The following is a 144,179-nucleotide window of genomic DNA, read 5'->3' as shown; positions in this document are numbered from 1 at the left end:
CTACTTTTTATTGATGCACAGAGTAATTTGGACCCCATTGAAAAGAGAAATCTAGCCGACAATGGTCAGTTTTTAGACATAGAAAATGTATATAAAAAAATGGCGACTTTGAAAACTGTAAAAGAATTGAAAAAAGGTCAAGAATGCATAGTTTTTTGGAATAAAGTTTTTGAAATGAAAAATGCTGTAGTAGAACAAATGTTTCCTAATTTAACAACATTAGTTAAAGCTGTACTGTGCCTCCCTCATTCATCAGCAGCAACTGAAAGAATATTTTCAGCAGGGAAAATAAATAAGAAAATCAACTACAAACTCCGTTGATGAATGGACTCCTTTTGAAAAAAAAAATTGAAACATTTATCAGCTGCATATTTTACTATTTCTGAAGAGTTAATTAATTTAGCAAAATCTGTTAAAATAATGAATAAATATTTCCAGCGTTTTTTTTTTTAGATATAAAAATATATTTTTATATCTAAATATTTTTTTAGATATTGACAATATTTTAATATTGTCAATCTAGACACAATGAGGGTAAGTAAAAAGCTTAAAATAGATTCGGAACATCGAGCATTTAACCCTGAGTGGAAAAACAAATATTTTTACGTTGTTTAAGTACAAAATAGTGTGCATTGTTTGCCGGGAATCTATTGCTATGTGACAAAATAGTACAATCTGAGACGTCATTTTGAATCGAAACATCCTACTTTTGGCAAGTTGGATGCAAGTGAAAAGCAAATAAATGCAGCAAAATTATTGCAAGTCCTCAGCGGTGAGCAACAAGCCTTTAAAAAAGTGACATCTGCAAATGAAGTTGCCACAAAGGTAAGCTTAAAAATATCAAACGAAATACGCGTGGATAAGCTCAAAAGAAATAGTTTGTGCTGGCAAATCATTTACTGAGGGAAAGTTGATAAAAAAAGTGTCTGATGATTGCCGTTTCTGAATTGTGTCCTGATAAGAAAAATAATTTTGAAAATATCAGTTTGTCGCTTATGACTGTTCAGCTCAGGGTGGCTGATATTGCCGAGGATCTTAAAAATAGCCTGCAAAAATAGCTAGTGAATTTTTCAATTATTCGATTGCTATGGATGAAAGTACTGACGTGAAAGATACTGCACAGCTTTTAATATATGTAAGAGACGTTAATGAGAATTTTGAGGTGACAGGGGAGTTTGCTGGTTTGTGTTCAATGAAAGGAAGAACAACAGGAAAGGAGATTGCAGAAAATTTAAAGATGTGTGTAACCGAAAAACTATCCTTAACTTTTCAGAATTTAGTAGCAGTTTGCACTGATGGTTACCCATCTATGTGTGGGGAAAAAATGTTGGTGCTGTAACATTTATTGAACAGTATGCAGGTAAACCATTGACAAAATTTCAGTGCCTAATTCATCAGCAGGTGTTGTGTTCAAAGGTTTTGCAGTTTGATCATGTGATTAAAGTAGTATTTGCTCTGGTCAACTATATTCGTGCTCGGGGTTTGAAACACAGAATGTTTCAGGCGTTTCTAGAAGAAAATGATGCCGAGTACAGGAATCTACCATACAACACTGATGTACGTTGGTTGAGCCGCGGTAAAGTTTTGTCACGCATTGTCGCTCTAAAAATGAACTAGTTGAATTTTTGGAATTTCAAGCAGATATGGAAAAATTCCCAGAAATCGATGGATGAAGAATGGAATCAAGAGTTGTTTTTCTTGTGTGACATTTTGGGTAACTTGAATGATCTTAACTTACAGCTTTAAGGAAAAAATAAGTTTGTTTTTAGTTAATGTCGCTTATAGAGGCATTCTTTTGTTTGAAACTTTCAAAAGTTTGTTTGAAAATCAACTTGCAAAGGGAGATATGTCACATTTCTTAACTTGTCGACAGAATATCATTCAATGGTGGGTGGAAAATATAAGAAGCACATATCACTTCTAAGTGAGGAATTTCAGAAAAGAATGCCATCGAGTAATGAAGACGAAGTCCGCATAAAAATGATTGAGGATCCATTTTCTGTCGAATCAGGAAATACGTCGAAATCTGTCGAACTCCAGATAGAAGTTATTGATCTCCAGTGTTCTGAAAACTATCGTGACAAGCATAGGGAGAGTACTTTACAAGAGTTTTATTCTATGCTGGATCAGGATAAATTTAAGTTTGTTGAATACTACCTTCCAGGTATTTTGTATGTTCGGGAGCACATATACTTGTGAACAAACATTTTCGGTCATGAACTTCAACAAAACCAAACAGCGTTCATCTTTAAGTGATATCAATTTAGAGGCCATATTAAGAACGGCCACTTCGAACATAACACCAAACTTTGATAAAATAGTAGCAACAAAGAAATGCAATGTGTCTCATTGTGATATTCTGAATGTCACAATGTGACATTCAGTCATCACTGATATTTCACTGAGAATAAGTGTGATATTCTCAGTGAAATTATTAGTCAACTTTGTGTTTATGTTTAAATGGTTTTTATTGAGATATTTTGCAGCTATATCTGTTTGTAAATAATTTTGATTATAATTTTAATTGTAACTCTCTAAAAAATTTAAATATGCATATTAATTAGTATTTACTGTAGGCCTACTAACAAATTTACTTAAGTTTAGCTGCTGTGGACTAGTCTGAGATTCAAGGTCTGAAGTGATCTGCCCTTGGTCGGTGGTCCAAGTTGAGTTTGGTCCTCAAAGACAATCACGTTGTGCAGGCCTGTTATATAGTGATATTATATGAATGATATCATATAATAATCAGTATCTTCAGTATCTTCTTTATATATACTTTACTGACTGTTTAGTTACATTTCTGTATTTTATTATAAGAATTACGTGTAGATGGGTGAGGCAAGTTAATCCTACCTATTTCGAAGCTAGTTAGCTTTTATGAAGAGAGTGGGATTTTATAATAATAATAATATTTTTAATAATAATACTAATACTACTAATAATAATAATATAATAATTTTTTTTAATATTTTATTATTTCTCAGATAAATTACATAACATTATAAGAACACAATTATGGATAACAAATACTTTCACGTACATAAAGTTTTTTTTAAATAATAATAATAACAATAGCTGTTTACAACGTATATTATTATAATATTCATAATGATGATTATGACACTTTTTTAATTATTAATTAACATTTTTTTAACATTTTATTATTTTTTTATTTTTATTTATTTTTAATTTTTTTAATTTAATTTTGTTGTAGGGCGTGTTATACGATATGCGTCTCTGTTGTTTCGATAGATGAGGTTGAAGTAATTCCTTGTTAATTTAATTTTTTTTTTTTTTTTTTTTTTTAAGTTTGAGAAAGAATGATTATACATACAAATTTCTGCTTTTGCTTATAAGGATTACTTGTAGATGAGTGAGGCAGGTTAATCCCACCAACTTCGAAGCTTGGGTTAGCTGTTATGAAGAGAGTGGGATTTAGCCTTCACTATTTATGTTGTTGCTACTGTTTATGTGTGGGGTGTAGGCATTGGATGCTAGTGATTTGTGATGTGTATATTAGTGTTAATGGTATCTTAACTTTGTTGGTATATTTTCCAGAGTTCGTTTTTTAATGTTCTGTAGTTATCTACGTGTTTTAACTTTCTTGGTAGGTTGTTGAGTTGCGTAGGTATCTGATGTGATCTCACAAAAGAACCGTATGAGTTATTGAAGTGTGGGGGATGTAGAGAGTTGTTGTAGGGCGTGTTATACGATATGTGTCTCTGTTGTTTCGATAGATGAGGTTGAAGTAATTCCTTGTTAATGTCATGTACCGTTTCAGAATTTTAATGCTCAGAATTCTGTGTATCGCCATGTGCTTGTCGGATATTGATTGTTGCGTGTAAGGTGTCCAGATCACTGTTGACACAATTTTCCTGTGTAGTGTTTCTAATTTTGTTAGGTGGCTGTTTGATGTATTTGTATAGACTGTTATTCCATATCTGAATAGGGATTCGCAGATACCGTAATATAGAAGTTTTTTTATGTTGGGTGGAATAATGTCTTTAACTTGGAAGAGTTTTGCTGCGATGATCCTGAGTTCAGTGTGTAGGTATTCTATATGTTTTGTCCATTTCAGGTGGGAATCTATATACAGACCGAGGTATTTTGCGTGTATTACAAGTTTGATTTCGGAACATTAGCAGGTATTTTTGTTGTTAATGCAGCGGTATGAGTGTGACAATGTATCGTTAGTGGTGCGGGGCGTATGCTTCTTGGGTTGTGTATTATCAGCATCTGTGTGTTTTGGTGCCGTTGATTAGAATTGCGTTTTGGTGGAAGTATGTTGTGATTTTGTTCAGGTCTTGTCGTGCTTTGCAGAGAGCTGTATTAATGTCTGTGTGGATTGCTAGCAGTGCAGTGTCATCTTCGTACTGAGATATTTGACTTCTAATGGATATGTTATGAACATCGTTAATGTATATGTTGAATAGAGTGGGTGGTAATATGGCACCTTGAGGTACACCGTGTTGTACTTGTATACTCCGACTGTGACATGTACCTATTTTTGTAACTTGTGTTCTGTTTGAGAGGTAGTTCTTGAACCATGTATGCAGTGTTCCTCTTATACCTATTGAGTATAGTTTGGTGAGTAGTATGTCGTGTTCAAGTGTGTCAAATGCTTTGGATAGGTCCAGCAGTATAAGGACGGCGTACTTGTTTTTGTCGAGAGCTTTGTTTATTGTGTCGGCGATGTCTTCTAATAAAGTAATGGTGTTTTTGTTTTCTGAAAGCCGTATTGGTTTTATGAGATGGTGTTGTACTTCTGTAAATAGTTCTGTAGTCTGGTGTGTGTAATTTTTTCTATGATTTTTGGGATGACTGGTAGTGTAGCTATTGGTCTGTAGTTCTGAGTATCGTTTCTTTTGCCGTGTTTGTATATTGGCGTAATTACTGCAGTTTTTAGTTGTTGTGGAATAATGCCTGTGTCGAATATTATGTTCACGAGTTTCAAGAGTATTGGATTTATTTGTTCAAAGTGTGTTATAAGGTCTGTGAATTCTATTTTGTTTATTCCTGGAGTGGTCCTTGATTTTAGTTTAAGGAGTGCTTCTTTCAGTTTCTGTTTTGTTATGGGTGGGAAAAAAATCGTTTGTTGTTGACTTTTTGTTGGTAGTTTTTTTGTTGATCGTTGGTAGTTTGTCTTTTTTAAGTTGTGTGATGTTGTTTGTGAAAGCATGGTTGAATGAGTCTGCTAGTTCCTCTTGGTTTGTGTCCTGACCGAAGCTTTTTGCAATAAAATCTTGTGCTGAAGTTTTCTTTTTTCGGGTTACTAATTCATTGAGTGTATCCCATGTTTGCTTAATGTTGTCGTTATATTCCATGAATTTTTGGAAGTAGTAGCGTCTTTTTGACCTACGAATTTTTGTTGTTAGTTTATTTCTTGTGTTTTTGTATAAGATTTGTAAATGTGCGTTACTGGGTGACGTTTAAGTTTTTTCCATAGATTTTCTTTTTCAGTAATAGTATTTAGTAAGTCGTCATTTATCCATGGATTGTTGTCTGTTTGTCGCTTCGTTTGTGTAGGTTTTGTTGCTTTTTTGTATATTTCTGTGAAGTTTAGTTGAAAATTCTCGTATAATGTTACAGGATCATTTATTTTAAGTACGGAATTCCAGTCTGTATTTTTTACTTGGTTATCGACAATGCTGTTTAGTATGATCGAGTTTTGTCAACTTTTGTGGTGGTGGGAAGGGGGGGGGTAGGAAACGTAATTAAACGAAGTTCAGACAAAGTAGTGATCGGTAATTTTTACGTTAATTACTGATGATGTATATGTATGGATGGGAGCCGTATATTGATATGATCAATGCATGATTGTGTTTGTGAGTTATTGAGTATGTCTTCTCTTGTTGGGGAGTTAATGGTAGGGTTTATGTTGTACTGACTTAGTATATCAAGATATGTGTTAGTGGTGAAGAAGCGTGATCAAGAGCATTTATGTTAATGTCTCCTATTAGGATGAGCCTGTGTGTTGTACGCGGTTCGATGCGGCTTAGCCATGTTTCTAACTCGTGAAGAAAACTGAGTGGATTATTATATGGGGATCTGTATATTGTGTTTATTGTGTATTTGATACTATTGTAGCTATTTGTGAGTTACAAAATTAGTGTTTCCCCATTTTCGAAGTGAATTCGTTTTTCTGTCAGTTTGTATTTTTCTTTGATAAATGCCACAATGCCACTTCCTCTTTTGTTTGGTCTGCATAAGTTGTAGGTTTGATAATTATTTATGTTGTATGCGTACATTTCTGTGTCGTATATTGCAACTTCGGTCGGTATTAGCGCATCTATGTTTATCATGGTATGATTGAGCTGTGTTATCAATGTAACCCAGTGTTTTTTTTATAATGATTGTGAAGTTAGTGTTGGTGGAAATGTTGTCTGACCATTTCTTCAAAGAGTCAAAGACCTTGAAGTTTATGTTGTCAGACCGATATGTTCGCCTATGTTTGGGATCTCCATTATATAGATTTTAAATGAGTTCTAATCTTATTCTTAAGGATGTAGAGAGTTAGTTTTTTTATATTCGTAGGCTGTGTAAGTCGGATTCATTTGTAATTATGCATACTTGATTGTGTTCATTCTTTCTGAAAAATATCTGGGAATTCTTTGTCCACAGGAACTTGTGGTTTTTCTCTGTTTTTGTCTTCCTTGCCTGGTATAGAAAATTTTTGAAGTATGGAGTCCAGTGTTCCGTTATATAGATTGGTGTTGGGAGTTTCTTATCAGTGAGGATCGTTGTTGTCGGCCTTGTTTTCTTGCTTGCTGTAAGAATGGAGTCTCTCAGATTTCTGTTGGTAAAACGAGCGATGATTGGTGGCAGTCTCTCTTTATTTTTTTGTGGGCCTCGGTTAATATAGGTGATATCTGTGGTTGTGATTTGAATTCCAATTTTGCTGCCTATCAGTTGCATTATGTTGCTTAAGTCTTCTGTATTTTCTTTCGTTATTCCCTCAATTAGAAGTTCTTTTTTTTCTTTCTTTTTAGCATGTGTTCCATTTGACACTTGAGTGTGTTTACTTCTTTCCGCAATTCTTGATTTTCGCGTTGGAGTGTTTCTTGCGTTTCTATCGCTACCGTTAATTTCGTCTTTATTTCTCGCACGGTTCCTAACATTTCTTCAGAGGTCTCGTTATTGAACTGTATGTAGTGTTCATACTCCTCGAATGTTTTGTTAATTTGTTCCATGTGTGTATTTAACAAGTCTTTCACCATGAGTTTGAATGAATCAAAGTAATCTATAATTTTAGGATCCGGAAACGGCTTACCTTGATGTGCCTCGTTACTTTTCTTTGGTGTCTGGTCTTTGTTCTTCGTTTTCTCACGCCACTGTTGACATCGCCATTCGGTCCGTTTCATGGCTCCTTTTGCTTTCCATGTGTTTTCTGAGATCCCTGAACAGTAGAAGTGTTGTTTTTTGTTACATCCGGAACACTGCGGCGCTTTCCCTTCTTCGCTTAATGGCTTATTGCATTTGTTGCAGCTCATTTTTCTTGAACTTCGCTGTCTCAGTGACCTTTAGCCTTTCTTCCCGTTAGCGACTATAGTGCGACTTTTAAAATGGCGACGTCCTTTGTTCTTCGTTGGCTGGTGACTGCAGTACACTCTATGAACTTCCAACACTGAAAATTTGAATCTTACTTATCCGATTTTGGTAATTTGAACGTTCCTGTCTTCAGCTGACTAGTAGAATGAAATAGTAGCACTTTCAATTTAGAAACATCAGTTAATTAACACTTTAAACCTTTAAAACCAGGAGCAGCGATACAGCATAAGTGCATCTGTCTGCCTACACAGCGCCCTCTATTAATTAATTAATTATTTAATTAATAATAATAATATATTTTACAGATAACTACTTTTTTGTTCTTTTTTTAACATGCCAACATCATTCTTATTTTGTCAATTTTCGTGAGTAGTACTACCCGTTTTTGTGCTGCATTAAGCATTCTACATGATATTTCTGAACGTCAAATCCCTAGCAATCAGATATTATTCCTAAATGTTTTACTCCTATCGTTTTGCACTCTCGGCCATATAATATTCTTCATCCCTTTTTATCGCACCATTATTATATTTCTGCAGAATTCTGCTCCTGGACCAAAATTTCAAAAGTCTGGTACAGAATCTGTGTTACTCCACTTATCATTCACCTTCACCAAGAGAGTGATTTCTGTTATATTGCTCATCGATGTTTAGGGCTGGGCCATTTTTTATCCTTAGTGTAATAGTTGTTGACAATAGAACTGCAAAGGCGCACCGTATATTAATTAAACGAAATCCACCATTGATTAAACGATATTTCTATTCATGGTTGTTGTGGTTGGTGTTGTTCATACTGAGTTATTATTTCTATACTTTAATAAGAAACTGCAAGTCATATTAAGAATATCTCCACAAGAAACATACACATGTGTCATTAGCATCAAGATAATAAAATCATATGGATAACTTTAGTGAATGTATATTTTATCTAGAAAAAAAGTTGTTCGAATGTGGTCATTGGATGCAGAAATGCATTGAAAAAAGTTCTAAGAAAAAAAGTTGTTCGAATGTGATAACAGGCTGCTGGAAAAATAACATCTCTCTGTCCGATTCAAAATCACTAATGGTATATTAGATCGCATAGCACGTTCCACTAGGCATGCATCACTGTCAACGAGATAACTGTTCGTTCTTTATTCAAGTTGTGTAAGTTAAAGGGGAAAAAAGAAAACTTGCCTAACATAAAAGAGAGAGAAACTCAAAAAGGATATGCAATTTGGGTGTTAATATAGCATATCAGAACACATTAACCAGGTCGCCATAACTAGTATGTTTAACGTAATTTCTGTCCCATACAGCAGAAAGATAAACATGTTCAATGAGTTTTTCAAGTGATCTGTTAATGATTACCTTGTTGTTATTCAAAATTTCTGGTAAAACCTTCGGAGAAATTTAGAAGACTAATGCGAAAAACTCACAGCTGAAAACTTTCCAATCTCAAAGGGACACACACACAAACAAACACGCAGAGACGCATACACAATCAGCTAACAGAATCAGCAGAGTGTATGTATGTGTATATGTTGATTTTTTTTTATCTTTGATATGTAATAAAGATGGCAAACCAATTCTACATTATTTCTTTGAGGGATCTAAGTAAGATATAATCCATTAAAAGAGCCAGAGCAAAACCTTCTCAGACTAGTAGATTGTGTGCCGGTATTATATAATTTTCAATGAAGCAAGAAGGCTACATTGAAAATAATGCTAAAACTTTGCAAATATTCCCTTTCCATCCGTAATGAAAATAAGTTGCCTTTACTTTTTTATGCACTTTCCTAAGCAGGTAATGTTTTATTAATATGCTATCCGACACTGTAAGAGTAGCAGAGCAAAGTATGTTTCAAAGATTAGCATCTCACTTCTCTTTATGACGAAGCAAAGCTTTCAATCAAGCAAGGTCATCTTTTAACCTTTTAACGTGTTCCGAAAGCCTAAGAGACTGATAACACTTCCCTTTAGTAATATTTTTCCCCATACGAGTAATGTTTGGTTTAATACATGCTGAAAAGTTAACTATAGTTTGTCAACTTTAATATCAATGACATCATAAATTAGCTTTGGGCATTCTTCAGAGCTGTGGAATATTTGCATTCAAGTTTTAGTTATTTCATGTAAAGTAAATTTATAACATAATGCAGTGGTTTCCAAACATTCTTTCATAACTCCTGCAATCATCTTAGTAATGTTTTTGATGGGCCGTCTGATCTCATTCACAAACATTTTTATTGCGCTCTTTTTTGCTTTCATGGAATACTTTTTTTCATGAAAAAAATTATTCCAGGAAAAATATTAGTGATTCTCCGTAGCTCAATCGGTATAGACGAAGCCCTTTGGTAGGAAAGACATGGGTTCCCGTCCATGACGTGAGGAACCTTTATCTGGCCTCTTTCGACTAAAGGTGAGTTAGCTGGTCTCATACGGATATAGAAGTTTCACCCGGAAACTTGGGATTTTCGTTCCTAAAATCAGACAAACCGACCAGTAGAACACACGCAATTTATAGACAAAAATACTTAGAGGCATAGGGGGTAACAGCCTTATCCACGTATATATATATATATATATATATATATATATATATATATACATATATATATATATATATATATATATATATATATATACAGGGTGTTCGGGATAAATTTGACAGTTTCGTAAGGAAAAAGAAAATCTTCTTTGTATCTATTAAATTTAATGAATTGACAAAAAAACATTACAGGCAGAGTTAATTACAATACTATCAACAAGATTTACTCAAAATAACCACCATTAGCATCGATCACAGCTTCAATTCTGCTTCGGAACCTCGAACAAGCTGATGCTACAGTCTCCCTGGGAAGGGCCGCAAAAACTGTTTTAATTTTATCCATTAACTGGGCTTTTGTATTACTGGAAGTGCGATTGGTGTCTTTTTCAACTGCGCCCCATACAAAATAATCCATGGGGTTAAGGTCTGGGGAGTTTGGAGGCCAAACATTTGGACTGGTGAAGTCGTAGAAATTTTCAGACAACCATTTTTGACTTTTCCCAGAGGTGTGGCAAGGGGCCGAATCCTGCTGCCATACATACGGCCTACCATTGGCTACCCTTGTTATCCAGGGCTTGACTACAGTTAGCAACTCCACGAACAAAGCCCGAATTCCAATGCCAGGGTTCTTCAACACCTGTTCCTGCAGATTTGCGAGGAATTCTGCTGTACGAACGCAATCAGATCGTCTGCTAGGGATCTTTCTTCTTGCTACATCCTCGTAGTCACCATTGCAAGTCTCTAGTTCATGCCTGATTGCTTTTACTGTATTCAGGGAGCATTGGGCAGCAGTCGTAATATCCTTATTTTGATGGCGGGCACGAATCATCATGATACAAGTTATTCTCTTCCATGATTCAGGTGGGTTCCAGCTATCCATCCTTTCTGACATCTTGTATATGAATGAAGAAGGGTCCAAACTTTTAAATGAAGAGAAGTGGGTGTTAATACATGTAACTTACGGAAAAATATAATTAATTATAAATATGTCAAATTTATCCCGAACACCCTGTATATATAGGTTAAGTGTTTTGTCGAATTTATCTTATTTGAAATAAATTTAATCATCTGGATCCAATATATCAGCTTCGTTTTATTTTTCTCCATATCTACAGTGCCAATGATGATGAACTAAAATTGTATGTTGTCCATTTTCTTCTATGTTTTCATAGATTCAGATGTTTTACTTTCTATAAAATTTGCCACAGCATTTGGTTATACCTGATATCAAATTATTCATTTGTGATATCTTGTTTAAATATCATTTTTCATCATAATGGGATTATTAAATGATGAATGGCAGTGATGAGATGTGTGCCCTTGTCTTTCACCTAATTTTCTATTAAACCATTTAGTGATCCTGCTATGATCCCATTACAGTGGGATCATAAAGCACATACACAGTTCAAACAATCCGTGTTTCGCCTAAAAATTCTCGTCTAATATTCGTGAAATGGGCACTTATGGTGGATTTAATGTTATTGACTTGGTAACGAAACTCGTGCCGTGAATGTACCGACCTGCATGTTCGTCCAACGGAACCATGAATGCCACAACTCATAGAGATGAGGTCCTGGACCCTATTTTCGTCATTATTGAGATGCGATAGGCGAGCCATTTATCCTCCAAGACGATAATTCGATAATGGACCAATATCATCAACAAGAGACTGTCGTACGTATGAGCTAGCTAGTTAAATCTCCTGAGCTTAATCCAACTGAGCATATCTTGAGGAACGAAAGAGTGCTTTGCAAGAGTAAAGATTAAATCCAATTAAAAACATTAAATCCACCATAAGTGCCCATTTCGCGAATATTAGACGAGATTGTTATTACCAGCTGGACTCTTGGACACGTTACATAATGTATAAAATATCGTTGCGAAAGCCGTATTAGTGTGAGGGACCACATTCCATTTTGAAGCACTTTGACAAGAATCTCTTGTTGATGAGCGTTCTTTTATTACCCATTTTTTACTTATTTAAACTATTTATTTACAATTGTGAAGGCATTTCTTTCACATGTGATATCACATTGCTTTTTACCGTGCCTAAAATATACACCCACAATATATTGATTTAGGAACGCCCGCACTATATAGAGTTAGAATACCTATAGAAGTATAAACTGCCGTATTCAATCGGATATCATTTTCAACAGACTGTAATGTATGGTATGGTAGAAGTATACGCGAAGCAACAATCATAAAACAGAAGACAAAATAGAAAAGTACATGCTTATTTTATTAGTGTCGAAAAGACTTGGTTATGTGAAAGAATAATTTTCATTGCAATAAATTTGTTATTCAGAACTACAAACTGAGTAACCGCTTACAAGATTGAATTTATGCCATTCATTTAGGGGCACGTATAGTATCAAAAGACATGAACTTTTTTCAACTGATGAGGAAGTGGCTATCACATGGGATATTAGTTTGTTTTCTTTTCCTGGAAATTCTTTTTGTTTTATGTCTCATACAGTCCAATCGATCAGACAATACAGGAAATTGACTTACAAAAATACTATTATCTGGCATTAGATGGCCTCGTACGAAGATGGTGGATTAAGTATTATAATTGAGATGAGTAGTGGAATGTCCTACGCGATGAGTTTTAGACACATTTGATATTTTTTTATGTTGCTACCATCCACGAAAGGTAATTTGTAAACCTAGAAAAGGTTTCTTCTAGGTTTACAAATAACACTAATAACAATTTATACATATATAATCTAAGAAACTACCGTTTCGAATTCCTTCTCCGTACATTCTTCTATAATGAAATACGGATACTATCTGGAATCCTGAGTAATGCCACAATTTCATTTCAGTTCGTCCTTGGAAACGGGTCCCGCCTACCACAAAAACCAGCCGATGAACGCCTGAAAATAGATAAATACAACTGTATTTATTCGTCTCATCGCAGATGGTAAGAGAATCTTGAGCTGGATAAATGCCTTTTCTTTATTTGAGGGGGAAAAGGGTGGAGTTTGAAATTTTAGACATCATCACCAGATGGCGACATGGACTGAAACATCGCATTCTTCATAGTTCTGTAATGTGCTCTGTAATAGTTGAGATAAATTTAGCAAGTATAAATTTTACTAATGGAAATTCGATCCAAGCCATTTCCTTCTTTTTTCCATGTAGGATCATAACCTGTTAGATACATGAGCGTTTAATATAATAAGCTGGAAAGTAGATACTAAACTTAAAAATTTAAACCAGTGCAAGGGAGGGAAAAACTAATTACAGATTTAATAGCTTTTCATTAATAATGCAAATATCTGATGGGTGTTCCCAAGAACAGATTATTAACATAAGTAATTTAAACTTTTTTTTTGGTTTGTCATCAGTTTTCATTAGGAGTTAAAACTGCTAACAACAGTACATCTTACCTCTTCATCTTTAACCTTCTTTATATAAAAAAAGACGCCGCAAACTTGCTTGTAACAACTTCTCAATATTGATGAACTTAGTATAAATGTTCTATTCTAAATTCTAAACCCAGATTAAATCTTAGTCTATTTATGTACTTTGGTGTAGACAATGGAAACATCCGTTTACATCGTGTAATCGGATGTTTCTGGGGCCTAATATATATGCAGCCTATACAACATAAAATTGGTCTAATAAGACTAAAATGTTTATTTGTTGTGTCCCATATTGTAAAAATCAATTTTCAGCTGACATGAACTTTACTGGATTAGAACGAAACCAAGTATGCATAACTATTGTTGTATATGGAAAGGCATGATTAATTGCACATATTCTGTGACCAGTTAGCCAGATTTGCAAGACGAAAAAACCAAGTTATAGAAGAAAAAACCCTTCGACCACCATACATATGAGACCGGCTTTATCTTCACTTGAAAGCCAATTATAAATACAAACACACGTTCAGGTCGAAGGACAAATATCACGACATTCTCTTGATTGTGTTATGTATCTCTTGTCTTCTGCTACTCTTTAAATAAACCATTGATACAATTATTATGCAAACAACTTTGCAAAAAGTTTACAAAGTATTTTTTTCTGCGATGAAGTATTTCATTTTTTTCCAGTTAACATGAGAGAACAGTTGAGATAGAACTTCCCTAGACAGTATTAATGAGCTCTCTGCAAAGAGCGCGCGTTAATACTGTCTATGGAAGCTTACATTATTCAGACAATTCTGGATCCTAATTCACCTTTATGGAGTTGGCTGATACTTTCGGGCTCTAAGCTTCACTATCTGTCGTGTATTATCACCTATAGAATATACTTCGCCTAACTACTGGTTTCCACTCCAAACAGGGAGTTGGATATGAATATCAATTAAGATTTCAATACTATGCTACTATTATAAACGCAAGTCTAATTCGAAACCGTTCCTTCCTCTAAAACTCCTGCTGTAGTTGCTGCTATATTTAGACTTATACCGAATGAACAGATCCTTGAAATGAAGCTCGGTGGTGACATGGTTTCATTCACTAAACAGGAGAATCGGCAGGAAAAACTCACATACAGTTGATAAACATAATATATTCTTGTTTCTATCCTTAGTTGCTTCCATGACTAACCAAACACCAAAATACACAAAGCCAATGAAGTCTAAACTGATGAAATTTGCAATTTTTATCTAAGTTGTGCTGTATTATCTCCTGAATGAGTTAACCAACCTAGAAGCTTTATTCATGACGTTTCGTATTGTTCGTTAGATCTTGCATTATTATACATGCGACGTTTACAGGGCTAAGGATTAGTTATTATGGCAATTGTTGAGGCCAATCCTACCGCATGTTAACACTCACAAACATTTATCGCATATTAGCACGTGACGCCATAGGTTTTGGTTGAGAGCGTTGATGACCTCTACTCAGCCAAGCAAACTAGATGATGAATAATTCAGTTTGCTAAAATTGTAAATTATATACACGCTTCACATAAATACTATTGAAATTCGGTTCGTGCAATGATGGTGACGAATTCCGATGTAGGTCAGCTGGAAGTATTCGCCCTTATTAATACAGCATTGTTCTTTCCCGTTAAAGAAATAGGGTGTAAAGATCGTTTCTTTGGCGGCTGTTAACGTCGCTAACCAACAGATTTCAAGTTCGAATCCCACTACAGGCGTAGATGTCTGTGAATGTCTTTATGTGTGACTGACTTAAACTTTGCATTTATGAATGTCAGAATCTTCTTTCTTGTTGGTTATGGGTTCTTCTGGCAAATCCACCTCTTTTGAGGGATGAGAAACTGGAGTTTCCTATAGGAAAAAAAAATTCATCACTGTACAAGACCGGTTAACTCACCTTCATTTCAAAAAACCCTGATAAAAGTTTTTCGCTTCGCAGACAAGATTCGAACCAGGGTATTTCTGACCAAAGATTATAGCTAAAACTGAGTCAGCTATGGATACCATATCTCAGTAGGATACCATATCTCTTTATGAAAAAGGCTGTTTCGCTTCATTAGTTTAATTTTTGCTTACTTGACGTTCTTAATCATTTCTTGACATCGAGTTCTTTACCATTGTGTCTCTAAAATCACTGAAGTTAGCTACTCATTAGAAGAAAATATGTTCATAACCGTTCATAACCATCTAATAACTGTCCAGACATTGTGTAGTACCATTAGGTTTTGCTATTACATCATTCTATCAATAACATTATCGATATACTACCACGAATCTCGCTGAATTGCTGAACAGGAGTGTGTCTGAAAAACAGTACGAATACGAACGCTGTACTAAGCAATTTAAAGGATGAAATTATTTAAATTTTGCATTGTGTGCAATACAGATTTATGCACAAAGGAGACCATCCATGATTCACTGGCTGGAGACCAAGACAATAAACACAAAATACGGTTAATATAAATGTATTGTAATAAAACTTCTTCTTCTACAGCTTCTCCCACTTAAGTGGGGTCACTGTTTGTTATGAGTCTCCTCCACACCTTCCTGTCTTGGGCTGTCACCACATCCAAGTTCTTCATCTTCAAGTTCTCTTCTACCAGCTCCCTCCATCTCTTCTTTGGCCGCCCACGCTTCCGCCTTCCTTGCACATCCATCTGCATGACCCTTCTTCCCACATATTAGTCCTCCCTCCTCATCACATGACCAAACCATCTCAACCTTGCCTCCTGCATTTTCGCTCCTAAATTCGTAACTTTCACTGTTCCCCTGAGATAGTAATTTCTCAGATGACCCTTTCTGGTCACACTGCACATCCACCTAAGCATTCTCATCTCTGCTACTTCCATCCTGCTGATGTTATTTTTCCTCAGGGCCATAGTTTCTATAGCATATATCATAGCTGGCCTCACTACTGTCCTATAAATTTTGCCTTACAGATTGATTGGCACCCTCTTATCGCATAACACTCCAGCCATCTCCCTCCAGTTCCTCCAACCCGCTTGTATCCTGCATCCCACTTCCTTCTCAGCTCCTCCATCTTCTTCCACTGTTGAACCTAAGTATCTAAAGTCTCTCACCTTCCTGATGACATTTCCTTCCAGCTCCAGATCTGTCTCCTGGCCACCGCCCACTGCGCAACACATATACTCTGTCTTACTTCTGCTCAGTCTCATACCTCTCTCTTCCAGTACTTTTCTCCATCTTTCCAGTTTAGTTTCCGATTCTTCTCTTGAATCTACACACAGCAAGATGTCATCTGCATACAACATTGTCCAAGGTGCATCTTCTCTCACCTCCTCTGTTACCACCTCCATCACAATATTAAACAGAAACGGACTTAATGCTGACCCATGATGCAAGCCAACTGTTACTTGAAAACTTTCTGTCTGTCCCAAACAGGTCCGAACACTTGTCTTCACATTTCTGTACATTTCCCGCACCAACCTGACATATTTCTCCGGCACCTTCCTCTCCCTCAGACACCTCCAGACTTCTTGCCTTGGCACTCTATCATATGCTTTCTCCAGATCAATAAATACCAGATGTAGCTCCCTTTGTTTCTATCGATATTTTTCCATCATCTGTTGTAACCCAAAGATAGCATCTGTTGTTGCTCTACCAGGATGAAGCCAAATTGTTCCTTTGCAATTTCCACCTCCTCCCTCAATCTATCATCAAGAACCCTTTCTAGGATCTTCATTGTGTGGGACATCAACTTTATTCCTCTGTAATTTTTACAGTCTTGTGCATCCCCTTTACCCTTGTAGATGGGAACAAGAGTACTCTCCCTCCATTCCTCGGGTATATTTTCCTGTTGGCAAACTTTCATGAACTGGTCCCACAGCAGGTCAAGTATTGTAGTAAAACTGATTAATGAAAATTACAAATTAAACTTTTCATTTACCTTAGAATTTTATAAAATCAATAAAGAAGATTAATAAAAGACATCTGGATTTTATTCTTGTTGGTGAATATCCTTGAAGACTTTTAACCTTCACCAGGATTAATTTAATTTTAGTTTATCCTTCTCTCTTTCTCTTCTTAAGTAGATTAAATTGACACCCCCCCCCCCCAGTCCTATTTGCTGAATAAAATGTGTTAGAAAATTATATAATATATCTCTTCAATACAAATCCTAAACTGCACACAGCAATCGTTCCGCTCGCGTGTGCGTGTGTGTGTGTGTGTGTGTGTGTGTGTGTGTGTGTGTGTGTGTGTGTGACAGAATTAGCTGCAATATTGCAAATTGCAAAGATGTTGCAAATTCAGTACATTGTCAGAATATATTTAAATTCTTAAGTTTTATATATTCAAGATACAAGAGTCTTCTATACCATTAAGAGTGCCCAAGTCTCTTTCTTGCTAAAAATATCTGAAACTAGAAACAAAAAATATGTCTATTATTACGAGTATTATAGGCCATTCGCTATTCACTGCTCGTATTTTCTTGATCTTTTAGATGGATGAAAGCGGAACATCCAAGTAAATGCTGATAATAGTTTATCCCAGAAAGAAGCAAACGTAATGGAAAAGGCAGTAACGTGATTTTGATAAACTACCTGATTTTTTATTTTATTTTTTTTTATTTTTTACTATTAAGACTGCTAGTTATGAAGAGTAGAAAAGAAATTCTAGAGTGATCGATGTTTTTGAACATGCGCTGATGAGAAGCAAACTATTAAAATAGCAGAAACCTGAATCATTATTACGGTTGCTTTGGTACAGCATTTCGATACAAAACCAAAGTATTATTCTAAAGTTGGTAATTAATATAATATTATCGTAGATTATCCATAACTCTTAAACCCTCTAAAATTTTTAAATACAAATAATGTTTTGCATAATTGACTATGAAGACGCAATTTATTATTCCTTCTTATATAATTTGGATTTCAATGAAGGGAAATATCTAATTTTTCAGGATAACATCTGTGTTTTTCATAGGGCAAACTAAGAAATTGCTTGTCCGAAACTTGTAAATTGTCAAAATTAACCTTGATTACCTCTACGTACTTACTTGATTACTATTAAATAATAATATCTATTTATAATTTATCGTCTTTTAATAATTTGCAAAGCGTATTTCAAACGTTTTTGGCTCTTTTGGGTAATGTTTTGAAGAAGTATATATGTTCCCTCAACATTTCTATATGTCAGTAAAATTTGCATAGGAAGGAGAACGATTAAAATTTATAAACACACTTGTAGCTCACACATTATCAATTCGACATTACAGCTATTCGCTTCTTCGTTCAAACACACACACACACACACACACACACACACACACACACACACACACACACACACACACACACACACACACACACACACACACACACACACACACACACACACACACACACACACACACACACACACACACACACACGCACACAAAAGTTCCAGTTGAAATTGAGAACATACTCACTATATTTTTCATATGAAATCTATTCGTCGTATACCTCGAGATCTATAAGAATAATTGAAAGCAACATATGATCCGTTTCAATACCATCCATATAAAAACTAATTTCCACAGTTCCGTTTCGAATATCAGCTTCTTCCAAATAATCTTTCCATTCGGTAGTGCTGTGCAATATTCAATCTGCGGAAAGCGTTAAACTTGAGGCTGCAGTCCACCTTATATCTTAATAAGACTTTTAGGGAGGCTCTCTCTCTTGCAGATTGCAATAAAAGTGACTTTTATTGCAATCATCCGTATCTTTTATCTCTTATGTTTTACCTTGCATCAGTAAACATGCGTTTCAGACAGTGACTGCCACCCTAGAGCATAATACTACCGATGCACTCTAACATCTGTATCGAAGTTAGAGTGCATCGCATCGATGATAAGGAGGTGGAAGGAAAGACTAGAGAAATTAAAACGACCGTAGGAGTGAGAAAAGTTAGGTTAGTAAAGTTTCTTTGCACGTTAGCAAACTCCGATGTTATGATTGATATTATTCGTCATAGCGAGGCTAAAATTAAAGTCTTAATGAGGTTGTGCATTTTTGAAGTTTGTAATATATGAAGAAAAACCTTGGGGAGTCTGTTTTGAATGTGATTATCTTGCTTGCTTGATGGTACTACAAAATTTATGGAATAGCCACTTTTCTCTAAATTACTAACTATAAATGTAATTCCGGAAACTATTATTTCTGCAAGGGAGACTTGAATAATCAATTTATTCAACCTCGTTAGAATGCGAATAAATCTGGTTTATTCATCTGGATATTTATTTCATTCAAGAAAGATATACGGTATATTGCGATTACACTGAATAGTTATCTCCTTCTTCATATTGCATTAGATCAAAAAATGAGAATAACTATAGATTTTCAATAACTCATATCATATTATTTGAAGTATAATGATGTCGATATCCATTTTTTATCGTGATATCTGTAAATATTCCAGAATCTTTGAATGGAAGAAGTTGCATCTGTGAGTCTCACAGCACCAGAGTATCCCTCATGTATTCAACTGGGTTGAGATTCAGTGAATTTTCCGGAAACTTCAAGTCGAATAATGTTTTCGGAGTGTTCCTTACATTTCTCATAGCATGGCCGAAGTGTAATGACGCATTATCATCCTGGTCTAGGTGCAATTGGAACACAGAAAAGGACAAGTAGATTGCAACTACCTGTTTCAGGCAATGTGTCTGATAATAGGCAAACGGTGTTCCATACTACGGTGCAAACAAAAATTAACCTATACAGCTTGCTGCATCGATTCTTGCATGGTTTGCAAGATCCTGAGTATCCTTTCATCTGCGTGTAACACACCCGTTTTTTTTCCTATTCCTTCGGCACACAACCGCCTGGTTCTTCTGGCACTAGTAGACATTACCGACAATGATCCAATGAAAACAGAGGGTCTTGTATATCACCGCATTTTGGAACCCCTATACATAAGGGAGTTTGGCGTATTCGTTGAGATATTGCGTTATTGCAGTTTCTTGTCAGGTGGCCTGTACAAGAGGATCCCCTTCCTTGTTAGAGTTTCTACTGTGGGAAAGCATATGACATAACTACTATAGGACATTATAAACAACAAACAAGTTGGGTCTTATACCAGAAAAAGTGATGAAGATTTTGAACCTCGTGATATGGCATTTTTCATTACTAAACTTTGTGAGTAATATACACGACCACTACTGAATTAATATAGTGTACGTGGTGCATGCATATTATGTATTAGGATAAATAGACTGTAACTATTCCATTCTGAATGAAAATGTCTATAAGTCAATGTTGTACCGTTTTATATGGCAGCATTATTTTGCACTTAACACAACCAAATTTTTTTTTTTTTGTTTTCATTTGTTTGCCTTGGAATTCTAGTTTCACTGGAATTCAGAGTTAAAGTGAACACAGTTTTAAATATAAGCATAATGATTTTGAGTAGCGGTAACGCTTTTGTCTATTGCAGAATGATTTCACTAGGCTGAAATTGTGGGCATGGGAAAATGGGTGTTAGTTGAATGTCAATAATGTAAAGTCATTCACTTCGGCATGATCAGATATCCAATGTCGTATTATATTGGTGAGATTAGGTTAGAAGAAACTGATGAGAAAGGACGTTGAAGTTTAGCGGCCATGTGGCAAGATTGCAAATACAACTCAAGAGATAATTGCAATGCTGAAACGAATTCACATGTAAAGATAAGGATGTTATTTTTCCTCTTTACAAGGCCTTGATAAGACTTCACTTGGACTATTCTGCGCAGGTCTGGTCTCCTGGTTTCCATTGTGATTCTGGTATATTGGAGAGTACAAAGGAGAGTATTAAACGGATATCAGGATTGTGGAATACTGATTATGAAGACAGCTTGAGAATTTGTAGAGTGCAGACACTAGCAAACAGGAGGAAGAGGGGTGATATGATTGAGACTTACAAACTTCTGAAAGTGTCATACAGAATTTCAATTTTTCAATTTATGGAGGGTGGGGAAAGGACAAAAGGGCATCCTTGGAAGCTGAGCATGAAGGCTGTCAAGAAGGGTGTGAGGGCCAGATTTTTCTCTCAGAGGGTGGTGCGTGATTGGAATGGATTGCCATTATTATTATTATATTATTTTATTATATTTTATTTTATTTTATTATATTTTATTTTATTTTATTATATTATATTATATTATATTATTATATATTATATAATAATAATAATAATAATAATTATTATTATTTATTTTTATTTTTTTTATTTATTTTTAATGGAAATTCCCAACAGTAAACTTATTCTATTCTGTTCTAAAAAATATTATTTTCAGCAACAACCTTTCAGCTTACCTTTCACGAAAATAAAAATAGGTAAAGTAGTTTGGTAATTTAAAAGAAAACCTTCAGTTTCAAAGCTACAAACTTCTATTTGAATTTCACTTGATTAGACGAAAAATAACTCTTGTTTATTTATCTGTAAAAATAATAACTATTGTTATAGCTATTATTATTATTATTATTATTAAAATTAAATTAAATGAATTAAAAAATTAAAGAATCATGGGAAACATTAAACGAAGCACTCAATAATATATACCTCCTTCTGCATCAACGATTGTTATCCATAATTTCAAGGAACAAAGTACAAACTTAAGACGTACTGTAAGAGATCTTAGAAAGTCCAACACCAACACTTTCCAGACACAGAATAATACTCCTTGGTTCCTCCAGATAAAACAACAAAAAAAAAAGATGTGGTTACGGTTATCTCAAAAATCAACTTTAAAATATCCCTTGCATTTGATCGCCTACGACCAAGGAATATCAGAATCCAATACTCTGTTATATCGCTAGGTATACTCAAATTGTTAATCAACTTGATTTTTCAGAAATCTAAAATACCATCAGATCTGAAAATTGAAGTGAAAAATCCAATCTATAACAAAAATAATTCCAATTAAATTAACAATTACAGGCCTATATTATCGTCATTGTGAGTAATATAAAAATCATATAAAATAGATAATGATAAAATATCCACATACCTAGAGAAATTCGACATAATATCCAACACTCAATATGGATTTCGTAAAAGCAAAGGATCCTGTATCTTATAAGATTATCTCCTCCACATAATCATCTCATCTTCGGACAAAAAACTACTTTGGTTTTAAAGTAGTTCGTGACTTCTCTAAAGCGTTTGACACCAATAGGCACGCATTTCTTTAAAAAAACTCAAATCGGTAGGCATGAGAAGAAAAAGAAACCTTTACAACTAGTTCGAAGACTTTTTGAAAAACAGAATCAACATTACAAAAGAAATCGTGCCTACTTCAACAGAACTAAGATTAATTGTGGCATTCGGCAACGGGCAATTCCATCGCAATGCCTTTCAATATTTTTATAAACAACCCATAGCTGTACAATTCACAGCTACCAGTACACAAATGACACACCCACATATCCATACACAAGGACCCTTGAATATTCTTACAACATTTACAAACATACTTCAGCATAATCACTGACTGGCATATGCGCAATTCTATCTTAATAAATATCATTATATCTCAACTTATAATATTTAGAAACCTAGGAATGGCTATAGATCTCTCATATATATCATGAAATGCGATACCCCACATTGTCCAAACAAAGCAAAAATTGCTCCTTGCAACAATTCAGGAAGTTATAAATCTCAAATAAATATGTCTACACTTTGACTAAAATAGCGGTGGAACACACACACATATTATCTGTATACAAAAAAAAAAAAAAATCCGCAGATAGTACTCTTTAACGTGCACTACTTACAAGACATATTACCTTCGTATACCAGGAAAATCATCTACAAATCCTATACTGAGTTATGCTATATCTTGCTGTGACTCAGCACCGCAATACTTGATAAAAAAACTAAACTTATTACCAAGCACGCTGATGACAACAACAACTCGAGTACCAAAATAGTATTCTGCCTTTTAATCAATCTATATATACTAATATTCGAATTCTGAATACAAATCTTGGACTACACTATCATGCTAAGACATTACTTCTCCAGAAAATACCGAAATGGAACAATTCCAAGTCATATCAGCCATCAGCATATAACATACAAGTAATTATAATAATGCATATGGAAATGTGCGACCACTTCGTTCTATGTAAAAGACCTATTTACATGCTTCCATACAGTATAAAGAACCTTACTTCTTATGATGTCCTAAAGAGAGAGAGAGATTTGTCGACCACCTTACAAAGATAAAGGACAGCCTTTCGCTTCGATATAATGAGTTTGTGGACTGTTGTGGGGAGAGCGTCCCTTGATCTAACCGCTGCTCTAGTTCATCCACATATATTCAATAGGGTTGAGATAAGGATGAAAAACGTATGAAATCGTATTTCATCCGTTTTTGAAACCAACAAAAAATAATCTTCAGCCATCTTCAGATCAACATTAAGTACCTTTTTTAAGATTCAAAACTCCCAGTTGCCATAAGTTGGAATTGGTGTAAACAAAAACTGCAACGCAATATTAAAATTTTACTAACCTTTATCGAAATTAATTGAAGCAATTGCCTATAGAAAATAGCTCGATTAGTTTCAGAAGGCAGAAATATGGTAAATATAATACAGTACAAGACAGAAAATTTATTGAGAGAACAGTAAATCCCTTAAAATGTTTACTCGTAATTTCATCCCTATTTCCTGGCAGTGCAGTGAATATGTCCAAGATAAGCATCAAATCTGTTTTGCTATTTCTTTCCTTGGCCTTAGCCTAGGAAAGGCTAAGACCTAGGAAAGAAATTCAACAGAGTGCATTCAGAAAAAACAAAGGAGTAAAAACCAGTTACCTGCGCTGGAAAATCCGTCCTCTTTTTGCCTTAATTAAGAACAGAATAAAAAGTAAATTATGAACATGATTTCCATCAATAATCTTCTTTCGTAATCCAAAATAAGAGCTGAATATTAACATTCGGGTGTCTTCTTGTTTGCTAAGAGACGTTACGTAAGAATCCAAAAGAGAAAATAACCAAAAAATAAAATAAAACGGTGAGCTGTTTGTTCGTCACGTTTGATATTTCTCCATGATATATTTTCTGGCTTTGCATCCTCATTTTTCGAATCAGAAAGGCAAATATTAGAAAGAAAACCCGTTAGATAAGCCTGTTATACTGTAATTTGTAGCGAGAATCGATTGATCGATCAGGAGAGACATTAACTTCAAATCACGTGTAAAAATGCAGGGACTTAGAACAAAGTTCCAAACGGAATTCCCTATTAAGGGTCATAAATCATTCTCTCTCTCTCTCTCTCTCTCTCTCTATATATATATATATATATATATATATATATATATATATATATATATATATTTTATCTAACGTTTTCTAGCAGTGTTAAACTGGAAGGAAAATTTATAATTGCTCATAATGTCTCGTAAAATATTGCATGAAATTAATGTTAAATGAAACTTAGGTTCTGTTAATTTTAAAATAAGTATCACTATGCTATTTAGTTTAATTCTAAGTGCTTTTGAAATGTAATAAAATAACTAAAACGGACTTCATATCGTTTACTCTCCATACTAAGTACCATTATTCCTTATTTATTCAGGCTAACTCAAATGAAAGATAATTAAGAATGTTATTGTTCTTCCGATAACATTCTTAATTATTTCGATATTCAATAAATGCCTTACCACTGCAAAGAACTTCATGAACGTCATTTCGGGAAAGCCATATTTATATAAAAAAAAGTATGATTAACAAGGTGCAATGAGTTCAGAATCAGCGATTTGTTTTTCTCGTTTGCATTGCAGCACATGAAAAATATCAACCTTAACAAAAAAAGCTAGGTGACAACCATTGATTACCTCAAGCAACAATAAAGGTGATTTGGTAACTTTGTAAACATCACCATTTTATTATATTTCTTATGTTTGTCAAAGGCATTCTATGTAATTTTGCATTTACGTCGTGTCTTTTGATATTCTAATAGTTTTCTTTACTTTTAATTAAGACTGAAATTATAAAATGGCGCGTCTTTATTAATCTTATCTAGTTCAAGAAATTCAGGGTTAACTATTTTGAGACCAATGCTTGTAACAGCCACTTAACTAAGAAGTAAATGGGTTTCTTATAAACCCAATAACTTTCGTAATGTTACAATGATTTAGCCAATCGCTAGACTTCGTAATATCTGTAAATCCTGATCCTATCGGGAAGGCCTGGTTTCCTTCACGAAATTTGTAGTTTTCTTACACAAAACATGGATTCATACTTCCATAATACTTAACTCACCTTCAGTTGAAAGCTCTTATAATGATTAGTACATTAAATTACAATCTTATTGTTCGATAACAGTTGGAAATTTAAATTGAAATGCTGTTGCTGGTCTCTATCGTTTTCACTCATTTTTGTAGATTTTCAAGAATGTTTTATTAACTTGTTTGGATGATCATTTTAGGACTGTTTCTAAATGTCAAACGTATTGTATGTGAAATTGCATTGCATATTATAATGTATGTGAAATTGCATTGCATATTATATTGTATGTGAAATTGCATTGCATATTATATATGAATATAATAATATATAGGAAATAGCTTTAAATGTGATTACGGATACAAAATTGAAACCATGGCATTGCGCCAGCTTCATGCTCTGTATTATGGGAGTGCCATTGAAACTAGTGCAATAAGTAATGACATCGCTTTCAGTGAGCAAATCACTCGATGTTGTGATTAAACCATATGTTAAAACTCAAGAAGAAAGAGATAGGATTATTCCTCTAGAAGCAGACAGTACCGACAGGCAATGATTCATTTCAGCAAACGTTTCTGTTGTTCATAATTATGTCAACAAACATTCCAGGTCACTCTGTTTTCACAGACTCTGTTACATGAATTAGTTTAGATAATATCTGTAATTGTTGCTGACTAATCCAGAACCATTGGTTAACATATGGTAGACCACTTAATTGTGAGGTAAAGTTAACTGGAAAGGAGACATATACGTTATGCCTCATTTATCATTATGACAGTCGCATGTTATGTGCTGAATGGTTTGAGTGCCATTGTTGTTAAAATAGCTTCTCTTGTTTATTTTTATTTCTGAGAGATAATTCATAGAAATTTCATTTTTCTTTTAAAACTGTTATGACTGAATTTCGGTGAAGTATTGCGATAGCAAAACTCATATTAATATCTGTCTCTTTGTGAATACATTTTTGAATATTAATTCGTAAATTTTCTTTGTGAGAAGACGAGTTTATATGATTTATATCACTAAACTAACTTCATGCCTGCTATCGATCATGCTATAAATTTAATGTTTTCATGTAAATTTATTTATATTTTACTTTTAATTATACTTATCTGTCGATTTTATAAAGTTTTGAGATAAAGTTATAATTTTTCCAAAATTCTGCTGCACTTAGGGTATCATTTTCTTTTTTTTATTATTGTTGTTGTAATGGATTAATATTTATAAAACATGGAAGTGGTGAATATATAAGTTCGAAAGTTAACTTTATCTAAAAAATAATTAAATTATTTTAAGAACAGTGGTCTAGATATTCTATTTATTGTTCTGCCAAGAAATATTATGGGGGGGTTTCAATAATTTTTCATTTGTGAAGTGTTTTCGCATTTATTTTTAGAAATTAAGATAAATATTAAAATTAGGAGAATATAGTTTTAATTGTGTGTCGTATTTCCCCTCAACCCAACTGTTGGTTCGGTAGCAGTGCTACTACTGAATTATTATAGAACAAGATGGTTTCTCGTTGCCCTCCTTTTCCAAAAGCATTTTATGTCTGTAGATGTGTGTGTGTTCAGGGCCAGTTTGTCTGTTTTAAGCGACAAAAAATCGAGTTCTTAGATGAAAATGTTTTTTTAAGTATACCCTAAAGAACCTCCGTAGCTCAATCGGTAGAGACGTAGCCCTTTAATCGGAAAGACTTGGGTTCGATTTCTATTTCAGTTCGATATTTCAGTGACGTGAGGAACCTTTATCTGGTCTCTTTCAACTAAAGGTGATTTAGCAGGTCTCATAAGGAGGTAATGGGCTTTTCACTCGGAAACGAGGATTTTTCGTCCCTCAGAACAGGCAAGCAGGCCCCATGAACACAAGCATCTAAAGACATAGGACACACTTGGAATAAGTATTGACTGACCTATTCCGTGCAATTTTCGGTTTAGAATGCCTGCACGGTGAAGTGTGGGTCTACGCCTGAGCGTGACTGAGGATACCACTAAAACGAATTAAGATATTAATTCGTTTTAGTGGTATCCTCATCCTAAGTTGGCATAAATATACATCAGTATATTTATGCCAACTTAGTATTATAATGTTGAGACTGGATTGGTGAAAACGCTGTGTTTAAGTTTTGATAATCAAATTGATGATCGATATTAATTGATGATCAAACTAACTTTTCGAGTGTAAATATTTCAAGCTAAATCTATTTAGTTTTCGACATGGAAAAAGTAGGACGTATCCACAAACTACAGGTTCGTTTATGCTCACTGCTTTGTTTAATTTAATAGTTAATTCATCAAGGTATTAATTTATTTGAAGCTATGTATTTCGCGGTTTTAAATATTCTTATCCCTTTCTGAAATTTAATATTTTCCCAAGCGAAAAAGCTGAACTATTAATATTAACTAGGGAATATAGTAAATACAGAAGAGGCCAATATATTGCGACTGTTAACTGCTTGTGTTACTCGGTGCTTCCGGGAGGTAAACAAATTGTGCTGCTTCCGTATAAATATCATCCATGATGATATGCCATAGTTATTCATAACAAAGGTATAATTTTTCTATTGGTTTAAATAGTCCAGTGTTTAAATAGACGAAGATGAAAAAGTTTAAGATATCTCAAATATATGTGATAAATAACATTATTATTTCCTATTTTGTCGTGTAATAATGAATGTAGAGAGCACAAAAATGCACCTGGTTTCAAATGAGTGACATTTTGAAGAAATTATCGGAAAACTTCCAATGATTTCAAATGTTTAAATGAGCACAAAAGCTAGCTGTAAATGAGGATTTGAATTTCCATCTTTAAAAAAAAAAACTCTCGTTCTAGATGAAATGATGAAATGACGGAGACATAACACATAACAATTCTTGTACACTTAGATAATAAGGCATCCTTTCATGAAGCTGTTAATTTTCGACATCAACATTGTTTTCTCTGTAACTGAAATTGGCATATTCGATTTCACAATCATGCTGAAACACGATACTGCCTTAAATAATTACTTAGTATTTTAAAGCAAAATTCAAATTTTTAAAACTATTATCAAAATTATCAAATCTTCAATTTTTTAAAACCAAACTTCGTTTTCTACTTATTTTTTCATGCATATATATATATATATATATATATATGTGTGTGTGTGTGTGGCAAATAACAGGAATTGTGATACGAGGTGCCATTCAGTAGCGACTGAATGGCACCTTTACAACATAGCACTCTAGACTCGTGGTGACCTTGAGAACTTAGACTCTCCGTCTCTGTTGGTCTCTTTTTTCAAAAGTTGTAATTTCATATTGGTTAGTTCCGTTAGACTGCCTTCAATCTTTGTAGCATAACTGCTTCTTCTGTTGTCTGATCCGCTCACATAATAGGTCCACTGTACATTAATACAGATAAAGTCAGTCTTCATCTCTAAAGCCTTCTTGTTGGTAATAATTCCTGTCCATAGAATTCTTAATAGTCTTCTGAATCCAACCCATTCAGACTAATAAATTCTCTTTCTGTCCTTCTTCTTAATGGTCATCTATCATATCTAAACATCATTCGAAATGACACAATTGCTTTCATTACTAGATGTGTTCACCACTTTAACAATTTTAATTTTTATGACCTTATTAATGTCTCTATATTTAATAATTTTTTATTACGTTTAACACATTTTATCAAGTGTGATTTCATATTCACACTGTCACTGATATCTTATTTTGGACCTACAGAAAATCTTAACATAATATTCATCCAAAATTTCAGAAGCCATCGCTGTTTATCTACTGATAATTAAATGAAGCCGGGCGTTTTTCTGTCATTCTTAATTGAGGGAATCAACTATTCCATATTTTATTTTATTTCTGACAAGTGGGTTTTCTTATTTGCATATCTAAAATCATTTATTTTTCTAACAGTTAGTTTACTTTCTGCTGAGTCTTTATCAAAATCAGCCATTCCCATAACATATTGGCTGTAAATATTAAAAAGGTAGAACGACAAATACACTCATGTCTCAATTCTTCCTCCACTATCGTTCCTGCAAATATTTTTTTAAACTTCTTTGAAAACACAGTTTTGTAAAAGAAAAACCTTTACTTCTTTTTTTTTAAAACTTTTTCTAAAACTTCTTTGCTGTCATACTGTTTTTTAAGAGACGTAGAGACTCAGATTTTCTCTTTATTATCATCATGTTATATTGTGATAAACAGTGAAATATTTCTTATAATCAATGAAGCAGATGAATACTTCCTTTAGAAATTCTCGTTCTTTCAAAATCCACCTCCTCTTCGCTTCCTGGTTTCTACTTCATTTACCGGTTCTAGCCTTTTTTTTCCTTCTTCTTCTTTGTTCAAACTTTCTTCCAAAATTACGGTTCATTAATCCCAATCTAATGGTAATTTTGTCTATGACTTAATTCTCATTTGTAAAAAAAACGATCTCTTCTACTTACTGTGATGTTATCTTTATGAATTTCCTTGCATCTTTTGTTTAAATGTTTTTTTTTAATCTTTCCTAGGGTGTATCTTGAAATCTGCATTAAGATTCCAAAACCTTTCTTTATTTCTATGAAGTTTAATTTCTCTTCTTTCTCATGCGCTTAGCATAGTATTTATCGATAGTCGTTTATACTTTCTTTCTCGTCGATTTACTTAGCGATAGAGAACTATCAGTAATATTCGGAACAGTTAGAATCATGCTTTTAATAACCAGTTGCAGTGCTACGCAGATATAATTAAGCAGTAATTTGGATAATGTATTAATTCCGTTTATCTCCGATTTTTCATTCCCGTTTTCTTGTTTTTCAACGGAGAAAGGGAAAAAGAAGAGAAAAATGATAATAAAAAATTTAAATTTAAAATTAAAATTTAAAAATATCAGGTAATGGTTGTCAAATAAGGGAGTGCTCTGGAAGCAATACGATAGCAACTTCCTTATATTTAGTTGATATTTCTAAGTGAATCAATTGTGATGAGAAATCATAAATATGTTTTCAACATCCACAGAATACATGTTAAATTTTTATTTGCATATTCTTCATCCCAAACTTCCTGGATGATTTTTAAGCTGATTTATGACGTCACTGCTGACATGATAATAGTTAAAAACAAGAGTTACAGTGCATCCAAAGGAAATGAATCACTCTGTTTTTCTTGTTTAAAATACATGCGAATACTATGACAAATTAGAGTTCTGCATTTAACTTGTAATTTATTATTCTTTAAAAACTTAGAAAGAAACTTTATTGCTTCTGATTGGAATAACACACATCTTTCTTTCCAATCGTTCATAATTTCATTACGATAATCATCAAGTGTGCGATTTTAATATATCCAAATTTCTAACTTCAATAAATGGTATACAGTCTTCCTTCATGATGTTTCCAAAATGAGCAGTTTCGATGGGATTTTCGTTAAAACATACATGAGGTTTCGATGATCAACTGCAAAAGAAATTTACAGCATAAAATCATGGCAGAGAATGGCATTAGTATGACGTAAGAACGAGGATGAGTAGGAATACAGCACAGACTCAAACTTCTACTGTTAAGAGGCAACTGAAAAAAAAGGTGACCATATCATTCTAATGGCAGTTTTTCTAACACTTTTCTCTGAACGTAAAAATGATATAAAAGTGGAAAATTCTTAAATCTAAATCTGATTTTGTTAGAAATTCATAATTATTCACTTCTTAAATTTCATTTATATACTTTTGTTTATCTACCATTTGCTAAAATCACAGGAGTATGCAAAATAAATATTTCTAACCGACAGAAAATATACTGTCTGAGCAACAGATACAATGTATTTTTTTAAAGTAGTGACCATATACTAGTGAGATCAATCCTAACACTACTTAGTAAAATAACATAAATGTAAGGAGATCTGGTAAGGATATGAAGATTAGAATTTTCTGAGCTATATAAAACAATAAGGAAATCAACAACCCAAGAATTTAGAAATTTTAGAACAAGAAAAATCAAACTTAGAGAAAAGCAGAAGTCGAAAAGCAATGAGGGAGGAGTTGAGTATAGCCGAAAATAAATTAATAGGATTAAATATGAAAATGGGCTATTGAATTAAAAACAAACTCATGTGAGAGAAAACGTCCTATACCAAATTATGTAATGAAATCCAATTACCTAGAACAATACGAAAAGAAACGGGTAAAGCTTTGAATGAAGAAGAAAGAGAGAAATAGGCTCTAATGTTTTAAAAGAATTTAATGTGCAATGAGAAGCAAGAAGACTGTAAAGCCAACAGGTGAGGCTGAGACACCAGTGTAAGTTTCGAAAGCAAATGGTGAAAGAGTAATGAAAATACCAAGTAATACCGCTACATCCCTGCCTAACCCAATAAATTTCTGCTGAGTCTTTATCAAAATCAGCCATTCTCATAAAATAGTGGTTGTAAATATTAAAAAGGTTGAGCGACAGATACAATCCTGCCTAACCCAATAAATTATATCACACGGTTAGAATTATGATATAATTATTAGTTATTAAAAACGAAAGATGGAAAAGATATAATCTTAGGCCCAATAAGTTCACTTTCGACCATATATCACCAGTTTTATCATCAGTACCAAGAGAATGCAAAACATATATTTCAAACCTCCAGAACAATAAGGATTCAAGGGGAAAAACCTGCAATTCCATTGATCTTACCGCGTAATAACACAAATTATTGAAAAGACAAATGCAAATTAAACCTCTTTAGTCTGGAGTTTATTGATTTTGAAAGGGATTTGATTTAATATCAACGTAGCTGCTTTATAAGCAGTAAAATCATTTCAATAAAAAAAAAGGTACAAGTTGGATAGACTTGTTTGGGGACATCGCATCGACGTCCATCTACACTGCTTGAAAAGAAGTCAAATCACCCATAGGCAAGCAGAATCGTGCAATGTAAAGAGAAATGTGTTTGTAGCTAGTAAAAATGTATAAATGGGAGGAAATGATGCTCCTAAATCTTTGCAACTGTGATCGGGTGAAATGGGTGCCAGGAACTGACGGAGTTTGAAAGTGGCAATTGTAAGTGTTATTTGCAGTGGACGACTCGCCACACTCACCGACCGTGACGGAAAGTGCTACGAAGTATACTATGTGAAAACCGCCATTCGTCGGCCGTCACCTAAACCTCGAATCGGCACAAAATTACTCAGAACCGAGAGTCACAATATGGGTTTCCTTGGTTGGATAGCAAAATGCAAGTCTCATATTATACGAACCAACATGCAACGTCATCTTCAGTGGTCCAAAGAGCGCGTACAGTGGGGACATGAATGCTAGGAAAGCTGTGTTATAGAGCGAGATGAATAACACTACACCGTATACCGAGCAGATGAAGGTGTGTGTGTGTGTGTGTGTGTGTGTGTGTGTGTGTGTGTGTGTGTGTGTGTGTGTGTGTGTGTGTGTGTGTGTGTGTGTGTGTGTGTGTGTGTGTGTGTGTGTGTGTGTGTGTGTGTGTGTGTGTGTGTGTGTGTGTGTGTGTGTGTGGTCGATGCTCGGTGAACGTCTCTAAACAAGTGTGTAACCTCAGCTATGAATTTTGGAGGTGGGGATGTGATGGTATGGTCCTGGTTTTTCGTGTTTTAGCCTCGAACGTCTCTTTGTGGTGCCACAGACATTAAACTACGAGAGGTATCTGAACATTCTGAACAATGCATGTTTCTTTCAGCGAGACAATGCACCGTATCATAAGGCTGTTATTGTAATTACACGGTTCGTGGACCGTCAGCACTTAACTGGCCTCCCCAGAGCTCTGATTTCAACCGTAATAAATATTTATGGATGAACTGCCTCATCGGGTGATGTCAAGGAAGTTCCGCCTCACTCTAATCCAGAACCCCATACAAGAAGAATGGTCCAAATTCCTATTAATCGTACGCTTGTTGAAACGATGCTCCATAGAATTGCTGTAGTAATCGGGGAGAAAAGACTTCCTACACGTTCTTATGGTGGGGCCAAGACTGTTCTTCGCACATTGCTGTCGGTTAACTTATTTCCAAGCAGTGTACATTTTAATGGCGTTTCAAGTCAGCATTTTAACGGACATTCAAGTCTTGTTATGGAAAGAGGAATAACTTCCTATTTCCATAATGGAAATGGTTTTTCATATGTTGCAATCCATCCCTTGATTTCTAGTGATGGTGCCATTGATTTCGCCTGTCGAAATAAAGCAGCTATCATGAATGCGATTAAATCTTCCAGATATATCATTATTTTTATCATTTGGGAAAGTCGAATGCAGTATTACTGTCCTTATAAATTCGATCCTGCCGCCTGTCTTGCAAAAATTAACTTTACAGATGTCCATTTCTCATTTATTATGTGGAGATTTGGCAATCTGAAATAATTCATTTTACCGTCATTGCGCTCAAGTTGTGACTGTATTTTCATCTCCGACGAATGCAATCAGTCACCCGATATTCTGCGTAGAATAATGTAGTATTACAAAATGTAAGATTTCACCTTTTTGTAGAAATAATGGATACAAAAGTATTTCTTTGATGATATATATTTGAATTGTGAAATTAATTAATATATTAATATAGTTCATAATTTATTCGAATAAAATCTTTAATATTAAAGATTATTATCAAAGAAAATCGTTCCAGGTTATAAAAAAGAAAATCTTACATTAGTTTCAGCGGCTTTGAATTATAGCATAGTTTGCAATTTCTCTCTTCCCCAACACAGTGACAAGAAGTAAGATAATTAGTAAACGACATCAGAGTTAATTAATTGAGTTAATTAATTAAACCTAACATTCATTTCATCGCACTTCTACCCACTAATCAGACAATCCAAAGGTGACCCAACTCTAAAGAAAATATATAACACTTTCTAATCTACTTTTGGTCTACCATTAGGGTTACAGAGTAGAAAGGTCTGCACTTAGAACAGCTTTTACAGTGAAAAATTATAAAAACAAAAGGATCGGTTTATTTTAAATTAAAAGTAGATATATTTTCAATTGATTCTATTTTAATGAGATGATTAATTCGGATTATCGTTTGTTCTTAGTATAGGAAGTGAAGCGGTTTAATGCGTATGTAGCTGTGCATACAATTAGAAGCTGCTGAAAAAGTAGGATAGTAGTTTTAGCTAGTCGCATCAGTTCAGTAGAGAGAAAGCAGAGGAACAGAAAACAAAATGTTTCTTGGGTTTCTTTTGGTTTTCTTGGCTTTGTTTAACGTGATGTTTATTTTCGTCTGTAAAAAATAGCAATTGACAAGTGATGAAAACAAAATACTTCCATTCCTTCGTTCCTTTCAAAATAGAAAGAACAATAATTGTTCTGGCCAACACAAGAGCCCACCGAATGTAAGTAATGGGATTCAAATTTTTAACCAGTCGAAAGAAGGTCTGTCTATTTTATGTTTATTTATGTTTTATAGATTCTGTTCACCATGAGTTCCTCATTTTCATTGAGTTTTTTGTCCTTTCAGGAAAAGTAAATTAACTTTTCGCATAAATTTCCAAGCATTTGTTTAAAATGGACATTTTTAAGAATTTAAGAGCACCGTTCAGTGAATTAAAATGGCCACACATTATATTCCCATTCACCATGAATTATTTAATTAACTATAATAATAATAATAATAATAATAATAATAATAATAATAATAATAATAATAATAATAATAATAATAATAATAATAATTTATCTATGATTTTGAAGAAAACAAAACTTGGATATGAAATTCCTAAATAGATTATTAAAATTTCCGATCTGTTATATATGGACAATCAGCCCGGCAAATAGACTCTTTACTGAACACAATCCGTGGTTTCAGTCAGTACATCAAAATAAAATTTAGTTTTAATAAATGTATAAGTTTATCTATTAAACGAGTAAAAATTAATGATACTAGTAATTTTAATTTTGATCAAGAGAAATATATAAAAGCAATTTCAGCTGGAGAAAACTATAAATACCTAGTAATATTAGAAACCAGTGATATTCTCCACTCAAAAGTAAAACAACAGGCACCAGCAAAGTACACCAAAATGGTTAGAAATAATCTGAAAACAAAGCTTAATGGATTAAACACAATTAGAACAATGAATTTGTGGGCTATACCAGTGTTCCGATTCACAGCTGGCATAATAGATTGGGCAAAAAGAAGACCTGGACAAACTGGATAGCAAAACTAGAAAATGAATGACTATGCATCATGTATTACATCCACAAAGTGATGTTGACCGGGTGTGCCTACCAAGGAGAATAAGTGGGCGGGGTCTGCTGCAAGTGAGACAGATTCTGGAAGAAAAAGTAATTAGCTTAAAAAGTTACATCGACAATAGCTCTAAGCAAATGCTTCAAGCAGTTACAAAAGATAATCTTCTGAAAGCAACAGGAAAAAAATGCGATTACAAAAAGGAACAGCAAAATGATCGATGTATGTGCTGGAAAAATAAACCTTTGTATGGCCAATTTCTTAGAGATACTGCGGACAAAATTCATGTGAACAAGACGCGGCAATGGCTACAATATGGATATATTAAAAAAGAAACAGAAGGATTTATTCTATCAGTTCAAGGAGAGGCATTACAAACTAATGCAATGAAAACAAAAATTTTGAACATTAATAATACAACAAATGCAGATTATGCGATCAGAAAGATGAGACTGTAGAAGATCTAATCAGTGCCTGCAGCACGATAGCTTAAACTGACTATAATACCGCCATGATCAAGTTGCCAAAATAATTTATTAGCATGTATGCAAAAAATATGGCTTTCCTACTTCTGATAACTGGTGGCAGTATTAAATAGAGACAGTGTTGGAAAATGAAACAGCAAAAATTCTCTGGGACTTTAGAATACAAACTGAACGGCGTTTGGAACACAATAGACCTGACATTACAATTATCGAACATCGACAGGTTTGGATTATCGATATCGCATACCGAGTGATAACAACAATAACAACAAAGAATTGGAAAAAATACTAAATATGGAGATCTGGCAATCGAAGTTGGCAGTACGTTTTTCACGTACGGTAAAAAGGAAAGCTTACGATTTGATAATTATATTATGTGTGTGCTTTCTCGTACTGTCTAAAATTGCTCTCCCTCTCTCTCCTTCGATCTTCTAATTCAGTCAGTCTTGCTTACACGATCACGCTTGCTTCATTATAGAGAAAATGCTTCTATATTTAGCAGTTGTTCACTGAGAGCAACGTTCTCTGAGGTACAATAATTTGTCTTACAAGGGTGATACACAACGCATAAATTGTTAATTTAAAATATTTATTTTCGTAATATTCCTCACTAATTTGTGTACTTTGATGATTTTTATCAATATCCTGAAGGTGTAATGGTGAAGATTCTTTTTCGACAGTACGCTTGTCTTTATACGAGTACCTTCACGTTTATAAATGTATGCTTTCTTGCACGACAAACTTGTGACACAGCGTAGCAATTTCTACAGCATGCCCAACCTATTTTCTTGTAACTTTTTTTTTTCACTGTCAAACATTATCTTGTAAACTTACTTGTAGTGAACTTGGTTTTATTTTCATCCATTTCAAATATATTTTATTAATCTATTTTATTTTAATTTTAATTTAATTTTATTAGACTAGTTTAAAGTGCAATTCCTATTAAATTCGATACCACATATGTTACTAAAGGCAGATTTCTTTAAGTTGGTTTTATTTATCCAACATACAGTGTTTTTTCACAGCTTTAATCAATCCTGTTATTCTAATTGAGACGCAAAAGTTTCCTTAAGATCATTTCAGCGATGTTAATTGATCCGTTTGTAAGATACTTGGAGTTTAATAGATACGTGCGCGTTAAACAGTATCTTTTCAAATAACGGCTTTACACATATAAGAGAAAACTAATAGAATTTATTACTTCTATATATTGCGCTCAACACATCATGAACTCCTTTCATGAAGAATGCAGAACTGCTAACATCAGTGAAATTCTGAATACAAGAACGAGTCATTTAGCCTACGTATAATATCACGGGTCTTAGTCGCAGCTGAACTGTAAGAGGAAACACTAGTAGAGTTTAGAGGCGTGTGAATAGACGTATAAGTAGGTAATGAATTAAATAAAAATATAAACAACACCAATCACCTCCCAGAACATAGGGATAGACATACAGTCTGTCTGACTGAGATTAGGACGGTGGCTTGGGACTTCACATGGTATACAAAAAAGAGACGATCAGTTTTGAAACTATTGTAGTGTCACATCTTGGTATAACGTTCCAGTAAATAGCGAAGTTGAAGAAGACGGTTACCGTTATCCTTGAGAAAATCAATAACTAATTAAGTTAAAATGACTGTCCGATGCGTGTGGTTTATGACATAATTTTATTTTTTTCTCTTCCGCTTATCAGATTCCCAATATATAATATTTCATATTTTTCAAAATACGTCCATTATCATAAATCATTTCAGAAAAACAAGTCTTTCCTCTTTTAATTGGTTAGTCTTTACCGAGTTTACTTTTAAGTGATCCCATTCAAGTCTAGTGTAAAAGCACAAAGAAATAATGGAAAAATAATCAGATCTTGGAATGGATACAGCCATTATACAGGATATTCTTTCCGTATATTCTGAATTACATCGGTGATGTAAAAACTCGATGTTACGAAAATTCACATAAATCTCTAGTACGTCGATTTTTACTGTAGGAACACACCTTAAAAATCTTGTATATAAAGGATCTGTGTTTCGTATGTTTAAACTTTGTATAAAGATCAAGATAAGCCCGAAGGGAATTAGCTATCTCATTGTTTAAGAGCAGAAGTTGGATGTTTGAAACCAAGGGTAGTGTCGGTAAGTCGACAGTTCCTTTTGAAACTCATTTAAGAGTCCTATAGCAGGTGATCTTCGAGGTCAGTTATGAAAAGGGACGGCATCCATTAGTCGGAAAGTCCCGCAGGCCACATCGCCGGATTAAGGACATCAAAGGGGAAGAATAGGATTTTGTCGGCGAAAGTTCGAGAACCGCCAGTCACGTGCTGTTGTGCAGGGTTCTCGTAACTACGCGCAAGACATGTACGGGGACATTTGGGGTCCAATAAACTTAACCCAAAGTGCAGGGGTATTGAGAATATAAGGCTTGGAATTTTGTTGAGAAGGGCTTCCTGTTTCCATCTTGAGTGAGCTATCCACGAGAGGTCGTGAGGGAGAAGTGCTGTTAGTTACGGAGGAGGTGGGGGAGAAGGCGTTCCGTCCACCAAGGGAGTTTCCAGTCCGCAGCCAAGGACAAATTCAGAGACGACAATCTAAGAAGAATTCCTGCTACTGGTCCTGAAGCCTTGCCGCTCTGTTCTAGTACGTGCTTGCCCATCAACCTACGCAGTTCTTCGCCGGTCAGTTCCCGACGCCGGAAGACGCCAGTCTTGTATCCCGTTTGGGCAACGCGATTCCCTATCGTTCCTTATGACTCCCATCAAGGAAACGAAGAAAACACGGAACGGAAAAGAAATCCCTGAAGCCCCAGAAAGGAAGAGGAAAAGAAACAAGGAGGGAAGGAGTATACAAGACATTCAGAGACCCACGTGAGTCTGATATGTTAATTATTTTATGTTTGTAATTTAAGAGAATTCCCCTGAAGGAACTGCTGAATTATTTAATATAGAAAAATAGTGGTTTAAGATATATGAATCGCTGGTAGATTTGTGTAAAAATTATTATTGAGGTTAACATGAGCCTAGTTAATTTCCCTAAGAAAAATTGGGCTAGTTAAGATCTCCTTTGATTAGAGTGTGTTTATTTAATGTTTATTATCACATCATAGAGTTGTTTTAATCAAAGGGAATGAAGTATGCCAATGTGATTATCGGTCAATTAACTAAGTCTTTAAGATGAGAATCTAAGAGTCATAATATGTGTGTGGTGCATGGTAGATGACTAATTACGATTGTTAATACCCAACTAGAAGTTTCTTGTTCTATGTGAATAATATTTAGTAATTGTGATTTAGAATGTATTATCTTAGATTTTCTTAGAGAAGGAGAAGAAGAATAAGAGTTCACTAAGTTTTTACATTTGAGCGATTATTTAAGATTAATAAAATTCTTGTATAAAATGAAGTTTTGATTTCATTTATTGTATGGTAACTATTAGATATCAGTAATTAAATGTTGTTTATATATTAGCACATAATGGTTTGGTCTCATTTTCTTGTTGTTTACAATACACTGATTCAAAAATAAAAAAAATCGAACCTAAGCGGGAAACGTTGATATAAATAGTAAGTGAGAAAAGGGCCAGAACTGCAAAGCAATTTAATAATTTAGGGATGATAAAGAGAAATTTTGTGTTTTAATGATTTTAATGAAAATATTTAATGACCTACTGGAAATACTATATTTCTTGCACCATATCGAGGCATGGATGGCGCAGTCATAAATCAAAATAAATATTTCGATTGCTCTCGGTTAGAAGACGTATAGAATACAGAAGGTTGGAATTTAGAGTATTAGGAAGGGAACGTAAATAAATATAGTGACAATATATCGAGGCAAAAAAATTTAAACAAGATTATATATATATATAAGTAAGAATATATATAGAATATAAACCTCCCCTATTACAGTAATATCCTATGTAAACAAAAGAACCACTTTCATACGTATTATTAGAGACAAACACTTTCTTGTAGCAATACAAAAGCGATTCGGTTGTTTATACTGACATAGGAAACGCAATTCAGAACATAGAGAGAGAGTTTACCCGATAGGATGCAATATGTATTCTGAGTTCTGTTTCATTCTTTTAGTATAAGAAGAAGATAAACGAATTGAATATCTCATGCAATGGCATCATTCACTCGTATTTTGGAGAGGTACTCTGACTTAAATTTAATGCACTATCGCGAATTCTCAGCTAATAAATTAAACAATTATCCTCAGTTTTGAAGAATGCTACACACGAGAAAAAAATTTTATGATACAATCATACAAATAAGAATCATATAAATGTTGTTGTTTTTTTGTTTTTTTTAAAAAAAAACATTTGTATGATTTTATTAATTGATGAAATTATGCATTCAAACTTATCATAAATGCACATACAAATGGTACTTTAACCCAATCTTATGTTCTTCAAAATCGCTTGTAAATTAGTATAAAATATTTTCGAATGTTTGAAGTCACTCTGTTTCTAATGTATTAGTTTTATTATTTTATTATTGTTTTTTTTGTTTATTAGAAACTATTTTATTATTAGTTTATTTTTGTGGAATGTGCCTTCAGATGAAGTGGATGAAATCCCATATATATTCTGATTACTGAATAATTAAACAATCTCTATAAAAATCATTGTATGGTATTATTGATCTTACCATATAACAACAAAAAATGTTATCCCTGTAAATTAAACCTAAAATAGATTATACTATCACACCTACTGTAAGAACTACCACTTCTCTAGAATTCACAATTAGGGACTTATAGAAATTTATTGCCAATCGTCATATCTATTTCATCACTCTTCCGCGTTTGATTATTACTCTCTAGAGAAACCATGATGTTTTGTTATGTTCCTTAGTTTCTATATCACCAAAATGAAGCCAAACCAATTACTTCTTCTTTTTTTCTTTCTGCAGTAATTTGATAAAAATAACCTAAATGATCAATGATATAGAAGAGTTATGAGATGAATATGAATGATTATATAGAAGATATAGGACGGCAGTCATTAATTCTGAACACATGCTTCGAAGTCAAGTGGGGAAATACCTTATAGACTAGAAGCTTGTTGGTATCCTAGTTATTGAAGTTCTTGTGATGTCTTTATAGCGTAAGATTAGAGGATATCATACTCCTGCGCGGATGTCAAATCTCCGTGGTCGCCTGCATAGGAGTTGGAAGAGATAAGTTTCCAATAAGTCAGCCCTATTTTTGAGTTGCGATAGTACCATCTGGATATGTGATAGATGTAATCATGAAAAGACAGTAGTTGCATACCTAGCGGTATTGCAGAGGGAAAAGAAGGCTCGACTGCCATTTGAATAAGAATTTTTTTACGATTGGTTCTTTCAAAGTCTGAGTCTGATTTGGATTTGCTAGTGAAGCTAGAGTTCTTGAGCCTCTTGAATATGTTTTTTTTTGTATTAGCTCTCTAAAGCAAAAGTAAAAAACAAAGTATTGATATACACCATTATATCGCATCTCAGCTCAATATTCGCAAATGCCATAAAAATCACCGTTTGGTGATAGTAATGAGAAACTTGATATGAAATTATTCAACGTAGTTGATCCATTTATGTAATTGGCCTAAATCTTTAGCAAGTGTTATGACTTTAGGATCAGGATAACGTCCTGATTCTGATAACGTCCTGATCCGATCTCTTGCATTATGTAGCTGGTCCACGACCAGCTACATAATGCAAGAGATCGGATCTTATGTCAATCATTTATTACTTTATGATTTGTTTTCCTTTGAAATATATGAAACAAGTTGTGCTTATGCTAAGTTTAAATCATCAGATGTTTTGGTGTCACTGTTTTGTTGTGTGAAAGAGATTTCAAATTATCTTCAAGCTCAAACTGAGAGAAATTTAATTACGAAACCATAAAGCAATCGACTTGGATCTTTTGATATATTAGGGGTCCTTTCAAACTGCTATTTGTACAAGGAATGCGAGAAGAAAGCAAGCAGATCTGATTCTTTTCAAAGCGTTGTGTAAAAAACAACTCCTCGCGTTGCTGTCTCATGTGTCAAATAAGGACTAATGATAGAATGCGCGAATTAGGAAGATAATAGGAGTAATCCTGTTTTGCTTAATTAGACAACTCTCAATCTGATTTTATAGATGAACACAAAGACGAGAGGCATTAAACTAAACGATATGTACAGTAGGGTAATGTTATTAACTTAGCAATCGCAACTTCGGTTGACTAATTAAAAGACGTAACGGTTTAATTTCCCAAAGCATGACAGATCAAAACGAAACGGTTTGTGTATAAATTCGAGAATAAAATAACTCCTAATAGCATAGTGTCTTTCCTTTAAATGGAACATGTTTACCTTTATGAACAGTAAACAAATATATTATTATTATTATCATTATTATTATTATTATTATTATTATTACAGGAGACTCCAGGGAGTCCTTAGACTCATCAATGGAGGCCCTAATCATCATGTCCACACAACTGTACGACATTCTCACAATATCTATCATACCTTGCCTTGAACTCACTCACCGTCATAGCACCCACAATAGACTCTGGCAGCTTATTCCACTCATTTACCACTCTAAAAATAACGAACCCAGCTCTAACACCCTTGCTAACCACACTCTTGCTCAGCTTCCATAGGTGTCCCCTAGTTCTCCCACACCAGTCCTGGTCTCAAAAATATCCTCTGAATTAATCCTATAGAAATCCTTTATCAATTTGATTGTATCAATCATATCCCCCCCCCCTTTTCTGCCTATCAAATAATTTCTGCAACCCACAAATCTTCAACCTGTTCTCATAAGGTTCATTCCATAGACCTGCTATCATCTTGGTCACTCGCCTCTGGATCCTTTCCACTTCCTCCCCATCAAGAAGAAACCTAGGTGACCAAATCTGGGCACAGTAGTCGAGATGAGGTCTTATCAAGGCTCGGTACAGATGTACAATAACTTGCTTGTCTCTTTTCGTCAAAGTATTTATCAACAACCAAGTGAGTTGATGAGCTGATTTAGCCACTTTTGCAATGTGCCCCCTAAACTTCATCTCCCTATCCACCAACACTCCCAAGTCTCTGGCGTCATCAGTCTCTTGGAGTACAGTTCCACCAATGTGGTATATTGCTGCTAATCTTTTCACCCCAAACTGCATAATCTTACATTTTGTCACATTAAATTGACATCCATTCTCCTTAGCCCAGAACTCCAATCTATCCAAGTCGTCCTGCAAGATTTTGACTTTTTCTGCACTCACTATTGCCCTACCCAACTTTGCATCATCAGCGAACAAATGAACTGTTCCTCTTAGATCCTTCCATATATGGTTAATGAATAAATTAAACAGCAGTGCTCCAAGAACAGAATCCTGCCGCACACCACTAGTCACAGGCCGATTTTGGACTCTACTCCTGAGTGAACTACTCTCTGATATCTCTCCATCAACCACCCACCTATCCATCTCACCGACCCTAAATCCATTCCCATATGTTGTATTTTATGGATTAGAATTCCATGTGGTATCCTGTCAAAGGCCTTAGCCAGGTATAGTAGTATCACTGTAAACCCATTACCCTTATCCAGTTCAGCCGTCACTGTGTTATAAAACTTGAGCAAGTTACTGAGGCATGATCTACCCTTCACAAAGCCATGCTGTCCCCCCCTACAGTATCTCATTTTCATCAATCCATTCCTGTATTTTTCCCTTGACTACTTTCTCCAGCACCTTGATAACGACTCCTGATATGCTGATCGGTCGGAAATTTGCAACAGTAGTCTTGGATCCTCCTTTATGCAGTGGAACTATTTTCCCCTCTTTCCACACCTTCGGGACTAAACTAGACCCGTGACTCAGATTAAACAACATGGTCAAGGGCACTGATAATTCTTTAGCCACTTCACGTAAGACCCGTGCCGGTATACCATCCAATCCCACAGATGTATTCACATTAAGGTTCTGTAATAGACTATCCACTTCATTAATCACAATTCCCGTATAAAATAATGGTTCCTTCGTTTTGTCAATGTCACCACCTAGATGATATACTCTTGCAAAGTGCTCGCTCAGTAATTCCACTATATCGACTGATTCAGTGGCCTCCGTACCATTGGCATTCCTTAAAATCATTGTGCCGTGTACAGTTTTTTTTGCTTGCAGCATATTGAAAGAACTGTTTGGGATTCGCTTTAACATGCATAGCTGGTTTCCTTTCATAATCATTCCTTTTGCTTTTTTACCACACTCATTACCCTTCCGGCCTGCACTTTATATCGTTCGTGTGCCTGCAGGTCACCTTTCTCTTTAAATTCCCTCCACAATTTTTTTCTTTTTTTGCAGCTCAGGCTTAATGGTGTTATTCATCCATTTAACCCCTACTAGTTTTACTATTCGGACCCAAGGTATACAATCTGTCGTAACCTTCTGTAAATGCTCCTTGACCACTTCCCATGCTCTATCGACATCCATCCCTTGCAGTTTTACATGCTATGGCACTGAACCAAGCAATCTCCTAAGCTTGTCATACTTGCCAGCAAGGCAATTCCACATATACCCTGTCTTAATCGAAAATCCCACACCTTTAGCCACCTCCCAGGTGGCTAAAGGTGTGAGACCTTATGATCACTCTCACCAATAGGTGGCAACATGGTCATATTCATTAGAGTCAAATTCTCAGATGCCATTACCAGGTCAAGCACTCTCAAACACCTAGTATTTTCAATTGCATGCTGTCTCAAATAGTTATCCCTTAATAATTGAATAAAATTCAGTTCCTTCCTCAGGTGTCCTCTCCTCCTTCCAATCAATGTTACGTTAGTTGAAATTCCCCATAATAATTACCCTCCTTCCACTCATTGCTTCTATTTGCTTATGCATACTATCTCCATCATCTATTCCATCACCTGGTCTATATCAGCACCCAAATGTATATTTTGTTCTGCCAGTCTCAATCTCACACCAAATGAGCTCTTTTCACTATCTTGCAATATAACTTCAATTCTCCTTGGGTGCAGTTCATCAGCTATCATCAATATCATTTTATTCTCTCTGTTCTCTGTTCTCACCCCATTTTATTCTCTCTGTTCCTCCTAAACACACTATAACCTACACATTCTATCCCACTAACTATATCATCTTCCGTCAGCCATGTTTCACTAATGCCAATAACCTGTGGCCAGGAAGAGCCAATCAAGGCCACAAATTCTTCCTTCTTGTTCCTAATACCCCTGGCATTAGTATACAAAATAAATATTTATAAATTTATTTATAAATATTAAATTTATTTATAAATTACAAAATATTTATAAATAAATAAATATATTAAAATTAATACAATAAAATAAATGCATTAAATGTAAAATCAGTTTAAATTTAAATGAATAAAGAAATGCTAATACATATAGTTTGCTAAAGAATTAAAATTCAATTGCATTAATTAGCATTGGAGTTAGCCAATTTTATCGGTGATTATTTTAGGTTGAGAAATGGATTTCATCTTACAGTATGAAGTCCCTCCCTGCTTTTTGGAGACTTGAAGTGGCTTTAATATATTCTCTACAGCAAGGTTTCTATATTAAAATTCAGTAAATAAATTCCCTAATGCCTATTATTCTGAAAAGGAAACAAGTGATGCTCGTTTTTGTCCTGTTATTTCAAAGTGTTGGCCAAAGCAGCATGACCAAATCAATTTTGTAGTATGAGAAATTCATTAGCATGTAAATCAGTAGTTTTGATGTTTTATTTTCATTCTGAAAATGTGTTTAACACCGATTTTTATATCGTAGCATTAAAATATTTGAAGACATCTGGGCAGCCAGTCAACATCTTTCAAGCATTTACTGAGAGTGAGGCTAAACTATCATAAATCAAAACTTTTCAGAAGAACAAGTAAAACAGACAGCTGTCGCCATCCCGTGATCATTAATCTTAATTCTCCTATTATTGTCTGTAATGAGTGATGAATAAAAATGAATGTGATGAATAAAACTCGACTGATGCTTCAGTCGATTTTTATTGGAGTTTAACACCTGAATTACTTGGGTGAAAAATAGACTTGCGAATGCCAGAGATTGGCTAACTCTGGAAGCGGTACTCTACGACTAGAATAGAACTCTCTTTCTTGTAGCAGCCTACCCCATTTATACAGATATTACAATGGTAGTATGTAAAAGTAAACAAAACAGACCAAGAGTGGAAGCAGGCCCGAGAACGTTTTAGTCAGAATATATATATATAAAGCTAATATATATCGACAAATGTAATGAAACCTGGAAAATGGTGGTCTAGCTTTGACATGTCGAATAGCTAGATAACCTCTGTACTTTCATGCCACGAGAAGCAAATTATATCGGAAAGTGAATGACAATGGGAGCGAATACGATGTAAAAACCATAAACTGAATTGTAAGATAGTGTCAGCTAAACTGACATAATTTCTAAAGCGAAGTGTTATCTGTCAGCTAGAATTCTAAATCCGAAGAATGTCAGCTCAAAGAAAATGATATTAAAAAAATAAATAATAAACTAAAATAACTTTTCGGAAACGTAGCTTTCAAATTAGTTCTACACCACTACTCAATTAATGAGCTTTAATTTAATTGTCTTTCTGAATAAAATAAAGAGAATATGAACTAAGCCAAACGATGTATAGTTTAACAGGAAAAAAATTGAATGGTCTTCCTCATTTTCGTTTGATTTTGTGAGATTTAAAGTAGATTATGCGTGGGTGTGCTACTAAATATTCTTCATTTTTGTTTCATGTTCTTTATTACTCCTTACTACTTCTTCATGCAGTTGGCTAAAAATTCTCGGAATATTTAGTCAGCTGCATGGAGAAGTATTAAATTGAATTATGATAATCAAATAGTTGATTATCAAATAGTTGAATCAAATAAATGAATCTTTGCTACGATAACAGTTTTATGTATTATTATGTATTTATGTTTTATTTATTTACATGTACGCAATAAATGTAAACAGTGTGCTGTCTCAGTTGACTACTTAAATAAAACAATGAAAATTAATTATTCGTGATTTATTACTAGAAGCCCCTCATTGTAACGTACAATTTGTAAATGAATACGTTAATTTCTAATCCTTTTTATTAGAATTTTAATTTGACTCTATTTTGATTAATTTTATGGTTCAATAGATGCAATGCTGAAATAGTAATTAACATTATGGAGCGTTAATTAGTTTGTTATCTCTAAGAAATTAGGGAGATTCATTATTTCTTACTTTATTTACGGGCAAGCAATTATGTAACTAATTAATTAATTATAAATAGTTCCAAATGGATTGTTATTTATAAATATCAGGAAGAAGTGCATTGCGTACCACATGGATAAAAATTTCTAATAAACTTAAGGCAATCAACAATTATACTGCATACAGTTGTTTACAAAATGTACGATTAAAGGTAAGAAATTATAAATATTATTTGTCGTTGCACTAGGGATATCAACCAAGTAAAGCAATTATGAACAGTTAAGCATATGAAAATAGTAGCATATTTTCTAACTGGCATGACTATTAAGATAATCTAAGTATCGTTTACCTGAAATGTACTGTAATAAATATCGATTGGATACTAGAAAGAAAATATGTGATGAAGAAATTCTCAGTCATCAATTAAACTTTGGTTACAAGGATAACAGTGTTACTGTACCATTTTCTAAGTAAATTTGTATCGGCTATAACTTTTTTGTAACATTTATTTACAGTCATAACGTAAAATTTATAGGATTTCAAAGGTAGATACAACCATAATGTTAATGATGGCAGGGTAACCGATAAGAGTCCTCCGAGGGATGATATTATATATTTTACCTATTTTTACTCTGCCCAGAATGACGTTAACTTTTTATAAGTGTTTCTATTGATGATAATTGAAAATTCCAGGAGTTCGTGATTTTGTAATGACTATTACTATAATCTATCAATATTTGTATTCGATTACTGAGATGAGGAACCTGAAGTCATTGACTGTCTAGAAGAATGCTCTGTTGTCACTGAGAATGGAGTTGTAGATGCTTTATTCGAGATCTCCTTGTCATATACTTTCAAGTAAACTATAAGTAATAAAAAATATTAAGTGCGGTATACTATACTTCGTATTGTTGTATTCTAAGACATTCAAAACACTGCAATGCCTCAATAAACGATTTAAATATATACATTTACTCCTTATAATATCATATTATATTACATACCATTTCCTTGTTGATTACATTGACGCTTAGGAGACCTAGATATCCTTCCGGTGGATAAAAAGGGTAGTATTTTTTTCTCCCAACTGTTCAGCTGGTTGGTATCATGATATATTAAGTTTGGTTTTCATAACACATGAAATTTGGCAGTAAAAGACAAGATTTAGACTTTCATTTTAACTCTATTGGTGTAAAAACAGTACTATCATTAATATCCAATTATTTATATATGTTTGTATACTTGATTTAATTTATCTAGGGGGGGGGGGGAACTATTTTTATTGTAATTTTCCTATTATACTTACATTCTAATATTTACATTGAACAGGTAACCTTCCAACAGAAGTAAATTTTTATATACTCATAAACTATTGTAGTTACCGTATCTTAATTGCAGTGTCGACACTTCTCATCCTAACTGATGTTCTCTCTCTCCCTTTCTCTCTCTCATCATTATAATCATCATCATGCTTGTCAAGGAATTAGGCCTAGAGTGGCCACCTGTTCCAGCCTTAGAAGTCAGTCATCGTTAGATCTCTTAAGAGGATGTCCTGGTTTTCGTTTTTGTAGTGGTTTGTAATTTCAAGCTTGTTTTTGTAATCTTTCTGTTTTCATTTTTTCCATCCATGGAACATGGATGTTCTCTGATTTATGTAATTTCTTTCTTATATTCCACAAAAAATAGCTTATTCACAAAAACAAAACAAAACAAGAACAAAAAGAAATACTTAATGCCGTTTTCATTATTTTTCTATAATAATATAATTCAAGTCTTACACGATTATACTATGTATTAATAATAGTATTCACGAGCATTCAATGTGAAGCATACGCATGACCTCTGAAAATTGTTTATGTACTAAAGCTGTAGTAACTAGACATCTAATTCTACCAGAAAAAAAAATCAAGTTCTTCTGATTGAAGAACTTGATTTAGCATGTAGGCCATTGTCTCTTAAAATTACCGAAATCTAATAGGTATATCTTGCAATATGCATTTAAGATGGTCGGATGAATTATTTCAACTCATCTAATATTATAAATGAGGACAATAAGACATTCCCATACGTTGTATGCAATATTAGCAGCGTGTGGGCTAATATTGAAAAATAAAATGTGAACTATAAACAATTAAGGTAGTTATTAGGATTTGATAAATTTCAATTATTTGAAAGTTCTTTTTTTTAACACATAACATGACATTGTGCATTTCATATGCTATTAACTGGATAACTAAAATTGTTCAGGGATTGCAGCTGAATGAAGCAATTAAAATGTGTTCAAAAGAAAATAAAATGGATGGTTTTAGCTCAGATTCCAGATAATTACTTTCAACCCACTCCCCAAAAAATATCTAATATGAAAAGAAAGTGGAAAGGTTGGGATAAGGAAATATGGCGACTCGGATATCACTCCAGCTGAGATCTTATGCACATTTTTATTGAAGTCAAGCACATTCGGGTTTGAGTTACTAAAGAACCATTCTAAAAACATTTACAAAAAGTAAATACAAATACACTGTTTAAGGAATATAAAATAAGAGATAGAAAACTAGGATAATTAAAATTTTCAACAAACAAAAAAAATAAGAATTTTAGAAAAGGGACTTACATCATTAGCAACTAAGAACGCTTGCAATCTTTTCTTGCGTTTTCAAATATTTTTTCCATGGCGCAATCTACACCGACGATGCCCTTTGACTGGAAACATGTGCGTTCGAATTCCGTCTTTAAACAAACTTTACAGGTGTTTCTTCAAGTTCATCTGAGTTAGCAGGCCAAATGATGATATGAGAGATTTATCTACCGGATACTCCTGTGTTTCATCCATAAAAGAGAGGAAATCGTCAATGACAATACGCTCAATTAGCAGTTTCGATCTTCATTGCAAATAAAAAGAGTCACATTTTGGGCTATCTTAATTTTAATAGTGTACTCCAGCCTTCAAAGTACTGTCTAGAAGTACAGTTGCAGACTCAAAACGAGCCTATTCAGTAAATGAATTACTGAGTTGGAATGAAAGAAAATTAAGGAATTTTCGTATGCAGTTATTTACTGATTTTGGATGTAAAACTATCTTGAAAACTGTAAACGTATTACCTGTTATACCTATTTAATTCTAAAACTCTTCATTTGTTTATTTGGTCAGTAATCATACTTTTCTATGAATGGTCCAAATAAACAAGGTAATGAATTTCCCAATCTAATTTGTCATTCTAATGTAAACAAGTCGAAACGGGTTAAAGATTATATAACTTATGGAAAGTAATGATAATGAAAATCCATTCATTATTCTTTCATAAGAAATATCTTGAATATTTCATATATTGCTGCCGGGAAAGCATTATTCATTCATCTGTCAATTCTGTGTAAGTTCGAAATTTGAACTGTCAAACGTGTTAGTTGACTGAATGAGCACATTTGAGAGAAGAAATAGAGATTTATTTTGGGCGTGTCTGGAAATGTTCCATCTCCATCAGGTTTCTAAGTCTTTTTCCAGGATTAAATTCAAAGAAAGAAAAGATAAAGTACGTAGTGATAGCTATGCAATGTCATATGGGGGAATGTTTCAGAGGGCAGTTGCCTGTCAGTCTACTCATAAAGACGTATGCTGTGACTTTTTTTACCATCTTTCTCTATTCATTAAAGTGAATGAAGTCAGCATGAAAATATTGTTTATGCTGACTTAACCTTACTCTAAAGAATGAATTCCGTATTAAATCTCATCCCAAAACATAAAATCACCAGAATATTAAATCCAAAAACATAAAAAAACAATAGCAATCTAGCCATGAAAGGAGAAAAAAAAATCGCCTACCTCTACTTAACCAGTTCTCCTGATAAATATGCTTTCGATGTTTACGCAACTCTTGGTAAATCAGACCATAACCTTATGTAAGTTTTCCTTCCCTATAGATCTTCCCTCTCCCAACCGCTGTTAGTTAGTCTCTGCCCATTAAAACTACAATAACGCCAAACTGGATGACATTCGTAATTTCTGCTACGCCTTTTCTTTGTCTGATTACTATCTTTGCTCTTCTGATCTAAACATCTGCTACAACCGAATAACTGAAATAATTCTTACTGGAATACATGCCTTCATCTGCAATTCCCACCAAACTCCCCCAGACTAAGGCCCGCATCATTGTACTACAAGGGTATGGCAAGACAGTTCAATAAAATAATTCTACATATCTTAAGTGGTTCGAAACCGGTACTTCACACTACTCAATCTGCAGCACTTAATTGCTATAATTTATGAAGAACAAGTGCACAAAACAAATTTCCTCCTACTCAAACTACATTATTTCCTTCTGAAACTTCGGGATTTGCGAGGTTTCCACCTCACAAATTGTGACTATACTTTTGTAACACCAACCGAAGACAAGGCTGAGAAATCAGCCTTGTCTTCGGTTGGAGCACCATCCTTTTTCTGAACGTTCTGCATTGATAGGACAATGCCAGGACTATGAATTCTCCTACTTTACTCAAAACTGCTGAATACAGGCCTCCGAAGGTTTTCTTCAGAAAAGCATCAGAAAAATTATGAGTGAGTTAGATACCAACATCTTTTCTGATCCTTATGGTGTCCTCCCAACTGCATTTATGATGTGTGATCCTGATTTACTGCTAATCTGTTCCCATAGCACTTACATCCGTTCTCTAAAATATAATTTAAGAGGCAAAAAGACTAATGAAAACTCCCAATGTGTCTATGTATTTTTTAATTCCTCAAAATATAAATAAAAGAATCAAGAATATTTTTGCATATTTAAAAAGATTAGTTGCTGAAATAAGTTTTCGCTATTTATGAAGGTATGAGATTCTGCAGTAGCAGGCTTAGCATATTAAACCGATTTCGCTCATTCGTAATTGTAAACTTGTCGTTTTTAATTAATCATTTAATAAAAAAAGCAATTAATCGTATACATCAGACTAGTGTCATTCATCATTACTACTTACAAACAGATTTTTATTAGTCGTGTTGTTTAATTTTGATGGTATATATCAGAACATAAAATTATAAGTAAATAATTATTTATTGACTTATTGCTGATAATTTACTGGTGTTATAACCAGCATCTTCAGAGCACAAAAACACAGTTTGTCACAGTACGCGATACTATAACAACATGGTGTAACAAAGGGACTAGTTTAATAAAATTGTGGCAACAACACTAAGACTAAAGTCCTAATTAGGCTCCCTCTATCTAAATAAAAAAAAACATAGAGAGAAAGCGGGTACTAGTTATGTCTTACGATGACTCTCCCAAATCTTAGGCGAATTTATACACCCATATTTGTTGAGATTCAGAGTATGTTTCAAGGCTTCTGTTGCTTCTAAGAACAATCTCTCTGACTTGTGAAAGCTTCTGTGAAGTACTTTTGTTTTTTTTTCAGTTTATCATGTATGGAGGGGTATCCAAAGCATGGTCTGCTAGCCCCAACTTGGCATAGTGATAGTGCCGGATGTATCTTTTATGTTCACTGATGTGGATGTCCATAGTTCGTCCTGTTTGACCGTAGTAAGCTTGATCACACAAGCAGGGTACTACTCCTGGATGTGATAAAGGAGGGATGCTGTCCTCGGGTGAACGGATGACAGTTGCTAATTTTACACACGGTCTGAATACAGTGCGTAGTTGATGTTTATTGAGAAATTCTAGATATCTTTTCCGACGTGCCTTTAATGTATGGATGGTGCCTGTTTTGGTGGATAGTGGGAGGGGGTTTCTTAGGAGCATTTAGCATTTTGTTCATCTTATGGGATTATAGCCACTGGCCAAGAAGGTCTATGGCGTAAGTGAGCCAGTTCAGCAGCAAGGTCATTGGAACATATTGCTCTCTCTCTCTGTGGGTTAGCGTTTTTAATATACCACACTGTTGAGAACGGTGATGGTGTGATTGGTATATGTATCCAGGATAGTGTATCCAGGAAGGGCAGACATTTATTAGCTTCCAGTTCCATTGTAAAGTGGATTTTTGGATATTGGCTATTTAAATGCGCTAAGAATATATTTAGTGTGTTTGAGCATGCCTTGCTATTTGGGCCAAATAGCAAGCACATCGTCAACATAGCGTAGCCAAAGCGTTGGTTTGAGAGTGGCTGAATCGATAGCTAGTTTTTCCAGGTGTTCTATGTAGAAGTTGGCTGGGGGGAGAATCCCATTGCTGTTCCATATAATTGTTTGTATATTTTCCCTTTCCATGTGAAATATCCTTCATGTATTGTGAATTTAAATAGTTCAAATATATCAGGGGGAAAGTGTGACTTTAGAAGATTAAAGGTTTCAGGTTAGTAGTACATTTATGAATAGTAAAGTGATATCAAAGCTCATATAACCTCACTATTCACAAATATACCACTGTATTCTGATATATACCGTCAAAATTAAACAACATGTACGACGAACACATAAGCATTTCTACACGTTTTAGTCGGTTTCATAACTTTATAATTGTGTGTTCATGTTTTATTAAATCACTTTGTACATTTATAAAGCATCTACAGCAGTGAGGTTTTTAGTGATCGTGTTTGAGATAACAACATGATGCACTGCTTGAAAAGAACTCACTAGACACCACAAAGTCAAGAAGAAACAGTCATGGCACCCACCTTAATAAGATGTAGGACCTCGTTTTACTGCGATAACTGCAAAAATCCTAAGAGGCATATTTTTCACAAGCGCACGATATCGATCACTGGAAATTTTGCACTATTCTTCCTGTAAGCATGTAATCAGGTCCTGGACTATTATGGAGCTGGCGTCCCTTGAGCTCACCCGACTCTCGAGTTCATCGCAGAAAACTTTCACGTCCCACTGTACACGCTCTTTTTACTACAGAAGGTGATGCTGTATATTGATTGGGTAATGTGGGATTGCATATTACAGTCCTGCCATTGAACTCCACGTTGCAAACTTCGGTTCGGAATGTTGTTGTGCAGAGTTGTGTTTCGGTCGATGCATGGAACTCCGCATTCAACATGTCGGCGACAAATGGCGGTTTTTAACTTATATTCTTCGTAGCACTTGTATTTCATTACCCTTCTTCCATCTCAATACAGTTTCACTGATTGTTGATCTGGGATTGCCCAATTTGTCAATAATTTGCCGAACAGAACGTTGTGATAGATGCCGCAGCATGGCATCTATCACAACGCCTCTTTCAAACCCCATCATTTCCCTTGTCGCAGGCATATCATCCGGACTGATATGGGAGCATTATATTCCTCTAAATTATACCGGCTAGAAATACACTCGTTATGAGATACGATGTACCTTGCCCATGGAGGTGCCCGTCTATTTATTCTCTTTTCGAGCAGTGTATGTTGAAACAGGTTAACGTTATTAATATATAAGACATAATAATTATACTGTTGCTTCAACAGCGAAGAATAACGAAGTATTTATGAAAGTTGCATTCTCCTCATCCATGAAAAATAAGAAGAAAAACTTGCGTTTTGGAGTCCGCCTTTTTCTTCGATACAAGTGGAAAATGAGATTTTTCTCAGCTTTCAACTATAGTAGATATTTATAAATTCTATAAAAATATTACCTTTGTTTATTGAATAAATTATTAAGTTGGCGCATATTAATATTTGATTTACTATTAGAGGCGGCTGTTAGTGAAACTAACTTTAATAGCACCATGAAATATGAGAAACCGTTTCGGGAAAAGTCATTAATTATGAATTAATTTCAATAGTAAAACTTCTCCGCTGAGAATTATCGGTTTTATAGTTGAAAGCTGAGATTTTTCTCAGCTTTCAACTATAGTAGATATTTATAAATTCTATAAAAATATTACCTTTGTTTATTGAATAAATTATTAAGTTGGCGCATATTAATATTTGATTTACTATTAGAGGCGGCTGTTAGTGAAACTAACTTTAATAGCACCATGAAATATGAGAAACCGTTTCGGGAAAAGTCATTAATTATGAATTAATTTCAATAGTAAAACTTCTCCGCTGAGAATTATCGGTTTTATGTTAAATTCTAGCAATATACAAGAATGGTATCTGAATGGATTTTTCTTTGACAAACTAATAAAAAGCAAAGAAATGGGTATATGATAACACGAACAAGCTATTGCTATACTATATTACTGAGCAGCTGCCCACCTAAATGGATATTTTAAATGATGTATGTGTGTGCGTGCGAGAGGACATACACACACAAGAGAGTAATTAAAATAGACTTCATTCTAGAGTAGTGGAATGACATAACCATCAAAGTTGTATCAGCTGAATCCCGGATAGCCAATTCGAAACGTTATTTTTTCACCCCGGAAAATTCAGTTTATTCGTGCAAAACAATCTCTCTCTCTCTCTCTCTCTCTCTCTCTCTCTCTCTCTCTCTCTGGCTCAGATTAACAGTCATTTTATTTCCCATTAATCAAAATTCTCTTTTAGTTATACTTAACTACAATTAAACCATGTAAAGTGCATGCTTTATTTCCTCAGATTTATTTAAAATCACTTTGTAATACATTTCTATTTATTTATTGTTTAATGAAGCGAAGAGAAATTTCTATTAGGGCAAGTGATTGATATATTCAAGCTGATACATAAGTAAACCTTCAGAGCAAGAGATCCACCAAAGGCAGTTTAGTAATTAACTTAGTTCAAAATTGATTTCAATTGTCAGGACATTAATTAACCGATATTTTTATCCTAACAATCAGATATCACTATTAATGATAGTATATCAGAACCAATGCCTGTGAAATCATCATCTGATGCAATACATCGCAAATTATACAACGGTTTGCCACATTTATACCATATTGGCATATTAATATCATCACTTCTAGACGAATATTACTAAGGTGCGAATATATCACTCTGGGCGTGAGTCATATTGATTTACGAGGTATTGCAATTATAGTATTGCGATGCTTTAGATGCATTTATGTATTACCTTTATTGGTTGAATAAATTATTAGGTTGGCGCACATTAATATTTGATTTACTATTACAGGTGGCTGTTAGTGAAACCAACTTTAATAGCACCATGAAATATGAGAAACCGTTTCAGAAAAAGTCATTAATTATGAATTAATTTCGAAGATAAATTGAGGAGAAAATAGGAGAAAATATAATTCCTTCAAGTGCTGATGACATAACAATCAAGAATGAAAGTCATTTTGATTAAGACGAAAATCTATTTGACTCGCATTCATATTGATGGAAAAAGAAAACAGAAATCTATGTGAAAAAAAATGGATACCATTTTTACTATAAAATCCATCAATATTATAAAAAGAATGAAGAGCATCCGCCTTTAGAAATGTATTATATATATTTTACTTTTTTAAATGTATTTCTCAAGTGCATGTTTTTTTTTTTGTAGACGTACATAAAGTAATATTGTAACAGCACCATTATACATACTTCTTATGCTAGTCTAACTACAATGTATCATTCGAATCGACTACCAACATGCAGTTCCAAAAAAATATTGCTATTATTTAGTGAAAAATTAATAAACAAAATATTACTCATATTCTTGAAACAAAAAAAGCAATAAATCTTTCAGAATAATTTGCCTCTTATAGCTACAGCAAGAGTAGATATCACATAAGTTTAGGAGGAGAAAATCAAAAGCCTACTTGATTTAGTATCATTATGAAAAACGCCATGAACTTGCAATCTAACAAAAGAGTGTAAGATTGCTATTGAATATTCAATTGATCATTGAGATTCCAGTTGGGCGACTTCTGTATTCAAGTTGCTTTAAATATTCTGCTGTCACGTGCATTTGGAACTTTGAAAAACTTCAGTGAGTAAGAGCAAGCGATAGGAGGGGGAAATAAGCACTAGTGGATGATCCGAACCACTCCAGTCTTGTTTTAGACATGTGAAGACATCCTCGATTTAAGGAACAAACTTTTATGAGGAGTTAGGCCCAAGTATAGAATGATTCATCAAAAACTAAAAGTAAGGAACGACGAAAAGGATTTCTAAACCAAAACCATGACCTAGAGAAGTTCATATAGAAGATTATATTGTAAAATCTGACAGAGCCAACAAAAATATTGTAAAAAGATTGAGAATTTATGTATTATGAAATGGTGACTAGGAATTTAAAAATATATTTCTTTGATATTACAATATTCAAAAGTGTTTTTTGATTTACTTTCAAAAATGAAATTTTTAAATTAAATTTTCAATAAACTACTTTCAAAATTATTTTATTAATTTAAATATAAGTTACATAACTTTGAATTGAATATTTAAAATTTGATAAAATAAACAAATGTGAACTGATAAATGGTTTAAAAGTGTAGATATAGCGTAATAGCATTACCAATAACACTGTAAATTAAATTGTTAGTTTACTTAAAACCGGATGGTTTAAACCGGATGGCGTACTACTCGTACAATATAAACTTCACGTTTATATTGATAAAAATGTTTCCTTCAACTGAACTTGCTTATGTTAAAAGTATTGCCATCAAAATATAAAGAAACAGAGAGAATAAAGTACATCAAACCTCCATCAACAAGTTTCGCAAACTTTCATGAATAACGATTAACAATACCATCGGTTAGGTTTTCGTATCAAGCGTCGCTTCGCTTCTGGGAGCCTAGTACAAAAGAAAAAAAGGATGGATACTTTTTCTCTACTATCAACTGTCATTCGTATAACCAGTGGTACCACAGACAGTGCCCAGTCAGATAATAAAACGGTACAAATGTTTTCTTTCCAACTTACTCGTCAAAGACTTAAGCACACACACGTGCGCGCTATCGCAGCTCCAGTACTTGGCATATAACACGCAGGTGCGTGTTAACAACGGCGCTGACTATCATCTGGGCCTTCCTGCTATTCGAGAGAATAGGAAGAAAATAACTTTCACATCGCGTCGGTCTCTCTCGCAAGTGAACAGCGCCTCCTTTTCAAGCCTTGGCGTGCTTAATCACTCGATGTCGTGTTTCGTCGGCAAAGAAGTTTCGTTTCGTTAACTTACTGATCGCCGGTTTAGCGGGTAATGGAAGGAGAGTGGCTATTTAATCCCAAGTGACATTCCGAACGGTAGGTTTCTCTAACTTTAAACTGACAATGGACTCGGAAAGTGTGACGTACGGCACTGATTCTTCTAATTACACAAACTCGACCGATGTGTCCGATTTCTTAGCATTCAACGATGACTCAATACGCGAAGTGATTATTTATTGCTTGCTTTTCGCCCTTGCAGCAGCAGGTAATGTCCCAGTATTTATTTCTCTGCTGCGAAATAGGCATAGGAAGTCCAGAATCAAGATCATGATAATGCACTTGTCAATAGCTGACCTCATTGTCACCCTGATTATGATTCCCTTGGAGATCACATGGAGAATTACGGTACAGTGGCTTGCCGGTAATTACGTTTGCAAAATTATGCTGTTTTTAAGAGCTTTTGGACCCTATCTATCATCAATGGTGTTAGTTTGTATCAGCATGGACAGATATTATGCCATTCTTCACCCTCTTAAAGTGACTGATGCTCATCGGAGGGGTAAAATGATGTTGTGTTTTGCTTGGATTATCAGTGCACTTTGTAGTGCGCCTCAGGTAAGTAATTTGTTTATTATTTGCAACAGAAATGATACTTGTCACGTAAAAAGTTGAACATTATCGGTAAGTTTATTTGGACTCTAATTCATTGAATTCAAATGTTGTTTATTGGCAGCTATTATTTATTAGTATTAAAATTAATATCTGGATAATAGTTCATCTTAGTTTTGCAGGCATTTAAATTTAAAACAATATCGTTAACTTATTTATCCATCACTCTTTCTGGAAATTATAATGTAAAAATCTGAGAACTCAATTCTCGGAGCTCGACTGACTTCTTTAAATGTATTTCAAGGTGAGTGCATCTCCCTACATTTATTATATACATGTAGGAATTTGTTACTATTATTTTTGGGAAGTTCTGCAAGTTTTGTTTACATTAATGATCTGACTGATGTAATATGTTAAAATTTCAATTCACTTTTTGATGCCAAAAGTAAATTAAAATACTACAAATATATATATGTTTGTATCGCATATTTAGTTTTATAATAATGCTGTTCATCTGCTTATAAAGAAAATATCCATCCAAAATGAAACAGTATCAACAGATTTCTACTACAGGGAAATTATTAGGAACTTGAAACCTTCAATCAATAATGAAACATGTACTTCGAAAAGTATCTTGAATATCAAATGACAATTAGTGTAGTAATTTTCACGAGATTACTTGATAAACTTGTATACAGCTAATAATGAATCAATTTCAATTTTGTGGAGTTTATTCTTAAAAACGTGAATAATTAATAAATTAAAACTTTTATTATATTTGATTTATACTCTTTGCGCTACTTTGCGAATCAGTTCATGTTATTCTATTTATAATCCGATGAATTATAAATAGAATGAAACTTAAAAGTAATTGATTCATTTTAGTTTACAAAATCGTACCGAGGCGAAACTTAAAGGTTTTGAAATAAAAGTAGCAGTATATAATTTGTAGATAATAACGACGAGTAGTTCATTAGAAAGCATTATATTGCAATATTTATTATAAAATACCGTACTTGTTATTTGGCAAAAACCCTAGTAATTGTCAAGTGATAAAGTTAACAGATGATTTATTTATTTATATTTATTTTATTCATTTCCTTTTCTTCTTTTTTGCATAAAAATTCTTTCAAGGTGCAATCAAAATATTATTGAAAAGGTGGCATAGAAAGAACTGGTGTCAGTTGTAAAAACTTGATAAAAAATTTGTCGTGACTTAAATTGTAAATATAAATTGGTGAGGATGTGTTTTATATGCTCTAAGATCCAAGTTATTATAATTTTTAGGCTTCTCCCTGAAATCACTAAGATATATGCATTTTTTCTGTTCATATTTACTTGCTTAAACACCTCATTTCTGAATCTGGTTTGAGTTGTCTTTCAAGGGTATTTCATGCGCTATTTTTCTATTTCCAAGAGATAACTTTCAATGGACCCTCCATAAATACGCAGGGCCTAGTGAAAAGCAATTATTTTTATATGCGATCCTTAAACGAGAACTCTTATTCAGTAGCATTATCAAATTTATCTGTTATCATTTGTGATGTTAAAATTATATTTATTGATGTTTTTAGTGCACAAGAAGTAATGCCGCAAATTAGGGAGATATTTTTGTTGTGCTTCGCTGTTCACAGTACATTCTTTTCCCACTGTTAAAAAACAGACAAAATGGTCCACTCTACAGGAATAAAAATTCCTTTTAGCATAACTCGTTAATATAAATTACAACTTTAAATTACAAGCTAGCTAACTAAAGGGATATGCATGATGTTGACTGAAGAATGTTACCATTAAAGTACACGATCTGTGCTATCAAAATAATAATTGAAAGAGAAACTGAAACCATGTAATTCTTTCCACTGTATATACAACTTCATTAATAATTTAGTTTTAAACTTTTCTACATTGGGCTCATCGCGAATTCCCCCGTTTTCACTGTGATAATGCAATGAATTTAAATGTAACTTGTTGATTTATGGGTCAGAATCCATTATCTCTCCATTATCTGTAAGATAGATAATGGACCGTATTCATCGTAGTATTGACTCCACGTCTAATGATGATGATGATGATGATCCGGGGATCTATAGAATGTTGTCTGCAAGGACATTATATACCCTCTGAATGGAAAACTCTGCAGCGACTGTACGTCTCTCAGCACTTTGAAGAGTGTGCTATGATACTACGTGTTCCAATAAGATGAGCGCCAGTGACTAGTAATAGGTGGTGTTCCCGGTGTAATTCTCAAACTAATTCTTTAGAGCTTGTGCCGGGGGGGGAGGGGTCTGGAAAGTTCTCATGAACACCTAAAACTTTTTTTTTTCATATAAAAATGTTTCTTCAAAAATGTTTTTTTAGAAAATATCTTTTATTTTAGGATATATAATATGATATAAAATTAATTAATTTTTTTTATTCTAGGTGTTTATCAGAATTTTCCAGCCCCCCCCCTCGTATTCATCTGAAAGCGATTCTATAAATCGGCCAATAATCAACTTTAATACGATTGAATATTATGTTATATAATGACCGGTGACTGATGTTCGATAATTGTAAAGTAAACAAAATAAATGTCCCTCGTATCTCTTTTGTTGGCTTCCAAGAGGGATTCCTCCCCATTTTCAGTTGTTTTCTTATATGTTTTCTTATATATGATCGATATGATAAATACTAAAATATAATGGTCTTGTTTTAGTGTGTCTTTAAAGCTATTACTTACTCTTTTTTTTATGAATCACATTTTAGAACTTGAAGAGTTTGCTAATATGTTTGTTTCACCATATTGCGGACACAAAAATTAGGTTATAAAGGGAGCTAATATTATTGGCTTACATTCAACTAGCAAAAGTAATGCATAATGCTTACTACCTATTAAATATCATTCAAATAATATAGGTGCATTGTTCATCACTTTTCATTTAAGGACAGTAATTAAATCCTCCTTACCTACAGATTGCAATTGAATGATTTTCCTGAGGCGATCATCCCATATCCTTCACGTGAGAAATACTGATATTTAGAGAAAAATACTTACGGTATTTTAAAGTAATACGTAATCTTAATCAATGTTGAACAGCAAGGAAACAGCTTTTCAAAAGAAATTATTTTGGGGATGTGAAACACAAAAAGTAAATATTGGCTATTCTGCAACTTACAGCTTCATGAAAATAAAAAAATAAGGTGGCTTATAGCTAACATGAACGATAAATAACATATACAGCAAACAAGTTATTTATAAAATATAAACTAAATAAACTAAGAATTAATAAAATAAATAGAGCTCGTCTAATTCATCTACGAATATGGACTATGAACCAAGATCTAACTCTGATACCAGCCAACGTCGTGTTTGTTTAAAAGACGGCAGTCAACTTTCCTTAAAATCTAAGTTTTCATTCATATACCATCTTCTCAACGTCTCTTTATAATAGGCACTTTTGGTAGCTGTAGTTTGACGTAATACTTCACCTTTATCTTATAAAGGAAGACATCCTGGTTTATCTAATGTATTATGTAGAGAATGTATCATAAAATGAGATGGCCAAGTAGGTATTTTGTCGTGCATAATATATTTAAGAAAATGGACTTTAAAGTAAAGAGTAGACGTCGCACTAAAATATCAGCAGTTCTTTTTTTTTTCCTTTAATAATAACATTTTCGACACAAGTTGTACCAAAGAACGTTTGGAAATAGCTACGAATCTTACCAATCTTAGATGCTAAATATGGAATCAATGGTTTCCATAGAAACATCACATGGGACTTTTCCAACAAATGAAACATACATGAGTGAGTGAGACAGAGAGAGAGAGAGAGAGAGAGAGAGAGAGAGAGAGAGAGAGAGATTGTTATTTTTCATATTAAGGAACTGTTCTCCTAAGAAATTACTAAACAATAATATCAAAATGATATCAAAAACAGGTTCTAATCTCTGGTTAGTCCATCTCATCCATCAAAAAAGAGTACTCGCAAAACTTAAAACATGACGTAGAATATAGTTAGGTTCACTGTGCTGAATAACTATTCTGCCGAACAGTTTTGTATAGTGTTAGCTTCAAATTTATACCTAAAATAACTGTTTTAATTAGTATCTTATCAAGATAATAATCGATTTTTAATTCTAATCACTTGATTAATGTGATTATACTATTTTTTGAGAATTTTGAACTTCTCTCGTATCACATATTAACAGCAGATAATATTTTTTTGTTTAATATAAAAGTTGGATATTTGTATAAAAGCAAACATAGTACTAGATTTTGAAATCATAGCACATAAAACAATTTTATTTTGTCAAAAGTAAACGTAGTATTGGTTCTTTAGGGTTCTCTTTAAAGAATGTAGTAGAATGTTTGTCTTACTATCTTGCTAAAAGTGTAAAATTACAAAACTCGCAATTTTATTAACACTATTAATTAGAATTAGAACGGCGAATCGGATAACCTAGGGTTTCTCATTTCGCAAAACAAGAAAGCCGGCAGAACATGGAACCCAATTAAGTAATATATCACCCTAGTGGCCTTATTTGCTTCAACTGTAATTGAAATCAAATATAGTCTAATCCTTGGAGAGTGGAGGTGAGTGGTGAACATTTCCTGATTCCTCGAACTGGGTAATTATCCCTCGATTAATCTTCGGGAGATGTTTTTAACATTTCAGCGAGTCATTATTTAGCATCTAGTTACGGTTAATTATCTTGGGCTTTCTTAAGAAAATTCACTATTCTCTTCGTAAGTTTTGTAAATATACGCTGTCTGCTGATGAACTTCTTCCATCGTCTAGGGATTCTGAGATTCTGAGATCAGGATGAGACATCATCCTGAGATTTTATTGAATAAGGTCAAAGCACCTTGTGGCAACTTGTTTAGGTAAAATTCATATAAGTTCTGCATTACTTCAACCTTCGTATTTCAGGTCCAGCTCCCACTGACGAGACCTCGAGAAAGGTCGAAACCGGTCTGGGTAGTGACTCCTGCCTTTAATACATAGCATCATACATCTCCACAAAGGATGTACTTTGCATTAGGGGAAAAATACTAAGGAAAGTGATCGGGGCTTAATCCACTTTTACCACGAGTTGCCTCGGTCCTGCACTACTTGTAGGAGTTGCCTCAGTCTTACACTACGTGCAGGCGCAAACTTGACATACTTGTCTGTTTGCTCACTTGGGAAATAGGATTAAAAACCAAGTTTATATAAAATTACTTGGTATCTTGAATACATAATATATCCAAGTTAAAAACTTTCTACACACACACACACACACACACACACATATATATGTGTGTGTGTGTGTGTATATATATATATCAAATCAAATAATCAATATCAAATATAAAAATATCAAATAATCAATATCAAATATAAAAATATCAAATAATCAATATATACACAAAATATCAGTTTGCATATATATGCAAACTGATATTATGTGTGATTTTGCTTATAAACAACGAGGTTAGCCTTTATATTAATAAACAACTTTTTACTTAATTGGCCAATGGAGAACAATAAGGCTGAACCATCTCTAAAATTATCAGAAACGCCAGACATAAAACATGCTGCAAAAGATGCACTTCGATACGCATTAACAAACTGCAAACTATGTGGAATTCAGTGAATCAATATATAGGGTGGTTCAAAATTCCACCTACAAACTTCGAGAGAAGGTAGAGAACATCAAAATCAACCATATTAACATAGGAAAGCATGACCGGAAACGCCACCCGAAAGTGATAGGTGGCGTTGTTCGCCAGCAATCCAGGTGAGCAGGTATTTTCGAAAATGTACGGCAATCAATGCGTCGTCGGTGTCATGCATGCATGCATCACTGCTAGTATCGTAACTTTGAGCACCTAATGTGAAACCATATTATGTATCCAACTACTATTGAATTGTTCAGTTACGCCTAAAGTTTTTTACACTACTTACTGCCTTGTGTTATGTATCTTTGTGTCCCTGTTAGTACCTTATGGTGGCGTTTCCGGTTATGCTTTCCTAAGTGAATATGGTTGATTTTAATGTTCTCTACCTCCCCTCAAAGTTTGTACGTGGAACTTTGAACCACCCTATATATTCATTATGAACAATTCAGTAAGCTAAAATGAATGAGAACATTCATTTTAGCTAATTTAAGTTAATTAATGTTTATATAGCTCCATTTACATAACCATGAAATAAAGGAACATTGAAGAGCAGTGAATATGTGAAAAAGAAACAGTATTTCCAAGTATTCAATTTTTCTTTGATTCTTATTCTTATCAGTCTTTCTCATAGAAGAATATTGATTAGAAATAATTATCCTCTCAGTTATCTTCATGAATAAACAGTCACAATTATATAGCGTGTGTATTGACATAAATGTTCGATCGGAAAATAAAGTCAGCACCCATCATTAAATCGTACAAAATAACTATTCTTTCGAGTTTAATTTTCATAATTCCATTTTACGTTCAGAATTTAGCTGTATGATTAAAATCCATTCCTTCTGAAATAGTTCGTAGTTTGATTAAGTAAACTTTCAGAGAATTGAATAGAAACATTTGTAGATATATTCATGTAAATTTTCTCAAATTATTTTGCTAAAATATAATTTAATGAAGTGAGTGTTTATTGCAATTCTTTCTTACCAATTTGTTAGTGTTTATCTGCTACTAATATAAACTTTCGTTTGAAATTAAAATATTTTTGATATAAGTCTTTTGGGATCTTTCCTCTCTCTCTCTCTCTCTCTCTCAGTTTTAAGCGATTTTTTATATAGGATAATTTTTCTAACTCTACCGTTTTTATATTTGAAATCAATCTTCTAAAAGCAGAGGAAAAGTTTTTATTGAATTGTTTTTAATCATTATGATAAATCCATCACTTGTTGCTATTCATTATTGAGATTTATTTCGTTAATATTAATAAATGCGGATTATAAATTATAATTTTTAATACGGTTATTTTATAATGCATTTTATACTGTAGTTTTTAATACGGTTAGTTTTTCATGATTGTGTCGTTTTAAGTATGTAATTTCATTCTATCATTCTATTATTGCATTCTATTATTCTATTAAATTATAAGATTTTCTAAAAGATATTTATTAACCATAGAAACATGCCAACTTATTCCATTCAAAATATTGATCACAGTTTTAGGACACGAATCTTTGTTATCTACGGTTATAATTTCAATGTGATGACAGAGATGCTATAAAAGAAACCTAGGCATTTAAAATAACCCAAGTTCTGTTTTTCGACACATATGAATTCATTACCCTTGAACATATCCTTAGTGAAATGAAACATATACCAAGAGAATACCTAGCGACTAGCAGTAGATTGTAAAAGTTCTTTGGGGGAGTTCCTTAGAAATTAGATAAATGTCTCAAAATGTCGATAACGTAATTTTCTTCAGACCAATCTTCTCTTTAACAATCTGCTTTCTTTCTCATTCATCAATGTCATCAACATACACCGGAATGCTACCAATTGTTGTTGAAAAATTTGTGTGATACAACATCTTTTGGAAACGGTTGCCAGGAAGCTTGTTTTGTATCAAGGGTAATAAATATTGTAAATTATGTAGTTTTTGGAATTTTTCTTGAAAATTCCAACTTTATGATCATGTATTTCAATAATTATAAGGGCTGGACGTTTATGATATGAGCAGGCTAATAAATATGTTTACATTCTATGTACGTTCTGTTTCAATAGTTTGTTCGTCCTTCAGGAAATCTATAGATTTAACCACCATCTTTAGATGATAAGTATCTAAAATTAAGGCACAAGACGTAATGTAAAGAACATTCATATTTCAAATTTCTTTATTGCTGTGTTGCAAAACTTGCAGAACAAAAGTTTGTCTTTAAAGAGTTATTATGAACGCAGATGTTTTTATTTTATTGATCCTCAAGGGTTGAAGTTTGTAGAAGGAAGTATATAACAAAGTACAATGGTTATATACAGCTGGAATAAAATTTTATAATACATTTGAATAAATCACACTACGTCGAGTTTAGAATGCCCATAACTGCATAACAATTTGTACCTTCTATTTTGTTCATCCCAACAGTTCAGTTATGGCATAATACCATGTGATTTAGTGTTATACTCCTTTATTATATTACATGTATTATGACAGCATCGGTGTTATAAATGTATCACTCAGTCAGGATCTTAGCATCAAGAACAAAGATCAAGCTAGTTGTTAAGGGGACAATTTCGGGTTTCATATTTATTTGACATAGCGACTCGAAAGAAGAATACTAGTGCTCCTGATCATTCCCAATTGAGTTTTCTTCAGTAATGTAGGGCCTTTAGAGACTATTGCTATTTCTATTGGAAATAGTTGCAACTTATCTATTTATTAGAATCTTTCGAACAAAGCTGCTGTAATTTCATTTCCAGGAGTGTTTTTGAAAATTGCAAAAATCATCTCGGAAAAACTGATTCAGGAAATTTTAGTGTATTTACTTCAATATTTAATGAGTCTTCGAACCGAGATTCCATAGAAAGTTAAACTATTCGTCGATAGTAAACAGTTAAATAGTTGTTACCACGCAGAAGTGGAGATATGATCTGTTTGTATTAATATCCCTATCGCCACCGTATCTGATTGGTTCACAGATCTTCATTTGAAAACACCTTATAAAGGCTTTTGTATCGTAGAAAGGATTGGAACCAAGAAGTAGTATTCTTTCAATGTGGTATCACAGATCCAAATTTAGTATCGTAAGTTAAATAATTATTTAATAATTGAATAACCATTTTGATGTTTGAGGGGGGAAAAAACTCAAAATACGATGTAAGCAATTTTAAACATTATGGATGCGTGGTAGAAAGAAATCGTAATCTAACAAAATGCGCATATGAATAATTGCAGTTCAATCTTCAGTAATGATTACAAGAGTATATCAAGACTGTCAACCAAACAACCAGCAAATGCAATTAGGCTTTGAACTTTTGTTATGTCATCCTTTGCCAAAAGACATTAAAATAAATTGAATAATCGATCGATTGTTCACGGTAATCCAAACAAAATTCATTTTATCTAACTGTGAAAAACTATTCATGACATATTGCGCTGTTTATCTCACTCTTTCGACTGACAACGCAAACTGTTGTTTAGTTTTCCACAAAAGGAAAAGTGAACCACAAGATTTTGAAATGAAAAACCTTCGCTGCATTTAATTGCATTTTACTGGATCTATGCCAATGGATTGTCAGTGTGCAAAATTGTGTAATGTTTCGGATAAAAGCTCAAGCCGAAAATACTTTATCTCTTCCCAAGAAATGGACAAAACAAACTTGAAACCCTTTCTTCTAGTCTGGATGTATTTCATCATAAGTTATTGCGGACTTGTAATATCTACTTCAAGCAATATAACGATTCATGTCGAAGATCATATTGCAGAGCATCATATCCAGGAATATTATATATTAATATATCATATCCAGAGCATCAGATCTGATGCTCCAGAGCAGAGCATCATATCCAGGAATATTATATTAATATTTCTAAGAATAAACTATTTGTGTTACTTAATGAAGCAATGAAATGGATACCGGCAATAAGAGGTATAATTTGCATTATTAAATACATTTTGATAACATACAAACTTTGCTCAATTTTCTCGTACGTTTAGTGGGTGTGTACTAAGAAATAATTTTGAGAGAAGGATGAGAACTAATCATTAAAATGTCGAAAGACATACTCTATGTTAAACGAATGTAGAAAATCAATAGTTTAAAACAAGAACTTTTTAGGTTCTCTTTCTTTCTCTCTGTTAAATCTGATGAACGTGTCGTCACAAGCATTATTATGATGACAATAATACTTCTAATTTTAAATAAAAGTGAAGAGACATTCAGTCTGGGCATTTACTGTCTCGAAAATATATTACATTAATAATCACCCTATTCTCATTTCTTGGACACTATAATTATCGCTCTGGAAATACGTGTGAGTTACATTTATCGGTAACTTGTTCAATTTAACTTCTATTCAAGTGTTCACTAGTAGATCTAGGGGTAAACGTTACCGCGCATTGCAGTTTATAATTATTTTCACACACACACACACACACACACACTCTCTCTCTCTCTCTCTCTCTCTCTCTCTGAATTGTGCACAGCATTTTAACACTGCTGTGATACTAGTTTCGAAGCAAGAAAATCGATAGGTAGTATAAATTCTCTTCTACTTATTATAGTATAACATCAAACTCGAGTAATCTTATGATATATGCATTCAATATATTATGAGGAATTCGATATGGACTCCATCATATTTTACATGAATATAAAACCCAAGAAAAATCGGACTTGAAATGTACAGCAGAGAAAAAATTAATCCGAACATTCATATATTAAATAAAATGTTTAATTTCGCCAGAATATAAGTAAAAAAATAAATTCCAATTTTACTTAATAATTTATATGTCCTCCTCTGTTTGTAATAAGTTCATTAATTCGCTTAGGCATGGACTCTACCAACGTAAAACACGTTTTTCTTATTTCTGCCTCTCGAAACCATACTTTTATAATGGATTGTATTAAATTATTCTTTGTATCACAATTTAATTTTCCAAGTCGTCTCTTTTTCACTATGACTCACAAATTTTCTATTGGGATAATGCCAGGAGAGTTATCTGATCACTAAAGCAATGGGATGTGATTTTTGAGGAACCTTTCACTTTTTTGAAGTGTGGCATGGAGCGAGATCCTTTTGGAAGATGAGTTCATTGTGTTTCTGGACCTGTGTGACCATTCGTTTCTCTAAATTTTTTATTATTGGTCACTTTTCATCATACCGTCAACAAGCACAAGTGATCCTGGATCGGCATATGTAAAACAACCCCCGAACATCTTTTTATCTGAGCGTTAAGGTGGACGGGAGAAGTCTTCTAAGCCGCTGATTTGCGAATATAGGTACGCGCTCTCCTTGGGAAAAGAAATGGCTCTGATCTGAGAATATGACCTTCTTCCGCTTCTCAACAGTTCAATGGTTGTACACTTTTATCCACTGGAGCATCTTTTTTTCTGCATAGCCTTCGTCAACAGTTTTTTTTTTTTTTTGGTCGGTGGTGAGTCCTATCTGCTTCAAAAAATCTTTGATGGCCTGTCTTGCTGCCGTCTATATTTAAATCTACAGCAGACAATCTTGAATTCATTTTGCTTTTCCTAACTAGTAAACGATCTTGAGTCAATATAGCTTTCTTTTTTTCCCTCGTTTTCCTTTGCTCTTAGGATAAAAGGTATACTCGTCTCCCAAAACCTCTTTAAAATCGCATTAACAGTACCCAAACCAACACCACACTCAATGGCAATTTGTTTTTGAATCATCGATGTGTGCTGAGGAAAACTACATACTTGTTAATGCTTTCTTGGAGTTGTATCCCTTTTATAGCTACACAAAATGAATAAAATATTACGAATATCAACTTGTTTTCACTATTAAAAAGGCACAGCACTATTACTAAACAGCGTAGAGATAGTTAAAACACGCAACACTCAACCAAAATAATTAACTAAAATCACAACCTGAACTGAAACAAAAAACAGACGAAAACAAAAACTTTAAAAAAATCTGCTTGTTCGGATTAATTTGCTCGCTACTGACATGTAGGTTATTGGTAATAATTTCGTCAAATATTAACGATAAATAATAGTAATTTGGCTTAATACCGCAGACACACCTCCACAAGCCTCGATAACTAGAGTGGTGGTAATCTCTTACCGCAGAAACAGAATGCTTCGAGTATTTAATAGATTTCGAATCATAGCTCGTTGGTTGGCGAGTAGACACTATCAACTTTGTCATCTAGGCTGGAGAAAGCGAACATTTAGGAAATAAATGTGTTCCTTTCCCTCCCTCCTGTTAAATATCTTGTTCCGTCATGATAACAAACAATTGTTATACTAACGGATTTTTTAGAAAAAAGTCCGTTCTTTTTCTTATTTTATTAGCTATACGCTGGTCGTTTTTCAAGTGATTCATTTTTCACTAAAGCGGTCACGTGCAACCTGATTGATCGTAGTTAAGTGCCAACATATGTTGCTGGTAAAAGCAACCGAGAGAATTGATAGTTTTTTTCAGACTTTAGACGATGGAAATCTTTAACATTATAACGATTCCTTTGGAGCACACAAGTTTTGTTTTATTTCTCACCAAATATTTGGTTTGGAGATTATAATCTAATTTATTATTTCACACACAAGATTATGCTAATCGATGTGGATGTGAAATTCGTAAAATAATTTGACTCTCCTTAGAGCAACCGTTCCTTATTGAAGCTCAAAAGTAAACACTCAAGAAAGATTAGTTAAATTTCGTTTGAGGTCATTTTTCAGGTCAATGCCAGCATTTGGACGTAAAATTAATGCGCAACTGAACTGATCACTGCGTCAGTATTATTGAAATTTAAATTGTTGATTTCCATTAACAAGTAGATCAACTTGTTCTTTGAGTAAGAACTTAATAAAATTTATAACGAATATTTCTCTGAAAATTTGCTGCAAACTGTTCCATAGTATTTTATTGTTGTCTACTGTGGAGCAGCTAAACTTTCTCTGTTGATATTGTTCCTACAGTTGTTGGCATATATTTTATAAGAATGCTTTTGTTTTTATTTTTCAATGGGATTTTCAGATAAGCGGATTATCAAAATAAATTACTAGTTTAGGAACACATATGATTTAATACAATTTATTTGAATATTGGAATGAAATAATTGTAAACTAAATGTAGTTTACTACCTTTAGTTATTAAAATAGTTCTATCATAAATAGAACTATTTTAATTGGTGGAAATAGTTCTGTTTATCCTCATTAATAAATAATAGTTTTCACATTTTATGAAAGATGTGTGCTTATTTTTCTGCTGAATTTTTCTGCTGAATAAGAGAAGTTTCCCTAACAACTTATTCGAGTCGATTTGAAAACACCTAATTATAGTATTTTTAGGATATCTATCCAACAATTTATAAAAAAATGACTGATTACTATTTTATATTACCCCATAACGATTTTCAAACGAATAGTATGTTAGGATTAAGGGTTAACATACGGTAATGATGCTTAAAATTAGCAAGCATGGTACTTTTTGAGCATTTCAGGCAAGACAGCAGCTTTGATTAGGATGGCTTAGTAGATTAAGAGATTCTGATTGAGATCGCCTAATCCAGTATATAGTATATTTTGCAAAACACACCCGGGAAAAAAAATCAAGTGTTTCTCTTAGATTTCCCCCTCCCCAGTTAAAATCTGCCTTGCTACATAAGTATTCATCGCTTAACTTTCTTGTGATGTACGTATTTAAACGAATCCATGGAGTATTTGACATCTTATTGAAATTCTTCGACTCATTCCGTTATTCAAGTCATGTTTCAACAGATCCTTTCTTGTGGCAAAATAATTCACAACCATGCAGATTATTAATATAAATGGAGAGTTTTTGTATATAAAAGAAAATGTTACAATTTATCATATTCTTTTCAATTGTATACGCTTAGATGTCATTTAAATATTTCTCTCTGATGAATTGCAAAATGCACATGAATTAGTACATTCCGAGAAAGAGAATAAATAAATAAACACTTAATACATTTTTTCCGAGATGAAAACACGGAGATGAGTTTAGTATGGCGATAATAAATTCGGAGCGAATATGGGTACACTTTTCACATAGAGCAACAAAAGAGGCAATTGATGTAAAGCGATTCAAGAGAATGGATATATTCGAATTACAAAATCACACTTCATATTCGATAACAGGAATTTCCATTCTATTTTTTATATTATCTAAATTCACTTTGCGGTAACGCCAGAATATCAAGAAGATGAGCATAGAATAAAATAGAGGAATAAGGAACTAGAGATTTCTACATGGTAATCTATTTTGTCCGAAAACATATTTCCGCAGTTTTAAATCATACACGTGCTTTATGTCTCTTATTGCATGATTACGTTATTATTCATGATTTTATTGTTAGAATGCATCCATGTGGACTGTCTCAGTAGTCCTAAAAGTTGCAGTTGTGCAGCGTGCTTTATTTTATTCAACCAGCTTTAGCAGATAGTAATTGCTTTATCAAAGCTCTAGGAGCACTTTAATATAGTACTGATACAATCACATCTACGTGACACAGAAACTAGTAATGTGCGTAACGGTCTGTTCGAAATAGTGCCCGACGTATGAGGGTGCACTTAAGATAGTGTTTTTAGAAATATGTGTTTATAACAGTTTCGGAAATGTAAAAATAGTTTCCTATCTGATTTCAGAAGAATATTTTATATTTTACATAGGGAGATTATTTTCTAGAGCGGATTAAAAGAAAAAAAAACAGTGCACATATTTCGTAATACATTGGCTACATTCCATTTCGCTGTACTAATGCTACATCAGCAGCAGTTCCGTTTTATCCCAAAGAAATTTCAGAGACAATGTTTAACCAAGCGTTGTTAAGATTGGGATTCGATGAATGGTATAAATATGTTCGCGGTTTCGAATCTTCTAAAGGATATTGCTGTAATCAAAGATATATCCTTTATTATTATTATTATTATTATTATTATTATTATTATTATTATTACATGATGCATCCAGGGAGTCTAATGACTCTTCTAGGGATGGCACTTACTCTGCTCAACCACTCGATTCACCAGCCAACTGCAACGAACAGCAACTACAATAACTACAATCATCATCTACATCAACGCCATCTACTGGCCACCACCACCACTAGTAATTTCACCAAAAATCACAAACATCCATGCCCACGGCGGATTTGCAGCCTTTTTGTCTGGAGAGCCGATACTCTAACCACTGTCCAACCACGCCAGCTTTAAATCCTTAATCCAAATTACAAAGATATATTTCTCTTAACTGTTCAATAATCTTTACTTATTTGTTAGAGCAACTGACCAGAATGGTCTTTTTAATATCTGAAGTCTTTATTCATTTCTTTCCTTCATCTTGAGCGAAGTTTCTTGCTATTTCTCACAATGATACTCAACCACTGCGTCTGTAAACGTTTATGAAGATATCAGTTTGTATGATTAATTTTACTTTTCAATACGAGTGACTTTGCAATGTTCTGATTATCTGCACCTCGTGTTGACTGGTTTCAAATTATTTAAGAAGTCTTGTAGGTTTTCAAAACGAACCTTGTCTCCAGTTGAAGAATACATCTTTCACAGCTGTTCCTTGAGCAGTATTGACAACAATTTTGATCCAGTTGGCAGTGTGTGTTTTTCTTATAGATATACATCCTGTATATAAAATATCTAGTTTATACACGACATTCAAATGGTGTTTTATTATTATTATTATTATTATTATTATTATTATTATTATTATTATTATTATTATTATTATTATTATTAAACTTCTTACAAAGAAATGCCTTCTGGTGTCTTCGGATAGCATATTTGGAAAGAGCGAAATGGCGCTGCAAATCGTAAGTCAAAGTGTTCCATATTTCTTTAGAGATATGAAGTAGGTCAAATTCCAGAGTCCACTAGGCTTTGCGCTTTGTAACCATATGCCTGGGAAAGGAGTATATTAGGTTCGATACTAGTAACGCCCAAGTTAGCTGGTCTTGGGCATAGAGAGCAGGGTTTTTTTTTTCGGCAGTTTATCAGGGATTTTTCATCTCGCAAGCAGGCAAACCGGCCCAGTGAACACGCACGGATTACAGACATGAATGGAATGCAGTAAGGAGTAACGAACCGACCGCATTAATTTCGTCGTTAACCCATCATTAGAGGACTCTGCCCGTTCTAAATGGATAGACGAGATCAATTTTCTCCCTCAATCAATGAAATTCCATAACAAAAGATGGCCCGATTTAATGTGAACCTTTTCAATAGTATGTCCTAGATTTTTATTTTATTTTATTTTATTTATGTGATTTTATTTGATTTTAATATCCCAGAATTAATTATCAGTAAATATAGGCAGCAAGATAATCTCCTTGTGAAAGAAGGATTCTTTACAGGTGCAGCTCTGGCAAGTGCACACAAACGTATAGTGTCTTATTCTGTCGTTGCCATTGTCTTCTATGATATAGACAATCAATATACATTCAATACAACTCCAGCCGGTTTGGACTTGTCTGGAAAAGTGACTGTCTACTGTGTATCGTTCGAGTGGCTTTTCAGGCAAATTAGACTTTAAAATAGCTCATTGTTCAAAACACGACGCATTAAAAAAAATAAAATAAAACTCATTTTCTCTCTAAAATAATAAGCTCCACATTAGGGACGAGTAATGAGACTCGTGAATATTACTTATACCACTGAAATACTATATTCAGGTATAATAATTCAGAATTGTTTATGTCGAATTACACAAGTACAATTCCCATGGCGACAGTACGTCCTACGCATCAACATTGATCAGTATTCTTTGTGAAATAGTACGAAAAATACCTTCGTAAATAATATTCTTGCTAATTAAATTGCGTCGTCAAAAAAGAAGGTGAAATTACTGAAGGGAGTGAGTTTTAGAGCGAGAGTTTACAAAAAGAAATTAAGTAATATTGCGCAGAGCAATTAACAGTATAGTTTATTAACAACACACACACACACACACACACACACACACACACACACACACACACACACAAACTCTCGTACAAGATCACCCTGCTTCTTGTACTGATTAAGCAGTTGTTGATACGTGAAACTTTAAATAGTTTGCTGAGTTCTATCAAATTTTTGTAGTTATTCTTGAAAAGTCCTAGCGGCAAATTTCCTGAACTGTGTTGACATATAAAGATCTTAAAATCAATTCTTCCAGCTGTTCGAAAGAAAACACCCTAAAGAATAATAAGAAAAATTACTTTCTTATAAGACACGGCGGAAGGCTTATAAGTTATTGCTAGTCGACTGTTTGGAATTGAAAGAAAATTTAAGTTGTCAAAAAACTCGGGTTAAAAATGGGATACTTATGTTTTGCTATCAGATCGGAACTAATTCCCAAAGAAAAGGTAATAACTCAGTAACAAATTCCTCCTTTCTCCAGCAGCCTCTGTAGCTTAGTCAGTAATAACGATGTCCTTTTTTAATAAAATCCTGGATTCGAATCGGTCTGGGATGCGAAGAACCTTTATAGAGACTTCGTCAGATAAGCTAACCGATCTTATACGAAAGGAAAGGGTGTTCTCCCTGAATATCCTTATTTCGGAAAAACAGGTAAACGCCTGACAGACACAAGTCTCATAGCCTTAGTTGCTTCAGCCATAATTCAAAACAATCGTGCCTCCCCCAGTCTAGGCTTAACAAGTCGTCGCACACTTTTGTGATTGAACTTTGGCTACTCTGACTTGTTCCGTTTTACGATAGCATTATGAGAAGCTAAATGTCATGAACAATGTGAATTGCACTAAACCTTTTAGAGAGCGCACTACAATACGCAGTGATTTGATATCGCACAGTTTGTTTGATCCTACGTAAAGGAAGGAGTGAAAAATAATAAAACGAATTCTCTTTATCTGTAGCAGTGTGATTGTTTAATCTATTGTATGTTACGTCTATCACAATATGGTCCTTAAGTGTTCGTGCAGACATCTTTTGTTGAAAGTCATCCCACAACTTCTGTTTTCGAAAGGAGAGAAATCAAAGCAGCTTAATTCGTATAGAAATGATTTTCGATATGCCTACTTAATTACGATGTAGGCTGCACCCTTTGAACTTTTCCAAGGGCGTATCAGCTTTACGAACGTTCGGCTTCACCGTTGTAGCATACAAATTGGCAGACTAATTATCATGCACTTTGTCTTACAGCATATTCATGTGCTGCCCCGTTCAAATAACATCGAAGTGTTCTTTTCATGTATATAGCGCATGCTAATCTTGGCGACACCTGTGGTTAGATTTTCTTTTTCATTTTTTTTAACTGAACACTTTTTTTATAAGTACAACAATTCAAGCTCGAAATCCTTCTATGCAAAAGGCCCGGTTTACATGTTAATTTATTTCATTTTTTTAAGCAGATGTTATAATGGCTCAGAGCAGCTATCTAAAAATACTCTTAGGATACTCCAATTTAACTACGTCAGATAATATGCACATATGGATAATGTACATATTACATATTTATATCTAATATGTACTGCAGATAAAGGGAGTTATAAATATGAATACCTGATGAAAACATCATCAGGTATACATTTTGAATTCACGGAAAATATTTTTTCTCGGTAATATATCAAGGTCTTAAGCAATATCGTCTGCTCTTTTTCACGATAAAAAAATAAGTCAGTGACACTGAGAAGGAAAAACCCTTTCATCTTCTTATGATACTGTCTAAATTCATCTTAAAAATCCCATAAATGTTCTTTGGGTATTTATACGGGACTTTGAAATTCGGCACGGTATAGTAACTAAGAAGCATATAATGAAGCTTTGATATTATGGATATGGATGTATATTTGAAAGTGTGTTTACCTTAAGTAAAGTTATTTAAATAAAAATTTTCATGATATTTAGAATACACTTTGCGATGTTTAAATATATGGGACATAGATTGAGTAAATAAAGCATAGAAGTTAGAAAAGTTCTAAATCTCTGATAAATCGATTAAATTGCACTCCACAGGTTCGAAATCGATGTTCCTGTAGGTAACGCTTGGACGAATTAACACAAACATTCCTGATTCCACACGCCACGCTAATATAAACAGCGATATATTTGGAAGGAACCGCGCTTAGCACAGAATGGAATCGATATGAATAATAATTAGCACTGAGGAAGGTTAACAACAGCTATGATTTCCGTCAACGTCACAAACTCAGTCCCACGTTTCATTAAATGCTATCAGAAAATCATTTGTTAGATGGTCCGTTGCTTCAGGCCATGTTTCAAGTTATTACATGACATTATTAACTGCAACTTGAAAATATATATTATGTTTACATTGTAATTTTATGCTATATTTAATTAACCATAGTTATATTTATTTGATTTTCTTTACTATGTATAATATATATATATATATATATATATATATATATATATATATATATATATATATATATATATATATATATATATATATATATATATATATATATTAGGGGATATAAGGGGATATTAAATCCCACATAGTTTTAAAACCGAATAAAAAACTCAAAGATTGGAATCAGAGAGTTTCTTGCCGAATATAGTAAACTATAAAGTATCGGCGACACTAGCGCTAGCAAATGCAAGTGATCCTAGTACGTAGTACAATACCGGACGACTCGATGCATAGGTGGGGGAAGTTCAGATCGCTATTCTTAGGTATTTTCCATAATGTAAAAACACATTTCCTAGGAAATGTATGCTGTTATTACATTATGGAGGGAGGTCACTACCCAGACCGGTTTCAGCCTTTTTTGAGGCTTCATCAGTGAGTAGCTAGACCTAATACCAAGGTGTATAGCGAAAAGAACTTATATATACTCTGCGAATGAGTTATCCAAACAGGTGCAACCATTAAGTTACTTAAATATAAAGAGCTAATAAGCTTCACCGGTCTGGGTAGTGACCTCCCTCCATAATGTAATAACAGCATACATTTCCTAGGAAATGTGTTTTTACATTATGGAAAATACCTAAGAATAGCGATCTGAACTTCCCCCACCTTTGCAACGAGTCGTCCGGTATTGTACTACGTACTAGGATCACTTGCATTTGCTAACGCTAGTGTCGCCGATACTTTATAGTTTACTATATTCGCCAAGAAACTCTCTGATTCCAATCTTTGAGTTTCTTATTCGGTTTTAAAACTATGTGGGATTTAATATCCCCTTAATTTAAGAAATTTAAGCCATTCAAGAGTAAGAGTAATATTTGACTCTGTAAAATATATTTATCTTTTACATTTTATTTTGAGATGTTTGGATATCTTCTTTTAATTTGTAATTAGAGATCATATCATACTTCCAAGACGCGTAAATTCCTATATAAATTCCTATATATTTACCTGAACAATCACGTAAACTTCAAACAAATATTGTTCTTTACACATTCTAAAATCTATATAAGCGAACATAGTTTTCAATACTTGCATTTCATATAATATTAGAAGCGTAATAAATATTTAATGATTTAAAATTAAACACTATGATCCTTGAATTCCATGACTATTTTATATCTGATTTTGTATTCTGAGTTTACTTTTCCTCGTAAAATCTCGTAAAATAGATTACATAAAATCTCAGAGTTTAGGTAATCTATTATAATCGTGTACATATTTTTAGCGGTTGTTCGACTTCTGTATTTATGCAAGATTATTTTAAGTTTCAAATAGCACTAAACCAACTGCTGCGAATAAATTATCTGACACAAACTGAACCATCGCGTTAAAAAGAGTAGGAGTTGCAAAGAAGGGGAGGGGTTTAGTATATGTAATAGCAAAATTAATTATAAAAAATCGAAGTAGTGAGTCCTTCAGTATATTGATATATACAGCGCATACTGGAGAGATATGGAATGAATAAATTAGTCATAGTGACTAAATTAAGAAATAAATATCTTATTTTTATTTTATTAATAAATATCTTATTTATTTATTTGTTACAACATGTTTACCTCTTTACCGAATTCTTCATATATTGACAGCTAAAATGTAACAATTATATTGTCTACAATAAATACCATTTGAACTTCATTCAGTGTAATGAACTAAATAAATAAATTTCGTGTGATGATACCGCGTTGCCCCTTTTTATGGGAGTTCACAGTAGCATCTAGTCCCCCAAATTTTATCCGGGCTCCGGAACCGGCATAGGCTGACGAATCAGACCTATCGCTGGGTCAGTATTCCTGACTGTAAACCGCGTGTCCTCGGACAGGCAAGCCGGTTTGCGGGATGAAAAACACCAAACTGTCTAACAGGACTTGGGTAAAACGACTAACTTGGCTATGACAGATCCTTAAGCTCCTCACGTTGTTTACGGGAATCGAACCTAGGACACTCCTTCCCCAGGTATATGGTTGCGAAGCGCAAAGCCACTAGGCTAACCGCGCGGATAGTGTAATGAACTTAGGGTGATTTTATAATTTTAGCAGCTTTGTGAAAGATGATTCAGAACATCACTATATATTCATAGTGATGTTTAAGGCCAATAGGCCGAGTGGATTCACCGGAGTGTTTCATACTATACAATTACATCCTTCTTTCGTAATATTAGCGAAATTGTGATTAATATAAAACAAAATCGCTTACTGTTAGGATTAGTTCATTACGTATCAATCTGTACACCTTTTAAGATCACTTCCGGTTGACATCTACCTGAAATGCAGTAGTCAAATAAGATAATATAATTCCCGGTTAAGGCATCAGTCGGTATTTATCATTTGCTAGCCTCTAATATGTGTATCTTAAGATGTAGCTCTGTTTGTAATGCCCTAGAACAAACCCTACACCTAGAAGTATAAAAAAAAAAAAGGCAGAGGTAGGGCTTATGTTCTTATGTTCGGCTCGCTATTAGCATATTAGTTAAATTAATTAACATTCACAGGAATAATCGGCGTTTATTTGACCGTGTTGAAGAGTTTAATTTGTTTCGGAGATTTTCTTGATTAAACTGCCTTGCATTTTTAATACAAGGCAGTTTAATCAACAATTTTGTAATAAGCTCTTGTATATCCTTTGCGCTCAGTACATCTTGCTGGTTTTTCTGTCCGAGAAGAGAAACAAAACTAAAGAAAGGATATACAACAGTTTATTAAAAAAGCTTGTGACTATTTTTTTATTCCGCTTTTTTGCATAATTAGTTCTGTTCTACTATTGCCTTTCTTTTAAATTTCTTGCACCTACAAGAAGCTTATTTTTGATGACGGAAAGTACTTAAGAATAAAAGGACAATACGAAGAAAAATGATTTAAATTGATCCTGCGACGAAGCTTTTAGATAAAATCAAAGCGTAAAATAATAGAGATTGTTAATGGAGTCATTCTCAGTTAACATGCTTCAATTCTTCTATACAATAAGACATAATTACTAAAGAACATCGTTCATTTCTGATAAGATTTTGTTCAATACGAACTTCATCAGAAAGTTCCTTTTTATACACTGTTGCATAAAAAGCTGGCATGCTCTTATTCCAATACAGATGTTGCATTGCATTGTATTGTATCTACACATTTGTTTTAACTCTGTGCAGAAAATAATAAATGGTATGTTTTCGTCAGAGCACGGGACAGTACATGTGATTATCACATTCCCGAATGTTAGTGATCAAATGACACTATATCACCATGGACATGGACATGAAAAAATGGCTCCATTCGTTATACGTAAACAAACATAGGAACATGCCGTTCTCACTCTCCAATGCATTCATTCATGAAGGAAGATTAATAACAAAATAAATTTTATTTAATAATAAATGAAGAAGTCAAAATCATCGCTGCCTGTTTCAACCAGCTGTTGCTCTCTTTCCAGAAAAAAAAAATAATAGTAATAATAAACTTTATTTATAATATTTTATAAATATATAAGAGCCTGTGTAGCTCAGTGGATGTGGCGTTTGCACACCACGGCGCTTGGCCGCACGAAGGAAGACTTAGTTTCGAGTCTAGTCGGCGACTAGAGGAAATTTTTCTAAGCCTTTTTTCGACCGGTTCCCGAGTTAGTCGATCTCTGGCACGGGCAAGCAGGTTTTTCCTCCCGCAAACTCAAGAAAATCGACCGTAGAACCCACATTATTTCAGACATTAAATATATTATGTTAGGGTTAGGGACCACGAGATGGCGGCACATTTCAGCCGTCTCTCTTCACTGTTAACCGCTTAATTAGTGATAGCCTTGAGCCATCTATCTCTGATTGGTACCAGTGGAGATTGAACTGCCCACACAGTCTCCAAAAGTTAGATAGGGCTAAATGGCCTCGCCTACTCCCGTATCGGGAATAAAAAGGCATTAGCTGATTTTTTTTATATAAATATATAAAAATAAATTATACATTATTTTAGAAATAATTTAAAAGAAATTATTTTTCATATTTAATTATTTTAAAAATAAATTTTAAAAAATTTAAAAATAAATATATTATTTTTATAATAATAAATACAAATAAAATGTAATAATAATGTATAATAATAATAATAATAATAATAATAATAATAATAAAACTGAACAGTAATATTCCATGTCTATGCTATTTGTAGGTTACTACCTTGAATACAATTTTCTCAATATACAAATATTCGTTTTATCGTTTCCTTCAACAACCCCATAGAACTGTAAACTTAATTTGTGGGGTACATCGTAATTCAATAGAAGAAAAAAAACTATTACGCAATATTTAAAAAAAAAACTGTCATTAAATTAAACACTATTCATATCATTCCCGCATGTCTCCAATAGTAGTAGCTCCAATTATTTTAAGTTTATATAAATTGATATCTTGTTACACTTGCAAATTGACTCTAAAACACATTTATTTAAAAAGACGCGAAAGAGATTGAAGTGATAGCTACATTTCAATAAAGATCTTTTCATCAGTCTGAAGACCTCACGTTGCAGCATCAGAAAACATCTGCTACAGAATCCTTCAAGAAAGAAAAAAGTAAGAGTAAGATCGTGGAAGTCTGAAAGTAAATCAGATTGTCTGCCTGCCTCTTTTAAAATCAAATGTGAACTTTCACTTCTTGAAATGTTATTTTGGAGATCTAAGAAAGACTGAGAAAATTTGATTTGGATGACAGCAAACGAATATATTAGCTTACTCTAAACAAACGACACTTATTCCTTTTATCGGTTGACTTATATATACTGATTGAAAAGAAAATAAATTTAGAACCTTTTTCCCGAATGTTAACGAATTGAACGCCTATTCATCCAAGTGGGAAAGGGATTTAGTTTAGATTCACAGCGTTTTGTCAGAGTTGAGATATTATCATAAGTTGAAACAGGAAAATACTGGAAATATATTTTCGTTAATAAAAATATTAGAGAATATATGTAAGCTTTCTATTTTTCGTAATCGGCATATGCAATATGCAACTGATAAAGTATAAAACTCTTGCAGGATGAAAAAAAAAATTAAAGAGCAACACATGTCTAAAATAAAATCAACACAAATCATAATACTAACTAACACTCGTCGGATTTAGTGTCAGTCTCCCTAACTTGCAAATTATCCTGTAAAAAAAAAGTGACTAATTATGAATATTTCCGATTTTTTTATAGTAATCTTACATCGAGAGATTACTAAATCAGCAGCATGTAACGCTCTAAGGAAATGTTAAGAAAAAAAATGATCTTATTAATGAAACTACTGAAATAAGAGAGCCCAAAGGCTTCACTTCGGCGATGCAGAATTATTCAAATTAAGTGGATATTGAATCCAACATTATTTCAAAGCCGAATAGAGAAACTACATGAGTTTTCTGCCGAATATAGAAACTATATAAAAGTTTCGGCGGATCCAAGCGTAAGCAAACCTGTCATGACAGGGGCAACTTGTAGTAAAGGTGGAGTAAGTTCCGATCACTATCCTTAGTATTTCCCATAATGTAAATCATAAATCAGCAGCATGTAACGCTCTAAGGGAAATGTTAAGAGAAAAAAAATGAACTTATTAATGAAACTACTGAAATAACAGAGCTTCACTTCGGCGATGCACAATTATTCAAATTAAGTTCAAATTATTCAGATTTCAACCTTTGTTGAGGTCTCGTCAGTGGGAGCCAGACCCAGATGTAAATACTCAAGTTGTAGTGATGCAGTGTGAAGAAAGCGTTTTCATTTTCTCGGGGTTTGTCTTCTATTCTTCTAAGCTAGTGAATAAATAAATAAATCGATTTCTTCCTGTAAATGAACCCTCAAACTTGAGATCTGATCTGGATGATCTGTGTTTCTAAGAAAGGATGTTTATTGTGTGTATATATATACGCACATGCTGATTTCATGCTCATGAATACGTCTTTATTGTCCACAATTAAATGACTTTATATCTTATCACTTTTAGAGGTGTGGGTGGTAGGAGCGGATTCGAGCCCACAGCCTGCTGATGTTTGTAAATGTATTTCGGTGTTAGATGAATATCATCGTTCTGTGCGAAACTATGTTGTTGCCTATTGGAGTCTGAACTGACTTAAAAATTTTTCCTTGAGAAAGCATGTACAAGCTTAAGCTGATTCATATAGAAGCTTCAGAAATTTCTCCCGTTAAAACAAATTCTCACTTCGCACAAAATAAAACTCACTCAAAGAATGCGTTGGATCGACAGACATAGCTGGTTGCCTTTTAATAAGCAAGAATGATCAATAAAATTAGCCATTTTAAACTTGTGCTAACACAAGACGCTCTAAACAGTTTAAAATATAGTTAATTAAAATAGATGTTCATTTGGAGATAGGGATACAGTATTCCTGGGGGCATTCGTTTAATTTTGTACTTTAGGCATTTGTTTTTGCTTTCTTTTTGAAGATAGTTTAAATATGTATTTCTACATCGTAAAGATATACAGGGTGTTCGGGATAAATTTGACAGTTTCGTAAGGAAAAAGAAAATCTTCTTTGTATCTATTAAATTTAATGAATTGACAAAAAACATTACAGGCAGAGTTAATTACAATACTATCAACAAGATTTACTCAAAATAACCACCATTAGCATCGATCACAGCTTCAATTCTGCTTCGGAACCTCAAACAAGCTGATGCTACAGTCTCCCTGGGAAGGGCCGCAAAAACTGTTTTAATTTTATCCATTAACTGGGCTTTTGTATTACTGGAAGTGCGATTGGTGTCTTTTTCAACTGCGCCCCATACAAAATAATCCATGGGGTTAAGGTCTGGGGAGTTTGGAGGCCAAACATTTGGACTGGTGAAGTCGTAGAAATTTTCAGACAACCATTTTTGACTTTTCCCAGAGGTGTGGCAAGGGGCCGAATCCTGCTGCCATACATACGGCCTACCATTGGCTACCCTTGTTATCCAGGGCTTGACTACAGTTAGCAACTCCACGAACAAAGCCCGAATTCCAATGCCAGGGTTCTTCAACACCTGTTCCTGCAGATTTGCGAGGAATTCTGCTGTACATGTAACTTACGGAAAAATATAATTAATTATAAATATGTCAAATTTATCCCGAACACCCTGTAAATAGCTTTGTTTCTTTTGGAACTTCATGTAAGGAACATTTTCTCCATTTCTGTTCTCTATGATAATATAATATCATTTATTGCGTGATCCTCTTGTAATAAATATAAATAAACAACGAAATACAGTGCAAGACTGTCTGCGTATATTTTTAGCAGAATAATCAAGAATATTTATTTCGGACAATTGGTAACTCTTTTCTTTAGAACTAAAATTACTAAAACATCTAAAGTGCGATATTGATTAATTGTTTGTAAAAGATTTCGCATCATGGTACTAAGAAATCATCTGACAAGTGAACCTTTTGTTTGCTTTTCCTTTGTTTTGAAAAAATAATAATAATAATGCTCTTTCATCCAATTTTTTATTCAGAATTTATAAAACAATCAGGAAAAAAAATATCATCATCAAATTCCTGCCATGTACCCTCAAGAAGTGTACAGGATATGATAGTACTACATGAAATAGTACTACGTCAAATCAGCCTGTTACTTGTCAAGACTCCAACATTATCAGATCTTATATTTCTATCGTCTAAAGCACTTTGTACCTTATCAATCCACCTATATCTTGGTCTTCCTCTGGGTCGTTTTCCTGCCAACCTGGCAGAGAACACTTGTTTTGGTAATCTTTCTTCGCTCATTCTGTTTAAGTGACCATACCACCTGAGATTAGCTCTGCTAACACATTCCTGGATGTTGACAATGTCAAGTTCTTTCCTAATATCCTCGTTTTTAATATGATATTGCCATTGATGCCACCTGTTGAAGCCTATAATCTTTCTCAGTACTCTCATATCTGCGGTCTCTAGTCTTTGGTCAAGTGTTTTACTTCTGACTCAGCTCTCAGATCCATAAGTTAACACTGGTTTGAACACTGTCTGTATACAGCTAATTTAGTGTTCCGACTAATTTCTCTCTTATTCCATATGAATTTATTCAATTGACTTCCTACCATACCAGCTTTGCTGATTCTGTTGTCTCTTTCTATATTTAATTTACCATCTTCAGTAAACATCGTGCCTAAGTAGCTGAAATATTTCACTTGTTCCACAGGTTCTCCATTCACAACACAGTTGACATTTTCAATGATTCTGCCTATTTTCATTATCTTTGTCTTTTTATTGCTGACCTTCATACCTTATCTATTACAACAGCTATTCAATTTAGTCAGAGAATCTTGCAGACTCGTAGCGGATTTATTTAGAAGTATAACATCATCTGCATAAAGCAAAGAGCTGACATTAACATCTCCAATTTTGATATCATGTTTAATACCACTTTCCTTCATAATGTGATCCATATAGATAATGAATAACAGAGGGGATAATGTACATCCTTCTCTCACACCAGATTTAACATTAAACCATCTTCCTGTACTTCATTCAATTCTAACTGCTGACTTACAACTCAAATAAAGACTAAGTATTGCTTGATATAATGCCCCATTGACACCATATAACTGCAGCGTATTGAATAGCTTCTCTCTTGGCACCTTGTCATATGCCTTTTTCAAATCGACAAAACTTAAATACAGATCTTTGTTATATTCCCATGCTTTCTAGACTATTTTTCGTAAAGTGAAGATCTGAACCTGACAGCCTCTATCTGACCTGAATCCAGCTTGTTCTTCACCAAGCTTTTCTTCCACAATTCTTCTCAACCGTTTTTCAAGTATACTTGCATAGATCTTGCCAGGAACACTCAGTAGGGAAATACCTCTGTAATTCTCACATTCAGTTTTATTTACCTTTTTATATATGGGTACTATGAGAGCTCTACTCCAATCATCGTGAATTCGTCCCTCTGTCCAGGCTTTCTGAACTATGCAGTGCAGCCACTGTAAGACTCTTATACCACCATACTTCAGCATTTCTGGTCGAATATCATCTACCCCTGCTTCCTTGCCACATTTCAAGCCTTTGATGGCTTTTTCTACTTCAGGCATGGATATGTATTCCTGACTGCATACCTGGTCAGTGTTTTTTACCACTGTGCTGTCATCACTGCTTGTTTCATTTAGCAGTTTTTCAAAATAATTACTCCATACTTCAAGGATATCTTTTTCTCCCGTTTTCATGTCACCTTTATCATCTCTAACTCCTTTTACAGCACTCTTTCCTCCATTCCTGAGCTTCTTCAACAACCTCCAGAATATTTTGCCACTTCTTGATATTTATTTTCTATATTCCTGCCAAAATCCTCCCATGACTTTTGTTTAGCTAGTTTTACACACTGTTTAGCTTTCTTACATTTGTCTCTGTATTCTCTAAGAGCACAAGCTGACTTATTTGCCAGGAACTTTTGATATGCTTTCTTCTTTTCCTTCACTGCCTCTTTAACTTCCTGTGTCCACCAGGGAGTTCTGATTTTTTTAACCTTGCAGACAACCTCACCACATGCCTCTCTAGCAGAATCAATCAATGTTTTCTTCAGAGTTTGCCACTGAATCTCCACGGTTTGATTCGTGTTCTTAAACTCTTTCAATTTTTCTTCAATAATCTTTGTGTATTTTAGTCTACAGTTCACATCTGAGAGCTGCTCAACTTTTGTTCGCTTTAAAACTTTCTTAAATGTTATTCTTTTCAATATGAAATTCAATTTTATCCTGCACAAGACTAAATAGTGATCACTTACAATTTCAAATCTTCTGTACACTCTGGTGTCCTGCACCAGGGAGAAAACATCACTGTCAACAATAACATAGTCAATGAGACTTTTCTTATTCCTTGCCTCCTCTCTCCATGTGAATTTGTGCACATTTTTATGTTGGAACATGGTGTTAGTAATAACCAGTCCATGTCCTGAGCAGAAATCCAACAGATATTTGCCATTATTATTAGCTTTGCTCTTTTCTCCAAATTTTCCCAAAATATTTTTGTATGTCTCAAAATCATTTCCTGTGCTATTTAGATCCCCAACAAGGACCAACTTTTCCTTTTTCATTGTGTCAGTTGCTTTTTCTAAAGCCTCAAAAAATTCCTCCACTTCACCTTAGTAGAACCTTCTGTGGGACCATAGGCACAAATAAGTCTCATTGTCCAGTTCCCCATTCTCATATTTGCCCACATTACTCTACTTTAGATTGACTGCCATTCAAGAAGATTAGCTTCGTATTTTGTGTTGATTACTATGGCTACTCCTTCTTTTCCTTGATTGTCATTGCCTGAATATAAAATTTTGTATTTATTGCTCAGAAAGATCTCACTAGTTTTTGTCTTTTTTGTTTCAGTCACCCCTATTATGTCGATCTGGTACTTATCTAATTCCTCACCTAGCTCCATTTCTTTGCCATTCAGGCTTCTTATGTTGATAGTACCGATCTTTAACTCTGGTGATGTTGAGTTGGGGTGTGTTTTCAGATTTGTTCCGGTAGCTGACTTTTCGCTGTTCGCCCTGGTTCCCTGCCGAAAACAACGGGGGCCTTGTTTAACCGGGCGACGCTCCAGCCGGCATGAAATTTTGTCATGTTGTACCATCATTTTTTTATTTTAGTTTAACCAATAAGAATACAATTTGGTCGGCTAAATCCCAAATTGCCAGCCAATCCTCGTTCGTTCAGTATCCAAGTAGATACCCAACAGGGTGCATCACGAGAAGGTGAGGATTGGACATTAGGTCAGAAGCCCTGGTCTGTTCTCCGCATTCCTTTAAAGGCTATGTGGAGGTCTCCTCTCAGTTATACAGCTTTGACCCTTAAGCGCCCCCCCCCCCAAAAAAAAATATATATATATATTGAATTAACTTGCGATAACAGGGTTTCAATTGCACAAGGTATCATATTGCTTGAACATGATACTAATTATACCTGTATTCCCTTGATGAAAGGTAAACAATACCGATTAATAAAGAAAAGAATAAAGTAAATCCTCTAATTTCAAAGTAAGGATACACGAATTCGCTGAAGAGTAAACAATATGCTTATGGTCAAGAAACAAGATATGTTTAAGATACAGTCGCAAATTTATTTTTCTCCTGCTGGCCATTTAAGTTCAAAAAAAAAAAAAAAAAAATGCAACGCCATCACGAAGCATCGAGAAAGAGAAATATTTGAAGCTATTAAATGCAGTGTAAGTTTATTTAGCAAAATGCAAATTATCCTAAATTTTTTTTTTTATATTAAGACTCTTTCCGGTTAGGGAAATTAGGAAAACAAAACTTACAAAAAAAGGGTTAGTGAAATTATTTTTATTTGCAGTATATAGAGCGTATGTATTTATCTTGATGTTATCGGTATTTCACTTATGATAAATTCGTAATTTCATACTTTCTTTGTTCAGTGATTTTAGATCACCGGTATCCGGTTCTTTATCTAAAATTATTTGGGTGAACCAATATACGAAAACTAGAAAATAAACGTACTATAGTTTCCTTTTTAAAAAAATTGTTATTCATTATTAAGTTCTCCCTTTAAGTACTTTTGTTAACTATTTTCTGATACTTTATTTATCGCGATTTCTATTAAATAATGTATATCCTGGAGGGCAGGCCACACGAAGTAATGCTTCATAAATAATAATAAACTGGTGACTTGTAAAGAACAATATCGAAGTGTAGGCCATGTATTAACCGACCGTCTTTACAGTTCTGTTCCAAATCACTAAGGAGAAGATTATTAGATTCTTTCAAACATAATTAGATACGCGTCTTAATTTTTTACTGTTTTCACTCAATCATTCATCGCTTTTGTTGGGAGCTCCCGTAGTGGGTGATTATGACATGCTTTTCATCTTACTTAGTGTCAATTTAAGTGATAATTTTATTAATTTATACGTCTATTTTGGAACTAGGAGGAGACTTTTTTGTTTCTTAAGTGAATTTGCCAGAAATAACCCCTATTAGCTTTATGCTTTCATCTCAGCAGTGCAGTTTGGCGAGATTTTTAATTTTCTATCTAGCTTTATGCAGTCAATTAGGTCATTGCACTGATAGGAAAAAATGTTCATATGAAAGTAGAACCATGTAATAAGAAATGTGTTTCAGTAGATTCAGCACATTTTCATGCTGTGCCATAATTATAAGACAGGTCACAGTAGCGAATCTTAATCTCATAAAGTCACTGATTATTCTTATTTAAAAAAATCGTCAGGACAGATATTAAAACATCAGTATTTCCCATTTAATTAAGTTTGAATATATTGACCTACTTGTTTTATTCGGCTAAGTGATTTTAACAAGACTGCTTACAAAATCTGAAACAGAAAAAAAGAAAAAAAACAGTGAAACTGTCCTTCTCCGACTTCTGTATAGCTATTGTGATTTAAATAAGTTCAACAAAAAATTTAATATCTTAAATTTTACTAGTTATCTGAAATTTCAGCATCCTTCAGGTTTAAACAGTGGGGGGGGGGGGGTATGGAATAAATTTCGGCTGCAGACATCTCCTATAACTTGTTACGTTCAATTCAACGGATTTAGATTATTTATTCGGTGACTGGTTAATTATTTCCTTTAAAGATCTTCCTTTGATAAGTAGGGAAGATATTTAAAAGATATCTCGTGTTAACTCTTTCACCAATTGGTAAAAAGAGTGAGTCAAATTTCAAGAAATTATGAGACTGACAGCAATTTTATCATTGACATTATTATTGTAATTGTTCATAACATAAATGTACCTTTCAAATTATAATTATACTTAATAACATAACATCATTAATTTAGCAGAAGAAACGTCCAGTCACTTTCATCTAAGTTAATATAATGTTTTCTTGCAAGTTTTAATCCCCAAGTATTTCGAGAATTTTATTTTAAGCAAACTAAAATGGAGAATAGATTATTCTGCAGCATATACTAGGGATTGCATTTCGTAATCGATAGACTAATTTTCCTACTTCTGAAAAGTGATATCTCTTAAATATCATCATGCTAAAAGAACTGATTAATTAGTTGTCTTAGCTGCAGTTTAGAATTCTTCGTTCTTTGTATTGTTAAGAATTTATCTCTAATTCTCTAAGTTGACCTACGCTATGAGTAGCAGTTGCAAATTTGCAAGAAAAAAAATAGTCAGCTAGTCAATTAGCAACTTCTAAAATACGTTCAATAACTGGTTCATTTTCACATACAAAATATTCAGAAAGTAGAGCTTTACGGTAAATGGAATTATTTTTAACTGCTGTTATCAGTAGACAGAATAAAATCCTCTATAATGCATTACTTAAACTTAACTGATGGCTTTTATTTAATTTTTTTTTTCTTTAACTTAGTCTCGAATTGCCTAAAATTAGTGTAGTGATTGAAGCATTAATCTGGAAAATCGTGCTTTATTTTAATGAATGTTCACTTTATTTATTTATTTAACTTAACGAACGATCTGAACTATATAATGTATACTTCGAGTGTAGTCTCATACCTTTAACAAGAGAATGTCCAATGAAGTCTCAATTATTACAATACATCATCACTAAAGCTTTCCATAAGGGACTGTCTAGAAAGTTAAATTTTAAGTAACAACAGAATGGCTGCTTGGGTATACTATCAGTTAGTATACCCAAGAGCGATTTTGTACTCTTAGAAGAAAGTACGCAACCTGTGGTATCCCAGAATAAAAAAATCGCAAAACGAGAAGGGGGTGATGGGAAAATGAAACGAAAGAAAATTAAGCATTATGTAAGAAAATGTCTGATATTTAGTATTAGAAATGCAGTAGCATTAATAGGTTTGGAATATTTATTGGATATTCAGCAAATTTTCCAGCAGACAGCTTTTCTTTCAAAACACTGAAAATATAGTGTTGTGTCTGTGTATTAAAGTTAAATATAGACTTAATTCTTTTTCTAAGGCAAAAACGTCCTTCCAAAGCTTTTATGTTTAACATCATAGCAGATATTCAAACTGATATCGATTTAATGTGTTAGATCGGTTTAGTTGTAATATACGTCCAGACATGGAGTGGTATTAGACATATGAGTTAAAGCTGCATTAGGGTTCTCTGATGTTAATTATGAGTTTCGGAGTTTGCTATATTTCCAAGTAGAGACAGATATTCGAAGTTTTAGTTCTAAAATAGCCCCTTTTGCCAAAATACAATAAAAGAAATAGACTTAGAAATCTAGTTCCGTTTATTTTACTCTATAAAACGTTGTCTGTTCTTCAGTACTAAACATACATAAAAACAAACTCTAGAAGAAAAGGCAGACAGCGACAATCTACTACTTCAAATGTTGTTCTCATCATCTGAAGAGTTCTTACCAGATTTTTTTTTCTTATAGGCAGAATGACAAATGGAATTCGAACAATTCTTAAGATTCCTTTGATATCACTACCACACTCTCTTCGGGCATTGGGTTGTCTGAAAAGCATTGCGAGAAATAAATTTACGGACAGTCTTATCTGTCCTCGCTCTTCTTGCCAGTACTTTGTCAGGAGAGTCTCTAAGGGGCCATTACATGGCGATTCCTCTCCATAAATGTCGGGCCTCCGCTATCGCTGTGCTTGCTCTTTTTTTTATTTCCATTTATTTGTAGACCATTTCAAGATCATTTATGGTGTCTTTCCCTTTTGTATATTTTATAGTGTATATATTGGCCAAAATGTCGTCCGTGTTGGTTCATTAAATGTGCAGTTCTTGACAATCTGATTCAAATTTATATCGCTCGTCGCTAAACTCATTGAGAAAATGGGAAAAAAGCCCAGATTTTTTTCTGCACGTTTGATGAAAGACATACATTTCTTATCCAGCACACCATGCTTTTGCTTTCGCCTTTCCTGTTCAGTTTTAATCCTGTTTACTACATATATTCATGATAGCCTAGAAGCGATTTATTTCCTGTTCTGAGATTTGTCACGCTATTGCTATCGTTGTACATGGCATGATGTTTTTTTTTCTGTGTGTGTGTGTGTGTGTGTGTGTGTGTGTTCTCATTCACGAAAGGATATTAGTAGACCTATAGTACATTATGTATCTTGGGTGGGCTAAGAATTTTTTTTCAATTTTATATATTTTTGTAATTTTTATTTACTTTTACATAGTCTGGAAACCCTGCTCTAGAGACAAACATTTAACTTTTTTCAAGTCTCTTGAGGCTTCCAATAAGCTGGCGGTGGTCTGACTCCGGGAAATGAAATTCATCTCCCATCTAAAGACAATCGCAAACATCCATGCCCACAGCGGAATTCGAAATCCCTGACCTGTTGGTTGGAGAGAAGATACGCTAACTACTTGGCCAACCAGGCCAAGATATATTGTGTATATTATTCAAACAAGGCTGTGTATAAGTTCACTTTATACGTTTATTTTATAAACATATTTATTAAGATTAGGCAGCAGATGTACAAAGATTTTCCTATAGAGAGGTTTTGGCTAAATGGGTTGAAAAAATGACAGGAATTCTGTTGCTACTGAGCGCGTAGGAATAGATTACCTATGAAAAACCTTATTACCTATTCATATTGGATTTTTAATATTCTCTTATACTACAGACATAAGACTAGTGTCAAATAAATTCTGATTTCTAGATTGGTTATGTAAACTTATATACATCTCATGCAATGTCGATGTAGGTTGCCTACGAGAAGGCTGATCGATCCATTTCTCCTCAGTTAGGCATTAATTTAAAAGTGCTCAGTGAATAATACCAATTAATCCCAAATGGCTGTCCTCAATAAAGCAGATGTACTCTAATTATCATTAATTATGGGATCAGTAACTTGTTCTAAAAAGTTATCACATGGTCCAAATAAAACGGAGCAGTCAGAAAGGCAGTTGGATAAATGCGCTTTCTTAGTTGAACAATTAGGTCGAATCCATACTGAAGAAGAACATTAATTATAAGCGTCATATAATATTTATAATAAAGATTTCAATTTAAATGAGTTGATGTACGTATCTCATACGGAGTTTGTCAGACATTCATTTCCAAAAATTAACTTTTGAGATAAATAGTTTCCGGAATTGTCTGAGAAACTTTATAGAATTAAACAAATCGCATAGTTCGGATGGCCTTAGTTTCCTGTTCCTTAATTCCAAGAAGAACGATGCAATAAAATAAACATGTCAGCCATCCAATCTCATTTGCTAATTAATGGTAGAGCACTTTATATTAAATGATCAACATTTAATTAAATAAAGGATTCGCTTCTGATCAAATGTAGAACGAACTTATGGGAAGCAAATCTGATCAAAATCAAACTCGCATCTAACTAACGAAAACTTTTTGTGGAATGGCTATAGTTTTTATTTTCACCGGTTTCGAAAGCATATTTGTCGATTTGAAGGAAAGTCTTATAATAAAAAGTATAAAAAAATTAGCTCATTATAATAACTAATGGAATATTTGCTGGAGTAGATCGAATAATGAAGCATGCCCTAGAATCCAGTTTACGATGTTTATTATTAAACTGTTTATCCCTCTATCAGACACACAATTATTTGCCATTCGGAATACACAAGTAATCAGTCGATGACTTGCAGTCATTTATTGCTATACATTCATTTATTCTTATGGCTAAAGGAATATAAACCATCTACAGATCAATGTCCAATCTGGAAATCCAATCCAGGGCCTCATCAGTCACTTTGTGGATATCCTGAACTAATAGCCTCCCTTTATGTAGTAGGTAGCCACATCTGCCCTGGTTAGTTCTGATCCTGTTGATAGATGACCAAACCTTCCTAGGAAGAGTAAACCCAGGCTGAGGAACACAGGGATCTTCTGCCAGGAAGCCGTTTGTTGGATGATTGTTAGACCAGTATTCTCTCCACATGTCAGGTGTTAATAGTAGGGCAGCTTAACAGAGTTCGTCCATGGACCAGAAAAGCTTTCTAGATTTTAGGCGAAGACTAGGTGGATTTATGAGAGTCTGGTGCAGGGGCAGGAGTGGGTTGCTCATCACTTTATTAAATTCTTTAATCGGCGCTTGTCTTCTCCGTATGTGGAGCAATGTTAGATAGGATAGGCAGCCAGGAGAGAGAGAGAGAGAGAGAGAGAGAGAGGGGGGTACTTCTCATTGTCACACTAATTGTGCGCTTGGTAGAATTTAGCTGGGTCTCTATAATGTTAGTGTGTGCACTTCTTTCCCAGACAGGGGCAAAGTATTCTGCTACAGAGAATGCGAGGGCTAGTGCAGATGACCTTAAGACTTCTGCACCACAACCCCAGGTTGTTCAAGCAAGCCCGGAAATGATATTGTTTTTCGTTTTAATTTTGTTGGACAGGTTGGTGATGTGCCTTTTATAGGATAGGCTTCTGTCCAGGCTCCCGCCAAGATATTTCGGGTGGGGCTCGTGTTCTATCATTTATCCACAGAAAGAAAGGTTGAGGTGTCGATTTCCCTCTGCATTGTTCAGGTGAAATACTGTGGACACAGTTTTTGTTAGATTTGGCTTCAAGTACCACTGCTTGAAGTACTCTTGCAGAATGTTCAAGGTTGATTCCAGGTTGGCAAAGAAGGTAGATTGATGTAAGATTGCTAGGTCATCGGCGTATATATACTTTCTTGAGCTGGTATGTGGTAGGTCTTACACGTAGATGTTAAAGAGTAAAGGGGATAACAAAGAGCCCTGTGGGAGACCGTTATGAGGGATTCTGGGCCTACTCTTTTTTCCACCAATATGGACCCTGATCTTTCTGTTGGAGAGAATGGATTCAAAAAGCTTGAAAGTTTTTTGCACTTTATAATATTTCCTAACTTTCTATTATATTGCTATATATATATATATATATATATATATATATATATATATATATTTCAAAAAATAGATTTAATGACTCCAAGACCGAGATAACATATAAAGATTTTAATGATAAATACTACTAGTTTCGGCATATAGCAGCCTTCTTCAGGTATTTATAAAGGAAAGGAATACTAATAAACATTGAATTATTTAAACAAACTGGAAATTACAGGTACAAATTGCTTCACATAATCGATACATAAAAACGTTGTATTTTTCAAGTTGTTCCAACTGGCGTGCCATTGTTTGTTGCAATTGTGCGTGTAAGTTCACGTGAACGCCAATATTGAATAACTGCAGCATGGCTATCTGGGATGTTATAACTTAAATTATTATTTAAGTGGACCGGGTTCAGTAGGATTTCCCTTGATTCTACGATTTTTCTTTCAAACTCATCTTCACAGCGAAAAATATTTTCTGATCTATTCCAGCATACAGACTTTTCCAGTTTGTTTAAATAATTCAATGTTTATTAGTATTCCTTTCCTTTATAAATACCTGAAGAAGGCTGCTATATGCCGAAACTAGTAGTATTTATCATTAAAATCTTTATATGTTATCTCGGTCTTGGAGTCATTAAATCTATTTTTTGAAATGTATAACAACCGAGTAAAAACTAATCGCCACATATATATATATATATATAGCAATATAATAGAAAGTTAGGAAATATTATAATATTAGATAGATAGATAGATATAGATATATATTAATAGACAATTGAATCGAAATAATAATAAACCTGTGGGTTTATCTAAAGACAAGTAGGGCAGATTCACTTCGAATTAAAAGGAATTTTTTAACTTTCTTCTTCAGTTATTTTTTACTTCTCCAAACACAACTAGGTACAACAAACATTACAATGACTTTTCTGAAAAGTGGTGCCACCATGATTTCAAGTAAGGAGACAGGTAGTCGGCAGACCAATAAATATATCCTTGTGGACATGGGATTTTAATCTCTTAGTATAAAGTTGAAACTACGTTAATATTTATACAGTTTTTTTAGCTAGTTGATCTTCCTGTGGGAATGAAGCATGCAACCCATAAGCTTAGTTTCATTTCGTTTTTAATCTATTAGAAATACCCTTATGAATATGGAATGAACAATTTTTACATATTTATCACATGGTCCAAATCAAACGGAGCAGTCAGAAAGGCAGTTGGATACATGCGCTTTCTTAACTGAATAACTAGGTCGAAGCCATGGGAAAGAACGTTAATTATAAGTGTCATACAATATTTATAATAAATATTTCAATTTAAATGAGTTGATGTACCTCATACGGAGTTTGTCAGCCATTCATTTCTAAAAATTAGTTTTTGAGAAAAACTGTTTATGAAATTGTCTGGGAAACGTTATATAATTAAACAAATCGTATAGATCAGATAGCCTTGGTTTCGTGTTCCTTAATTGCAAGAAAATTATAGCAATAAAATAAATATGTCAGGTGTCCAAACTCATTAATTAATTAATTGCAGAGCATTTTATATTAAATGATCAACATTTAATTAAATGAAGGATTCGCTTCTAATCAAATGTAGAACGAACTGATCGAAAACAAATCTGATCAAAATCAAACCCCACAGCTAACTAACGAAACTTATGCTCGAATGGCTATAGTTTTTATTTTCACCTGGTTTCGAACATGTCATGTCAATAAACATGTCAGCCATCCAAACTCATTCATTAATTAATGCCAGTTATCTAGAATTATATGTCTTTTTTTTTCTATTTCTTGCTAAAATAGCTTAACAGGATCGCTATTTGGGTAATTTGTAGCATAAACAAATTATGGATTTCGAAATTTCAATGTATCTGTCTTTCTTTTTATTATTAAATATGCAACTGAAGCGTGCCTTATTTTCTTTTCTGTAGGATTCTACCCCTCCCCCCACGATATGTCCAAATTTATTTAGTTTCTTCTACAGAAAGTATCCATTATATTTCGTTCAACACTAGCACTTGAATAATTTAACCACAGATGTTTGCTTTCCTGAAATTTTCAATGAATATATTCTCGTTCGGCAGCAATGTACATTGAAAATTAGCCTTCATTACGTCATGTGCAAAGTATTTTTTAGTTTTAATTCCGTAGTGCTACTGAGAGAACTTCTGTAGCTTATTAGTTTTCGATTATATCCTTTGGATATATATATATATACAGGGTATTCGGGATAAATTTGACATATTTATAATTAATTATATTTTTCCGTAAGTTACATGTATTAACACACACTTCTCTTCATTTAAAAGTTTGGACCCTTCTTCATTCATATACAAGATGTCAGAAAGGATGGATAGCTGGAACCCACCTGAATCATGGAAGAGAATAACTTGTATCATGATGATTCGTGCCCGCCATCAAAATAAGGATATTACGACTGCTGCCCAATGCTCCCTGAATACAGTAAAAACAATCAGGCATGAACTAGAGACTTGCAATGGTGACTACGAGGATGTAGCAAGAAGAAAGATCCCTAGCAGACGATCTGATTGCGTTCGTACAGCAGAATTCCTCGCAAATCTGCAGGAACAGGTGTTGAAGAACCCTGGCATTGGAATTCGGGCTTTGTTCGTGGAGTTGCTAACTGTAGTCAAGCCCTGGATAACAAGGGTAGCCAATGGTAGGCCGTATGTATGGCAGCAGGATTCGGCCCCTTGCCACACCTCTGGGAAAAGTCAAAAATGGTTGTCTGAAAATTTCTACGACTTCACCAGTCCAAATGTTTGGCCTCCAAACTCCCCAGACCTTAACCCCATGGATTATTTTGTATGGGGCGCAGTTGAAAAAGACACCAATCGCACTTCCAGTAATACAAAAGCCCAGTTAATGGATAAAATTAAAACAGTTTTTGCGGCCCTTCCCAGGGAGACTGTAGCATCAGCTTGTTCGAGGTTCCGAAGCAGAATTGAAGCTGTGATCGATGCTAATGGTGGTTATTTTGAGTAAATCTTGTTGATAGTATTGTAATTAACTCTGCCTGTAATGTTTTTTTGTCAATTCATTAAATTTAATAGATACAAAGAAGATTTTCTTTTTCCTTACGAAACTGTCAAATTTATCCCGAACACCCTGTATATATATATATATATATCGATTATATCCTTTAGATATATATATATATATATACATATATCATCATTATCCTCATGCATATCAAGGATTTAGGCCTAGAGTGACCTGTTATATATCATCATCATCATGCATATCAAGGATTGAGTCCTGGAGTGGCTTGTTCTGGCCTTAGAAGTCATCGCTGAATCTTTTAAGAGGACATCCTGGTTTTCTTTTTCTTAATGGCTTGTATTTTACGGCTTGTTTTGGTAATCTTTTTATTTTCATTCTTTGAACGTGTTCCATCCATTTATGTTTATATTTTTTAATTTTTTTCTATTACTGATTCTTGGTTTTATTCTTTCATAATTTCTTCGTATCTTTTGTGATCAAATAGAGTATACTTTGCAGTTTTTCTCATAAACTTTATTTCTGCTCTTATTAATCTTTGTTTGTCTTTTTGTTTTATTGTCCAGATTTCGATTCCATACATTAAGACTGGTAGGGCTAATGTATTGTATACTTTTAGTCTGGTTTGTTTTTGAACTAGGTTTGGTTTAAATATAGAGTTAATTACACCTGTTATTTTTAAATATTTTGCAATTTTTACGTTTATATCTTTTTCATTTTCATATGTGATCATACATCCTAGGTAGTTAAATGAAATCCCCAGTTCTAAGATCTTGTTATCTATTACTATCTTAGTTCTTGCTGGACCTTGTCCTTTAAAGGCCATAGTTTTTAATTTTTCAGTTGATATTATCATACCATAATCTTTGGCTATCTCATTTAGATCTAAAATAGCTTTCTGTAAGTTATCTTCAGAATTTGTAATTATTTGGTCGTCAGAAAAAAGGAGAGTGTTTAAGTTCACAATAGGAGAAAGTTTAATACCTTGGTGGAAATATATATATTAATTATTATAATATTAATATATATATATATTAATATACTTGAAGGTATCAGTAGTTCAGTGTAATTACAGATCATTGAAACAGTGTTTTCCAACAACATATTCCTGAAAGATACGAACGCCTTTAGAATTATGCGGATGATATCTCCACACGCATTGAACTATATTGTCTGTACTACAGAGACGGTTTTCTCAGAAGCCGTCTCTATAGTACAGACAATACACACTTGGCTTAACTTAACATTAAGCATTAATGCTCTCTCTCTCTCTCTCTCTCTCTCTCTCTCTCTCTCTCTCTCTCTCTCTTGTCTCTCTGATAACATTAATGCTATCAGAGAGACAAGATGCAATTTTCAATCCTCAGGCACTCAGAGATGAAATTTCGTCAAGTATATTATCTCAACCTTTTTGGAAGTTCTCGATGCCTTGATAAATGTGCACATATCCAGAAATTATTCACTCTCAGATTTACATGATGTATGCGCATATTTAACAGATCAGGACCCATCAGACTTTAGTTCGATGTGCTAGCATTGGACCAGTTTTGTGAACTAGTAAAATAAACACGTTTCACACTTAATTTTGCAGGTTTATACAACATTCAGATAAATTGCAGCACGCAATCTGCAGCAAAAATATCTAGAATTTGGAATATAAAAATTATACTTTTTAAATAAATAATCAAATATAATTAAATTAAATAATTTAAATTTTAAATAACTAAGATCCTCTTACGTAAATAAAATTATTACGTAATAGTATCTTGATGCATGTAGCTTTAAAAAATAATTTAAGGCAGTTTTGTCGTATTGAAAGAACTTAATTTATCTTGACATAAAATTGAAATAAAAGTTAATAAAATAAAATTAATTTTAAAATTTAAATATGTACATAATGAACAGTAACTAACATGCTCACCCTTAAGAGCAGAATTTTCGAATTAAGTAAAAATATATAAAATAAAATCTTTGGTACATCCATCGGTACCATTGTTGTATAGGTTTTCAGTCTTTCTGGTTGGGCGGAGTCACATACAAACGGGGGGTGGGGGATAAATAGCTTGATTGAAAACCGACTTTGTTATCCCACGTGAATAATACAAACTTTAGCGAAATTTTTAATCATTACGTTTCAATACTGATATTGCAGTAGTTATGTTTTTTTTTTCAATCGATTTAGTTTATTATGATTCATATTATTTAATCTACAATGTGTTCATTTATAAAGGAAAGACATAGACTTCGCTTAAATATCTGTAATTCCTTCTTTAATTAAGAATAATATCTAATATGAATCAAAAGTATTTACATAATTTGATGTCAAACTTAATATTCATTGCTTTGTTTGTTAAATTAATCTCACATCCTTTACTGCCACGCTCTTTTATTAATATAATTGCTGCAATCAATTTCCTTTGTTTCCTATACAAGTTAATCATCATACATTGTGTTCGCCAGATTATACTTATTTCATAAGTATGATTATTCTTTCATATGGTTATTTGCTAATAGAGATTTTGTATAATTGCTTAATTAATATAATGGCTTTTATCTCATTTACTTTAAGAGTACATTTACTGCTTTCTTGATTACATCCATTTATGTAATCATTTGATATCACCTATTAATTTGAATAATAGGTGATATCAAACCTATTGAAAATGGCAGTGTGCTTTCTTCCGTCAGTAACTATGAATGTGTTACGAGACATTTTACAAACGCTATGTGGTAGACACAACAGCGCATGGAGAGAAGTATGCTAAAAATAACATTAAGAAATAGGAAGACAAACACCTGGATAAGATCTCAAACAGATGTCATGGATATTGTAAAATACACTAAACATGCTAAGTGGAGATGGGCTGGCCATATTGCCAGATGCAGTGACGGGAGATGGGCTAGGAAAACGACAGAGTGGAGACCAATGGATGGAGCAAGACAAAGAGGAAGACCGAGAAGAAGGCGGAAGGATGAATTGGAACAAATTGCAAGAGTGAGATGGATGGGAGAGGCAGAAAACCGAGTGGTCTGGAAAATCATGGGGGAGACCTTCGTCCAGCAGTGGACAGAACCAAAAGGTCGAAGAAGAAGAAGAAGAGAAGATGTGGTAGACATTATAATACTTTGAAAAAGCGATTTAACAGATTAAAAAAAAACAAAAAACTCCTATATATTTTGCTCAATGCAACATGACCATCATTAACGAGAGAGCTGATGACTGGTAAAATCTTTTCGAAACTATATTAGCAGGTACTCTTTGGCTAAACGAAATTAGGAAATTTGGTCCGTTTGTTTTAGGGTATCCCATCTATATAAATCTATAAACCAATAAATGATTCGCATTTTTCCAATCCACTTCAGGCCTTCAGAAAACAGAGGAAAAATGGTCTCTTACCAGGTTTGAAAAATCATCCATCGCCTAAAAATACTTATAAATATCCATATCTCTATGATATTTGAATACACAACCTTTATTTGAGAGTAAGATAAACTTAGATTCCTTTTAAAATGCAAATAATCATTTCGATTTTGGTTTCAACATAACCACCTGCAGATTAAAAATAGGCTGAAACCAAAACCTTATATCTAAAGGTATGACTTCTAGGTTTGTTTTAATAATACACCATTTGGTAAAAATAATATTTTATCTCGTTGAATACAGAAATTCTTTCGTAAAATATGATTGTTGTATTATTTGTTATGCATGAGGACCAGTAATGTTAGCAGTTTGTCTTTGATGTTCTGAAATCCACAGAATCTAAAATCTAGAAAGTGGATATAATTCTACAGAACAGAATCATATTTTTATAGACAAAACCTATTTTATCGCTACTGATATTGTGCAGTTCTCTAAGGGAAGCTTTTCGAATAGCAACTTCCGCACTGTAAACTCTCTCTCTTCGATAAATTATTCTTCAACAAATACTGAGAAGATCACACAAGTCTGGTGACCTGCATGTAATTTGTTTAGGAAATACCAATTTGGGAAAGTGCAAAGTTACAATTGGCGATGATGCTGTGTTGAGAATGAGTTTAGAAAGGGCACTTTCATTTAGGTTCCAAAGGTTGTATATTTCTTCGACATTGGAAGAACTGCATTCTTGGAGAGAAGATTTCTGTGAATGCATTATACTCATTTTAATTATTCGTCTGAGTGCATATTCATGAATGATATTTAAGTCTGGGTTAGTATTTAGAAAGGAATTCTATTCTTGGTTATATAATGAGAGTGTGGTTAACAAACAAGAATTAATTTTAATGCCGCAATTGAATGTATTGCTGAATCTAAAATTCATGCACGTTGACAATATTCTAATAAATGTAATTTTGAAGAAAATTTGTGGTATTCTTTAAAGACAAGTTGTTTTCCGTTGGATGATATTGAATGTGTTCATTTCAGTCATCTTGAGGATTTATTTTCGGGTGATTTTATTTAGAACTCGAGATCCTATGTTCATGTACAAAAAATTAGATATTCGTTCTAAATAGCGAAATTCATGGACTTGCAAATATAACAATTTGAAACTTTGGCAAGAATTTTATTCCAAACTACAAACCTTTTTTTTTTCTTAATGTAAACTCATATGTCATAACGTAGACAACAACAAAATCTGTGGATGTAATGGAAACATAGACGGTTAACCTCATATTAATCGGATAAACAAACGAAAATTATAATTTTGTTATATTGAATGATTTATTAATTCCAAGATTAGTTTGCAAGTTTGCATATTTGCAGGATTAGAATGACGTTGATGCGTTTGTGAGGTATTCAGATATTGAGGGAAAAATCCGATATGTAGGACAAGAAGAATAATAGCTTCTCTCTATGAGGTAATTGTAGAGCAAGGTGATGATAGCCACGAAATAGAGGTTCCATCATACCAAAAAGAGGATCATCTGAATTCTACTTAATTTTATTGGTACATGCAGTTTCGACGAAGGCTCATCGTGCATAACATATTAGTCTACTTTGCGAAAGACTTAAGAGAGAAAACAAATGAATTTATGAAGCAGCTGAAACAACCCACGAAAAGTGATCCGATAAAACAGAAAATCAAATTAGACTAAAGAAACTTAGAAAATTCGAAAAGACATGAGAGTTTTCTTCCTTTAATAAGACTGGGCGGCCGTAAATTACTTTCCAATTGAGCCTTCAAGAAGTTGTTTGGTGTCAGAGCTAGTACTAGCCTGTCTTTCGTAATTTAAAAGCATTAGCATGGAAGAAAAAGATCTTAGTTTGGCTGTTTTTTACTATTCTGAATTTTTAATTAGATAATATTGGCGAGAAAGCGTAGAGAATGTTTGATAAAACAAGATCACTAATTTAGTCTGTAAATTTGTAAGCTACTCAGAAGATGTTTTTGAGAAGTTCTGTTGGATTCATAATTAATTTTAGAAGTGCAGAAATATTTAGCATCCCCAAAGGAGCTTTTATCAGTGGATTAATTATTTTCTATATTATTCATTCTACTATTTATTTTTTGTGCATTTTATATAAAAAAGTGATTTCAAAATCAATAGAGTATTTGCATAAAATTGAATTAGTATTACTTTAGACGTGAAGGGAAAAATTCTGTTTTTATTATGAATTAATAATCGATTATAAACTCTTTCTTTTTGAGTCTAAAAATACGTTAAATTAACCGGTTTATAAAAGAGTGCGCTCAAAGTATAAAACGACTTTCACACCAAAAATAATATTGCAAGCAAACTTTACCGAACTCTATATTACTTTTTTTTTTACATTGTTGTATTAGTATCCATCAACTCCAGTACTTCCGTGAAATCTGTGAAAGCATTAATATGAGATCGTAATTCCATTATGTACAAAAAACAATGAATTCATCTTCGCTGTAATTGCTTTAATAGATGATGTCACACTTTCTTTTCAATTCCATTAAGAGAGATTGCAAGTTTTTCTGTTGGTTTTAAACTAATTTAAATCGATTTTTCACTTTCAATGAACTGCTTTTCATAATTTACCAAAAATAATCATTTTCGGAGGTTCACAATGTACCCTTTTAATACTGAGCCTGGTTTACGAACTAGCATCGAAAGCAACTGTTGCTATTTAATAAAACTTAGCAGAACTTCGGGTAATATGCTCTATTTATCCAACATGGACTAGCTATAGGATTTAATGAATCTCATTATAAATTATTTTATCTTGAAAACAGAATATTGTCTACCACTGTGAAAAAATAATCAATTGTATTCATTCAACAGTAAATAATAATCCCTGAAATCTGAACATGTTTCTTCTTTTTGCTTTTCTTTCGAAAATTCTAATGTGATAATTATCAACATGTTTGTACATACGCTGAAAAATAAGGTGATCTCTATTATAAGAGAAGATGGAACATTAAAAGAAGAATTACTTTCTATTCTTCAATTATTGATCCGTAATGGATATCCTAAAAAATAGCAAAAAATAATATTACTCTCTCTATAATCCCTCTCTACAACAATCCATGACATTCATTACAGAAATTCAATTTCCATCAATCTTGTTGGTGATCTTTCGCAAAAAAATTGCTCATCGCATGAAATCTTATGAAATCAAAGTAGTCTTCAACTCAATTATGACAGTACGAAATCTGTTACGCTCACCCAAGGACCACATCTCTTTCAACAAACATTTATCCTGGAGTTTACAACATCCCATATTCTTGTGGCCTTATTTACATGGGACAAACTTCGAGAAGTTTAGAAATAAGATAAAAGGAATATACTGTAAACATCAACAGCAACAGAGAGGACAGTTCAGGGTTGGCATTCCATTTCTCCAACACTCACCACAACATTGAATGGGATAAGAGCTCCATGCCATACATAGAAGAAGACTACAACATAAAATAGGCTATAGTGGTAATCCACTCACAAGGTACTCGGGACAAAAATCAAGGGATGATTCTGTGTGACATTTGGAAGTCACTCATCAGATCTCTAAACACATCAGAATTTAATTTCTCTACTAACTATCGAACGCACCTGCTAAACAATAACTGACCATGTGCCAACATCCACGTGTTTCTATTGTACTTGTGTAACGGTTCTTACGCGTTTGATATTTTTTAGTAATATACTGATTCATAATCCAAGTTTGTTGTTTATTTATATTTGTATGTTCTTTCAAATCCAGATGATGCCATTAATTTACTAGGCGAAACTAGTAGTATCAAATCTTTACGACCAATAAACCAAGTGTTAGTTATTTTTATTTTTATTATCTCAAAATGTTTGGTTATTTTAGTTTTTAGTGGGGAAGCAACCTCCTAATTGCTACAATCTTCGAGCACCAGCTATACAAAGGAAAAAGAAATGTTCGTTCCATATAGCGTCACTTGTGTGTTACAGCAGGTAGAACATAAAAATAATTGCTTTTTCTTTCTTTTTGAGTTTTTAAATTAACGGAAAATTTCTGATTTCACAAGAGGCATTTAAGCATTGGCTTCAATAACAAGTATTTTCTTTGTAATAGAATGATATTTGAGATTCATTATAGCATAATCTAAGTTGCTAGAAATTTTTCGGCGCTAGTACTTAAAATCTTTGATTACATCCCGCATTAAAATACTTTCCAATAATTGTCCTTTACTAGTTGTTAAAGTCAGTTGGTGGATCAATCAATGACTCACTACTTCTCGAAGATTCTAGAAGTTTCTCTTTTCTCCTTACATGTTCTGGAGGTTTATTTAAATCTTACATCGATGTTTGTGTGCTAAGTTTGCATCTCGTAACCCAATTCAAACAACCCTATTTCTCTCATACAATCAAATTTTAAAATTTTAAGCATGATTCTGAATAATATGTTCTGGCAGTCCCATTTATATGCATACATGGCGATGTAAACATTCAAGAATCTAAACAATTTCTATATACTATAGTTAAGTGCTTAATGTAACGAGCGTACATCCAGGTGTCCACTTAGGCCTAACAAATACAAAAATATAGCCAGTGAATATCTCAACTGTCTAATCACCACTGGCTTATCTCCACATTGACCTGAACATTAGTGATAGTAGCAGTGTTTACTAGACTCATTTGTCATTAAGATAAATTTAGTAAACGTAGTTAGGATTATAAGTCTTCATTTTAATGCAACCGATTTGGATGACTATCAAACCACACAGCACATTTTAATTTCAATAATCTGTACATACTCGTGTTGATCCATTGCTGCCATCTTTAATATCGGCGGAGGAAAATATCTAAATAACCTTGCGATGATGATAATGCTAGTACAAACGACATTTATCTAATAGTTTGTTATAGTCAATTTCAATGTTGTGTTTTCTATAGTGAGAATTTCTAAGTAGGAGCATTAAAATGATATAAAATGACAACAGTCGTTATAGATCAGTTAAATCGTTAATGAACGAAATTATAATTAAAATATTGAACGAAATTATAATTAAAATATTGAACGAATATTATAAAATGAATATGATATGCTAAGAAATTTTTAAATATTAATTAAAATTGGCAAAAAGAGGATTTTCAAAATTTGTAGAGTTTGAGATCAGTCCTTTTTATTTAACATATCCCATCCATTTTTTTATTTGTTTGCACTTTTCGCTGGTGTAACCATGACATGCTCTTCTAAGTTTCGAGTATTTCCTTCCTTCCCAAACATCTTAAGAGAAGACGTTGCCCAATAACAATATAATCAGAGAGAACTAAGATATTTCCTTACCTGATTTCAGACACAATGAACACAGCAGCTAGAAAGACACGTTTAGATTTATTTATCCATATACGTATCATGCCACTGATATCGCGTTTAATATGCAGTATTATTCTTCTACAAAACTGGGTTTACATTCTGGTTCTTCCTTATTAAAACAACTTTTGGGCTTGTGACAAAACAGAGATAATCAAAAGAAAATTAGATATTCCCACTATCAATTAAAATAAGCATCCAGAAATACATCTGCATATTCCATTATATATAAAATGCGACTGTATTATAAAGTAAATGAAATGTACTCTCATTGGTGAACCTTCATTAGTTCAGGTGGGAGGGACAATAACCACCTATGACGTGAAGAACATTTTCAAGTTTTTTCCCTACCTACAAGAGATAATACAGTCATAAGACTACAACATAATAACGCACTATATTGCAAAGGATTTTACGAACATGATAATGGCTTTGCCTTAATGGATTAACCTACTCTGTCACCAATGTCTTGTACATTGATTATTTCAATGATGTGCTTATGACTACTATAACAGGCCAAAAGGCTATTTTACCGGCGATATAAGTTAAGTTTAAGGGAGATGGTAAATCCCGTATTATTCTACAGTATTATTCGGATTTCGATCCCAGTTTCGTACCCGGCTGTAGAATAATACGAGATTTACCATCTCCCTTAAACTTGATGTGCTTATGAGTTACGTCAAAATTATCTTATTAGTGTTACAAAAGTCTTCTTTAAAGAGTTCTTATCTATTTTATAGTGTGGCAGAACGGAAATTAACTAGATAAATATCAAACTCCATTATAATTCACTACCATAATAATTTTATGTTAGCTAGGATGATCACCGGCTTTACTTTGTTGTATGTACCAAATTAATGATTAAATGAAGCCAGTACAAAACAACTGGCACAGTTTAAAAAATGAACAAAGACTTAACAGTGAATAAAACAGCCAGAGGATTCGATTTTTGTAAAGCCTCGTTCTTTAATTGCAATTAGGAGATTTTTGAAAATGAACGTGACTTAACAAAAAATTATGAACTTGCGGAATGTATAGTTAACTTATGGGTTAAATAGTTAAACATATGGATTAATTAATATTGCACAATTCACTAAATAATAATTAAAGAAATAATGAATTAGATAAATTAATCGCCTACTGCATTAATTACGCCAAATTCATTAGTTAACACAGACTATTTCCCAAGTTCATGTATTATCCTCTTATAAGTAAACCAATAATTAAGATTGGTTAGAAATACAGCATCTAAAGACACGAAATTGATATATTTTATTACTTACTTGATTTTTATCAGCCAGTCTGGTCGTCCTGTGACGATAAAAACCAAGTTTCGGAAATGTCTTATCACATAAGTCATTTCGAATAGGTCTTATCACACTTTCAATTGTGCTACGGAGGCAATGATTCATTTTTGAATGGCTGTATTTCAATACTTCACCTTATTTTTTTTTAAATATATTATTGGACATTTTTGACGTAGTGTAGCTATTGTGTGTTTACTAAACGTAGTGAATGAACCAATTTAGTGACGAATCTGATTTTTAATTTGCCGTCAATGTAGTTTTCATTTTTGGTTATGAAATTTCTCTTTATTTTTCTAATTTTTAATCTAAAATTACCAGTAAGCTGATGTGACGTGTTCAACAAGTTTGTTGTGACGTATTCTTTCTTTGTTATTCATTTTTCTCATAATTTACTTAGGAAAAAAACAGTTTTGGATGACTGCTTATAGTGACAAATTGCATGCTTCGTCTGAACAAAGCGCGGTTATATTCTGCAGGTAGCAGTGGCTCGCTTATTTATTCTACAAAACCCTCAAATCCCGGAAGTACTCGGCTCGAGGCAAAATGCCTTGTGAGTTCAAAGTTGAATGGTGCTCTGTTTCAGCTGTAGCGTGGATCTTATTTCATCAAGGATTCTTCACGTTTAGCGATCACTGTTCAATTCTCTAGGGTATTGACTGTACGTAATCTTTTAAATGATAAAAGATATGCCCCACGCGAGTATTCCTGATATTTTAGTAGTAATAGAATTGCTACGCACTTTACCAATTAGAATAAATTGTGTGCTCGCTTTTAATCTAATATGCTTAAGGCACCATAAGGATAGTAGAAATTGTAGTTCATGTGGATGTTGTGGTAGGATTGAAACACGATACCAATAGAAATATAGCATCTCATCTACAACGCGATATTTTCCCTTTGGTGGAAGGTTCTAAGTTTGAATAATGTCCATGATCCATGGAACATTCTATATTTTCTTTCAAATGAAAGGAAATTAGGCAGACTCATATGGAGGGACAGCTTTCTTTCTTTCCGGAAATTGAAATTTTTTTCATTCTGGCAAACAGGTCCATCGGCCGAAATCCAATTAAGTCATAAACTGGTCTCGTACCTTTAACGTCTTCGTAATTAAAATCAGCCATATTCTTATTCGAATCGAGTTCAATGATTGCATAATTAGTCAGCTTGCATTTTCGCTGCTCGACTGATGAAAATCAATCGAGCAAGAATGCATCATTCCCTTCTGAAAATAACTAATATGGGATGGCAAGATTGAGATGTAATTTGCTTTCGTTTGTTGATTGTAAAAATTTGGTTACCTTTATTGGTCTTAAACTAACTTACATTCAAAAAAAATAATAACATTTTTTTTTCTGTATACCATGTCATTTGAGTACACTGATGTCCAGGAATCCAATGAGACTTCATGGAAACTCTAGGTGACAATAACAGTAATTTAATTTTTTTTCTTAAAAATGCATTGTTTTGTTTTTTCATATTTGAAAATACTATATATAAAAATTATCTAAACGCTTTTCAAATTTGAAAATATATTGCTGTGAGAGCCTTCACCTATATAAAATAATAAGGAATTTCAAGACCCCCAACAGCAGGTCAGTTATTTTGCATACACTCTTAGAACAATCCGCCAATCTTCATTTCTTTTATTAGTAATTATTTTTATAAACAGTTTATTTCATAATCTTTTAGATAGTAACATTATTGTAAAATAAATAATTCTTTAATAAGGGAAAGAATTTCTGTCAAAAAAAGCAAATAAAGTTGAAAATTCGAAGGATATATTCTCTTTATAATTATTTGTTTGAATGATTGGTGTTTCCCAAAAAAAAAAAAAAAAAAAAAAAAAAAAAAAAAACGAGATTTCAATTTGCTTTTAATTATCGTTTTGTATGTGCATCAAATTTAAACACATCATTATGGGTGCCTGTGAATACAATTTGACTTACGTGTATGCGTTAAAAAATCTTGTTGTTGTTGCTCTGGGCAAATCAAGAATTCATTTTACATCGAAAAGCTAAGGTACTGTTAGATGTTTAACTTTTAAATGCATTTACAAGTAATCTATGCACTATTTCTTTTGGTTTCGTAGAACTTCATGGTAAATTAATTTCTTCTTGTATTAATTGTTCGACGAATGGACATAAATTGCAGTTGTTGCCAAACATTTTTCTGTTGTCTGCAGTAAAAAAAAAAAAAAAAAAAAAAAAAATTACTCATTCTTTTCTGCCTAACATTCTCCTTTACTCCTTAATTTTAAATACCCGTGATATTTAAAATGGTCGTGTGGGGTAATTCGATATGTGTGGCATTTAAAAATTATATTTTAAAAACAATTTATATTTCATTTGTATGTGGTACTGAAACTATAGAGACTTCCTTGATGGATTTAGAATTAACGCTTACGTTTGCCACAGGTATGCTATTGTAGTAGTTGAAATACAATTAGTTGTGGCAACAGGATTTTATAAAGTGTAGTAAAGTGGTAGAGAAAAAAAATATATGTTATTTTTGAAAAGTTTTCCAGTTTATCTAACCCTTTACTCATAGAAAGCATTGATTTTTATGTAACTCCCACAAAGATTGTAGACATATAGTATTCTACTACTGTTAGAGACAGTACGGATTTTCTTTTTTTAATATAATTTGGACTCGCTCCTCCAGAAACCAACACTGAATCTTTTCAAGTCAGGTCTGCAATAAACGCGACGATGTTCTCACACCGGGAAATGAAGATCATCTCCCATCTAAAGTCAGAAACACTTATGTCCACAGCGGTATTCGAACCCGCAGCATGGTGATAGAGACTATTTAAACCCAGTCAACCAGCCAGGTTGATCGAGTGATTAGAGAAGAATAGTGGATAATTTCGTATTTTCTAAATAATAGATTTTTTATTGTGAAATTCTCAAACGTTAGTTTCCTTGCTTTGTTTTCATATCCAAGTTAAATGACATGTTCAGAACGTTTCCAAATGGGCAGTTACATGTTCGAAATATTAATTTTTCATTTTTGGTTGTAATAAGCATATTGATTTTTTTAGGCTATGTGTATACTAATTTGCTCCACGGTCTTTGAAACTTTGCCAATAGATCTTGATAGTGTATTCCCTGCTAGTAGCGTGCGACGGGGGCTGCATAAATTCATATTTAAATATCTAACACAAATTCCATACTTTTCTTACTAATTTTCTGGAAAAGAATTTTCTGAATAGTGACGAAAAAAACAAGATGGATGACTTCATAGCCCTCGGAACGTCTTTGTAATATGCATAGTAAAAATGTATGGCTGCAACTAGTAATCCAGGTATTCGAACTCTAAGACTTATTAGAGGTTCAGCTTCGATTTATGAGAATGAGAACTGTAAGTTCTGTCTGATCACATGAACACATTTTCATAATGTGATCTAAACATTGATATACTTGTTTGTTTTTTTCTATAAAACGCACTAAGTTCCCCGTGTCCTCAATCTCTCCTTCACTATTACTCAAATTTGTAAATAGAATATTTGTTTCCTTGAAAGAAGTACCTTTAAATTCTGTTCTCACCAATCTCTTACGATTTCATTACATTTTTCTCTTACATAATATTTTATTTTATTCATTTTCTAAAAATATTTCCATGAAACTGTTCTTAAAAATACACATTAACAATCTTTTTCCACTTTATCTATATATCACGGCATGGTCATATCGGAGTTCAGAGTAAAATAATTCTTTCTTCCTCTTCTTTCATATTCTTCTTGCTAGTTGTCACTCCTAAAAACGAATACTAAAATCCTTTCTGATATATTTGATAACTAGGTAATATTAGTCAGTAGAAGAATTACCTATTGCAGCTCTACTGTTCAGAAACAATAGTTTGTAATGGTATTCATATTGTGGCTGCTGAGCACGTGAAGAAAGCTGTAGCAGAAAATAGACAGCAGAATACGTTCTCCTGAAAAATCAATATTTGTCCTATCAAGAAACTTGAAAGCAGGAACAAACGACTCTACCTGGTTTGGTGAAATACAACCCAACATTTTAACATCACATACTTAGTTCGCGAACAAACCATTAAGATACACTTTATACCCACTTTATATGAAAAACACCATTATAGTTTTATACCTATTTAATTTTTTATTTAGCTCAATAAATTTCATCGGTTTTCGGGAAAAAAATGAGACTACTATAGCTTTTTTTTTTTCATGTATGTAGAAAGGTCAAAGCAGGCAAAATAAATATGGATGTCACCCATTTTTCAGTTTCTTATGTATCGTTAAGTGCATCTGTAAGAGGTATATGTAGTGAAGATGACATTAAGCATCATCTGACAATTACTTGATGTAATAAGAAAATCTTCGTCACTTAAGTAGTTTTCCCGAACTAAATTATCCATACATGTCTGCATAACATTATTTGTAGGAAAGGTTTGGGTGTGCGAATTTTTAGCAATTTCACATATGAATCGTTAAATGGGTTCACCGTATAAATCTATGTACAATATCCACAGGCGTTTGGGATCTGATAAAGTTAAGGAAAAATTTGAAACTTATTTAGCTTCGATATGAATTATGCAGTTTGACTCATAGACGTGAAAATGTGAATATAAACAGATTAAAAGTTTATTTCAGGCTTTTTGATTCAAACCGAAATTTGAAAATAAATGCCATATCTGTATTTTAAATTAGAAAAGGAGAAATGCTGAAACAAAACCATTGCATAGAATTTGACATTAACGATTGATTTAATTTTCCTTGGAAATTATAACTTTACTCCTAGAATGTAAAGCGTACATGTAGATACCTGAATCTGTTGGATTTCGTTAAGTGAAGCCATAGTAAGTAGATAATATTTGAATTACTACAAACGAATTCTTTTAAAAAATGTAGGGTGTAAAAATATAAAGAAAAACGTCAACAGACGATTGTGAATATGTGTAGACGATAGGTAAAAGAAAACAAACTGAAATATGAACTCGGCCATCTAGACACTGGCCGAGTGGTTAGCGCATCTTTTCTCTAGCCAAAAGGCTGCGGGTTCGAATCCCACTGTGAGCATCGATGTTTGTGATTGTCTTTGGGAAATTCTAGCGGTGGTGATCAGTGGTAGATGGCGTAGTTGCGGTCTGTTGGTGGATTGAGCTGCAGAGAAAGAGTTGTGGAGCAGGTGTCCTCTCTCGATGAGTCTTTGGACTTTCTGAAGGTGTCTAATAATAAAAATGGTTATTTATTAGTTCACAATTAGAAATTAATTTATTCTAATTTATTGCATCTGATGTAATTCAGAATGTTTATTATAATAATTAGCATATGGTTGGATTTTGGTTTATTGTTATGCTAAACCAATAGCCAATGATTAATAAGTAAATTAGTTCGGATATGCTGCCGCAGTTGTTATTACAAGCGGATAATATTATTACGTGTAGGTATGATTTCCGTGACTGTAAATAAAAGAAAAGCCGTTATAAATTGGTTTGTAATCACAGACTAGAAACAAAAAATAACTTAGAAGTGAGAAAAAAAAAAAAAAAAACGATAAATCCTAGAAGAGAAAACTGAAAAAACCCTATTTAATCTCCTTAGAAGTTTACAAATCGCAAGTAGGCGTAAAGGCCATTCTAAATGGCTTAGGATGGGTTCGTTTGTCGACTAATTTCTAAAAACAGTTGACTAGTTTAAGGGAACGTTAAAGAATTCTTTCATTTCTTTAGTTTGTTGGCTACTGTTATTTTTAATGAGTTGAATCTAGTGATAAATTAACAGTTAAAGTCATATAACTTGGATCGAGTATTTTTCAAGATTTAATAATATTGCAGGCAATTCATTACAGATTATTGAAGTTCACATTAATATAGTAATTAGGTTAGTAATTGAATGATTTACATCTAAATACCTATGTTAAACATTGATTTCTTTTGTATACATAAAATTATGATAATTTAATTAAAAATAAAAATGATGAGAGTATCAGAAAGAAAAAGAAGTTAGTGTCATTAATTTTTTTAGCCGACTGACGCCTCTTGTAGGAAGGATAAAATTATTATTATTAGAGACTCTCCAACGAACATGTAGACTATTATTATTGCTTCTGAAATGCTGAAATATGTAGAAAAAACAAGATGGCAAGCACTCTAGACGTAATAGCCGCGTTTAGCAAGTTAGCTATAACGGATTATTATGATACATTTCTTAAACTTAACAATTTAAGAAAATGTACACAAATGAATCTCCTATCATCATGTCATCGATAAATTATATTTAAGCATATCTGTTCTCTTAAACATCACTTGTGAATTACATAACGTTCTGCTTCAGAAACAAACATACTTAAAGTGTCAACAAGGTAAATCTGTGGCTTAATTTTAACATATTTAAATATGTTTGCTCATTAAATACCAAAGCTTCTCAACCTTTGATATAATGTAAATACGGCAAGGTTTATTAAAGTGTCGCCGTACATTACACTCTACAATCGCGATGGAAGAGGACATAATTTTTAAATTACATTCCTGAGGAGTTATTTTTCTTTCACGCTCTTAAATGGTAAAGCCTTGGAGAGTGCTTAATTATCTAGAATACGCTTAGGAAAAAGAAGAAGCCTTAGAGAAAATGTTATCTGAGAATAGTTGCTTTTTTGTGTAGTTCTTTTGTTTGTTAAGAACAATGGGAACAGTGATGTTTAAATGAATAAGATCTGAGTTTTTCTTCATTATTAATAAGAGTAAATGTTTATAAAAGGTCTTCAGAAGTAGCAAACATACCGACAAATAATTGGACTGTAAAGAGAATTTTTTCCAGCTTTTAAACAGAGAAAATTTGAAGATATTGCTTGTAATTTTCAAGCAACCTTCTCTGAAACATTTGCTTAAAATTGAAAGAATAGCCGAATAATTTAACCAAGGTCAATAAATTTCGGATATATATAAACGCATAAAAAGCTGAAATTTAATCGAATACACATTTTATATGTGAATATCATAGCTTTCTTTCTTCTATCCTCCCTCCCTTCCTTGTGTTACTCAAGTTTTTTTTTTTTTTTTTAATTTAATCAACCATCACCTGAGCTTTACTAGCCATGTTAACAATACGAGTCATGAACTTGAATTTTTAAGAATCTGCTAAACCAACTGAACATATACTACATCTCGCATGGGTAATATCGACACAAACCACAGTTTTTCAAACCTTTTATTTTCACAATGCGAAATCTGAACATTTAGTTCAGATTAGGGAGATGAATGAGGAGTGAGAATTTTATCGATTAGCTTATTTCAAAACTGATATTTTACATTGCTTGTAGGTAGAACGGTACGCTAGAATGGTAGAGTGGGTACGCTAAAAAAGCCGGCCTGATTGGCCGAGTGGTTAGCGTATCCGCTCTCAAATGAACAAGTCGAGGGTTCGAATCATGCCGTGGACATGGATGCTTGTGATTGTCTTTAGGTGGGAGGTGAACTTCAGCGCCCGGTGTGAAACCACTGTCCCGCTAATTGGAGGGCTTAAGTGAGTTGAAAAAAAGTTCCATGTTTGGCCTCTAGAGTAGATTTTCCGAACTATTTGAAAAATAAACAAAAAATATACAAAATTAAAAAAAAAAAAAAAAAAAAAAAAAATCCTTAGCTACCGATGGTGTGAATGCATTATAAGTTACAAATCATTCGTAGGTGGAAGCCACATAAAGAAAGAAACGGCATAAGGTAATATACTTTCCAATATAATATGAAATTAGAACAGAAGACTTCGATAATTTATTTACATATATAAATTTCATAATGCCAGAGATCAGCTGAATAAGATATGTTCAGGGACTACATTGCTGACACAAACAGCTTACATCTGTTTTATGTTTAACTAGAGGTTAAGAGATTTGAAATATTAAAAAACAACAACAACTGATATTTGTACTGAACATCAATCTCTTTGGAGGCATATACCTCGAAAGAGACTTTTGTTCTATACATGAAACCGTTGAGTAGGAGGGAATATAGTCAATGGCATTACGCTACGCTTTGTTGAGTGAAGAGTGGTCAGAGAGTGATCAGTCACTTGCACACACACTACCTGTCTGCTAAAAGGAATGGATCTTAAATTTTGGAGTGATGTAGACCGAAACATATGACTTGTAGAACTCTTGTCTCGCAAGTTATGAAGAGGCCATGAATAATGTTTCTAACATGCATTGTGCTATCTATAATGAATCGGCTTAGAAAGCCTTCTCAGGAGTTTACCAAAGGAAACATGCCCGTTCTCCTTATCCTTTAAAAGTAACCCACCCCTGTTGTAATGATTGTAATGATATCCTTATGAGGTCGTCTTCTAAATTTGACATAACTCTTAATAAGGGAATACCGTGAGTAGACATATAAATACAAAATTAATGACGGAAAATCTCACGGAAAAAAAAATATTTTTTTTTAATAGTATAATTTTCGCCTATGTGTCATAGGCATCTGAAGTACTTGATAAGCTGAAATTAAACAATAACTGACAATTCCAAAAAGTGCTCATAAAGAGGATAGACGTAAACCGTCAGATCTGCTTAAGTTAGGAGAGTGGAGTAAAGTGTCACATGTTTCATTATAAAGCCGTTCTATGAGGAACCAACTTTTGTGAAGGACTCTTGTCTTTTTCCAATGAACTCTATGTCTGGTTAAGATGTCATGTTCTGCAAGTCCAGACTGTTCAGGTTTAAGGTACTGAATATAAGACTGGTGTTCTTCTAGTCGAATAGAGACAGATCTTCTTGTTTGTCCGAAATAAGATATTCCACAAGAGCAAGGAATCTGGTAGACACCTGGATAATTAAGATGTGGAAGCTTGTCTTTAGGAGAAGTAAGAAAGGTGGAGATTTTTCTGACCAGTCGAAAGGCAACAAAAATATTCAGTGGTTTTAAAACTTTTGCTATACGTTCACTAATGTCGTGTACATAATGGATAGGAATGCGCATTATTTCTTCTGTATTTGAAGAGAAAGACATATTAAAACTACTCAAAGCCTTTTGATGAAGGAATTCTTGTGTCCATTAGATAGAAAGGAAGAAATAATATATTGCAGTTCTTTCTGTAAGAGATCGTCTGAACAACAAAAGGAATTGGCCCGATGAACCAGTGTTTTAATAGTTCCAGCCTTTTGACAGGGATGGTGATGAGATTCAGCATGGATATAATGGACAGTATGAGTCTTCTTTCTATAGACTGAGAAATGTAGGTTAGCATCTGGTTGGCGAATAATTAGAAAAAAATCAGAAAATCGGTCAGAAAAAAAATCTCCACCTTTCTCGCTTCTTCTAAGGACAAGCTTTCACATCTTAATTATCCAGGTGTCTACCAGATTCCTTGCTCTTGTGGATTATCTTAACAAGAAGTTAAGGTAATCCACACATAATTAATATGTTTTGTTCACAAAAGAGGGAATAACGTAGAGCTTAAGTATTTCACGGGTTTTTATTTATTTTTTATTTGTAGTTGATGAAGAAATAAGGTGCAATTCAGAGTATTTTTAAAAATCAGCCTATCATATTTACTCTTCATCACTTCAGCAATTTTCTTTCAGATATTAAGTATTCTTGGAATTCTTCCTTGAGTTTATATAATACCACACACACTACACTATTTGCAGCTCACAAATTCACATAAAAAAAGGAAAGAATGAAATAGCATTATATTCATTCTTCTGTTCAGATGCAGTCGATTTAAAAATACTCATTAGCATTCCTAATTCCAAAGTAATTTAGCTTTGGAATTAGGAAATAATTCCAAAGTTAAAGTCCGTTAATTAATATTCAGAATATTAATTAACGGACAGTCCGTTAGATAAATATTCAGAAAATTTCCCCAAATCTCATAGAAGGTGTTTGAAAATGAGATTTTCAGACACCTTCTATGACACTTGTATTTGTTATCTTATTAATCATCGTGTTAACACAATATGGTTTTCTAGTAACAATATTTTATTTAGAAATAGCAATACTGAGTTTCTTAAAATATGATATGTCTGAAATGTTAAAGTTCAACCAAAATAAAAACGCAAGGGTCTTCTTCGTTCAATTGCTTGAAATTGGATTTCTGATTTTTTTTCCTCTTTTCTCGTTTCAAATTATATCACTCAGTGGAATCAAATACGAGTAATTCACAAGTATTTGCATAATTTGCGTCTTGGCAGAGCTACGTACGTCTGAAATTCTTTAAGACATTCTACACTACAGTTACCATGAAAACTAAATTATATACTAACATCGAACCTTCCAGTAGGTCACTGTGAATAATTTAGAAGGAATCAGATTTAATTTAAATTTCTAATTTTCGCTTGCCAAGTTTGAGTATGATAACAGAATCTATAATTAAGTCATGGTGCGTGTTTCGTTTCCTTTTTTTTAAATATAACTTGGCTTCATTTTACATACCCTTTTGATTGTATATTATTAATCATTATTTACATGAAAGAAATTCGAAGGATTTTATGACAACTTTTTATTTATAAACATTAACATATATTAGAATCCGTTATTTTCTATTTTATTCAATTATCTTTAACTTTCTTACAGATTTGATTCTCGTAGATATCTGAAGCATACAGAAAATATCTGTTATCTAAGAGGGTCACATCTCACAGAAGGTTTCAGGAAATTTCCCGATGATTTGAATATTTCATAAGTTCGTTATAGTAGTAAAAATATCTTTTTAAGTTACTGTAGAATGTAGATAATATTTAATAGAATGAAGAATTACTCATAAGTTTCTCAGAAACCCGTGACGCAACTGGGGGGCTTGTTTCTGTTCATACAATAAGATGAGATGAAACCAAGATCCCCAAGTGTAAACTTTGCCCCACCTTCTATTAAATCAGCTATCAAGCAGTCCATCTGTGCACGAATAATGCTAGAAGATAATAGAAAAATATTTCAACCATTGGTAAAATATTCGATTCAGTAAACGGGACAAAAATCATTTTATAAAAGATGCATCAAGTTGAAACTAACTTTTTGCTGGCATGTTTTATTATTCATTCATGAATTTTTATGCCATTACTGATTATGCGAAATAACTATAAATTTGAGAAAGTTTGTCTTATTCTTTTTCTTTTGAATAAATCAAAATTATGAAATTGTGAGGTGTGATTGTTAATACAAAGTTCGAAACCTGACTGAGAATTTATATATGGAATGAATATGACTCACTCGAATGCAATCAGGAAAAGGGAGAATGACGGATACAAACCCGAACAATCTCAATAAAGCTCTGTAAAAAAGGCGTTAAAATATCGGTGCTATATGGTGAAGTTTGTTTAAAAAAGGTTGATTATTTGTTTCGATTTCTTTCTGTTTACTTCCGCATGAGGCCGGCTAACTCACCTTTGGCCGAAAGAGAACAGATAAAGGTTCCTCACGTCAAATGGGTCTTTCCGACCAAAGGGCTTAGTCTATACAGACTGAGCTACGGAGGCTCTTTTTATATTATAATAAATTATAAGATAATATATTATAATAAAGAATTTATTATATTATTACGAAGTAACAACTCACGATGAGAAAACTAGATCTTGATGGCAATATGGTATCCTTCGATTTTGGAACACTGAAAGTGAATTATAGTTCACTGCTCTATCCGCGTTATATCATTCCATAACAGCTGAAATGGTTTTAGATTAGAAACTGAACATGCTAATGAAGCAAGGAGAAGGTACGGTCCAGTAGTGGAACTGTTTTACACAATACCAGTCCTATTCTTGGCATTAGCAATATCGAAAGCCGTCACTGACGAGCCACAGTGGAAATTCAGTGAAGCACGCACAGCTAATAAATTAGTGGGAGAACTATAGTCGGGAGTTAGTTGAATAGAAAAAGATCAAATATTCTCAGGAAATATTGCTAAAAAATTTACACCCCAGATGAAATATAAAGCATTTCAGCCAAGCCGAGGGGGGGGGGGGGGTCATGGAATTATCACGGAGGTAACACGCGTCAACAGTTTGTGCTTATTAATTGTTTGGGTCTTCTGAAATTTTTGTGGTTTGTTAAAATTCTTAACGACTTCAATAACGCCACCTAACTAATTCTAACATATATAATCACAATTTAAGTATAGCAAAAATTTCCTCTTACGTAATTTTTGGAAATACAGGATTTATCTTCGAATATACATTTCTTGCTCTTTCGTTCGACATTACCAATCAGCATAATTTCTTAATATTTTTGCATGCATGTGTTTCTATGTTTTTGAAAATACTCAATAAACCCTTGATTCCTTTGTTCATGATTATTTCGTAGTCTTGCTGTTTTTCTAAAAGTGGAATTACTTTTATTTGAGTTCCAATTAGATACCGTTAAAAATCTCTAAGGTCCATATTTATATATTATGAATTTTTCATTCAAAATTCATCAATCGATTTTTCGATATTTGTGCTACAGTGCACCTTTTGCAATGTCCCATCATAGAAAAGCTAATAACATCCACTTTAAAGATGCACGTAAAATTCCGTTATTGATTACTGGAGCAACAATTTTTCTTGTAATTGCTTGGAAATGAAGTTCTTACACATAAAAGAAAGAAGAGCATCTTCATCTCAAATAATTGAAGTAAATATAGGAACAGAAGCTGCGTCTCACTTTTGTTAAGTATCAATTGAAAACACGAAGTAATCATTATATTATTGTTTACGCTGTACTTTATTCTCTTGTTAGTGTTCCTCAATTATGCAAGATGTGGACAGTGAATTAGAGGCGTGCACGGTACTCACGAAGAAGCAGTTACGATGCATGCATGCAAGTAAAAGGCGTTCGATAGAGGCTGATTACAAGGGGAATGTCGATAGCAGCTAATTTCAAGCTGAGTCAAAGGAGAGTGATATTTAGACATCTACTCTTTGACGTCGATAATTGCTGACCGTCCTGGCAATAAATGAGGTGGAAGTCTGGAGAAATGAACAATTCTCGTTCAAAGGTCACATACCGATTCCTAATTCAATGGTGAAACATGTTTATACAGAATATAGCATTATTTAACTGTTAAATTCACATTCCTAAACTAGATGAAGAACTTAAGGTGCTCTATAAATAATTTCATACGCTATAAATTACAACATTTAAAGAGGCTAAATATAATGTAGTTAAAATAACGTAAAATCATAAAATTTGTATTTTTGATATGGTTGTCACGAAACTCTAACGAACGTGACTCATGCTTTAATATTCTGCTTGTTAAACGATGCCACCCGAGATTAATCCGTATATTTTCTTTCAGGGAGAGGGAGTTCGCTGTACATCATCATCATCTCAAATTCGTTCGTTTCCTGAAGTATTGTAGAAACTTTATACTTCTCTGAATTAGAAGTATATTCTATTGATATAAACCATAGAAGTTATCGCTAAGCAAATCTTGGAAAACTTACTGAAGGAATAGTCGAATATACCAAATTGCATTTCATTTCCTATGGTCTTCTTTTAATATAGTCAGGTTTACTTAAAAACTTCAAAGTAAAAGAATAATTCTAAATTTTAAGTTAAATACATATGATCGGATTATTTACAAAACAAGGAAGATGACCCTCGAATACCGAAGAATCATATTTCATCGATAGCTTTTAAGAATTGCTTTTTTTCACTTCTTACTCAAAGTTTGGTCTGACACATGGCCAATCTCTTCTCATTTTCAAATTAGAGTCAGAAAAATTACTTATTAGTGGGTTTAACATTCCATATCCATAAACTAAGCATTCAACTAAAAGACCGTTACCTTCATGTGAGAAAATCTAGAAAAATAGAAAAATCAGGTTTTATTAATTTTTACTCTTTGTGGTGGTGCAATATATCTACTTCTCTTGATGAGATTGCTTTATGATTGCTCATTTGCCTAAAATCTTTGCCGTAAATCTCCATTATTTCAACCTAGTTATTATTTTTTCCTCGCTGTGTAATTTATTTTGACATAGCATTGAATTATAGTCACCTAACTAACATCGGGTTGCCTTCCGTACGGATAACAGCTTCATCTTCAGATAATTGATGACGCTCAGCTAAACGACGTAGGAGTAGGAGAGTTGTTTAATTGTTCTAATGAAATGTACAGAAATCTGTTCAAAGATAATTACAGTTTTTCACAGTATTTCATCATTCTGTTTCAAGAGAAATGCAGAATAATGTTAATGATAACTTTCATAAATTTTGATAAAAATAATTTTTGATGACATTTCATACAGTAAATATTCCTTGATTATGCTTTATGGAATCAGTAGGGGAAGGGGTAGATTTGTTGGTTTCTTAAAATGACGAGTTAATCAGCAACACGTTTCACTTTAAGATGTCATATTTTGAAAGGTTAAAATACCACTTATCTTTTCTCTAGGAAATCTTTTTTCTTCGTAATATTTATGGTGCTGAATACATTTTATAAATTGAGTGCTTTATCTCTTTTCGAGCACAGTGGTGGGATCCTTCGGAAGTACGCAAAAATAGACAGAAGTTATTAAAACAGAGGTCTGGAAAGAAACGTATTCCTTTTCAACAAAAATAAATGAATTATGATCACAGTTCCATACTTTGTTATATTTCGAAGCAGCTAAAGCTATCAGACCAGTATATTATCTTTTAATTACGTCTTCTGTATTCTTCTAGCCCAAAAGTCTGTTTCGAAAAATAAAAAAAAAGTTAACCTGCCAGCCTTCTTATGAGAACAGTGTCGTTAAATCCATCTTCGACTGATAAGCCCTTTTCAAGCTTCGCGTACTCCTAGACGAGATTCAGATTCATGCCATTTGCACCAAAGGTATCACTGATGCACACTGAAGTAAGGAGGCTAAAAATATTTTTTTAAAAAGAAACAATTTCGAGAGATGTTTTCAGTTTGTTCTCATTAGCATATAGTTTTATAGTTTTAACATTGCCTACGATAACTCTGAACTCGCATGTGAATTTCGACAGCGTAATTACTGATTTCAATCTGTTTATGTTCAGTAGACCAATGAAAAGCAATAGCTGTCAAGTTTCGTAGATTGCTAATTTATTCTTAACTTCTCCTGTAGGATTTAGAAATATTTCTTCTCTATATATCTACTTTAAATCTATGATAAAAGTTTGAGCGAGTTCGATTTGATTACAATGAAGACCACGGAAATTAACACCGGTGGGAAAATAATCATCCCAAAATCTGTGCACTTAGCTGATGCATCATCGTTAACATATGATTGTCATGTCTTTCATGCAGAAGTATCTGTCTCTTCCATGTACACCTCAGTCAATCTCAGCTCTCTGTTTGAAACTCGTTTTTCGACCGTTCTTCAAAACACACCGTCGCTCTTGGCAGTATAACTCGGCTTCTAATGAAACAAATGCCATAAACAGTCGATAAAACACTAATGAAGGTTGCCTTTTTCTACAACAAAAAGATACAACAGGTGGCCCCAATAATTTCTTCTATTTTCGAAAAGTTCGGTTTCGTTTTGGACAGAGGGTGTATACTGCGGTATTTAGAATTGTAATATGCTTTCCAGATTCACAACGAACGCTGTGCATTTGATACTTTACTTAAATTCCTATAAAAATAAACAAACTCAGCTTTAAGAGCGTAGGTAGGAGTCAGGTTCATGATAAGTAAATACAATCAATACTTGAAAAAAGATAATTTAATGAAGAAAACATTCATTTTTTACCATTTCAATGGGAAACTTGGCAATGCCTTTCCTTTACCAGCTTGTTGATGTTGGCATCAATATTGGAAGTCGCTATGCGCAGAGTATTCTCGAGATGTTGGTCCATAATCTGAGTTCTTGTCTTGGACTTCACATGCTTCATTCTAGAGAACTGCTTACATAAGTATGTGCTTCCTGACAAAGCGCACATCTTCAAAGCGTGACGGCGAAGATTAGGGAATGTGTCCTCAGAAATGTAGTCTTTGTAAAATGTAAGCAAGGGTATATTGAATAATTGTTCTCTCAAAAAAGAGTTGTTTTTGAGTTCAAGCAACTCCATTTGTACTGAACCTGGCATTTCGGCAGCATTGACATGGCATTGAAAATAAATCTAAAGAAGGCTGTTGGTTACGAAAATCGCTAAATCTCTCTTCAAACTCACTTCGCGACACGGCTAATTTTGTAGCGTATTCATTAAGAGACGAACAGTTGGACTCAGCGAGAAGCGGAAATGAGTTAATTCTGTTTTTGCGAGTTGTGCCTCCCAAAGTTTGAACTTGGCTACAAAAGCTTTGATGTGATCAAACAAAGTGTGCACCAGTTGATCTTTGGATTGTAGCCACGTATTTAGGTCATTCATATGCATCGAGATGTCGGTCATAAAGGCAAAGTCTGTCATCCACTTTGGATGGTTGAATTCCGCAATCGGCTTCCCATTGGTTTTAATGAACTGCTGTATTTCGTAACTGCTGTAGGGTCCTTAAATCAGACCCTTTTAAGAACGTTCCCTCTGCTCAACCAACGCACATCACTATAATAAACCACATCACCGTGATTCTCTTCGCACTCTTGGATCAAAATCTCTTGGAGTTGACGATGATTCAATCCTCTTGCCCCTAATAATGTTGACGACAGTCACAATAACTTTCATGACATACTCAAATCCAATAGTTTTTGCTTACAAATTCTCCTGGTGGATTAAACAGTGGTAATGGACGAAATCTTTTCCTTCTAGTTCCGGTTTTTTCTGTAGCAGCGCAACAAACCCTTCGTTCTTTCCCGCCATAGCAGGGGCACCATCAGTTACCACACTCTCGAGGTTGGTTAAGCTCAGGTCGAAATGTTGGAGTTCTTGGGGCTGCAAGAATATCAGTGCCTTAATTAAGTTAAGGGGATAATAAATCCCTCATTATTTTATAGCCAGATACGAAACTGAGATCGAAATCTATCGAAATCTAAGAGTTTCATGTCGAAGAACTATCGGTGAGTCAAAGCATAAGTCATCACTTGGGTAGTACAACACTATGGCAACTCGTGTCAAAGGTGGAGCAAGATCAGTCACTATCCTTAGTATTTTCTCGTAATGTAAAAAGCAGCTCCTAGGAGATGTATTACAGTTTTACATAATGAGGAGAGGTCACTCCCCAGACCGGTTTCCACCTTTATTGAGGTCTCATCAGTGAGTAAGAATGAGAGCTCATATGTTTCATCACCGGCCTATGGAATCTAAAAGTTGTGCTGAGGGTCAGCAGGTAGTGAGAGGGGAAGAGAAAAAAGGTAGAGTAGGATAGTAGTAGATAATAAAGAGGCCTCAGTCAAACTGTTTGGCTATATAACCTATTAAGAGGTTTGTGGCCAAACAGATCTGCCGACATCCTCTCCCTACATCTGTTCCTTCAGCTTCCGACTGTCAACCATCTTTTAAGATGTCTGACAGACGAAAAAAGGGAAAAACAAATAAAAGAGAGAACAAAATAAATTGAACTAAAAAACAAAAAAATCAATTCTGAAGTGGATCTGAGGGAAAAACTAGAATAACTTTGAATAGACACAAAAGGACAAGTGAATTGCGAATTTGGGACTGCAAATGAAAAAAAAAAAGAAATGAATTCTGAAGTAATTCTGATAAAGAGCTAGTACGGCTTTTAAGAGGAAAAACCAAGTGGATTGCAAATTTAGGGGAGAGCCCGGCCCGAGTGATGCAGCCCACAGGTGGCTGCCCCGCCTCGATGTAAGCCTTCGCAGCTCGGGTTCTCGAGTCTACCCCCCCCCCTCCCATGTGGATTAATCATAAACCTGTTGGGACAAATGAATTGTTTGACCCGGTAATTCTTTTGAAAAATCCCTCATGATCTTTTGGAAAATTCGCTCATGATCCATGGATATTTCTTTTCGATATCTGATCGTGTCAGCCCCTTCAACGTGTAGCAAAACTACCTTTTCTCTTCCTGGTTTAGGTCCAGATGACCGTTTAGTTGGAGAGGCGCGACATTGGTTATGTCTCTGATGCAGAGTTGTCCTCATTCAAATCTTGTGCTCCTTTCATAAAATAAGAAAGTCGGTTCCCCTTCTGTAGCCATTTTTCTGAATAGTTTTTCAGCAGTTGAGATGGGTCCTTTAAAAGTCTTTAAAAGTACGGAACCATTTTCTGTGCAACCGTCAAACCAGTCTGATATGGGATTTTCTCTTTCTTCTATAGGTTTTTTGTTATCTCTTTTTTCCTTGCTCACTTTCTTCTGATGGGGTTACTTCTTCAGTTTCTTCTTGGTTTTCTATTCTGATTTCCCTTTCTTCCTCTTCCTCAGAATCTGATGCTTCTGCTGGGCTTCTATTATCTGGTTTTGTTCTCTTTGTTTCTACTTCTTCTGGGATGATAGGTCTTTTTACTTTGTTATTACTGGCTTCCATTTCTTCTGCTTCTGTGCTTTCATTGGTCGTCTCTTTCGTCTCGATGTGAGTTTTCCTTGCGTTACGTTTCATTTTTTTCTTTATTTTCCATTCTGAGTTTTTCGTGGTGGTGGCTTGATTTCCTGTCACGATAGCCGGGGATTGAATAACTGGAGAGTCTTCTGGCTCAGTTGTTTTAGGCTCCTCTACTGTTTTGCCTATAGCTGAAATGTCTTCCTGTTTTGCGGATCCGGGTTTATTTACTGGAGTGGTTGCTGGGGTTGGCTATATAGCGCCTCCTATTCGTTCTGCCTGTGTCTGTCCTGTTGGGACAAACTTCTACCTTGTGGGTTGTATTTCCACACTTCAGGCAAGGTGCCTCACACTAAGCTAGGACATATCCTGCCACCAGGCAGTTCCGGCATTTGTTCTTGGGGCAGTCTGTGCCTAGGTGTTCGAGTGGTCCGCACCGAAAACATTGCTTTCTTACACCAGGGTAGTTGACTATTACCCTGGCAGAGCCTAGAAATACAAAGTTGGGGACCTCGGCCTTCATCTCCATAAGGAAAGTCACCTCGCCAGTCTTCCCAAGTGATGACTTACGCTTGGACTCGCCGATAGTTCTTCTGCATTAAACTCTTAGATTTCGATAGATTTCGATCTCCGAGTTTCGTATCCGGCTTTAAAATAATGAGGGATTTATTATCCCCTTAACTTAATTTACGTCGCCGGAAAAATAGCCTCTTGGCTCTTTATAGTAGAATATCAGTGCCTTTCGTCGTTCCTTTCAGAGGTACGAGCGCTAGCAGTTCTTCTGTCAGAGTGAATTGTTGATTAATGCCACGGACAAAGATAGCCAGTTGTGCTGTATTATTCACATGTGTGCTCTCATCTAAAGCAAGTGAATATGACGTAAATTCGGACGACCGTTTTTTTAAAGTTCCTTCAATGTCATTGGCAAGTTCTTCGACACGTCGTGCTAGAGTTACCCCAGACAAACTCGGTTTTTTAAACACTTCCTTATTATTTGGGCACAGAATATCCAAGGCAGCGATGAGACACTTTCACAAACTTGCCGTCCATGAAGGCTTTTGATTTTTAGCAATTTTTTCGGCTATTCGACGCACGCTTCGCTCTCTTCCCTCTGCCTTTTAAACGTAACCTGCTGGCATTTTAAATCAATTTGGAGACGGTTCACTTTGTCCAGACGAAGTCGCCCTTGAAGGTGATCGAAATTGGATGCATGCTTTGTCTCATAATGCCTTTATGAACCTTTCTCCCTTTCAAGATGAAATTCGAAAAAAAGGCCTTTTCATCCCAAAGGCGTTCCAGTCTATTTTCGGCATTTAATTCGAACTAAGCTGGGTTTTATTACATAAAAACGAAAGGATCTCGCATATAATACATAACTGACGTTTAGTGAGTTATGTATTAGCAATGTGGCTTTTATTATATCAAGGCTGATTTATTTATGAATTGCTCCTTGGAATCGGCCGCCTTTGGTTTGAATAGATTCGGATAGGTTTGGATAGATTGAACGGTCTCAATGCCTTAACTGAATCAGACCTCTGATTAATTTTCTTGCTCAATGTTTGTGAAAACTAACAATTCGTAAAAATGTCAGTTGCTATAAGGCCATGCGCAGAGTTTTCGGAGTAACACTTCGTAAAGGTGAAAATTGCTTAATGAAAGAAATTTCTGTTTAGCTAATATTGAGTGAATGTTGGTGTAGGGTCTTATATTACTCTTGAGTACCAGACCTGTTGAAAACTAACATAAAAAGATCGTAACACAGAACATGAACCTCTTATTACACACATTAGAAACAACGAAACAAAACAAAAGTACTTGGTTGACTCCAGACTCGAGCGTAATGAATTTAACAAGATAACCAACAGTTGCATCTGTGGGTACAAGTAATTGGCAGACGTAAGGCAGAAGTACGGAAAAACTAAGGAAATACAGAAGATACTGAGAAACTCTATCTTGACCTCGTGGAGTAGCGGAAGAAGACGACGCGAACGGCTTAAATAATAACTGGTTATGAAAATAATGAAACGACTGATGTTTCATCAGACCTATCAGATAAAGATGTTATCGATAGTTATAACACGGCCTATTCCATTAGATCAATCATACCAGTCTGGAAATTTGCATAATGAAATTAAAGTATAAAATAGTCAGTTCTGTGGGAGATCTTTCGATAATCCATAACATTTGTCGGCGCATTTTCCTGGGAAGTTTATTATTTTTAATATCTTAATAGATTGTAGTAATTTTTATTCATTATTTGGAAAATAAAATATTTGTAACATTACTCGGTAATATTAAACTTTCGGGCAATGTTTTATTTAATTTTTTTCATATTTGTCAATAAATAAGTTATGTCACTGGATGATACCAACAATCCATAAAGACATTTGTCCTTTCTGTATGAAAATTGAATAAATTTTAATTTATTTAATTCTACTTTGGAGTCACACTACTTACCAAGAATTAATATTTTTATGCTTGGAATTACGTTTCATTGATCGCTGATGAAAAACAGTTTCTCGAAAAAACCAAGACTGGTAACTTGTTTTTTTTTTTATCTGTAAAATCATTATAGCCAGTCCTCTGAATAATTAATTCTTGATCTTACTTGTGTAGTAGTTTTGCTAGCTGATTCTACACATGACTATATGAAAATGGCACAACCATCACCATAGGAATATTTTTATTCGTAGTTATAATTTCCTTAAAAGTAGAAGACAGCATATTGTTTGTATAACGCTTCTTATTTCAACCATATACAACATAGTCATTATTAACGAACCAAGAAAGAAAAAAACTTCCGTTTCTCTGGCGTTGGCTACGAAAATATATTATGCCCTTCATCTCTGAAGGATCATCCTTCATTATGGAACTCCCCCTTAAATTATTCATTCATGCTGGGACTTGACAGCGAACCTATGTTGAATCGAGACCTCCCTCTAGGAAGACAATTTATGAACCACTGGATGGAAAGAAGAGTCAAACATCATTATTTTATGATATGCCACAGTTCGTACTTGAAGGTACGAACGCAAAAAAGAACGCAAATCGAGGACTCTCTCTCCATCTCTCTCTGTATGTGTGTGTAGACCGTCTTAAGTCAGACTTTAGGTACAAAGTTCTTGGTACCATTAGAATTTGGTCTTGTCCATCTTTCACAGACATAGAAGCTTTAAGTAAGAAAATATACTTTATGTGCTAGTTCTACATAATGTTACGGTTTGTGTGTGTGTGTGTGTGCCGGCTGCTGCTGTTCAGTTGCATATCCACCATTATGCATTTTTTGTTACTTCCAGAAGTTTTATATAACTCAATGCCGTAATTCTTTGGACTCACTAGACACTGATCTATTCTTTCTAAACCTTAACTGCGTGATTCTTCTAAAGTGAAATTGTCAGAACTTCCTATATACATTTTATATATAATCGAATACACTTACGAAACTCTTTATAACATTAAATATGTGTTGTGGCTTTTATCCCAACGGGTATTGAGAGCAATATTACATGGGTTAGAGGCTATTCAGTAAACAATATTTCGGAACAGTACGTAAATGTATTGTTCAGTTCGGTCTACAGAAATACTCGTGAGTGATAATAATGGAATGTGTGCTTGTGTGGGTTTATTTTGAATGAAAGCATTAAAGATATGAGCACGGCAACCAGTGAGAACATTAAATTGCACTAATTGCGCGGCAGGCACTCATTTCGATGTAATTTATAGTAAGCGTATGAACTACTTGTTTCTAAATTAGTTGAAAAAGTAGTTTTGGCTTTGATCTGCTCTTGCAGTTTCCATTATTATCTACAAGACTGATTACCAGACACCATGAACATAATCGCATAACCAAGATTTCTTGTTTTTTTTTTTTAACCTATATGACTATATGAGAAATACAAGAAATCTCAGTGGGAGCGATACTCACTTAACTTGCTGAAGGAGATATTTCTCCCTCAATGAATTCAATGTAGAACCTAAATTATGCTGTGAATAAATTAGATTGAACATTAAAAATGGGGAAAATTGCTTTGTGGATGCTGGAGGATTAATTTTTTAGGAAAAGTATGCACAGGTTATTCAATAAAGAAAACAGACAGAAATAAACAAAGTTTCCACATCAATTTGCATTCTGAACGAAGAAATTATTTCGGTAGAAGCGAATGGCTTAAAAATAAATTTCTGCAGCTATAATTGCCGATCTGGGTTTTAAGAAAGTAGCGCATGCATCTGTTATATTAATTCGTGAAAAGCACAAGAAGTCTGTTAAATGAAAAAAACAAAATAATAATCAGACAGAAGCGCGAGGAACATATGATGTTACATGTACTTTTTGTTGGCTTAGGACAGACTCACGATAGCGAAGGGTAAATAAAGCTTTCAAAACAAACTAATACATTTGATCTATTTACCCACCCACTCATGAGTTATTGAGGCAGTTTACTATTAACTGCGTATCATCAAGCCAAAATTAAATTATTTTGATATAATTTCATTGATAATCCAATAACTTTACAGGCCACTTGAAAGAGTAAGTTAAGTTGCGTACTTATAGGTCAATTTTATTTTATTTTTTATATAATATAATGGCGATTATTTAAGCATTTTCCGTTGTTTTTGAATAAATCCCAATATATAATATATATATATATATATATATATATATATATATATTTTTTTTTTTTTTTTCATGGCACAAGTCAGTGTCAGAAGATCATATTCACAATTTTGGATTTTGCTTTAAAACAATTACTGACAAGTGTACTGTTTACGCTAGAGTGATATTGAAATCCTTATTTTTTGCTGTGTACTATTAGTAATGCACTATAAATGTATAAGCCAGGGAAACTCAAAAAATAGTAAAGAGAGAAAAAAATAATTGAACTTTTTTGTTTAGAATTTTGAAGATTTTAATTAAAGTGTATTGCTTTTAACAAGATAACAACTGGTTGGAAGTTTTTCCACTTCGTTATACTATAAATTAAAGATGCCAAGAAATGATATTCTTGGTTTAATTTTTTATACTAGTGTAAGCAGTGGCGGCCGGTGAAAATTTCAAGTGGGGGTGATGAATATACAAAATAAAAAAAAAATCTTTTTTTCCTAATCAGTAACCAATTTATTAAGAAATGAATTTATATATTAAAAAATTGTTTTAATAAAAATATTTCACCTTCACCACGAACAAACACCAATAATAAAAGTTTCATGTCTCACAGGGAAACTCAGTGAGATAAGAAATAACGCGCGCAAGCATACGATATACTGCCCAAACCGGCAGTGTCGGAGTCACTTGTAACGTGCAATGAAAAGCGCGAACGAATATCGGCGAGTCTAGTTGCAATTAGTCGAAAGTGATAATATCGACACTGCGTTAGAGCGCAGTGTATTTGTTTCGTAATCTAAAGCGCTAATCGAACAATTCCAATTATTAACTATTCAATCACTGTCGAAACATAAGCTGTAACCTTTAACAGGTTGTATTGCATTTATATAATGTTGTAAGCATTGTTATTATTTATAAACACAAACAAAATGTAACTTTTTCATTTTATCCATGTGGGTGCTATGTCTCAGTACGAGCCGCCACTGAGTGTAAGTAAACAAAGCTTTCACCTGAAGTATTTTCAGGACTGGGCAACTGGTACATAGAGGCTAATGATTTCACATCACTTGCCTTAGTATCCCATAATGCAAAGTATCCCACATTTCCTTACGGATACACACAGAAAAATTACTATATCTACATCCGGTACAACATAAAGCGTCCCCTAGTAGTATTCATGCAAAGTTTCGCGGCGTTTGGGGTCACTGGATGGCGCTCCACAAGCGTTAGTACCCCCCCCCCCCAAAAAAAAAAAAAGATGCGAGACCCTTCGACACTTCTGCGCATGTCGCGAAAAGGAGAATCCATTCCGATAATAGGATAATCAATCAGTCTTCTGGAATGAGTATGTTTATTATTACAGGTCGGAAAATTTAGCTTTTCTTTTACGAACATTGTAGTTTTTAAAGTGGTAACTATTTTGCTTATATAACATTGGAAAAAATGTACGTAGAGTATTAACAAAATTAAAAAAACGTATAACATAAAATAAAAATTTAACGAAATTTATTTTTAAAAAAACGTTTGTATAAAATAAAAATAATTATACAGAAAAACTGAAACTTTTTCAAATGAACTTAGATATTCTAAACTCGCAGTTGAGTGAACTGAGATACTTTAATGTCCTAAACCGATTAATTATTTATGACTTGTTGTGACCCTTTTAACAAATCCATGCAAAAAAATAGTTGTAAAAAATACCATTATCAAATCCTTTTAATCTTTATGGTCATCTGAATCGGTATCCGAATCGCCATCACTTTCACTTAAATTTATTCAAAGGTTCGCATGATTCTTCGATAATTCCGTCTCTGTCCCAATACATATTTTCCAATGAACAATAATAAATGACATGAGAACAATGTTTTATACCTAGTTTTGAACTGTAATACTTTCAATCGCCTGTTCTGAAAGCTTAAAAAGTTTCGACATATCACTATCCCCAGTTACGTTGCGATGACGAATGAATTTTTCACTTCTGTCCAAAGATACTCAATAGCATTAACATCACAATGATATGGTGCCTCAAAAGCTAGGAATCTACTCTTTAAGCATCGTGTCGAATTTAAATAGTTTAGTTGTGGGCGAGTTTCTTTTGATCAAGTTAAGTAAATTCAATTATTCGCATATCTGGGGAATGAGAAATGTTATTTGCAGAGAGCCAATCCATAAGAACTTTCTTCCTATTAGAACAATTTGGAACTTTGTTTAATTGAATGGAGTAATATGAAGTATATTATAACAACAGCATTTTTTGGAAGGTTTGGAATCAGTTTTTCTTCTGCCAACTTTTCGAAGGTCGTAGAATTCATTTTCCCATAGCAATCTTGAGTACTTGAATTGACTTTGTATAGTAAGTTTGAATTCGGTTAAAAAAAAAAAAAAAAAAATTTTCTCCACCCGCACACAAAATTATTATGCGCCGCGAGGCATTTCCGGTTTATAGCACTCCACATTCTTCTTTAGATTGCCAACATTTTCTAGAATTTAAATTACTGTTAATCCAAGTTTCATCTATATACGCAATCGGTCTTTTCTCCTCCCTGAAACGTCTTATTGCTCTCAAATATTGCGTTCTAGATAAAACAATGTCATTTCGCTCTGGGATAAGTACCCTTTTATTCTGGGACTTTATTAAACAAAATTCGATTTCATAAAGTATTTTCCTTAAATTTCTCTTTTCCAAGGAAAATTAATTTTCTCTTTCAGTACCGTAATCAATTTCGGAACAGTTGGCACTTTTTTCTCAACCACGTAATATTCGCGAATAGTTCTTCTTATAATGTCTACATCAAAATCATTGAAAGCTATTTTCGATGGTTTTCTTTCTCTGACGCTTTTTAGGAAATTTAAATTTTGGCTTACCTTTATCTTTTGATTCCCTACGAATTCTTTTAACAGTCGACTCCGATACGCCCGCAATTGCACTTGCACGTTTTATGACTTGAGAAAGAGAAACATTGTTCAAACCAGTTTTAACTTATGGATCTGAGAGCTGGGTCAGAAGGAAACACTTACCCAAAGACTAGAGACTGCAGATATGAGAGAGTTCTGAGAAAGATTAGGGGCACGAACAGATGGCATCAATGGCAATATCATATTAATTAAAAACGAGGATATTAGGAAAGAACTTGACATTATCAGCCTCCAAGAATGCGTTAGCAGAGCTAATCTCAGGTGGTATGGTCACTTAAACAGAATGGGAGAGGAAAGATTAGTAAAACAAGTGTTCTCTGCCAGGTTGGTAGGAAAACGACTCAGAGGACGACCAAGGTAAGTGCATTGATATGGTAAAAAGTGCGTTAGATGATAGAAATATAAGATCTGATAATATTGGAGTCTTGACAAGTAACAGACTGATTTGGAGGAAAATTGTAGATAGGAAGTAAGTATTGATGTAAATTTTTCATGTAATACTATCATATCCTGTACACCCCTCCCCTTGAGGGTACATGCCAGGAATTTGATGATGATGATGAAAGAGGAACAAGGAGATTGCCTTCTCACGATTCTTTTTCGCATAATGTCAGCACTTTATTCAATATTCTTTTGCAAGAGCTACTGAAAGGTTTAACACCAGAACTTGTTGACTGTAGTAGATCCATCATACAAATTAATAATAAAAAAATTAATGCAAAAAAGCTACAACAAAAATCAAGCTACTACTAACAGCTACAGACAAGAAAGCACGTGATTTCGCGTGTTGGCTACCAATTCGTACATCTATCATTTCTTTCTCCTCTTCAGCATGAATCGACTATTCTTGGCAAGTCGCCAAGCGAACTACTCGCAAGTGTGGGCGTACTGTACTTCGTTTTTATTCACTTCCATTATGCATTCACCGGCTGTACTGTTCAATGTGCTACTCTTCCGGGTATGCCAGAAAGTGCATCCTTTGCACAGTGGGTTCAAAGGCAAAACGTAGCTGGTCGGGATTGATGTTGTACACATACTGTTATTCTGTCTTTCAGCGCTGGCAAATGATCAGGATGATTCCAATAAACTTGTATTTGAGAAATCCCTAGGACCAGAAGTCACAGGGGTCAATTGTTTATATCATATAACTGTCGGTAGTAACTGAGCAGGCCAGAGAACTCGACTGCCAATGTCCCCCCCCCCCCAAAAAAAATAATAATAATGGTCCAATGATAAACGAAGCTGTAATCCAGACAGTAACTTTGGGTGAATGCAAAGGAAGTTGTTGGATTCAATGCGGGTTTTGGGTAGCCCATATACGTCAATTGTGGGCATTCACATCTCGCTCAGGTGAAAGTAAGCCTTATATCCTCACAAAATCATCCACGACTACCCATCGCCAACTCTACTTTAACAAGGAATGTTAAAGCGAACGAACTCCAGTCGACCTTCAAAGTCCTGCGTGCGCAACTTCTGTGTCAGTTATCTTGAATGGGTAGAAATGCAGAATCTTCCGTACAGTTTTTCCAAATAGTTATACAACTATTTGGAAAACAAATACTTGATACAACACGTGCAATGGAACCATTGCACGTGTTATTCATGACCTGCTTCACAACGGCAGTAGTAACTTCATTCACTTCTTGTGAACTGATTGGTTTGCGACCTCTGCCAGGTCTAACTCCCAACTATCCGTTCCTTCAAATCAACTAATCATTCGTCGCAGAGGACATGAGACATGAAGACCTCGTCGATATTTGTTCAGCCGACGCAGTTTGCGGAGTACAGCAACAGAAATGCAGTTGTTTAGGTAGTACAGTTTCACGAGCAAAGTATGTTGGGGCTAGGTTATTGCCAAAACTGGGCGGTATTAAGAACCAATATTAAAAAAAAAAATTAAAACAAAATCCCATTTCCATCTTTTTAAACCCTCCTGGCACCTGCCTAGATGCTTGATATGCAAATTCCATGCATATTGAATTTGCTTATAGTTGCCCCTGATGGTGAATTTGGAACTACTTTTTCCCCTCAGATATCGTTTCCGCATAACGCAAAATGTATTCCTGCACAGTTTCGCAGCATATATATCGGTGGACTGCGCTCCAGAAAGTTTTAAATAGGGGATACTTTAATTTTGATCATCCTGTGCATAGAAATCAAATTCCATTTATTTTCAAAGTGAATTACGAAATACATAATAATAATTTGAATCCTTTTGACCATTAAAATGTCCTGATTAAAATGTCTAATCCTATTAACCTCTTGCTGCTGATATCCTACGTCGAAATTTTTATATTAAAGCCCAATCTCTGAATGTGGAATTATGACGACATGTTTTTTCCCCCTTCGGTTCACTAGCAAATGGTCAGATTGACACAAAAATAAGAATCAAAACAAGCATTTGTAAAGATTCTAAAAATTGTATTCACTAAAACATGTCCAGAGAGAAAGAGAGAGAAGGCTTTATTTACATTTGCTACCACCCCTAAGTTGTAATTTTGAAGAGCTCCCTTCCTTCTACTTAGTAAATATTAGGTTTCACAGCTTTAATAATTTAATCATTTGCTTAATTGTTATCATTACACTTCGTGTTTGAAGTTGAATATTTTCATAGATTTTCTCAATCAGAAGTGTAATATTAATACGTTTTACTGAAGTGAGGAGTGCACGCAGTGTTCGAACAGGGTCCGAAAATTTAGCTGAAAACAGCGCCACAATAATAATTCCTTAATAATCTCAACTATTCGCGCGTTAAATTTATTAAGCTTCATTTTACTAAGAAAATTCTCTTTTGTAATTTGTCCCTAGATATTCGTCCTACCTTTAAATGCTATGATCTCTGACTAACAATGTATAGTTACTTATAAGAGCCTTTATTTCTGTCTTTTTTTTTTTTTCAATTCTAACTTCAGCATCCCACACTTCGTTATAAGCAATGTCAGATAACTGCTTGTTAGAGAGGATTTTGTTTGATCCAATCAATAAACAGTATTCAATTGCGATTTGATAAAAACAGGTTTTGCAGTCGAATGAAACACTATGAGGTCACACGAATGAAGGAAAGTTCCAGAGAATATCATTATTAAGCGTACAGAATTGAAGCGCATAAAAATGTGAATTAAATACAGTATTAAAGGCAATCATTAAATACATTTTGTAATCGGATCTCATTCATGTATAGTTACATAATTTGTATCAAGACTGCATCAGTTATTATCTTCAGCATATATGTAATGTAGAGAGCAATTTATTATTATTTTTTAATTCTTCAAAAATAATCGAAATGAAGAGTAGTTTGGGTATGTGCTCTCCAACAAACAGGCTGTGTGTTTGAATATATCCTTGGGTCTGGATGTTTGTGATTGTCACCGCCCAGTTGGAGACCACAGCCTTGCTTATTAGAGACATGAAACTGAGACTCTCGCCTTTTAGTACATTTATTAAATTAAAAAAAAAATTGGCCATCTGGCAAGGAAAAAAAATATATATATATAAATACAAGGGGGTTTTAAGAAATATCACAAAATTGATGCACTCATATTTTGACTTAGAAAGAAAGTGATTCTTTAACATATACGTTCGACTCCAAACAGCTTCTTAGGTCCAATAATATTTTCAAGTGAATGTTAATTAGTTGAATAAGATTTTAAATGAACATTTAAAATAAAACGATAGCGGTTTCCCGAACACTTTCTGTAACACGTCTCAGCTGATTGTAAACTTACGATATATAATGAGCACCAGTAATATTAAATCAGTGAAATATCTTGCACTTAAAAATTAACATAAACATCTCTTTATTAATTATAAGCTTCTTCCTAAACGTTGAATTTAAAACAGAAAGAGAGTTATACTTAATTCACGCATGCTAATCTCTAGGGAATAGCTGAACTAAACTGCTTAAATAGCGGCACAAATTTATGAGAGCACACTTGCAAAAATAGCAGCACAACTTCTAATGAGAGCAGCGAATGATTTATCAGTACTGATAATTTGATGACGCCAACTTGAGACCTGCTAATATAACTGAAATCTGAATTATATATTCCTGTTTTTTATTTTAATTATTTAAATCTGTAAGATGTCGGACATAGTTATATATATTTAATATATTTATATATATATTATTCGGTTTGAGCCAAGTTGTTTTATGACTACATTTTATCCCCCAATCTTTATATAACGAATATAACAGATATTACTGCTATCTTCATCATAAAGAATTATTCGTTATAAGTCCTGCTGGATTAACATGCTTAATATTTATATGTGATTTAAATTCTCCAATTCATTATAAATCCCAGAAGCTTTCTGGTCACAGATGAGCAGTATGTGCGCATAAATAGGAAAACACTATAGAGTGTAATTATTAATAATCTAATTATTCATTGAGCACTTCATTAAATGTAATGAGAGATCGAGTAGATATCAGGTTCTGTTAAGATAACTAACAAGCCATAACGTAGCAACAGGAACCGGATTTGAATAATATATTTCCTGGGCAAGGAACAGTCTCCTCAGTAAGCATCATTAACTGCATGTTTTAATTAAAACCACACTACAGCAGGAGGAAGGGACGTGCTTGTCGTATAAAAGACGCATTTAGGCGCCTTCCTCACTCATTTGTAGAAATTAATATGGGTTACTCCCAACACTGCAGTAACCATGCACCTTAGTGAAAGAATGAACTAACCACGATGTGCACCGGCACATAATCAGAAAACAAGGTTTACAACTCCATGTCTTTCAGACCGTATATACTTTTGACTGCGGAGAAGTCCGGAATCGCATGGTTTACATGAAAAGAGTAAGTATGACAACTTATGAAATGTGAATTTTTTTTATTATAATTAATATAGTTTAGTATTCAAATAATATTTTTCTGTTTAAGACCATTACCTTACCTGGAGACTGTTATTAGCAAAAATTGCTTTACAGCTGTCTGATATAGTTTTATAAAACGACTTCCCTATTTAATAAAACTGTCTGGTTTGCCTGTCGGTTTATTGCATAATTTCCTACACAACTAAAATCATCTACACTCATTATACCGCGTTTCACTCTTGACAGGACAAGATTTATTCTGACACACGCATGCATAAAAATGAGAACACACTGAAGACTTATTCTTGTTTGATCGTTGCAGACTTTGCTCTGAGTTTTGGCTCAAGAGTAACATTAGCGTATGTTGAGAGCGTTTTCCATCCAAGCACGAGAACCGAAGCCATTTGTAACATCGCTGACTCCTATGAAAATACCGTCTTTTTGACCCGGGGATATGTGTATATAAGAAGGATTTTCTTTATGAAAAATATATGTATAAAGTTGAAAAAAAGGTTTTATGGAAAGCTTTCATATATATTTATAACATGCATATGTCTATGAAAAATGTGGATTTATTTTTTGAAAATAGGCATAGCCGTAATAACTACTCAAAGAAAGTAAATGCATGTTAAGTGTCGTTTCCTCAGAACGTTACTGAAATCTGAGTTCGAATAGCACAAAAGTAACTGTAGTTTTTTCTCTCTCCATTTTTTTAGCCAGAACGCGTGTTATTAGTGATACGATCAAGATTTTTGGTGTGAGTATTTTTAGTCCAAATAAAGAGAAACTGACTCCAAAGGAAACATGCACTTGAAACATTGTAATTTATGATGCTTTTATTGATATTTTTGTTTTAACCGGCCACATGTAAAGTCTAGAAGAGGAAGACTTTCACACAATAACCCTTCAAAACTAGTTCATGTAATTTCTCACATAACCCCCTCCTCTCCCCGATCAGTTGCGTTCCGCTCTAAGCAATGTTGTATGGCAGTATCGGCTATTTGTCCTGTACAAAAGCCAACACATTGAACATCACCTCTATTGATCATCAAGATCTCTTTTACAGCTCCGAACAGCATGTCAGCTCTGTGTAATATGTTTCCTGTATCGCATGATGTTTATTTCTTTCATTTCAATGACCAATAAACTTTTTTGGTCATTGAAGAATCATTTCACAATCACATACCATCAGGTTCACATTAATTCTTCGGCTCATAGCGCCACAATTCCCCTATCAGTCATTGTGGAACTAATTTTTATTGCCCCAATTTGATGGTATACTTTAATTTGAAACACCTTGTACACGCAGTAAATCCTGGATTCATTAAAAATCATTATATGATGTGTAAAAAATAATTAATTATACTGTAAATTCCTAATACGGATTATTATAAAAATACATATCAATATGACGATGTTGTATATTTGCAACAGTTTTTACGATACGAATTTCCCCACGAAAGTTATAAATCTATCATACAACAATATGAATCCTATTCTAGAGGCCAAACATGAAACTTTTTGAAGCCATTTCTGGCTTGCAATATGGAGCATAGTGGTGGTCTCAAAATGGGAGCTTTTATTCATCTACCCCCAAACGACACTATTCGGAATAACACATCCTGCTGGTAAGAGAGTGAAGTGTTATCCACTGTGAAAAGTTCAAAAGATGTGCACTTCGCAGAGAATAGTGAAGATTATCTCATGATGCATACAGCCAATATATATGATGACGATGCTATATAATTTAGATCCAAAGCACAAGTAACAAGCAGGCTTGTATTCGCTTAAAAACAATTTAAGTAGTTATGGGCATTTTGAATGCGTGTCTGGCTATTTATGACTTTGAAGAGTGGGCGTTGTACAAACAAATATTTTGGGTTTTTTGTATATTATCAAAGAGCGATTACTTATATTTATGACATAACAGCATTTTATTCTGAATAACTCTAATTTATAAAAATATGAATAAGAAAAATAGAATATGAATGTTTTTAACATTAAAATCTTATTTCTAAGCTTGCTAACTAAGTGCAGTCAACCTATCGTGCATGATTTATTAATATAGGTGGACTAAAAGTTAGATAGTAAAACCTTTCTATTCCAACTAATTTGAGGCATCCGATAGGTAGAATGGTAATATCACTCCAGACAGGTGGAATCCATCTGCCATCTAAAAGCATTCACACGTCAATGTTCACGGTAGAATAGGCCACAGCTTGTTGTTTGAGGAGCGAAGATCTCATCTAATCGATCGATACTGGCAAAACTTTGCTTCAGAAATCGCTATATAAACAATTCTCTGTACTGTACGCTCACCCTTCAGAGAACTTTAGAGGGGGAGGATAAGGGGGATTAACAGTTTTAAAAAGATTAATCTCACAATTAAAGTTAAATCTTTGAATTAATTATAATTGTGAGATTAATGTTGTTAAAACTGCTAATAAAATGATAGGCTGTACTCAGTTATCAACTTGTGAGCGTGGTGCCCAGAGCAAAGTTTCGAGAATGTTGTAATATTTTACCTTCTTCGTTTGGAAAGACTTGAGTTTGAATCCTGTTCAGTACAAGGAACCATATAGACGTTTTAACGGAATGTGCATTAAGTTGATTTGGTCTATAGAAGTATTTTAATTTATATTGCCTGATGTATGCTTGAAGTATTTTAGGTAAAAATGCTAACAAAGATGACTTATGTTTATGCACATAGTAGAAAAAAATCTGTTTCAAAAAAGTTTACGTATATATATATATATATATATATATATATATATATACTTATTAACCTAATATAATCAACTTTATAGTTGTAGACTGATCGAGTTAAAACATCAAACCGTTCTTTGCAAATTACATCCCTACTTTTCATACTTAACGTGACTGGTATTTTGCTGATTAAAAACAAAACTGATATTACTTTTATCACAATTATTACTTTTTAATTGATATTCGTTATCCAAATAGTTATTCCACTAAATAATAACAAAGTGAATTAATTTAACTGTATTTTAATTTACCTGTAATTATTTACTTTCAATTAGTTTAAAATTAATTTATTATTCTGTCATATACGTCTGCCTAAATTTTATTTGTAATTGCAGTTTGCTCATTATATCTATTAAACTGTAAAACATGCGAAAACGTTTCCAAGATTAAGAATTTTAATTAAGATATTTTAATATAATTTCGTCAAACTCTATTCATACAAAGCATGTGTGAAACACAAAAAATTTCTAGGCAGTGGGTGATTCAGAAAATCCCAATAACAAAACATTCTAGATGCAGAGAGAAAGTCTGTTGTTTGCATTTCTATGTTTATAGGAGAAGAAAATCCATTTTAGGAATTTCGAGTTTTAATCCAGCCGTTCTCTTACCTTGCCTTGAGGCCTTCATACGAAATCGCTGAGCTTTATCCGAACGAATGCATCTTAAAAAAAAAAAAAAGAGAGAACAAAAGATGAGGATGGCATCTGTCTGTAAAAACTGAGACCAACTCAGTATGGCTTCCAATATTGCTGTTTACTAAAACGCTTCCCAAGAGGCTTCAAACTAATTACAGAATACAGCCTACTCTTACTGCTGTTGCATGTAGAATAAAGAATGATGCTCTCAGTAATTTATTTTCATAATCCATTTATCTATCTTTCTTTCGCCTATTTTTTTTTCTTTGTTTTCATCGAATATCGGAACATAATATAAATCGAAAAGCAATTAGACTCTCCTGTCTGGATGCAGTTCGAAAAAAAAAAACGACTGCTTTAACATAAACTGATCAATACTTTTAAATTTAAATTTTAAATACGAAGGACGGATGATTTAGCAAAAAATAAGTATTCCACGTACCGCTTTAAATGAATCAGACAGTTCAATAAATATACATCTGGAATAACTCTGGTTGTAAATAAACAAATCTGAGCACACTGTACCTAATCTGTTTGATATGCAATTCCTGTCGCGTGAGCTAAAACGTGAAATATTTCAAAAGCGTTATCTTTACTGACTTCTGACACGGAATTTTCATTACGGACAGCAGACACTTGAATAATCGATAACTATCGTGAGAAAGAAAAGTGACGTGTACGTATTTAATGCATGCAGGGCAATTAGCACAGATAAAAATCTGAGATAAAACAGGAAGCATCATTTATCAGATTTTGATTGAGTTTGGAACAGAGACTGTTTTTAATGAATCTTAAGTTTTTAAAATTTACTCTGCTCCAAACTTTAGCATAGTTAAAAACATGCAACCCGTATGTTCGAATAGCAAGTTATTCGTGAACTGGTTTATCTAATTAAAGAATGTGGCTGGCACATTGTTTAATTCAATGGTTGAGAAGGTAATACTCAACCTTTGAAATTCCTAAAAAGTTATTTTGGATTTGCAGCCAGCATTCTCATTTTGTTTTGGCTCACAATTTTACATTTGACATTTTCTTTTAATGATCTCTTCACTTGTTATTCTTGTCAAAGTTTCCACTTCCATCTTCTTGTTTCACTTCAAACTTATCTGGTTAATAAACAAATTACGTTCATAGTTGTCACCTACTATAGCTAAATTTCCTAATTATAATGTTATTATACCTGCTAAAAATGAATATTCCTTAATTACGCTTTCCAAATATCGTAACAATATCTTCGAGAGTTGTTTATTTATTTTTTAATTTAAAGGCTAAATTTG

Source organism: Typopeltis vanoorti, chromosome 16, assembly GCF_054136105.1.
Source record: "Typopeltis vanoorti isolate ZY-2024b chromosome 16, IOZ_Tvanoo_1.0, whole genome shotgun sequence".
In the NCBI taxonomy this organism is placed as follows: Eukaryota; Metazoa; Arthropoda; class Arachnida; order Uropygi; family Thelyphonidae; genus Typopeltis; species Typopeltis vanoorti.
Note: the sequence above shows the minus strand (reverse complement) of the source record.